Raw genomic sequence first — 141,968 nt, forward strand, 5'->3', positions numbered from 1 at the left:
AATTTTTAAACATGAATATTCCAAAGGGTTAAGTTTAGGCTTAGGGTTAGGATTTGGATTAGGGGATAATTGGAATATTAAAATGAGAATAATTTGAGTATTTAACAGGGAATTTAATTTTTAAACTGAATATTCCAAAGGATCAGGGTTCAGTTTAGGCTTAGGAGATAATTGTAATTTTAAAATGAGAATGATTTGAATATTTAACAGGGAATTTAATTTTCAATGCAAATATTCCATAGGTTTAGGATTAGGGTCAGGTTTAGGGTCATTGTCATATCAGGGTAAGGTTAGGGGATAATTGTAATATTGAAATGGGAATAATTTGAATATTTAAATTTGAATTTGGGTTACGATAAGGATTAGGGTTAGGGTTAGGTCATGGTCATATTTAGGGTTAGGATTAGGGATGGGTTTAGGGTGAGGTCTATGGTCAGTGAATATTTGGCATATTGGAATGAGAATTATTTGAATATTTAACTGGGAATCTAATTTTTGTGAGTGATTATTACAAAGGCTGAGGATTAGTTTTAGGGTTAAGTTTAGGGTGAGGTTTAGTGTTACAATCAATGAAAATCTGGAACATTAAAATGACAATTATTTGCGTATTTAACTGGAAATTTAATTTTTAAATGAGACTATTCCATTTATTTATTCCATTTACTATTTTGGTTTGGGTGAAGGTCATTGTCAGTGTCAGGGTTAGGGTTTGGGGATAATTGTAATATTAAAATAGGAATAATTTGAATATTTAAATTCTAGCTTGGGTTTGGGTAAGGATTAGGGTTAGAGTTAGGCTCAGGCATAGGGTTAGAGTTTGGATCGTGTCAGAGAATATTTAAAATAATAAAATGAGAATTATTTGAATATTTAACAGGGAATTAAATTTTTAAATGTGAACATTTCAAAGGGTTTTGCCTAGTGGGTAACTGGAATTTTAAAATGAGGATAATTTGAATATAGAAATGTTAGGGTTAGGATTAGGGTCAGGTTTTGGTTTTGGGTATAATTGTAATATTAAAATAGGAATCATTTGAATATTTAAATTCAAATTTGGGTTTGAGTAAGGATTAGGGATTGTGGTAGGTTTAGGCTTAGGTTTAATGTTTGGGTTAGCGTCAGTGAATATTTGAAATGATTAAATGAGAATTATTTGAATATTTAACAGGGAATTTAATTTTTAAATGTGAATATTTCAATGGGTTTGGCCTAGGGGATAATTGGAATTTTTAAATGAGAATAATTTGAATATATAAATGTTAGGGTTAGGGTTAGGGTTGGAGTTTGGGTTTGGGTTTGGGTCATCATCAGTGTCAGGGTTAGGGGTTAAGTGTAATATTAAAATAGGAATCATTTGAATATTTAAATTCTAATTTGGTTTTGGGTTAGGGTTAGGGTCGGAGTTAGGCTTACACTTAGGGTTAGTGTTTGGGTTAGGGTTAGCATCAGTGAATATTTGAAATTTTAAAATTGGAATTATTTGAATATTTAACAGGGAATTTAATCTTTAAATGTGAACATTTCAAAGGGGTTTTGCTAGTGGATAACTGCAATTTCAAAATGCGAATAATTTGAATATTTAACAGGGAATTTAATCTTTAAATGTGAATATTTCGAAGGGTTTGTGCTAGGTGATAACTGGAATTTTAAAATGAGAATAATTTGAGTATATAAATGTTAGGCTTAGGGTTAGGGTCGGGTTTTGGGTTTGGGTTTGGGTTTGAGTCATCATCAGTGACAGGGTTAGGGGATAAGTGTAATATTAAAATAGGAATAATTTGAATATTTAAATTCTAATTTGGTTTTGGGTAAGGATTAGGGCTAGTGGTAGGTTTGTGCTTAGGTCTAATGTTTGGGTTCGTGTCAGTGAATATTTGAAATAACTAAATGAGAATTATTTTAATATTAAATTGGGAATTTAATTTTTAATTGCAAGTGTTTCAAAGAGTTTGTTCTAGGGGATAATTGGAATTTTAAAATGAGAATAATTTGAATAGACACCAGAAAATTTAATTTTTACACGCAAATATTCCCCAGGTCTATTTCAAGCCCTCACGGGTCGGATTCCCAGACCATTCCCGCCCGATCCTGGCCTGAAGAACGGGAAGAGATTCCCGGGAATTTTCAGGGGCGCGGATCCCAGGAGCTGCTTCTCCTCGGCGTCGAAGAACTGGAGCAGGCGCCGCTCCTGGTCCAGCAGCACCCCGAGCACGCGGCAGCGCCCGGAATCCCGCTCCAGCCTCCCGCCCCGCAGCCGGAATTCCCCCCGGGAACACCCCAGGGCTGGCGCCGCTTCCTCGGCGACAGAGGAGAAGGGATCATCCCGCTGGGAACTGGGGATGGGATCCGGGATGGCGTCTGGGATGGAACTGGGGATGGGATCTGGGATGGGATACGGGATGGGATCCCGCTGGGAACTGGGGATGGGATCCGGGATGGGATCCAGGACGGGATCCGGGACGGGGTCTGGGATGGAACTTGGGATGGAACTTGGGATGGGATCCTTCAGGGAACTGGGGATGGGATCCGGGATGGGATCCAGGTTGGGATCTGGAACGAGGTCTGGGATGGAATGGGATGACTTGGGATGGGATCCTTTGGGACTGGGATCCGGGATGGGATCCAGGTTGGGATCTGGAACGAGGTCTGGGATGGAATTGGGGATGGGATTTGGGATGGGATTTGGGATGGGATCCCTCAGGGAATCGGGGATGGGATTTGGGATGGGATTTGGGATGGGATCCCTCAGGGAATCGGGGATGGGATCCGGGATGGAATTTGGGATGGGATCCTGAATGGAATCTTGCAGGGAATCTGAGATGGGATCCGGGATGGGATCCAGGATGGGATCTAGGATGGGATCCAGGATGGAATTCGAGATGGAATTTGGGATGGAATTCGGGATGGGATCTGGGATGGGATCCCGCAGGGAACTGGGGACGGGATCTGGGATGGAATTCGGGATGGAATTTGGGATGGAATTTGGGATGGGATCCGGGATAGGAACCCGCAGGGAATTCAGGATGGTATCTGGGATGGAATTTGGGGTGGAATTCTGCAGGGGATCCTGCAGAGAATCCGGGATGGGATCCCGAAGGGAATCTCGCAGGGAATCATCCCGCAGGGAATCATCCCGCAGGGAATCCAGGGTGGAATCTGGGATGGGATCCTGCAGGGGATGCTGCAGGGAATCCGGGAAGGAATCCTGGATGAAATCCCTCAGGGAATCCCGCAGGGAATCCCGCACCTCCTCCCGGAGCACGCCCAGCTCCCAGTCACTGCCGCCTCCCAGCTCCACTTCCCAGTAGTGCTTCCCGTGCGAAAATCCCTCCCGAGCCACGGCCAGGGCCCCGGGGCGGGGCCGCGATCCGGGATCGGGGCCGAGGGTTTGGGATCCAGGATGGGGGCCGAGGATTTGGGATCCAGGATGGGGGCCGAGGATTTGGGATCCGGGATCGGGGCCGAGGATTTGGGATCCAGGATCAGACCGAGATTGATCCGGGGCGAGATTTGGGACAGGATCGAGGATTGGGATCCGGGACGGGGCCGAGGATTTGGGATCCAGGATCAGGACCGAGGATTTGGGATCCGGGATCGGGGCCGAGGATCCAGGATGGGCCCCGGATCAGCAGGGCCGGGTGGGTGCAGCGCTCGTCCAGTGTCAGCGAGACTGGGGGATAGCAGGGGAAGCGTTTGATAGCGTTTGATAGCGTTTGATAGGGTTTGATAGGGTTTGATAGGGTTTGATAGTGTTTGATGGGGTTTGATAGTGTTTGATGGGGTTTGATAGCATTTGATAAGGTTTGATAGGGTTTGATAGCGTTTGATAAGGTTTGATAGGATTTTGATAGCATTTGGTAGGGTTTGATAGGGTTTGATAGGATTTGATATTGTGTGATAGCGTTTGATAGGGTTTGAGGAGGGTTTGATAGCGAATGATAGGGTTTGATAGCGTTTGATGGGGTTCGATAGCATTTGATAAGGTTTGATAAGGTTTGATAGCATTTGATAAGGTTTGATAAGGTTTGATAGCGTTTGATAGGGTTTGATCGGGGTTTGTTAGTGTTTGATAGGGTTTGATAGGGTTTGATAGGGTTTGATAGCATTTGATGGGGTTTGATCGGGGTTTGATAGAGTTTGATAGGGTTTGATAGGATTTGATATTGTGTGATAGCGTTTGATAGGGTTTGATAGGGGTTTGATAGGGTTTGATAGAGTTGGATAGCGTTTGATAGCGTTTGATAGCATTTGATAGAGTTTGATAATTCGTGATAGTGTTTGATAGGGTTTGATAGCATGGGATTGTGTTTGATAGTGTGTGATAGGGTTTGATAGCATTTGATAGGCTTTGATAGCGTTTGATTGGGTTTTAATAGAGTTTGATAAGGTTTGATAGCGTTTGATAGGTTTAATACAGTTTGATAGTTCGTGATAGCATTTGATAGGGTTTGATGGCATTTGATAGCGTTTGATGGCATTTGATATCGTGGGCTATTGTGGGATATAGTTTGATATCATTTTATAGTGTTTGATACCACATGATATTGCTTATATAGTTTGATATCGTGCGATATCATTTGATATTTTGTGATGTTGTTTGATATTGTTTGGGAGGGGAAGGGAAAGGGAAAAAGGGGAAAGGGGAAAAGAGGAAAGGGAAATGGAAATGGGAAAAGGAAATGGGAAAGGGAAATGAGAAAAGGAAAAAGAAAACGGGAAGGGAAAAAGGGGAAAAGGAAAAGGAAAATGAAAAAATGAGATGGGAAAAAGGAAGGGGAAGGGGAAGAGGATGATGACGAGGAAGAGGAAGAAGAGGAAGAGGAAGAGAAAGGGGAAGGAGAAGGAGAACAGGAAGAGGATGAGGAAGAGAAATGGGAACAGGAAGAAAAAGAGGAAGAGGAGGAAGAGGAACAGGAAGAGGAAGAGGAGAAGGAAGAGAAATGGGAAAAGGAAGAGGAAGAGGAAGAGGTGGAGGAGGAGGAGGAGGAGGAGGAGGAAGAGGAAGAGGAAGAGGAAGAGGTGGAGGAGGAGGAAGAGGAAGAGAAATGGGAAAAGGAAGCAGAAGAAGAAGAGGAAGAGGAGGAGGAAGAAGAGGAAGAGGAAGAGGAATGGGAAGAGGAAGAGGAAGAGTTCAGGCCGGACTCACCCGCGTGGCTCTGAGCCCGTCGGAAATCTGTGGGAAAGCAGCAGCGCTAATTACCGGTAATTGTCACCAATTAACGGTGATTAACGCTCACTCACGGCAGCTCATTTGCATAACGCCAGGGGGCGGGAAGCACTCACCGAGCTGGGCCTGGATCGGCTCTGGAACGAGAAACCCCGGGAGAGGTCAGGGGTGGGGACACCTGAGTGACACCTGTGTGACACCTGTCATCTGTATGTGACACCTGAGTGACACCTGAGTGACAGCTGGGACACCTGAGTGACACCTGTGTCACCTGTCACCCGTATGTGACACCTGAGTGACACCTGAGTGACAGCTGGGACACCTGAGTGACAGCTGTGTGACACCTGAGTGACACCTGTGTGACACCTGTGTGACACCTGAGTCACCTGTGTGACACCTGTGTGACACCTGAGTGACAGCTGGGACACCTGAGTGACACCTGTGTCACCTGTCACCTGTGTGTGACACCTGAGTGACACCTGTGTCACCTGTGTGACACCTGAGTGACAGCTGGGACACCTGAGTGACACCTGTGTGACACCTGAGTGACACCTGTGTGACACCTGTGTGTGACACCTGTCACCTGTGTGTGACACCTGAGTGACACCTGAGTGACACCTGTCACCTGTGTGTGACACCTGAGTGACACCTGTGTCACCTGAGTGACACCTGAGTGACAGCTGGGACACCTGAGTGACACCTGTGTGACACCTGAGTGACACCTGTGTCACCTGTGTGTGACACCTGAGTGACACCTGAGTCACCTGTGTGACACCTGAGTGACAGCTGTGTCACACCTGTGTGTGACACCTGGATGGACACCTGGTGACACCTGAGTGACACCTGTGTGACACCTGTGTCACCTGTGTGTGACACCTGAGTGACACCTGAGTGACACCTGTCACCTGTGTGTGACACCTGAGTGACACCTGTGTCACCTGAGTGACACCTGAGTGACAGCTGGGACACCTGAGTGACACCTGTGTGACACCTGAGTGACACCTGTGTCACCTGTGTGTGACACCTGAGTGACACCTGAGTCACCTGTGTGACACCTGAGTGACAGCTGTGTCACACCTGTGTGAATGAGTACAGACACTGAGTGACACCTGAGTGACACCTGTCACCCGTATGTGACACCTGAGTGACACCTGTGTCACCTGAGTGACACCTGAGTGACAGATGTGTCACACCTGTGTGTGACATCTGTGTCACCTGTCACCTGTGTGTGACACCTGGACAGGTGTGGGACACCTGTGTCACCTGGGACACTTGTGTCACCTGTCACCTGTCTGACACCTGAGTGACAGCTGTGTCACACCTGTGTGTGACATCTGTGTCACCTGTCACCTGTGTGTGACACCTGGACAGGTGTGGGACACCTGTGTCACCTGGGACACTTGTGTCACCTGTCACCTGTCTGACACCTGAGTGACACCTGGGACCCCTGGGAGACACCTGAGTGACACCTGAGTGACACCTGTCACCTGTGTCACCTGAATGACATGTCTGTGACACCTGGAAAGGTGTGTGACACCTGTGTCACCTGGGACACCTGTGAGACACCTGTGTGTGACACCTGAGTGACAGCTGGGACACCTGAGTGACACCTGTGTGACACCTGTGTCACCTGTCACCTGTGTGTGACACCTGAGTGACAGCTGGGACACCTGTGTGTGACACCTGTGTGACACCTGAGTGACACCTGTGTGACACCTGAGTGACATCATTAATCAATCATTAATTAGTCCCTGTCTAATCAATCATTAATTACACTCTGTCTAATCAATCATTAATTACTCAATGCCTAATCAATCATTAATTACACTCTGTCTAATGAAGCGTTAATTAGACAATGCCTTATTAATCATTGCTGAGTCCCTGGCTAATCAATCATTAATTAGTTAATGCCTAATCAATCATTAATTACACTCTGTCTAATCAATCATTAATTACACTCTGTCTAATCAATCATTAATTAGTTTCTGTCTAATCAGTAATTTATTAGTCCCTGTCTAATCAATCATTAATTAGTCCCTGTCTAATCAATCATTAATTAGTCAATGCCTAATCAATCATTAATTAGAACCTCACCCAGTCTCGTCTCCATCTCCAGTTTCTCTGCAGGGGTAGAAAAGGAAATTGGGGAATTCTGGGACATTGATTAATTAATTTATTAATTATTATAAATTAATAATTGTTAATATATAAGACACAGTTATTAATTTGTTAGAAAATGAAATTCTTATTAGAAATTAATAATTAATAATGACTATTCTTAAAAATGAATGATCTATTAGAAAAATATTATTAAAAATAAACTATTTAATAAATTCTAATCATTACTTTAAAAATTTATTGTTAGAAATGAATAATCATTAATGAATACTTCATTATATTTTCAATTTATAATTAGAAAATTAGTTTTATTAGAAATAAATAATTATTAATGAATATTGTATCGTTATTATTAATTATTAGAAATTTAATTTTTATTAGAAGTCAGAAATTATTAAGGAATATTTAATTATTAATAGTTTATTATTAGACAATTGATTTATTAAAAATTAACAATTCGTAATGAATATTTTATTATTAATAATATATTAGTTGAAAATTAAGATAATTGTTGTAAATAAATAATTGTTAATGAATATTTTATTATTGTAAATTTATCAAGAGATATATAAATTAATTATTCATAATTTGGTTTTCAAAAATTAAATTAATTATTAGATATTAAAATAATTTATTATGATTTTAAAATTAATTAATTAATTAATAATTCAGGCTTCAAACTAATTTTAAATTAATTACTAATTTCCCTTTTTTTGGTGTCCTTTTCCCAGAATAATCCCCGATTTCGGCCTCCGAGAATTAATTAATTAATGGATTAATTAATTAATTAAGCACGGAATTAATTAATTACGGAATTAATTAGCAGAAATCTCAATTCCCAGAATCGCAGCCTTGGGATTTTTACCCCTCTGGAGTTTCGCCGTCACCTCCTCTGAAAAACGGAAACATGCAAATTATTAATTGGAAAGTAATCATTAATTAATGCTGGATAAATAATTAATGCTTGCTGCTATAAAGAAACATTAAATTAGTTATTATTATTATTATTATTATTATTATTATTATTATTATTATTATTATTATTATTATCATCATCATCATCATCATCATCATCATCATCATCATCATTATTGTCATCATCATTATCATTATTGTCATATTAATTATTATTTTATTCTTTAATTTAAAATTGATTCTAATAATTTTTCTACACTTACTCTTATTGTTATTAATTAATACATTATTATTAATTATTACATTCTATTTCTCATACAATTATTTAATTATTATTAGTACACGATTAATAATTAACAGTTATATACAATATATTCAATAATTATGTATTTATTAATCATCATTATAATATCATGACTTCACGATATAATTATAACTATAATTAACATAATAATTAATCTAAGAATATTATTAATAATAAGTAAAATAATTATTAATTGGAATGAGGCTAATAAAGTATTCGAGTCCAATAATTAGTGTCCCTGTTAATTAGTCTATGTAAAACAAATAATTAATTAGTCAATTTCTAATCAATAATTACTCTATTTAATCTATAATTGATCTATGCCTAATTAATAAATAATTAGTCTATGTCTAATCAGTAATAAATTTAATCATGTCTAATTGATAATTAATTAATCTGTCTAATAAGTAATTATTTCGATAATTAATTTGTCTAATAAATCATTAATCTATACTTAATAATTACTTAATTAGAAGCTAATATATCATTTATTACAGGCTAATAACAAATTAATTCAATGCTAATAAATTATTAATTAGCGGCTAATCGCTAATTAAATGCTAATAGTTAATTAATTAGCGGCAATTAATTAATGAGCGCAGCTCTTACCCAGCTCCATCCTGAGCTCCTCGGTCTCTGCGGGGATTTGGGGATTTAGGAGCGGGAATTCCGGGAATTTGGGGAATTTCGGGATTTAGGAGCAGGAATTTTGGGGGAATTTTGGGAATTTTTGGGATTTAGGAACGGAAATTCCGGGAATTTGGGGAATTTAAGGATTTAGGAGTGGGGATTTGGGGGATTTTGGGATTTAGGAACGGAAATTCTGGAATTTTGAGGATTTAGGAGTGGGAATTTAGGGGGAATTTGGGGATTTAGGGACGTGAATTTCCGGGAATTTGGGATTTAGGGACAGGATTTGGGGGGATTGGGGAAATTTGGGGATTTAGGGACTGAAATTCCAGAATTTTGGGGGATTTAGGAACAGAAATTCCGGGAATTTGAGGAATTTGGGATTTAGGAGCGGGGATTTGGGGGAATTTGGGGAATTTTTGGGGATTTAGGAACGGAAATTCTGGAATTTTGAGGATTTAGGAGCGGGAATTTAGGGGGATTTTGGGGATTTAGGGACGTGAATTTCCGGGAATTACGGGAATTCCGGGAATTTGGGATTTAGGGACAGGATTTTAGCGGATTGGGGAAATTTGGGGATTTAGGGACTGAAATTCCAGAATTTTGGGGGATTTAGGGACGAGAATTTTGGGAATGTGGGATTTAGGGATGGAAAGTCAGAGAAATTTCTAGGATTTAGGAACGGGGATTTCGGGAATTCCGGGTGGATTTGGGGATTTAGGCGCAGGAATTTGGGGAAATTTTGGGATTTAAGGGCAGAAATTCCAGGAAGGTTTTGGGAATTTGGGGATTTAGGGACGAGAATTTCTGTGAATTTCAGGGATTTAGGGACAGAAATTCCAGCGAATTTTGGGGATTTAGGGTCAGGAATTCTGTGAACTTTTTTAATTTGGGGATTTAGGGCCGGGATTTTTTGGGAATTCTGGGGATTTGGGGATTTAGAGATGAGAATTCCCAGGAATTTTGAGAAATTTGGGATTTCAGGAATTCCAGATTTTTTGGGATTTAGGGACAGAAATTCTGGAAATTCTGGGAGGATTTGGGGATTTAGGGACGGGAATTCTGGGAATTTTTGGGATTTAGGGATGGGAATTCCGGGAATTTGGAGAAATTCGGGATTTCAGGGATTCTGGGATGGAAATTCACAGGAATTTTTGGGATTTAGCATCGGGAATTTTGGGAATTTCTGAGAATTTTTTGGAATTTTTGGGGATTTAGGGTCAGAAATCCTGAGAAATTGGGGATTTAGGGATGGGAATTTTGGGGAAATTTTGGGAAATTTTGGGAAATTTTGGGAAATTTTGGGGAATTTTGGGAATTCTGGGAACTGCAGGGCTGAGCTCACCCTCGCTGATTTCCTGCTGGGATTTCCCTGGAAACGGGAGAGGAAATGGAATTTGAAATTGAATTTTTATTTATTCATTCTTTAATTTTTGAAATTTTATTTTATTTCATTTCATTTCTTTTTGTTTCATTTCTTTTTTTAAATTTTCATTTATGTTCGTTTCATACTTTTTTATTTTGTTACATTTCATTTAATTACATTTCATATTTCGTTCTTTTTTATTAATTTAATTTAATTGAATTTATTTCAATCCACATAATTTACTTTATTTAATGTCATTTAATTTCATTTAATCTCATCAAGTTTGCTTCATTTAATTTTCTATTTTATTTCATTTCATTTCATTTTATACAGTAATTTTTGCTTTCTTTTTAAATAAAATAAAATTAACATTAAAATTACTTAAAATTAAAATTCAGCTTAATTAAAAGAATGGAAAATTTAATTTAAAATAATGGAACATTAATAAACAATTAATAAATTAACTAGTTAATGCACTCACGCTCCTGAGCCCGAATCCGGCGGTCTCCTGGGGAACAGGTAATTAAGAGGTAATTAAAGGCAAATTAATGGGTAGATAATGGGAAATTAATGGATAATTAATGGGAATTAAATTATACATCATGGATAATTAATTGGTAAATGTTGGGTAATTAATGGGAAATTAATGGGTAATAAATAGCGACATTATGGGTGATGAATGGATAATTAATTATGGGCAAATAATTGGTAGTTAATTGCTTATTAATGGGCAATTATTTGGTAATAATTGAATCAATTATGAGTGATTAATTGGTAATTAATGTGTTAATAATGGGTCATTAATGGGTACATAATGAGTAAATAATGGTTAAGTTACAGATGATTCCTGGGTAATTAATGGGCAATTAATGGGTACTGAATGGTTAATGAATGGGAAATTAATGTCTAATAAATCGGTAGTTAATGGGTTCAGAATGGGTAATTAGTTGGTAATTAGTGGGTATTTACCCGGTAAATGAATGGATAATTAATGGCTAATCAATGGGTAGTTAATGATTAATAATTGTGTTATTAATGGGCGATTAGTGGTTAATTAACGGGTAATGAATTGTTAATTAATTTTTAACTGTAATGAAATAAAGGGAGTAAAAAGGAAAAAGGGGAATGGGGAAGAAAACAAGAAAAATGGAAAAATTGAAGGGGAAAAGGAGGAAAAATGGGAAAAATTGAAAAATGAGGAAAAGGGGAAAAACGGGGGAAATGGGAGAAAGAAAAAGAGGGGAAAGGGGAAGAAAAGGGGAAATAAAAGAAAAATAAAAAGGAGGAAAAAGGAGAGGAAAAAAGGGAAATAAAAGAGGAATAGACAGGGGGGCAAAGGAAGAAAAAGGAAATAAAAAGGGGGGAAAGGGAAGAAAATGGGGGAAAAAGAGGAAAAAAAGGAAATAAAAAGGAAATAAAAAGGGGGGAACCGAGGGAAAAGGGAGGGGGAAAAGTGGAAGAGAAAGAGGGAAAAAGGGAAATTAAAGGGAAATTAAAAGGAGGGAAAGGGGGGAAAGGGAAATAAAAAGGGGGGAAGGGGGGGAAAACAGAAATAAAAGGGAAGAAAAAAGGGAAAAAGGGAAAAAGAAAGGGGGGAAGGGAAGAAAAATGTAAATAAGAAGGGAAAAAGGAGGGGGAAGGGAAATAAAAAGGTAGAAAAAGGGAAATAAAATGGGAAGAAAAAGAGGGAAAATAGAAAAAAGGGAAATAAAAAGGGGAAAAGCATAAAAATGGAGATTAAAGGGGAAATAAAAAGGGGAAATTTTTGATTTTTTTGGGGAATTTTGCCGCTCACGGCGCAGGCGGAAGGCGGCGGCCAGCACCAGGCACAGCGCGAGGATGAGGAGCAGGACGAAGGCCGGGAGCCACGGCGATGGAGAGGGGAAGAAAACGTCTGGAAAGGAACCCAGGAATTGCAGGAAAAATGGGAATTGTGGAGGGAAATTCTTTAAAAAATGGAATTACGGCAAAAAAAAGGGAATTCTGTAAAAAATGGGAATTATGGCCAAAAAATTGGGAATTCTGTAAAAAAAACAGGAATTCCATCAGAAAATGGGAATTATGGCCAAAAAATTGGGAATTCCAGAAAAAAATTGTAATTATGGCAAAAAACACCCCAGGAATTCTGTGAAAAATGGGAATTATGGCTAAAAAATGAGAATTCGTAAAAAAACCAAAAATTCCATCAGAAAATGAGAATTATGGCCAAAAAAAGGGAATTCCAGAAAAAATTGTAATTATGGCAAAAAAACCACCTAGGAATTCTGTAAAAAAATGGGAGTTATGGCTAAAAAATGAGAATTCTGTAAAAAAACGGGAATTCCATCAGAAAATGAGAATTATGGCCAAAAACAGGGAATTCCATAAGAAATTGTAATTATGGCAAAAAACCTCAGGAATTCTTTAAAAAAAATGGGAATTATGGCCAAAACCCCAAGAATTCCATCAGAAAATGGGAGTTATGGTAAAAAAACCCCAGGAATTATGGCCAAAAATGGGAATTATGGCAAAAACCCCACTGGAATTCCATAAAAATGGGAATTCTGTCAAAAAAAGGGAATTCTGTCAAAAAATGGGAATTCTGTAAAAAAATGGGAATTATGGCAAAAAAACCACGGGAATTCCATAAAAATGGGAATTATGGCCAAAAAATGGGAATTCTGTTAAAAATGTGAATTCCATTAAGAAATTGGAATTATGGCAAAAAATGGGAATTATGGCAAAAAACCCAAGGAATTCCATTAAAATGGGAATTATGGCAAAAATACCATAGGAATTCTGTAAAAAAATGGGAGTTATGGCCAAAAACCCCAAGGAATTCCATTAAAAAATGGGAATTCCGCTAAAAAAAATTAGAACTTCATCAGAAAATTCCACGGAGAAATCGGAATTTTGTCAAGAAATTGGAATTTCGTCAAAAACCAGGAATTCTGTCCCAAACTGGGAGTTCTGTATCCCTAAATTCTGAATTCCTCCAGCCCCAAACTGGGAATTCCGTCCCCGAACTGGGAATTCCATTTCCAAACTGGAGATTCCCCCACTTTGCATCCCAAACTGGGAATTTCCCGTTCCCAAACTGGGAATTCCATCCCAAAATGGGAATTATGTCCCAAACTGGGTATTTCTCCATTTTCTATCCCAAACCTTTCCGAACCCCCAGAAAACCCCAGAAAATCCCCAAAACCCCCAGAAAATCCCAGAAAACCTCAGAAAACCCAAGAAAGCCCCAGAAAAGCTCGGAAAAACCTGGAAAATCCCAGAAAAGTCGGAAAACCCCAGAAACCTCTGGAAAACCCCAGAAAACCCTGGAAAACCCCAGAAAACGCCAGAAAACCTCAGAAAAATCTCAGAAAACCCTGGAAAACCCAGAAAATTTTAAAACACCCCATGGAAAATCCCGGGAAACCCAAGAAAACCCCAGAAAACTCCAGAAAATGCTGGAAAAACGCTGGACAACGCTGGGAAACCCAAAAAAACCTCCCAGAAAATCCCAGAAAACCCCAGAAAATCCCACCAAAAAACCCGAAAGCTCTCAGAAAAAAAAAAAAAAAAAAAACCGAAAACAGAAAACCCCAGAAAATCCCAGAAAACACCGGAAAAACGCTGGATAACGCTGGGAAACCCAAAAACCCCTCCAGAAAATCCCAGAAAACCCCAGAAAATCCCACCAAAAAACCCGAAAGCCCTCAAAAAATTACAAAAAAACCAAAAAACCAGAAAACCCCAGAAAACGCCGGAAGAACACTGGATAACGCTGGGAAACCCTCCCCCCCAAAAAACCCCAGAAAACCGAGCCAGAAAACCGTGGAAAAAATCCCCAACACCCCGAACCCCGCAGGATTTTCCCATTCGGTGCAGAATTCCCGATGTTCCGGCCCCTCACCGGCGATGACCACGGCGGACTCGGCGGCCGAACCCGGGCCCAGGGCGCGGCAAACGGCACCGGCGTTACCGGAGCCCGGCCGGAGCAGCAGCGAGATCCCGGAATTCCCACCGGGATCCCCGGAATTCCCACCGGGGTTCCCACCGGGGTTCCCACCGGGATTCCCACCGGGGTTCCCGGGGTTCCCGGCGTTCCCGAGCAGCCGCAGCTCGGGCGGGGGCGGCCCCGCGAGGCAGCGCAGGCGGATCCCGCCCGGCTCCGGCCCCTCCAGCACCAGCAGCGGCTCCCGGAGCTTCCCTGCGGAGAGAGGAGCGAAAATCCCGGAGGGGAGAGGTGGGCACGAGGGGGTTGGGGTCAATAATCCCCGATTGATTGGGATCAATAATCCTGAATTCATTGGGATCAATAATCCTGAATGGATTGGGATCAATAATCCCTGATTGATTGGGATCAATAATCCTGTATAGATTGGGATCAATAATCCTGCATTGATTGGGGTCAATAATCTCCGATTGATTGGGATCAATAATCCTGAATTGATTGGGATCAATAATCCTGAATTCATTGGGATCAATAATCCTGCATTGATTGGGATCAATATCCTGGGACTGATTTGGGTCAATACTCCTGAGATTGATTTGGATCAATATTCTCAAATTCATTGGGATCAATAATCCTGAATGGATTGGGATCAATAGCCTGGGACTGATTTGGGTCAATATTCCTGAATTGATTTGGATCAATAATCTCCGATTGATTGGGATCAATAATGCCAGATTGATTGGGGTCAATAATCCCAAATTGATTGCGGTCAGCATCTTGGGATTGATTTGGATCAATAATCCCTGTTTGATTGGGGTCAATATTCTGAATTTATTGGGGTCAATAATTCCTGATTGATTCGGGTCAATAATCTCTGATTGATTCGGGGTCAACATTCCTGAATTGATTGGGATCAATAATCCCTGATTGATTGGAGTCAATAATTCAGAATTGATTTGGATCAATAATCATGGATTGATTGGGGTCAATAATTCAGAATTGATTTGGACCAATAATCCCAGATTGATTAGGATCAATAATCATGGATTGATTGGGATCAATAATCCCTGACTGATTGCAGTCTATATTCCCCAATTGGTTTTGGTCAATAATCCCCAATTGATTTGGATCAATAATCCCCAATTGATTCGGATCAGTATCCTGGAGTTGATTGGGATCAATATTCCCAAATTGTTTGGGATCACTATTCTCACATTCATTGGGATCAATAATCCTGAATTGATTGGGGTCAATATTCCCTGATTGAGTGGGATCAATATTCCGGAATTGGTCAGGCTCAATATTCCCCAGTTGATTTGGATCAATAATCCTGAATTGATTGGTATCAATATTCCCAAATTGTTTGGGATCATTATTCCCCGATTGATTGGGTTCAATAATCCTGTATAGATTTGGGTCAATGATCTCTGATTGATTGTGATCAATAATCCTGAATGGATTGGGATCGATAATCCTGAATTCATTGGGGTCAATAATCCCAGATTGATTGATTTGGGTCAATATTCCCCAATTGATTTGGGTCAATAATCCCTGATTGATTGGGATCAATATCCTGAGATTGATTTGGATCAATAATCCTGGGGTTGATTGGGGTCAATAACGCTGGAATTTATCGGGATCGGTAACCTGGGATTCTTTGGGATCAATATTCCCAAATTGATTGGGATCAATAGCCCGGGATTGTTTGGGATCAATATTCCCGAATTTTTGGAGTTTCCCATTCCTGGGGGATTTTGGGGTTTCCCGTTCCTGGAATTTTGGGGGTTTCCCGTTCCCAGGATTTTTGGGGTTCCCGGAGTTTTTGGGGTTTCCCATTCCCGGGGTTTTTGGGGGTTTCCCATCCCCGGGGTTTTTGGGGTTTCCCATTCCCGGGGTTTTTGGGGTTTCCCGGTCCTGGAATTTCTGGGGTTTCCAATTCCCGGGATTTTTGGGGTTTCCCATTCCCGGGGTTTTTGGGGTTTCCCATTCCCGGGGTTTCTGGGGTTTCCCATTCCCGGGGTTTTTGGGGGTTTCTCATTCCCAGGGTTTTTGGGGTTCCCTTTCCCATTCCGGGGTTTTGGGGTTTCCCATTCCCGGGGTTTTTGGGGGTTTCTCATTCCCGGGTTTTGGGGTTCCCGGGGTTTTTGGGGTTTCCCGTTCCTGGAATTCAGGATCCCCATTCCCGGGGGAATTTGGATCCCCAAGTTCCCAATCCCCGATCCCACAAACTCACCTATTATGGGATGGAGCACGGAGAGCACCAGGAGCAGCAGCGGGGTCGGGACTCCTGATCCCATTCCTGATCCCATTCCTGGTCTGGTCCTGATCCCGTTCCTGATCCTGATCCTGATCCCAATCCTGATCCTGATCCTATTCCTGATCCTGATCCCAATCCTGGTCTGGTCCTGATCCCGTTCCTAATCCTGATCCCGATCCCAATCCTGATCCTGATCCTATTCCTGATCCTGTTCCTGATCCTGATCCCGTTCCTGATCCTGATCCTATTCCTGGTCCTGATCCTATTCCTGATCCCGATCCCAATCCTAATTCTGATCCTAATCCTATTCCCAATCCAAATCCTGGTCCTGATCCTATTCCTGATCTCAATCCCAATCCCAATCCCAATCCCAATTTTATTCCCCGATCCCAATCCCAATCTAATCTCTGATCCCAATCCTAATCCTGATCCTGATGCTGATCTTGATCCTAATCCTGATGCTGATCCAATCCCAATCCCGATCCCGATCCCAATCCCAATCCCGATCCCAATCCCGATCCTGATCCTGATCCTGATCCAATCCTAATCCCGATCCCGATCCCGATCCTGTTCCTGCAGGGAAGGAGAAATTCCAGGCTCAGGGTCTGGGATTGGGGTTGGGGAAAGCGGGAATGGGGTGGGGGAGGGAAAAGGAAAAAAAGGGGAAATAAAGGGAAAAAGGGAAAAGGGAAAGGGGAAAAGGAAATGTTCCCAAAAATCCACCTGGATCTATGGAAATGATCCCAAGAATCCACTGGGATCCCAAAAATCCTTTGGGATCCAGGGAAATAGTCCCCAAAATCCACCAGGATCCCGAAAATCCACTGGGATCTGGGAAATATTCCTAAAAATCCACTGGGATCCCAGAAATCCACCGGGATCAGGAAAAACTTTCCCCAAAATCCACCAGAATCCACAGAAATATTCCCAAAAAACGCTCCCAAAAATCCTCCAGGATTCACGGAAATGTTCCCAAAAATTCACCGGGATTTGGGGAAATATTAAAAAAAAATCCTCCAGGATCCACTGAAAATCTCCCCAAAATCCACCGGGATTTAGGGGAAGTTTCCCAAAATTTCACCTGAATCCCAAAAATCCCCCGTTATCCCAAAACCCCCTCTGGGCTCCGGGGAAATATTCCCAGAAATTCCCCCAGGATCCCAGAAATCCCCCGGGATCCATGAAAATATTCCCAAAAACCCAGCAGGATCAGGAAAAAAAAAACATTCCCCAGAATCCTCCGTGATCCCAAAAAAACCCACCAGGATCCAAGGAAATAGTCCCAAAAATTCATTGGGATTGAGGGGAATACTCCCAAAAAATCCTTTGGGATCCAGGGAAATATTCCCCCAAATCCACCAGAATCAAGGGAAATAGTCCCAAAAATCCACCAGGATTGAGGGAAATGATCCCCAAAATTCCACCGGGATTTAGGGAAATGATCCCAAAATTCCCCCGGGATCCCAAACCCGCCGGGCTCCGGGGAACATTCCCGAATCCCCCCGGATCCCGGCCCCACCTGCGGCCGCTGCCGCCGGAGCCGCTCCCGGAACTTCGGCCCCGGAACTGCCGCGGATCCAAAGGGCAGCGGGACCGGGAGGCACCGGCATTCCTGGGGCCTGTGGGGTTTGTGGGGTTTGGGGGATTGTATGGGGTTTGTGGGGTTTAGGGGGTTTAGGGATTGGGATTGATGGGGTTTGTGGGGATTGGTGGGGGTTTAGGGGTTTAGGGTTTAGGGATTGGGATTGATGGGGTTTGTGGGGGTTTAGGGGGTTTGGGGATTTGGGGGTTTTGGGATTGATGGGGCTTGTGGGTTTTTAGGGATTTGGGGTTTGATGGGGTTTGTGGGTTGTGGGGGTTTGGGGGATTGGGATTGATGGGGTTTGTGGGGTTTGTGGGGTTTAGGAGGTTTAGGGGATTGGGATTGATGGGGTTTGTGGGGATTTGGGATTGATGGGGTTTGTGGGGTTTAGGGGGTTTAGGGGATTGGGATTGATGGGGTTTGTGGGGTTTGTGGGGTTTAGGGGATTTGGGGTTTATGGGATTGATGGGGCTTGTGGGGTTTAGGGGGTTTAGGGGATTGGGATTGATGGGGTTTGTGGGGTTTGTGGGGATTTGGGATTGATGGGGTTTGTGGGGTTTAGGGGATTTAGGGGATTGGGATTGATGGGGTTTGTGGGGTTTGTGGGGATTTGGGGGATTGGGATTGATGGGGTTTGTGGAGTTTGTGGGGTTTATGGGGTTGAGGATTTGGGATTTGGGGAATGGGGATTGGGGATTTAGGATTGGGGATTTGGGAAATGGGGATTAGGGGAGTTGGGGATTTGGGAGATTGGGGATTTGGGAGATTGGGGGATTTGGGATTGGGAGGATTTAGGATTTGGGGATTTGGGATTAGGGGATTGGGGGATTTGGGATTGGGATTGATGGGGTTTATGGGGTTTATGGGATTTGGGGTTTATGGGTTTGAGGATCGGGGATTTGGGGATTTGGGGATTTGATGAGATTGGGGTTTATGGGATTGGGGGTTTGAGATTGATGGGATTTGGGATTGATGGGATTGGGGATTTGGGATTTGGGATTTATGGGATTGGGGATTTGGGGATTTGGGATTTGGGATTTATGGGATTGGGGATTTGGGGATTTGATGGTTTGGGGATTGATGGGATTGGGGATTTGGGATTTGGGATTGGGGATTTGGGGGAGTGGGGATTTGAGATTTGGGATTTGGAATTGGGGATTTGAGATTGATGGGATTTGGGATTGATGGGATTCATGGGAATGGGGGTTAATTGGTTTGGGATTAATGGGAGTGGGGATTTGGGGATTTGGGATTGGGGATAGGGGATTTGGGGGATTGGAGATTTGGGGATTCGGGACTGGGGATTTGAGATTAATGGGATTTGAGATTTATGAGATTGATGGGAATGGGGTTGGGATTGATGGGATTGGGGATTTGGAGATTTGGGATTGATGGGATTGGGGATTAATGGGATTGCGGATTTGGGGATTAATGAGATTGGGATTTATGGGATTTGGGATTGGGGATTTGGGATTTGGGGGAGTGGGGATTTGGGGATTTGGAGATTTGGGATCGATGGGATTGGGGATTTGGGGATTTGATGGTTTGGGAATTGATGGGATTGGGGATTAATGGGATTGTGGATTTGGGGATTTGGGATTGGGGATTTGGGATTTGGGGGAGTGGGGATTTGGGGATTTGGGATTGGGGATTTGGGATTTGGGGGAGTGGGGATTTGGGGATTTGGGATTTGAGATTGATGGGATTTGGGATTTATGGCCCTGATGGGAATGGGGGTTAATGGGTTAGGGATTAATGGGATTGCGGATTTGGGGATTTGGGGATTTGGGATTGATGGGATTGGGGATTTGGGGATTTGATGGTTTGGGGATTGATGGGATTGGGGATTAATGGGATTGGGGATTTGGGATTTGGGATTGATGGGACTGGGGGTTTATGGGATTGGAGATTTGGGGATTTGGGATTGGGGATCGATGGGATTGGGGATTAATGGGATTGGGGATTTGGGATTGGAGATTTGGGGATTTGGGATTGGGGATTGATGGGACTGGGGGTTTATGGGGTTGGGATTGATGGGATTGGGGATTTGGGGGATTGGAGATTTATGGGATTGGGATCGGGTCATTTGGGAATTGAGGATTGATGGGATTGATGGGCTGGGGATTTGGGAGATTTATGGGATTGGGGATTTAGGGATTTTGGTGGGATTAGGGATTTGGGCATTGGGGGATTTGGGATTTGGGGATTTGGAGATTTTTTGGGGATTTGGGGATTTATGGGAATGGGGATTTGAGATTGAGGGGATTGGGGATTTACGAGATTGGAATTGATGGGATTGGGGGTTTATGGGATTTGGGGTTTGGGATTGGGGATTTGGGGATTTATGGGATTGGGGATTTTGGTGGATTTGCCTTAAAAACCCTCCAGGATTGGGAAAAGACGAGTCCAGAATTTTTTTTCCAAGGAATTTTCTGGGGTTTTGTGGGAATTCACCCTACGGAATTCAGGGATGAGAAAAAGTGGGAATGAGGGGATTTTGATGTTGGTTCAGCGGGAAAATTTTGGGATTTTGAGCCTCCTGATCCTTAAAAATTCCCTTAAAATTATCTTTAAATTCCTTTCATTTTCCCTTTAAATTCTTTAAAAGTCCCTTTTAAATTATTTTAAAATTCCTTTAAAATTACTTTAGAGTTAATTTTAAAATCCCTTTTAAAATCCTTTAAAATTCCTTTTAAAATCCCCTTTAAATTCCTTTAAAATTCCATTTAAATTCCTTTTTAAATCCTTTAAAAATCCTTTAAAAGTTCCCTTTAAATTCCTTTAAAAAATCTCTTTAAATTCCTTAAAAATTCCTTTCAATTCCAGATCCCCAATCCCACGGGGATCCCAAATCCAACAGGAATTCCACATTTTCCACCTTTTCCCATCATTTTCCACGATTTCTGGCATTTTCCACCTTTCCCCTCCCTTTTCCCAACTTTTTTCCTCTTTTTCCCATTTTCCCCCAATTTCTCCATTTTTCCCATTTTTTCTCCATTTTCCCTGATTTTCCCCATTTTCCCCCCAATTCCCCCTTTTCTTTCCCATTTTTCCCAATTTCCCCCCATTTCTCCTGTTTTTTCAATTTTTCCCTGATTTCCCTCTGATTTTCCCATTTTTCTCATTTTCCCCATTCATTGCCGTTTTTCCCCAATTTTCCCACTTTCCCCAATTTTCCCAATTTCCCCCAATTTCCTAATTTTTCCTCCCATTTTCCCACCCTTCTCCCATTTATCCAATTTTCCGTCCAATTTCCCCATTTTCCAAAAAAATTGGAATTTTCCCCATTTTCCCCCCAATTTTCCCACCCCTCAGACCCAAACAGGTAAAAAAAAAAAAAAGAGGAAAAAAAAGAGACAAAAATCCAAAATCTGGGAATTTTATTGAATTCGGGATCTCCAGGTGAGCCCAGGTCAGCTCAGGGAACCTCAGGTGAGCTCACGTGAGCCCAGGTGAGCTCAAGTACCCCCAGGTAGCCCCAGGTGAGCTCAGGTGAGCTCAGATGAGGCCAGGTGAGCACAGGTGTGCCCCAGGTGTGCCCAGGTGTGCCCAGGTGAGCTCAGGTGAGCCCACGGATCCCCAGGTGAGCGCAGGTAACCTCAAGTGAGCTCAGATGAGCTCAGGTGAGCCCAGGTGAGCACAGGTGAGCCCAGGTGTGCACAGGTGAGCCCAGGTGTGCACAGGTGAGCCCAAGTGAGCCCAGGTGAGCTCAGGTGAGCTCAGGTAACCCCAGGTGAGCCCAGGTGTGCACAGGTGAGCACAGGTGAGCCCAGGTGAGCTCAGGTAACCCCAGGTGAGCCCAGGTGTGCACAGGTGAGCACAGGTGAGCACAGGTGAGCACAGGTGAGCACGGGCAACTCCAGGTGTGGCTCCCTGCCCATCCCAGGTGTGTTCATCACCTGCCCAGGTATCTCTACCCCATCTCCAGGTGTTTCCATCTCACTCCAGGTGTTCCCAGCCCATCTCCAAATGTTCCCCTCACCTGTCCAGGTGTCCCTGTCCCACATCCAGGTGTTCCCCTCACCTGTCCAGATGTTCTCCTCACCTGTCCAGGTGTTTGCCTCACCTGTTCAGGTGTCCCTATCCCATGTCCAGGTGTTTCTCTCACCTGTCCAGGTGTCCCCACCTCACTACTGGGGGACCTGGATTCACCTTCAGGGCTCACCTGGCCACTCCCCCACTCACCTGCAGAGCTCACCTGGCTGCTCCGACTCGCAGAGCTCACCTGTCCCCCCTCACCTGCAGAGCTCACCTGGCCACTCCCACCATCAGAGCTCACCTGGCCACTCCCACCTGCAGAGCTCACCTGGCCACTCCCTGCCTCACCTGTTGGGCTCACCTGGCCACTCCCACCTGTTGGGCTCACCTGGCTGCTCCCACTTGCAGAACTCACCTGGCTGCTCCCACCTGTTGGGCTCACCTGTCCTCCCCTCACCTGCAGAGCTCACCTGGCTGCTCCCACCTGCAGAGCTCACCTGTCCTCCCTCACCTGTTGGGCTCACCTGTCCACTCTCACCTGCAGAGCTCACCTGTCCCTCCTCACCTGCAGAGCTCACCTGGCTGCTCCCACCTGTTGGGCTCACCTGTCCCTCCTCACCTGCAGAGCTCACGTGGCCACTCCCTGCCTCACCTGCAGAGCTCACCTGTCCCCCCTGCCGCAGCCAGGCCCCGCCCAGGTACCTGAGCACCTCCCCAGGTGGGCTCCTCCTCTGAGGCTGGGGGTGGAGCAGCCCCCGCAGCATCTCCAGCCCCGCCCCCCCCAGGCCCCGCCAGGTGCGCGGCGGCCCCGGCCCCGCCCCCGCCCCACCTGCGCAGGTGCGGCCGCGCCAGGCGCGGAAGCGGCGGAAGGCGGGGTCGGAGCGCGCAGGTGAGGCCCAGGGGAAGGCGCCGGTGAGCAGCGCGAACAGCAGCACCCCCAGCGCCCAGGTGTCCACGGCGGGCTCCAGGTGAGGCTCACCTGGGCGCAGGTGGGGCCGCGGGAGGAGCTCGGGGGCGGCGTAGGGGGCGTGGCCGGGGGCGGGGCGCGCCTGCGCGCCCTGCACGCGCGTCAGGCCGAAGTCGCCGAGCTTGACCAGGTGACACTCGGGGTCAAAGGCCAGCACGTTGTCCAGCTTCAGGTCGGCGTGGACCAGGGCGTGGCCGTGCAGGTAGCACAGCGCCGAGCACACCTGGGCGGCGCAGCGCTTCACCTGCGGCTCCGGGAGACCCACCTGGGGACGGGAGAGACACGCCTGAGGACAGGTAACACACCTGCGGTCACACCTGGGGACAGGTAACACACCTGGGGTCACACCTGGGGACAGGTAACACAGCTGGGGACACCTGGGGACACCTGGGGACAGGTAACACACCTGCGGTCACACCTGGGGACACCTGCGGACAGGTAACACAGCTGAGGACACCTGGGGACAGGTAACACAGCTGGGGACACCTGGGGACACCTGAGGACAGGTAACACAGATGGGGTCACACCTGGGGACACCTGCAAACAGGTAACACGGCTGGGGTCACACCTGGGGACAGGTAACACACCTGCAGTCACACCTGGGGACAGGTAACATGGCTGGGGTCACCTGGGGGCACAGCTGAGGACAGGTAACACAGATGGGGTCACCTGGGGACACCTGGGGACAGGTAACACAGCTGGGGTCACACCTGAGGGCACAGCTGGGGACAGGTAACACAGATGGGGTCACACCTGGGGACACCTGTGAGGGGCAGCGCTTCACCTGCAGCTCCTGGAGGCCCACCTGGGGACAGGTAAGGTAGATGGGGTCACGCAGGTAACGCACCTGGGGTCACCTGGGGAAGGGGGACACACCTGGGACACACCTGGGGACAGGTAAGACACCTGGGGTCACACCTGGGGAGGGGGGACACAGTTGAGGTCACACTTGGCATCACCTGGGGACAGGTAACAGAGCTGGGGTCATACGTGGGGACATTCCTGGGGATGGAGGACACAGCTGAGGACAGGTAACACACCTGAGGATGGGGGACACACCTGGGGCACACCTGGGGCACACCTATGGGGTCACTCAGTGTCACATGGGGACAGGAACACACCTGGGGACACCTGGGGACACTCAGCTCTGCCACCCAGCCAGTGCTGTGCCACCTGAGAGGTCACCTGAGCACACCTGTCCTCCCACCCAGGTGCAAAACTGTCCCCTCTTCCCACTCACCTGTCCCTCACCTGTCCCACCTGTCCCTCACCTGTCCCTCACCTGTCCCTCACCTGTATCTCACCTGTGACTCACCTGTGACTCACCTGTCACTCACCTGTCACTCACCTGTCACTCACCTGTCCCTCACCTGTCCCACCTGTCTCACCTGTCCCTCACCTGTCTCACCTGTGACTCACCCCAGGTGTGAGCAGCCCGCACAGGTCCCCCGCAGGTGCGAGCTCCTGGGCGAAGCCGAACTCCGTGGGGGTCTCGAAGGCGAGCGGCAGCACCTGGACGCAGGTGAGCGCCCCCCGCAGGCACAGGTGAGTGCAGAACTCCCGCAGGAAGCGGCACCGGGGCGTGCGCGCCTTGGAGAGCAGCTTCAGCGCCACCTGCGCACCTGCACAGGTAACAGCACACCTGGGTGAGGGACAGGTAACACACCTGGGACAGTAACACACCTGGGTGAGGGACAGGTAACACACCTGCACACCTGGGACAGGTAACACACCTGGGACAGTAACACACCTGGGACAGTAACACACCCGGGACAGTAACACACCTGCACACCTGGGACAGTAACACACCTGGGACAGGTAACACACCTGCACACCTGGGACAGTAACACACCTGGGACAGGGACAGGGAACACACCTGGGACAGGTAACACACCTGGGACAGGTAACGCGGCTGAGACAGGGACAGACACACCTGGGACAGGGACAGGGAACACACCTGGGACAGGTAACGCGGCTGAGACACACAGGTAATGGCACAGCTGGGTCCGGTAACACAACTGCACAGGAAAGGGCGCACCTGGGTCAGGGACAGGTAACACACCTGGGACAGTAACACACCTGGGTGAGGGACAGGTAACACACCTGCACACCTGGGACAGGTAACACACCTGGGACAGGTAACACGGCTGAGACAGGGACAGACACACCTGGGACAGGGAACACACCTGGGACAGTAACACACCTGCACAAGTAATGGCACACCTGGGTCGGGTAACACACCTGGGACAGGTAACACAGCTGAGACAGGGACAGACACACCTGGGACAGGGACAGGGAACACACCTGGGGCAGGTAACACACCTGGGGACAGGGCTAGGTAACACACCTGGGGACAGGGACAGGTAACACACCTGGGTCAGGGACAGAAACACCTGGGTCAGGGACAGGTAACACACCTGGGGACAGGGACAGGTAACACACCTGGGGACAGGGACAGAAACACCTGGGACAGGTAAAGCACATGGGACAGAGACAGACACACCTGGGCACACCCAGGGGACAATTACCCAGGTGATCCCCAGGAGTGGCCAGGAGGTGCCCCCAGGTGTACCCCAGGTGTGCCCAGCTGTCCCCAGGTACCCCCAGGTGTGCCCAGGTGTGTGGCCAGGTGTGCCCAGGTGTATCCCCAGTTGTGCCCAGGTGTATCCCTAGGTGTGCCCCCAGCTGTCCCCAGGTGCCCCCAGCTGTCCCCAGGTGTGCCCAGGTGTATCCCCAGGTGTGCCCACCTGTCCCCAGGTGTGCCCAGGTGTATCCCCAGGTGTGCCCACCTGTCCCCAGGTGTGCCCAGGTGCGCTCACCTCCGTGCCGGGGCCGTGCCAGCAGCACCCGCCCGTAGGAGCCGCTGCCCAGTTCTCCCAGTACGGACCAGTCCCGCTCCAGCACCCGCCGGGGCAGCGCCCGGTCAGCGCGGGCCATCAGCGCCTGCCGGACCAGTACAGACCAGTATGGACCAGTATGGACCAGTATGGACCGGTATGGACCAGTATGGACCAGTATGGACTGGTATGGGCCAGTATGGACCGGTATGGACCAGTATAAACGAGTACGGACCAGTATGGACCAGTATGGACCAGTATAAACCAGTATGGACCGGTATGGACCGGTATGGACCACTATGGACTGGTATGGGCCAATATGGACCAGTATGGACCGGTATGGACCAGTACAGACCAGTATGGACCAGTATAAACCAGTATGGACCGGTATGGACCGGTATGGACCGGTATGGACCACTATGGACTGGTATGGGCCAATATGGACCAGTATGGACCGGTATGGACCAGTACAGACCAGTATGGACCGGTATGGACCGGTATGGACCAGTACGGACCAGTATGGACCAGTACGGACCAGTATAAACCAGTATGGACCGGTATGGACCGGTATGGACCAGTATGGACCAGTACGGACCAGTATGGACCAGTATGGACCAGTATGGACCAGTATAAACCAGTATAAACCAGTATGGACCGGTATGGACCAGTATGGACCAGTATGGACCGGTATGGACCAGTACAGACCAGTATAAACCAGTACAGACCAGTATAAACCAGTATGGACCGGTATGGGCCAGTATGGACCAGTATGGACCAGTATAACCACTATAACCAGTATGGACTGGTATAAACCAGTACGGACCAGTATAATCAGTACAGACCAGTACAAACCAGTACAGACCAGTACAGACCAGTACAAACCAGTACAGACCAGTACAGACCTGCAGGAGCCGCTCCTGAGCCTGAGCCACCGACTCCTCATCATCATCATCGTCACCTTCATCATCAGCGGCCTCCACGGGGATATCCATGATCTGCCGTCAGTAGGAACCAGTAGGAACCAGTATGAACCAGTATGAACCAGTACGAACCAGTAGGAACCAGTATGAACCAGTATGAACCAGTACAGACCTGCAGGGGGCGCTCCTGAGCCTGCTCATCGTCATCATCATCGTCACCTTCATCATCAGCAGCCTCAGAGGGGGCATCCACGGCCTGCAGACCAGTATGAACCAGTATAAACCAGTATGAACCAGTACAGACCAGTATAACCAGTACAGACCAGTACAGACCTGCAGGAGGTGCTCCTGAGCCTGCTCATTGTCATCATCGTCACCTTCATCCGAGGGGGCACCCACGGCCTGCAGACCAGTATGAACCAGTATGAACCAGTACAGACCAGTACAGAGCAGTACAGACCAGTATAAACCAGTACAAACCAGTACAGACCAGTACAGACCTGCAGGGGGCGCTCCCGAGCCTGCTCATCGTCATCATCGTCACCTTCATCCGAGGGGGCGTCCATGGCCTGAACCAGTATGAACCAGTATGAACCAGTATGAACCAGTATGAACCAGTATAACCAGTACAAACCAGCGTAACCCAGTGTAACCCAGTGTAAACCAGTATGGACCAGTACAAACCAGAATAACCAGTATAACCCAGTATGAACCAGTCTAGCCAGTATGATCCAGCATGGACCAGTACGGACCAATATAACCCAGTACAAACCAGTACAGACCAGTACAGACCAGTATAACCAGTATGGACCAGTATAACCCAGTACTAACCAGTATAACCCAGTACAACCCAGTACAAACCAGTATAACAAAACCAGTCTAACCAGTATAACCTAGTATAACCAGTACAAACCAGTATAACCAGTACAAACCAGTACAAACCAGTACAAACCAGTATAACCCAGTATAACCAGTACAAACCAGTATAACCAGTACAAACCAGTACAAACCAGTACAAACCAGTATAACCCAGTATAACCAGTACAAACCAGTACAAACCAGTACAACCATTCCAGCCCCCGTTCCCCTCCCCCCCCTCCCCTCCCCCACACCACCTGTTCCCCTCCCCCCTCAGGGCCACCTGTCCGAGTGCCACCGGGGTCACCAATGGCACCAATGCCCCCCGTGCCACCGGCGACACCTGTTCCCGCGCGCCCAGGTGGCCTCGAGTGTCCCCGAGTGTCACCGAGGGTCCCCAGCTGTCCCCAAAGGTGCCCCAGGGTCCCCCAGCTGTCCCCAAGTGTCCCCAGGGTGGCCCAGCTGTCCCCGGGGTCCCCCAGCTGTCCCCAAGGGTGGCCCGGGGGTGTCCCCGTGCTGTCCCCAAGGGTCCCCCCACTGTCCCTAAGTGTGGCCCAGCTGTCCCCGGGGTCCCTCCGCTGTCCCCAGGGTGTCCCCAATGTCCCCCCGTTGTCCCCAAGGGTCCCCCGGCTGTGCCCAGTGTGGCCCGGATGGCCCCGAGTGTCCCCAAGTGTCGCCCAGGGTGGCCCAGCTGTCCCCAGGGTGCCACAGGTGTCACCAGGGTGTCACCAGGGGTCCCCCCATTGTCCCTAAGGGTGGCCCAGCTGTCCCCAAAGGTGCCCCAGGGTCCCCCAGCTGTCCCCAAGGGGGGTGCAGATGGCCCCGAGTGTCCCCAAGTGTCACCGAGGGTCCCCAGCTGTCCCCAGGGGTGTCCCCAGGGTCCCCCCCCCATCCCCAGGGTGCCCCGGGGGGTCCCCCAGCTGTCCCCAAGGGGGGCACAGGTGTCCCCAGGGTCCCCCAAGTGTCCCCAGGGTGTCCCAGCTGTCCCCAGGGTGTCACCAGGGTCCCCCAGCTGTCCCCAAGAGGCCCCAGGGGTGGCCCAGGTGTCCCCAAGGGGGGCCCAGATGGCCCCGAGTGTCCCCAGGGTGGCTCAGCTGTCCCCAGAGTCCCCCAGCTGTCCCCAGGGGTCCCTCACCTGTCCTCAGGGTCCCCCAGCTGTCCCCAGGGTGTCCCCAAAGGTGCCCCAGGGGTCCCCCAGCTGTCCCCAAGGGTGGCCTGGGGGGGTCCCGCCGTCCCCAAGGGGGGCGCAGATGGCCCCGAGTGTCCCCAAGTGTCCCCAGGGTGGCCCAGCTGTCCCCAAGGGTGGCCCGGGGTGTCCCACTCCCGTCCCCGGGGTGTCGCAGCTGTCCCCAAGGGTCCCCATGGGTGGCCCAGCTGTCCCCAGTGGTGGCCCGGGGGGTGTCCCCCCTGTCCCCGAGGGTTCCCCAGCTGTCCCCAGGGTCCCCCAGCTGTCCCCGGGGTGCCGCAGGTGCCCCACCTGTGTCCGGGCGCTGTGGCTGCCCCCAGGTGTCCCCGCTGTCCCCTGTGCCGTGTCCCCCCCGGTGGCCCCGCGGTTGTGACTCAGAGTTTCCCGTGCCCGCGGTGCCACCGCCCCGCCGGGATTGTCACCTGCGCCGCGACAGCGCGGGGACAGCGCGGGGACAGAGCGGGGGGACAGAGCGGGGACAGCGAGAGACAGGGGGGACACGGGGGACAGAGCGGGGACAGAGCGGGGGGACAGCGCGGGGACAGAGCGGGGACAGAGCGGGGACAGCGCGGGGACAGAGCGGGGGGACAGCGAGAGACAGGGGGGACACGGGGGGGACAGGGGGAGGACAGCGCGGGGACGGGGGGTGGTGACAGAGCAGGGACAGTTCGGGGACGGGGGGGGACAGAGCGGGGACAAGGGGGGACAGAGGGGGGGACATGGGGGGGACAAGAAGGTGACAGAGGGCACGGGGGGGGAGGGGGAGGGCAGGGGGACAGGAGGGGACAGAGGGACAAGGGGGATGGGACAGCCCAGGGGGTGACAGGGAGAAGGGGACAGGGGGGGACGCGGGGAAACAGGACAGAGGGACGGGGGAAAAGCAGGGGACAGAGGGGACACGGAGGGGACATGGAGGGGACATGGAGGGGACATGGAGGGGACAGGGGGACAGGGGGAGGGCAGGGAGACAAGGGGACACAAAGGGACAAGACAGGGATAGGGGACAAGGGGGGACTGGGAGGGCACTGGGATATACTGGGATATACTGGGATATACTGGGATATACTGGGAGGGACGGGGACAGTGAACCTGGGGTGCATGGAGCAGTACTGGGCCATACTGGGGCATACTGAGTGATACTGGGGTCATACTGGGATGGACTGGGCCATACTGGGATCAAACTGGGCCATACTGGTGTCCCAGACCCTGCGCCAAGGACTGGGACCATCCCAGTCCCTCCCAGTTTGTCCCAGTTCGTCCCAGTTCCCCCCGCTGTCCCTCCCGCCCCTCCCCCCCGCACCTGTCGCTGTCTCTGCCCTTCCCCGGTAATTAATCCCTGCCCTAATTAACCCCTGCGGCTCATTAATCATTCCCGCTCATTAATCCTGCCCTAATTAACCCCTGCGGCTCATTAATCATTCCCGGTAATTAATCCCTGCCCTAATTAACCCCTGCGGCTCATTAATCATTCCCGGTAATTAATCCCTGCCCTAATTAACCCCTGCGGCTCATTAATCATTCCCGCTCATTAATCATCCCACTCATCAATCATCCCGCTCATTAATCATTCCGGTAATTAATCATTCCCCGGTAATTAATCATTCCCCGTAATTAATCACACCCGGTAATTAATAATTCATCCCAGTCCATCCCAGTTCCCCCCGCACCTGCCGGGGCCTAGCCGCGCCTCATTAACAGCGCCCGCTAATTAACGCCTGCCGCTAATTAACCCCTGCCCTGCCGTCACGGACCATCCCCCCTAATTAACCATTCCCTAGCAATTAATCATTCATCTCGGTAATTAATCATTCCCTGGCAATTAAGCACTCCTTGATAATTAATAATTCCCTGGTAATTAATCATTCCTCCCCGTAATTAATCATCCCGGTAATTATTCATTCCCGGTAATTAAATATGCCCGATAATTAATCAATCCCCCCCGGGTAATTAATCATTCCTCGGTAATTAATCATTCCTCCCGGTAATTAATCACTCCCGGTAATTAATCACTCCCAGTAATCAATCCCCGGTAATTAATCATTCCTCCCGGTAATTAATCACTCCCGGTAATCAATCCAGGGTAATTAATCATCCCTGCCGCTCATTAATCACCCGCTGTAATCAATGCCGGTCATTAATCACCGCTAATTAGCACAAGCACAGGTGGCCGGGGGGGGAGGGGCGGCCTCGAATTCCTCCCGGGTCAGAGCGGGGAACGAACGGAGCGCCCAGTACGGACCAGTATAAACCAGTACGGACCGGTACGGACCAGTATGGACCGGTATGGACCGGTACGGACCAATATAAACCGGTATGGACCGGTATGGACCGGTACGGACCAGTATGGACCGGTATGGACCGGTACGGAGCAGTACAGACCAGTGTGGACCGGTATGGACCAGTATAAACCAGTATGGACCAGTATGGACCAGTATGGACCAGTACAGAGCAGTACAGACCAGTGTGGACCGGTATGGACCAGTATAAACCGGTATGGACCAGTACGGACCAGTATGGACCAGTATGGAGCAGTACAGACCAGTATGGACCAATATGGACCAGTATGGACCAGTTTGGACCAGTACACACCAGTATGCACCAATATAGATCAGTATGGACCAGTATGTCCCAGTACAGACCAGTACGGACCAGTTTAAAACAGTATGGGCCAGTATAAACCAGTACAGAACAGTTTAAACCAGTACGGACCAGTTTAAACCAGTACAGACCAGTATGTCCCAGTACAGACCAGTACGGACCAGAACAAACCAGTATAAACCAGTAGGGACCAGTACAGACCAGTTCAGTGCTCCCAGTCCCTCCCAGTCCCTCCCAATTTATCCCAGTTTGTCCCAGTCCATCCCAGTCCCTCCCAGTTTGTCCCAGTCCATCCCAGTCCCTCCCAGTCCATCCCAGTCCCTCCCAGTTTATCCCAGTTTATCCCAGTTCCCCCCAGTCCCTCCCAGTTTGTCCCAGTCCATCCCAATCCATCCCACTCCCTCCCAGTCTCTCCCAGTCTCTCCCAGTTTGTCCCAGTCCCTCCCAGTTCCCCCCAGTCCCTCCCAGTCCATCCCAGTCCCTCCCAGTTTGTCCCAGTTTATCCCAGTCCATCCCAGTCCATCCCAGTTGCCCCGGCCCTGCCCGGGTGGGGGAGGGGCGCTGGCGCGGGGCCCGGTGGGGGAGGGGCAGGGCCAGGGACAGGTGCGGGGGGAACGGAAAAACCGGGGGAGGGGAACTGGGGGGGACTGGGAGGGACTGGGAGGAACTGGGGGGGACTGGGAGGGACTGGGGGATACTGGGCCAGACTGGGAGTCACTGGGGCCATACTGGGAATCACTGGGGCTATACTGGGATGGACTGGGCCAGACTGGGAGGGACTGGGCCGTACTGGGATGGACTGGGGCCATACTGGGATGGACTGGGCCATACTGGGAGGCACTGGGCCATACTGGGAGGCACTGAGCCATACTGGGAGGCACTGAGCCATACTGGGATGGACTGGGGCCAGACTGGGATGGACTGGGCCATACTGGGATGGTCTGGGCCATACTGGAATGGACTGGGGCCATACTGGGATGGACTGGGCCATACTGGGAGGCACTGAGCCATACTGGGATGGACTGGGGCCGTACTGGGATGGACTGGGCCATACTGGGATGGTCTGGGCCATACTGGAATGGACTGGGCCATACTGGGAATCACTGGAGCCGTACTGGGATGGACTGGGGCTGTACTGGGAGTCACTGGGCCATACTGGGAATCACTGGGGCTATACTGGGATGGACTGGGCCATGCTGGGAATCACTGGGCCATACTGGGATGGACTGGGCCATACTGGGATGTACTGGGGCCATACTGGGAGGCACTGGGGCCAGACTGGGATGGACTGGGCCGTACTGGGATGGACTGGGGCCATGCTGGGAATCACTGGGGCCGTACTGGGATGGACTGGGGCCATACTGGGATGGACTGGGGCCGTACTGGGAGTCACCGGGCCATACTGGGAATCACTGGGGCTGTACTGGGATGGACTGGGGCCGTACTGGGATGGACTGGGGCCGTACTGGGATGGACTGGGCCATACTGGTCCACACTGGTCCATACTGGGAGATGAAACTGCCCAGCCCCCACTCCCTGTTACCCCCCTTTGCCCCGCCCCTCTATTGCCCCTCCCATTTTTTGCCTCTTGGCCCCGCCCCCTCCTCTTGGTCCCACCCCATCCTGCCCCTGGCCCCGCCCCCTTCCTTTGCCCCTCCCACCCATTGGTCATGGCCCCGCCCCTCCCGGAAGCACAAACCGCACTGGGGGGGGGGGAGGGGCGCCTTTATTGACACGGGGGCGGGGACGCGGGAACGGCCTCACCTGGGCAGGGGAGCTCAGGTACCCCCAGGTACCCCCTGGCACCCCTCAGGTACCCCCCGGCACTCCCCTCACCTGCGGGCACAGGTGTGCACGGGGTGGGGCACGGGGTTCCCCAGGCCAGGAGCACCCAGGGGGCTCCAGGTGGGTACTGGGCACCTCCAAGGTGTGTCTAGGTGGGCACTGATGTGTCCAGGTGGGCACTGGGCACCTCTGACATGTCCAGGTGGACACTGATGTGTCCAGGTGAGCACTGGGCATCTCCAAGGTGTCTCCAGGTGGGCGCTGGGCACCTCCAAGGTGTGTCCAGGTGGTCAGAGAGAACCTCCAAGGTGTGTCCAGGTGAGCGCTGGGCACCTGCGTGCTCTCCAGGTGAGCACCGGGCGCCTCTGACACGCCCAGGTGGGCACTGGGCACCTCCAAGGTGTGTCCAGGTGGGCATCGGACATGTCCATGGTCTCCAGGTGAGCGCTGAGCACCTGCGTGCTCTCCAGGTGGGAACTGGGTGCCTCTGATATGTCCAGGTGGACATTGGGCACCTCCAGGTGGGCACTGGGCAGCTCCAAGGTCTCCAGGTGGACATCGGTCACCTCCTAGGGGGGTTCCAGGTGCACCTCACAGGGCTCCAGGTGGGCACCGGGCACCTCCAGGTGGACACTGGTCATTGCCAAGGTGTCCAGGTGGGCACCGGACACCTCCTCAGTGGTCTCCAGGTGGACACTGGGCACTTCCAGGTGGACATTGGGCACTTCCTCCGTGGTCTCCAGGTGGACATCGGTCACCTCCGTGGGTTCCAGGTGGACATCGGTCACCTCTGAGCTCTCCAGGTGGACACTGGGCAGTTCTGAGCTCTCCAGGTGGACATCGGTCACCTCCGTGGGTTCCAGGTGGACACTGGTCACCTCTGAGCTCTCCAGGTGGACACTGCTCACCTCTGATGTGTCCAGGTGGACATCGGTCACCTCAGTGGGTTCCAGGTGGACATTGGTCACCTCTGAGCTCTCCAGGTGGACACTGGGCAGTTCTGAGCTCTCCAGGTGGACATCGGTCACCTCAGTGGGTTCCAGGTGGACACTGGTCACCTCTGAGCTCTCCAGGTGGGCACTGTGCACCTCCTCCACGGTCTCCAGGTGGACACTGGTCACCTCTGAAGTCTCCAGGTGGACACTGGGCAGTTCTGAGGTCTCCAGGTGGACACCGGGCACCTCTGACACGTCCAGGTGGACATCGGTCACCTCTGTGGTGTCCAGGTGAGCACTGGGCAGCTCTGAGGTGTCCAAGTGGACACCGGGCACCTCTGACACGTCCAGGTGGGCACCAGGTACCTCCTCCATTGTCTCCAGGTGGACACCGGGCAGTTCTGAACTGTCCAGGTGGACACTGGGCAGCTCGGTGCCCTGGAGCTGGACATTGGTGACCTCAGGTGGTGCTGGCAACACCTGGAGCTGCACACCTGTGCCACCTGCGGGTGGTGGCAACACCTGGAGCTGAACACCTGTGCCACCTGCGGGTGGTGGCAACACCTGGAGCTGAACGTTGGCGACACCTGAGGTCAGCGGCAGGGCTTGGAGCTGGACGTTGGTCACCTCACCTGCCTGGAGCTGCACACCTGTGCCACCTGGGCTTGGTGGCAACACCTGGAGCTGCACACCTGTGACCTGAGGTGGTGGTGGTGGCAACACCTGGAGCTGGACGTTGGTCACCTCACCTGCCTGGAGCTGCACACCTGTGCCACCTGGGCTTGGTGGCAACACCTGGAGCTGGACATTGGTCACTTCACCTGTGCACAGCTGGACGCTGGTGACCTCAGGTGGTGCAGGCAGCACCTGGAGCTGCACACCTGTGCCACCTGAAGGTGGTGGTGGCAACACCTGGAGTTGGACGTTGGTGACCTCACCTGCCTGGAGCTGGACGCTGGTGACTTCTGAGGGCACTGGCAGCACCCGGAGCTGCAGCCCTGTCACACCTGTGAAACCTGTGAGAGCTGCCACACCTACACCTGTCACACCTGCACCTGTCACACCTGTCACACCTGTCACACCTACACCCGTCACACCTACACCTGTCACACCTGTCACACCTGCACTTGTCACACCTACACCTGTCACACCTGCCACACCTACACCTGTCACACCTGCCACACCTGCACTTGTCACACCTACAGCTGTCACACCTGTCACGCCTGTCACACCTGCACCTGTCACACCTGCACTTGTCACACCTGTCACACCTGCCACACCTGCACCTGTCACACCTGCACTTGTCACACCTACATCTCTCACACCTGTCACACCTGCCACACCCATCACACCTGTCACCTCCCCACCCTGAACCTGGACATTGGTGACTTCTGGGGCCACCGGCAGCACCTGGAGCTGGACACCTGCCACACCTGTGACCCCTGTGACACCTGCCACACCTGTGACTCCTGGGACCCCTACACCTGTCACACCTGCCACACCTACACCTGCCACACCTGTAAGCCCTGTGACACCTGTGACCCCTGTCACACCTGGGACCCCTGTGACACCAACACCTGTCATACCTGTCACACCTGCACTTGTCACACCTGCCACCCCTGTCACACCTGTGAGACCTGTCACCCCTGTCACACCTGTCACACCCGCCACCCCTGTCACACCTACACCTGTCACCCCCGCTGCCGCCCCCTCCCTCCCCGCCCCAGGTAGGAGCAGGACGCTCTGCCAGGTGCGCTGCCCCCTGCCCACCTGCGCCAGGTGCGGCCGGGCGTGGCCGGGCGTGGCCGCCACCAGCAGCACCTTATGGGGGGAGGCGCCGCCGGGGGCGGGCAGCACCAGGTAAGCGCCAGCGGGCACAGGTGCGGCACCGCCAGGTGCGGCAGCGCCGCGGGGCGCTGGGCGGGGCCGTGCGTGCGCAGGTGCCGCTGCAGGTAGGCGGCCATGACGAAGGCCTTGGGACAGGTGGGGCAGCGGAAGGGCCGCGCCGCCGAGTGAGTGCGCCGGTGCAGGTGCAGGTTGGACGAGTGCGTGAAGCTCTTCCCGCAGGTGCCGCAGGTGTACGGCCGCTCCCCCGTGTGCACCCGCAGGTGCTGCCGCAGGTTGGTGGCCTGGGCGAAGCCCTTGCCGCAGGTGTCGCAGGTGTGCGGGCGCTCACCTGTGTGCGTGTGGCGGTGGCGCCGCAGGCTGGAGGAGTTCTTGAAGGCCTTGGGGCAGGTGGGGCAGCGGTAGGGCCGCTCACCTGAGTGCTGCCGCAGGTGGTACTGGTAGTGTGACGCCCACTTGAAGGTGAGGCCGCACTGGGCGCACCTGAAGGCGCGCAGCCCCGTGTGCACGCGCAGGTGAGTCTGCAGCAGCGAGGAGCGCTTGAAGCTCTTGCCGCAGGTGGCGCAGGTGTAGGGGCGCTCACCTGTGTGGTCGCGCAGGTGGTAGCGCAGCCCCGAGGAGCCCTTGAAGGCCTTGCCGCACTCGCCGCACCTGTACGGCCGCTCGGGCGGGGCCGGCGCCTCGGCCTCACCTGGCACGGGCGGGGCACTGGGCCGCTCGTGGCCGGGCAGGTGTCGCGCCAGCCCCGAGCTGTTCTTGAAGCTCTTGCCGCAGGTGAGGCAGCGGTGAGGCGGGGCCGGGGCGTGGCCGGCGTGGCTGTCACCTCCTGCTCTGCACAGGTGAGCCCCAGCGGCCTCCAGAGGGGCTCAGGTGAGGCGGCGCCAGGCGGGCGGGGCCCTGCAGGTGCCGCTGCGGGCAGGTGGGCGAGGCCAAGGGCGTGGCGCAGGTGGGGCACTGCGGGGCGGGGCCGTGCGTGCGCCGGTGCAGGTGCAGGTTGGACGAGTGCGTGAAGCTCTTCCCGCAGGTGCCGCAGGTGTATGGCCGCTCCCCCGTGTGCACCCGCAGGTGCTGCCGCAGGTTGGTGGCCTGGGCGAAGCCCTTGCCGCAGGTGTCGCAGGTGTGCGGGCGCTCACCTGTGTGCGTGTGGCGGTGGCGCCGCAGGCTGGAGGAGTTCTTGAAGGCCTTGGGGCAGGTGGGGCAGCGGTAGGGCCGCTCACCTGAGTGCTGCCGCAGGTGGTACTGGTAGTGCGACGCCCACTTGAAGGTGAGGCCGCACTGGGCGCACCTGAAGGCGCGCAGCCCCGTGTGCACGCGCAGGTGAGTCTGCAGCAGCGAGGAGCGCTTGAAGCTCTTGCCGCAGGTGGCGCAGGTGTAGGGGCGCTCACCTGTGTGGCCCCGCAGGTGGTAGAGGAGGGCAGAGGAGCCCTTGAAGGCCTTGGGGCACTCGGGGCACTTGTAGGGGCGCTCACCTGTGTGGCTGCGCAGGTGATGCGCCAGGCGCGAGGACCAGCGGAAGGATTTGCCGCACTCCCGGCAGGTGAAGGGGTGCTCGGGGGCACCTGCGGGGGGCGCCGCGCCCGCCATGGCCGCACCTGGGGGGGACACGGCCGCAGGTGAGAGCCCTGACCTGGGACATATGAGAGCACAGAGCTGACACAGGTGAGAGCACAAACCTGGGACAGGTGAGAGCCCAAACCTGGAACAGGTGAGAGCCCAGAGCTGATACAGGTAAGAGCCCAAACCTGGAACAGGTGAGAGCACAGAGCTGGGACAGGTGAGAGCACAAACCTGGGACAGGTGAGAGCCCTGACCTAGGACAGGTGAGAGCTCTGACGTGGGACAGGCGAGAGCCCAGATCTGAGACAGGTAAGAGCTCAGACCTGACACAGGTGAGAGCCTGCACCTGACACAGGTGAGAGCACAGACCTGACACAAGGACAGGCGAAAGCCTGTACCTGACACAGGTGAGAGGCTAAACTTGACACAGGTGAGAACGCAGAGGTGATACAGGGACAGGTGAGAGCACAGACCTGAGACAGGTTAAAGCCTGCACTTGACACAGGTGAGAGGCTAAACCTGACACAGGTGAGAACACAGACCTGGGACACGTGAGAGCACAGACCTGACACAGCTGAAAGCCCAAACCTGAGACAGGTGAGAGCTCAGACATGAAACAGGTGAGAGTCCGGATAAGAAACACAGGTGAGATAAGGATAAGGAACAGGTGAGACCCCAAAACATGGGGACAGGTGAGAGCCCAATCCCAGCACAGGTGGGCAGGTGAGACCCCTGCCCCATCCCAGGTGTGCAGGTAAGACCCTAAAGCCGATGTGGAGGGCGTGGCCAAATGGGGGGCGTGGCCAGATCGCACTAGGCCCCGCCCCTTTCTACAGGCCCTGCCCCACCCCTCACCGCCCTCAGGCCCCGCCCCTTTTCCCTCAGCCCTTGCAGGCCCCGCCTCCTCCAGGCCCGCCCCGCGCAGGCGCCGCCGCCACGGCCCCGCCGCTTCCTCCTCCTCCTGGCCCGCTCCCCGCTCACCTGCGGGGCTCGCGGGGGCTCCGCCGGGGCCGGAGCCGGGCCAGGACCGGGTTAGAACCGGGTTCGAACCGGGGCCGGCGCTGCCGCCGCCGCCGCGCAACACCCGGCCCGCGCCGCCTCACGAGGCCACGCCCCCTCCGCCTCACGAGGCCACGCCCCCTCCGCCTTCCCGCCTTCGCCGCCGCCAATCAGGACGCGTCTCATTGGGCCAGGCCGCGCCCTCCCTTCCCCCCGGAAACGCGCGCGGTGCACGCTGGGTAATGTAGTTCCCAGCCCGAGCCGGGTCTAGCGGCTCGTACTGGTTTTTACTGGTATATACTGGTCTGTACTGGTTTTTATTCGTTTATACTGGTGTATACCGGTCTGTGCTCGTCTGTACTGGGTTGTACTGGTCTGTACTGGATTGTACTGGGTTGTACTCGTCTGTACTGGTTTTTACTGGTATATACTGGTCTGTACTGGTTTGTACTGCGTTGTACTGGTCTGTACTGGTTTGTATTAGTTTATACTGGTCTGTACTGGTTTGTACTGGGTTGTAGTGGTTTGTACTGGTCTGTACTGGGTTGTACTGGTCTGTACTGGTCTATACTGGCCCATATGGGTTTATACTGGTCCATACTGGTTTGTACCGGTTATACTGGTTTGTACTGGTTATACTGGTTTCTACTGTTGTGTACTGATCCATACTGGTTTATACTGGCTATCCTGGTCTGTACTGGTTTTTACTGGTCCATACTGGTCCGTATTCGTTTATACTGGTCCGTACTGGTTTATACTGGGTTTTACTGGGTTTTATTGAGGTTTTACTGTCACATCACTGACGTCACAGCGCAGGGTGTGACATCACAGCGCAGGGTGTGACATCACAGTGGTGGGTGTGACGTCACGGTGCTGTGTGTGACGTCACGGTGCTGTGTGTGACGTCACGGCGCGGAAGGCTCTGGGTGATGTCACAGGGGTCACTGACCCCCGGCTGGGGTTGGGTGGGACAGAGGGGACAGCCGGGGGTCACGGGGTCACACAGGGGGTCATGGCCGGGGTCACCTGTACGGTGGGGACAACCTGGAGAGACACAGGGTGACACTGGGGTCACCAGGGGTCAGCAGGGGTCACCACGGTCGCCATGGCTCAGGGGTCACCAGGGGTCACCAGGGGTCACCACGGTCACCATGGATCAATCTGGAGAAACACAGACTGGCGCCAGTCACCTGGGGTCACCAGGGGTCACCAGGGGTCACCTGGGGTCACCTGGGGTCACCACAGGTCACCATGGGTCAGCATGGAGAGACACAGAGTGACACCGGGGTCACCACTGGTCAACGTGGGTCACCATGGGTGGACATGGATCAAAATGGGCCTAGAGGAGACAACGTGGAGCATGAGGAGTCAACGTGGATCACCTGGATCAACAGGAGTCAACATGGGTCACCATGGATGGAGATGGATCAAAGCGGGCCAGGAGGAGTCAACGTGGGTCACCATGGATGGACATGGACCATCATGGGCCAGGAGGAGTCAACATGGACCATGAGGAGTCAATGTGGGTCACCATGGATGGACATGGACCATCATGGGCCAGGAGGAGCCAACATGGATGGAGATGGACCATGAGGAGTCAACGTGGGTCAGCGTGGATCAGCAAGGGTCAATGAGTCACCATGGGTCACCATGGATGGACATGGACCATCATGGGCCAGGAGGAGTCACCGTGGGTCACCATGGATGGACAGGGGTCAATGACCAACGTGGGTCACCCTGGATGGACAGGGGTCAATAACCAACGTGGGTCACCATGGATGGACAGGGGTCAATGAGCCAACGTGGGTCACCATGGATGGACACGGATCAAGATGGACCATGAGGAGCCAACATGGGCCAACATGGATGGGGATGGACCATGACGAGTCAGCATGGGTTACCATGGATGGACATGGACTATCATGGGCCAAGAGGAGTCAACGTGGACCATGAGGAGTCAATGTGGGTCACCATGGATGGACGTGGACCAAGATGGGCCAAGAGGAGCCAACATGGATGGAGATGGACCATGAGGAGTCAGCGTGGGTCAGTGTGGATCAGCAAGGGTCAATGAGTCACCGTGGGTCACCATGGATGGACACGGATCATCACAGGCCAAGAGGAGCCAATGCGGGTCAGTATGGATCAAGATGGACCAAGAGGAGCCAACGTGGGTCACCATGCATGGACAGGAGTCCACAGGAGTCACCGTGGGTCACCATGGATGGACACGGACCATCATGGGCCAAGACGAGTCAGCGGGGGTCCACATGGACCAACAGGAGTCTACAAGAGCCAACGTGGGTCTCCATGGATGGAGATGGGCCAAGATGGACCAAGAGGAGTCACCGTGGGTCAGCATGGATGGAGATGGGCCAAGAGAAGTCAATGTGGGTCTCCATGGATGGAGATGGGCCAAGAGAAGTCAATGTGGGTCTCCATGGATGGAGATGGATCAAGACGGACCAAGAGGAGTCACCGTGGGTCAGCATGGATGGAGATGGGCCAAGAGGAGTCAGTGTGGGTCACCATGGATGGACGTGGATCAAAATGGGCCAAGAGGACACAATGCAGGTTAACAGGGATGGAGATGGATCAACGTGGACCAAGAGGAGTCACCGTGGGTCACCATGGATCGACAGGAGTCCACAGGGGTCACCGTGGGTCACCATGGAGGGAAATGGATGGACATGGACCAAGAGCAGTCAATATGGGCCAACGTGGATGGACCCAGACCATCATGGACCAGGAGGAGTCACCGTGGGTCACCGTGGATCAACAGGAGTCAGGAGGAATCGATGTCGGTCACCATGGATGGACATGGATCAAAATAGGCCAAGAAGAGCCAACGTGGATCAGCTGGATGGACCCAGAGCATCATGGGCCAGGAGGGGTCACCGTGGGTCACCATGGATGGACATGGATGGACATGGGCCAGGAGGGGTCACCGTGGATGGACAGGGACCACCCTGGGCCCCCTGGGAGGGTGTGCAGGGGCTCCAGCTCCGTGGGGGTACCTGTGGGGTCTGTGGGGACTTTGGGGACACTGGGGACATTGAGGTCCCTTTGGTGACATTGGGGACATTGGGGTCCTTTTGGGGACATTGGGGGGGTCCCTGTGGGGACACTGCAGACATTGAGGTCCCTTTGGGAACATTGAGAACCTTGGGGTCCCCATGGGAATCCCTTTGGGGACATTGGGGACATTGGGGTCCCTTTGGAGACAATGGGGTCCCACTGGGGACATTGGGGTCCCTTTGGGGGCCCTTTGGGGACATTGGAGACACTGGGGTCCCACTGGGGACATTGGGGTCCCTTTGGGGGCCCTTTGGGGACATTGGAGACACTGGGGTCCCACTGGGGACATTGGGGTCCCTTTGGGGGCCCTTTGGGGATATTGGGGACACTGGGGTCCCACTGGGGACATTGAGGTCCCTTTGGGGGCCCTTTGGCGACGCTGGGGACATTGGGGTCCCCCTGTGGCTCCATCCGGCCCTGCAGCACCCCCGCTCCGCCAGGGGGCGCCCCCGCCGCTCTCCCGTCTCTATGGCAGGCAGGGCCGCGCTGGGCTCCTCTCTATGATCCACTTCCGGTCCGCACCGGCGGAAGTGACGTCAGAGAGCGGCGGCGGCGGGAGCCGGAGCGAGGTGTGGGGGAGGGGCCGGGGGGGTTGGGGTGGGGGAGGGGCAGGGTCGGGCCGGGAGGTCCCGAGGGGTCCCGGGGGGAGGGGCGGGAACGGCCTCGGGCGGTTCCGGCAGCGGGGACAGCGCGGGGACATCCCGCTGTCCCTCGGGGTGACGTCATCGGCGCGCCGTGACGTCACACGGGCTGTTCCCGGTCCCCGGTGACGTCACCAGCTCCGTGTCTCTGTCCCCAGGTCCCGCCAGCCTCGCCGCTGTCCCCATTGGTGTCCCCGTGTGTGTCCCCAGCACCGCCAGCCCGGTGACCCCGTGTCCCTGCTGTCCCCTCTGTCCCCTCTGTCCCCGTGTCCCCTCTGTCCCCGTGTCCCTGCTGTCCCTGCTGTCCCCTCTGTCCCCTCTGTCCCCTCTGTCCCCGTGTCCCCTCTGTCCCCTCTGTCCCCTCTGTCCCCTCTGTCCCCGTGTCCCCTCTGTCCCCGTGTCCCTGCTGTCCCTCTGTCCCCTCTGTCCCTGCTGTCCCCACCATCTCGGGGGCTCTTGCCGTGTCCCAGCTGTCGCTGCCATCTCTGTGTCCCCGTGTCCCCTCTGCCCCCACCGTCCCCGTGTCCCCCGTGTCCCTCTGTCCCCTTTAACCCCACCCCCCAGTGTCCCAGTGTCCCCTCTGTCCCAGTGTCCCCCCAGTGTCCCCAGTGTCCCCTCTATCCCTGGTGTCCCCAGTGTCCCAGTGTCTCTGTGTCCCCTCTCTCCCCTGTGTCCCCTGTCTCCTCTGTGTCCCCTCTATCCCAGTGTCCCCCCAGTGTCCCCGTGTCCCCCCCGTGTCCCCACCATTCCCTCTATGCCCTCCATCCCAGTGTCCCCAGTGTCCCTCTATCCCTGTGTCCCCTCAAGTCCCCCGTGCCCCCTCTCTGTCCCCCTGTCCCAGCGTCCCCTCTGACTCCAGTGTCCCCCTGTGTCTCTAGTGTCACCTCTGTCCCGAGTCCCCAGTTAGCCAGTGTCCCCAGAGTCCCCTCTATCCCTGTGTCCCCCATTGTCACCCCCTGTCCCCCATTGTCCCGCTGTCCCCCATTGTCCCCCATTGTCCCGCTGTCCCCCATTGTCCCCCATTGTCCCCCATTGTCCCCCATTGTCCCCCATTGTCCCACTGTGTCCCCCAGTTCCCCCATTGTCCCCCTGTCCCCCATTGTCCCCCATTGTCCCCCATTGTCCCGCTGTCCCCCCCGTGCCCCTGTCCCCGTTTCAGCCATGCCGGACACCGTGCACTACATCCACCTGCACAACTTCAGCCGCCGCTGCTGCGGGCGCCAACGGGCAGCGCGCGCGGCCGCTTCTGCGACGTGACGGTTCGGCGCCAAGGCGCTTCGCTGGCGCCCACCGCTGCGCGTTGGCCGCCGCAGCCCCTTCTTCCACGACAAGCTCAGCCTGGGCCACTCGGCCATCGAGGTGCCGCCCGTGGGGCTAGCTACCCTACCCTCCCCCCCCACACCGCCCAAACCGCCACGCAAAAACAACCCGCGGCCCCCCCCCCCCCCCCCCCCCCACACCCACCCCCCCACCAAACCAACACCCCCACAAACACCCCCCACCCCAAAAAACCAAAACCCACACAAAAACAAAACAAAGCCAAACGCCACCCACACCACAGAGGGAGGGGGGGGGGGCCCCCCCCCCCCCCGCCCCCCCCCCCCCCCCCCCCCCCCCCCCCCAACACACCACAACAAGCGGGCACACCGGGGCCCCCCAACCCCAAAACACCACAACCCTCAGGTGAGAAGCCCCACCAGTGCTCCATCTGCTGCCGCTCCTTCTCTCTCTGGGACTACCTGCTGAAGCACATGGTGACGCACACGGGCGTGCGCGCCTTCCAGTGCGCCGTGTGCTGCAAGCGCTTCACGCAGAAGAGCTCGCTGAACGTGCACATGCGCACGCACCGCCCCGAGCGCTTCCAGTGCCGCCTCTGCCACCGGGGCTTCTCGCACCGCACCCTGCTGGAGAGACACGCCGCCACCGCGCACCAAGGGACAGCGACGGGGACAGCACCGGGGACAGCAGGGACACCGCTGGGACTGCCACCGGGGCTGCCACTGGGGACAGCAGGGACACCGCTGGGACTGCCACCGGGGCCACCTTTGGGAACAGCAGGGACAGCAGGGCCGCTGGGATTGCCACCAGGGCCACCACCATCTGGGACACCACTAGGAATGTCACCAGGACCACCACCCGGGCTGCCACCAGGGCCATCACCTGGGCTGCCACCAGGGCCATCGCCTGGGCTGCCACCGGGGCCACCATCAGGACTACAACCAGGGCCACAACCGGGGCCACCACCCGGACTACCACTCAGGCCGCCACCGGGGCCACCATCAGGACTACCAGCAGGACCACCACTAGAACTGCCACCAGGGCCACTGTCTGGGCTGGCGCTGGGGCCACCACTGCCGGCAATGCCACTGCCACTGCCACCAGGGCCACCATCTGGGCTGCCACCAGGGCCATCACTGGGAATGCCACTAGGACTACCATCGGGGCAACCATCTGGGCCCCCACATTGGGGCCACCAGCAGGACCATCACCTGGGCTACCAGCAGGGCCACCACCTGGGCTACCACTGGGACCACCGCCAGGGCCATCACCAGGACCACCACTGGGACTGCCACCGGGACTGCCACCAGGGCCACCAGCAGGACCATCACCTAGGCTGCCACAGGGGCCACCATCAAGACTATAACCAGGGCCACCAGTAGGACTGCCACCACGGCTACCATTGGGAACGTCACCAGGGCCACCATCAGGGCCACCATCAGAACCATCACTGGAGCCTGGACTGGGCACGTGGCAGGACGTGGCAGGTGCTGGCCCCGCTCACACGGCCTGAGGAGGGGTCCCAGCCCCTTGCAGGGCCATCAGGGTGGGCCTGGGGACTCCTCGGAGGAGCAGCAGGGGTGAAGGATGGAGGAGGTGGGTGAGGGGATCTCCATGGGGTTCTGGAGGGTGTGGGGACGTTCATGGTGACAGGAGAAGGGGACGGGGATGTGGGGGACGCCCAGGGGTCCAGGCAGGACCGGGATCAGGGACAGATCCTGCCATGAGCAGGGACAGATCCATGAGCAGGGACAGATCCTGACCTGATGGGATACCCAGAATGTTCTGGAACTGAGCTGGGCACGGGGATATGACAGATGGAGCAGGAGTGGCCATGGAGATGCTTCAGAGCTGGACAATGAGGGTGATGACCTGATGGGATCCCCAGAATGTTCTGGAACTGAGCTGGGCACAGGGATTGGATGGATGGACCACACTGTGATTGGCCATGGAATTGGTCAGAGGGGTGGACATTGAGGGTGATGATGTCATTGAGCTGGTGGGACCCCTGGAATGTTCTGGCACTCTGCTGGGCACAGGGATTGGATGGATGGACCATGAGTGGCCTTGGAGATGCTCGGAGGGCTGGACAGAGTTGAGGTGTCGCACCTGGAGAAGGATCCAGGGACACCTGAGAGTGACCCAGGAGCTGGGCATGGACTCGGGACTGGCTTCCCTCCTGTCCCCCCGATGGTGACAATGACCCTGGGGGGTTTGGGGACACTTTTGGTGCTGTTTTTGCCATTTTTTACATTAAAAGCGATGTCACCTGTGGTGTCACCTGTGCTGTGTCCCCTGCTCAGCTCTGTCCCAGTATCTCCCAGTGATTCCAGTAACCCCCAGTAACTCTCAGTATTCCCAGTAACTTCCAGTGATCCCCCATGATCCCCTTAATCCCCAGTAACCCCCAGTAACTCCCAGTAACCCAGTAACCCCCAGTAATCCCCCAATAACTCCAGTAACTCCCAGTGATTGCAGTAACTCCCAGTAATTCCCTGTAATCCCCAGTGCTCCCAGTATCTCCCAGTGCTCCCAGTAACTCCCAGTAAGCTCCAGTGATCCCAGTAACCCCCAGTGTTCCCAGTAACCCCCAGTAATTCCCACTGATCCCCAGTGCTCCCAGTAATTCCCAGTGATCCCAGTAACCCCCAGTAATCCCCAGTGATCCCATTAATCCCCAGTAACTCCCAGTGATCCCAGTAACTCCCAGTAATCCCCATTAATCCCCAGTAACTCCCAATGATCCCAGTAATTCCCAGTGCTTCCCCAGTAATTCCCAGTGCTCCCAGTAACCCCAGTGCTCCCAGTAATTCCCCATAATCCCCAGTAATTCCCAGTGCTCCCAGTAACTCCCAGTGATCCCAGTAACTCCCAGTAATCCCCATTAATCCCCAGTAACTCCCAATGATCCCAGTAATTCCCAGTGCTTCCCCAGTAATTCCCAGTGCTCCCAGTAACCCCAGTGCTCCCAGTAATTCCCCATAATCCCCAGTAATTCCCAGTGCTCCCAGTAACTCCCAGTGATCCCAGGAATTCCCAGTAACCCCCACTGATCCCAGTGACCCCCAGTGCCTCCCAGTATCTCCCAGTGCTCCCAGTAATCCCCTATGATCCCAGTAACCACCAGTAACCCCAGTAACCCCCGGGAACCCCCAGTACCTCCCAGTATTCCCAGTCCCTCCCCAGTTCTGCTCCCCATTGGCTTTTCCAGCCGTCAATCACAGCCTCGGCCTCGCCTGCCCGCTGCTTGCCGACGCCGATTGGCCGCTCCGTCCAAGAAGTCCCCGCCTTCCCCAGGGTTCTCCGGCCGCTGATTGGCTCACCTCCGACTGCTCTGCGCGCTGATTGGCCTGTTTGCGTTCGCGTGCCGGCGGCCCCTTCCCGCCCATTCCTTCCTGCCTTCTCTTCTCTCATTGCTTCCGCGCACTGTCAATCTCTGCTAATCCCCGTCCTTCTACCCTTCCATTGGTTTTCTTAATGTCAGTCAGCCAGCGCGGGCAGTGATTGGCCGCGGGGCCTCTCGGGGGCGGGAGCAGCAGGCCGTGCCCATCGTGAGGGGTACGCGGCCGCCATGGCGGCGCCTCAGGCGGCGGCTCAGGCGGCGGCAGCGTTCGGGAGCGGCCCCGGGGCCGCGGGAGCGAAGCTGCCCGAGCCGCTGGGGCTGCTGGAGCTCTGCGGGGCCTGCAGACAACGCCTGAGCCCGCAGCGGGAACCGAGACTGCTGCCCTGCCTGCACTCCATGTGCCGGGGCTGCATCGGGAACGGGCATGGAGAGCGGAACGGTGAGGGGATGCTGGGGGTTAATGGGGATACTGGGGGGTACTGGGGTTACAGGGAGCACTGGGAGCCGCGGCTGCTGCCCTGCCTGCACTCCGTGTGCCGGGGCTGCGTCGGGAATGGGCATGGAGACCGGAAAGGTGAGGGGATGCTGGGAGCACTGGAGGTTACTGGGACGTACTGGAAGAGCTGGGAGTACTGGGATCACTAGGAGATACTGGGGGTTATTGGGAGCACTGGGAGATAGTGGGAACATTGAGGCATACTGGGAGTACTGGGAGATACTGGGAGCACTGAGAGCCCTGGGGGTTATTGAGATCAGTGGGGGTTATTGGGAGATGCTGGGAGTTACAGGGAGTTACTGTGAGCACTGGGGATTACTGGGAACACTGGGAGAGACTGGGGTTTACTGGGAGCACTGGGGATTACTGGAAGATACTGGGAACACTGGGGGATACTGGGAGATACTGAGGGTTACTGGGAACACTTGGGGTTACTGAGAGCATTGGGAGCTACTGGGAGCCACTGGGAGGTACAGGGGGTTACTGGGAACACTGGGGGATAGTGGTGATTACTGGGGAGGTATTGGGGATTAGTGGGAGCACTGGGAGATGCAGGGAGCACTGGAGTTACTGGCAGCACTGGGAGGCACTGGGAGCGCTGGGGGTTACTGGAAGATACTGGGAGCACTGGTGGTTACTGGGAGCACTGGGAGATGCTGGGAGTTATTGGGATCACTGGAGTTTACTGGAGATTAGTAGGAGGTGCTGGGGTTTACTGGGAGTACTGGGGGTTACTGGGAGAACACTGGGAGTTAGTGGGAGTTAATGGGGATACTGGGAGCACTGGGAGCCGCGGCTGCTGCCCCACCTGCACTGCGTGTGCCAGGGCTGCATCAGGAACAGGCACGGGAATGGTGAGGGGAAATGGGGGGACTGGGGATACTGGGAGCACTGGGAGATACTGGGGAATAGTGGGGGTTACTGAGAGCACTGGGAGATACTGGTCCCATTCCCCATTTCCATGTTTCCATTCCAATTCCCATTTTCCCAATCCAGTTTCCCCATTTCAATGTTCCCATTCCCAATCCCCCATTCCCATGTTCCCATTTTCCTTTTCCCATGCTCCAATTCCCAATCCCTTGTTCCCATGTTTCCATTTTCCCATATTCCCGCTCCCCCATTCCCCATTCCCATTTCCTCATTCCCATTCTCTCATTGCCATGTTCCCAATTTTCCCCATTACCCTGTTCCCGTTCCCTGTTTCCCCCATTCCAAATTTCCCCCGTTCCTGTTCCCATTCCCATTCATGTTCCCATTCCAATTTCCCCCATTCCCCTTCCCTCATTGCCATCTTCCCATTCCGATTCCCACCTGATTCCCATTTTCCCATTCCCCCATTCCCATTTTCCCAATCCCATTGCCCCGTTCCCATGTTGTCATTCCCATTCCCATTCTTCCATTTTCCCATTGCCATTCCCATTATCATTCCCATTCCCGGTTTCCTCCATTCCCATTCCCATTCCCCCATTCCCATTCCCCTTACCCCATTCCCATTCCTATTCCCATTTGTGTTCCCATTCCAATTTTCCCATTCCCCTATTCCCATGTTCCGTTTCCGGTTTCCCCATTTCCCCATTCCAAATTTTCCCCATTCCTGTTCCCATTCCCATCCATTTGTGTTCCCATTCCCCCATTTCCATTCCCATTCCCCCATTTCCATGTTTCCATTCCAATTCCCATTTTCCCAATCCAGTTTCCCCATTTCAGTGTTCCCATTCCCAATCCCCCATTCCCATGTTCCCATTTTCCTTTTCCCATGCTCCAATTCCCAATCCCTTGTTCCCATGTTTCCATTTTCCCATATTCCCGTTCCCCCATTCCCCCATTCCCATTCCCATTTTCTCATTCCCATTCCCTCATTGCCATGTTCCCAATTTTCCCCATTACCCTGTTCCCGTTCCCCGTTTCCCCCATTCCAAATTTCCCCCGTTCCTGTTCCCATTCCATTCCATTTCCCCCATTCCCAATTTCCCCCATTCCCCTTCCCTCATTGCCATCTTCCCATTCTGATTCCCACCTGATTCCCATTTTCCCATTCCCCCATTCCCATTTTCCCAATCCCATTGCCCCGTTCCCATGTTGTCATTCCCATTCCCATTCCTCCATTTTCCCATTCCCATTCCACCATTCCCATTCCCAGTTTCCTCCATTCCCATTCCCCCATTCCCCCATTCCCATTCCCCCATTCGTGTTCCCATTCCCATTCATGTTCCCATTCCCCATCTCCCCATTACCATATTCCCATTTCCCTATTCCCCATTTCCCCATTGCCATGTTCCCATTCCCAGTTTCCCCCATTTCCAATTTCCCGCATCCCCATTCCCCATTCCCCATTTCCATTCCATGTTCCCAGTTTCCCCCATTCCCACTCCCATTCCTCCATTCCCATTCTCATTCCTATTTTCCCCCATTCCCATTCCTTTAATTCCCCATTCCCATGTTCCCATTCCCATTCCTCTGTTTTCCCATTCCCATTTCCATTCCATTCCATGTTCTCATTCCCCCATTTCCAATTTCTCAGTTTTCCCCATTCCCAATGGGAATGGGGAATGGGGAATGGGAATGGGGAATGGGGGAATGGGGGAATGGGAATTGGGAATATGGGAATGGGGAATGGGGAATGGGGAATGGGAATGGGGGAATGGGAATGGGGGGAATGGGGGAATGGGGGAATGGGGGAATGGGGAAGGGGAATGGGGGAATGGGAATGGGGGGAATGGGAGTGGGAATGGGGGAATGGGGAATGGGAATGGGAATTCCCTTGGTCCTTTTCCCGGTTTTCCCCATTCCCCATTCCAGTTTCTGTTGCCATTTTTGTTTTCCATTCCAATTTTCCCATTCCCATTCCCAGTTTTCCCTATTCTAATTCTCCCGTTCCCTCTCCCCAGGCTCTCCGTCCGTTCCCGATCCCGAAGATCCCACTGATCCCATAGATCCCACTGATCCCATAGATCCCACTGATCCCATAGATCCCGTTACCGATCCCATAGATCCCAGGCTGCTGTCGCGTTCTAGATCCCGCTGCGCTGGATACCGCCGCCCGAGCACCCGTAGTGTTAATTATTGCTAATTCATTAATTACTGCTAATTCTGCTGTACATACCGGGGAGTGCCGCCGGCCGTCCGCAGCACCCGTGGAGTGCACTGCTAATTCATTAATTACTGCTGATGCACTGTATGTGCTGTTACCGGGCAGCACCGCAGCACCCGTGAGTGGCGTTAATTACTGAAATTATGCTAATCATTATTACTGTATGTACTGTAACCGGGGTGCCACCGGGCCGAGCACCGGCAGCACCCGTGAGTGACGTTAATTACTGCTAATTCATTAATTACTGCTGATTCATTAATTGCTAATTCATTAATTACTGTACGTACTGTAACCGGGAGTGCCACCGGGCCGAGCACCGGCAGCACCCGTGAGTGACGTTAATTACTGCTAATTCATTAACTACTGCTAATTCATTAATTACTGTATTTACTGTAAGGATTAATTAGCTTATTAGTGGGTAATCAGCTAATAAATTTAATTTTTCTTTTCTCTCCCCCTTTTCTCCCGCTTTTTCCTCCCTTTTTCTGCCCCCTTTTCCCCATTTTTCATTTTCCCCTTTTTCCTTTTCCCATTTTTCCTTTTCCCCTTTTTCCTTTCCGCACCTTTTCTCCCTTTTTATTTTTCCTATTTTTCCTTTCCCTCTTTCCCCCCTTTTTCCTTTCCCCCTTTTTCCCATTTTTCCTTTTCCCCTTTTTCGTTTTCTCTTTTTCATTTCCCCTCTTTATTCTTTTCCTCATTTTTCCTTTTCCCTTCTTTTCCCTTTTTTATTTCCTTCCCTTTTTCTCCTCCTTTTCTGTCTCTTTCCCCTTTTTCCTCCCTCTTTTCCTGCTCTTTTCCCACCTCTTTCCCCTCTCCCCCTTTTTTCCTTTTCCCTTCCCTTTTTCCTCATTTTCTCCTCCATGTCCTCCTTGTTTTCCCCCATTCCTCCCAATTTCTCCTCATTTTCCCCATTTCTCCCTGTGTTTCTCCCCGTTTTTCTCAATTTTCTCCCATTTTCCCCCATTTCTCCCCATTTCCCCCCATGTTTTTCCCTATTTCCCGCATTTCCTCCCGTTTCCCCCTTTATTCCCCATTTTCCCCCATTTTCCACATTTTACCCCCTTTCCCCCTTTTCTCCCCATTCCCCCATTTTCCCCATTTCCCTATTTCCCCCCCATTTCCCCATTTCCCCCATTTCCCCATTTCCCCATTTTCCCCATTCCCCATGTTTTTCCCCATTTTTCCCCATTCCCCCCCATTTCCCCATTTCCCCCCATTTTCCCCCCATTTCCCCCATTCCCCATTTCCCCATTTCCCATTTCCCCATTCCCCATTTCCCCATTTTCCCCCATTTCCCCATTCCCCATTTCCCCTTTCCCCATTTCCCCATTTCCCATTCCCCCATTTTCCCCCATTTCTCCATTTCCCCATTCCCCATTTCCCCCCATTTCCCCATTTCCCCATTCCCCAGTTTTCCCCCCCATTTTCCCCATTTCCCCCATTTCCCCATTTCCCATTTCCCCATTTTTCCCCATTTGCTCCCCCCATTTCCCCCATTTCCATTTCATATTTTCCCCATTTTTCCCCCATTTCCCCCATTTCCCCATTTCCCCAGTTTTCCCCATTCCCCCATTTCCCCATTTCCCCATTTCCCCATTTCCCCATTTTCCCCATTTCCCCATTTCCCCATTTTCCCCATTTTCCCCATTTCCCCATTCCCCCATGTTTTCCCCATTTCCCCATTTCCCCATTTCCCCATTTCCCCATTTCCCCCATTTTCCCATTTCCCCCATTTCCCCATGTTTTCCCCATTTCCCCATTGTTTCCCCATTTCCCATTCCCCATTTTTCCCCATTTCCCCATTTTTCCCCATTTTCCCCATTTCCCATTCCCCCATTTTCCCCCATTTTCCCCATTTTCCCCATTCCCCATTCCCCATTTCCCCATTTCCCCATTTCCCCATTTCCCCATGTTTTCCCCCCATTTCCCCATTTCCCATTTCCCCATTCCCCATGTTTTCCCCATTTGCCCCATTTCCCCATTTTTCCCCATTTCCCATTTCCCCATTTCCCCATGTTTTCCCATTTCCCCATTTCCCCATGTTTTCCCCATTCCCCCCCATTTCCCCATTCCCCATGTTTTCCCCATTCCCCATGTTTTCCCCCCATTTCCCCATTCCCCATGTTTTCCCCATTTCCCCATTTCCCCCCCATTTCCCCATTCCCCATGTTTTCCCCATTTCCCCATTCCCCCATGTTTTCCCCATTTCCCCATTCCCCCATGTTTCCCCATTCCCCATGTTTTCCCCATTTCCCCATTCCCCATGTTTCCCCATGTTTCCCCCCATTTCCCCATTTCCCCATTTCCCCATGTTTCCCCATTTCCCCATTCCCCATGTTTTCCCCATTCCCCATGTTTCCCCATTTCCCCATTCCCCATGTTTTCCCCATTCCCCATGTTTCCCCATTTCCCCATTCCCCATGTTTTCCCCATTTCCCCATTTCCCCATTCCCCCATGTTTCCCCCATTTCCCCCATTCCCCCATGTTTTCCCCATTCCCCCATGTTTTCCCCATTTCCCCATTTCCCCATTCCCCCATGTTTTCCCCATTTCCCCATTTCCCCATTTCCCCATTCCCCATTCCCCATTTCCCCATTCCCCATGTTTTCCCCATTTCCCCATTCCCCATGTTTTCCCCAGATTCCCCCATTTCCCCATTCCCCATGTTTTCCCCATTTCCCCATTTCCCCATGCCCCATGCTGCCCCATTGCCGCATCCCCATTCCCCATGTTCCCATTCCCCATTTGTCCCCAGTTCCCAGTGGCTCCCTGAATGTCCCTTGTGCTGTCTGAGTGTCACTGAGAGCAGCTGTCCCTCCCTGTCCCCTGTGTGTCCCTGGGTGTCCCTATGTGCCCCTGAGTGTCACTGAGTGTCCCCAAGTGTCCCCTGAGCGTCCCTGAGTGTCCCCTGAGTGCCCACAAGTGTTCCCTCCGTGTCCCCTGAGTGTCCACTCCATGTCCCCTGCCTTTCCCTGAGTGTCCCTGAGTGTCCCCTCAGTGTCCCTGAGTGTCACTGAGTGTCCCCTCCCTGTCACCCTGTCCCCCTGTCCCTTCTGTGTCTCCTACCTGTCCCCTCCATGTCCCTGAGTGTCTCCTTGATGTCCCCAAGTGTCCCCAGTGTCCTTGAGTGTCCCCTGAGTGTGACAAGTGTTCCCTCCATGTCCCCTGTGTGTCCCCTCCATGTCCCCTCCCTATCCCCTGAGTGTCCCTGAGTGTCCCTGAGTGTCCCCACTGTCCCTTCCATGTCCCCTGAGTGTCTCCAGCGTCCCCTGTGTGTCCCCCGCGTGTCCCCTCCATGTCCCCGTGTGTCCCCAGCTCTCGGCGCGTGTCGGACGCGCAGCAGCGGCTGCAGGTGGAGGTCAAGCTGGCCGTCCTGCAGGCCATGAGGGAGCTCAACAAACGCGCCAAGGCCCTGATGGGGGACATCCAGGTGAGGCTGTCCCCACCCCTGAGTGTCCCTGAGTGTCCCCTGAGTGTCCCTGAGTGTCACGGTGTCACGGTTTGAGGCTGGGGCAATGCCAGTGCCCCCATGAGAACACCTTCTCCTGGTGTCTGCTGTGAGATGTGCCCAGGGATAAGCAAAGCAGGCTCCTACTTAGAAATAAACAAAAAAGTTTATTAAGTAACCTACAAGTAAAAAGACTCACACACACACGCAGGGAAAATGAAAACTTTACAAAAACATTTCCTCCTCCCCCCACCAAGTTTCCAATACGTCCATCTCCCAAATCACCGACTCTCGGTCCATCAGGCCCCTGTAGATAATCAATTCTCAACTCGTTAAGAGGACAGGAGTCCTTCTCGTGCCATGGTGACCTCTTCCTTTCACGGCCAGTGCTCTCAGCACTGAACACGCACCGGAGCTGCCTCCAGGGTGGTGTGTTAAGGCTGCTTTGTCCCGTTCCAAAAAGAGCACAGTCTCACCTTTGGGACACCTGTCCCCCCAGATTTCACCCCCTGGGGCCGAGGGGCACCAACACGGAACCCTCTTGGTTCTGAGGCACTGCCCCCCTGGATGCAGTCTCTGTGTCACAAGGAGCGTGGTTCTGTCCGTGGCTGTGCAGAAAGAGTCCAGCAAAAAGCTACTTCATTTTCTCTTTCTCCTTAAGGTTTTTCTCGATTTTTCTAGCGTCTCTCTCACTTGCCTAAATCTTCATCACTCGCTTATTTCTTCGCATCTGTCTTCTCATTCAACTCCAGGAGCATCGGCATGTGTAAGGTTTCCATCATCCGAGGAAAGGGTTAAAAGCTCAGGCTCTGTCCAGAACTCCCACGGCTGCCCTGCTGTGCTGGTTTAGGGCAAATTTGGTAGGAAATTTCCAAAGGGGGCCCATCCAGAAAGCAAACCCCCACGGTCCCTCCCTCCAGCTGCTTCGGGAAGGATTCCTCGGAGAGAAGTGGAAAGAACCCGTTTGTTTAACAGGCGCAGCACCCCCAGCACGCAGAATGAGCAGTACAGGGTGACACCACTCTGAAAAATGACAAATTCACAAAGTCTCCCTGGGGGTGGCCGCTCTGTTCTCAGTCCCACAGCGCTGGGGCAGCTGCTGCAGCCACACGCTGCAAACTCTCGGTGTTCCCAGGTCCCAGTCCGGAGCAGGTTCGAGATGGGCGAAAAAAGGAGAGGAGAAACAGTCCAGGAAGAAATCTGGACTGTTTAGCTAAACTAGCTAATGAGCAGGAGCAAGAGCAAGCAGGAGAGAGGGAGAGCAAAGCAAAAAGCAAAAAAGTGAAAGCAAAAAAGGAAAAGCAAAAAAGCAAAAGCAAAAAAGCGAATGCAGCCCTGTACTGCCCCTCTCTGTGTCCCTGATAAGAAAACCCCAAACAAAACTTTGGCTTTTCAAAGCCAGTCTAAAAGGCACAGAACGTTTTATCCTGCAGAACCAGAACCCATGAATGGGGATAACGTCACCCTAGGACACCTGCCGGCGCCTCGCCGTACCCCCCTTCTGCTTCTGGGCCGGCCGACACACGTCCTGAAATTATTAACAAAATTTCATGGAGTACACTTCTACAAACAATGAACCCTCTATCCCTAGGTTCCACTTTCCATCTGCCTTAACTCAGTACGTGCTTTGTTCTTGCTCATTTTTGATCCCATCTCACGGCTTTAGCTTCTCACTCTATTGCAATTCGATTTCCCGGTCAGGGAACCAAAAATGTCACGGTTTGACACGGTCAGTGGCAGTGCCTCAGTGACACTGCTGGTGTGAAAACTCAGACAGAAATGCAAATTAATAAATGGGAAAGATTTTATTTTTGTGACCAAAATCCTCCCCTGAGTGTCCCCTGAGTGTCAGTGCCATGGGGACACTGCTGGTATAAAAAACTCAACCAGAAATCCAAATTAATACATGGGAAAGATTTTATTTTTGTGACCAAAATCCTCCCCTGAGTGTCCCTGAGTGTCAGTGCCATGGTGACACTGCTGGTATTAAAAAATCAGCCAGAAATCCAAATTAATAATGCCAAAGGTTTATTTTTTATTTTTTATAACCTAAAACCACGTTTACCACACTACTTAAGAGAATGAACAGTCTGGAACTCTTTGTCTCTCTTGTCTCATATTGTCCTAATTCAAATTGTCCAAATTATTATTACTCCAGTAATAATAATATTTAGACTAAAATAATTATTATTAAAATAATTATAAAAAATTGGACTAAATAAATATATATAGAAATAATAATTATAAACAAATAATAATTATGTATAAATAATAACTATATTTATATATATAAATAATAATTATAAAAATTCTAACAACTAAGAAAAATTTGGACTGGATAATTAGATATAAATAATAATTATGAATAACATAATAATTATTATATATAAATAATAATTCTATTATATTTTTATAGGTATAAATAATAATTATAAAAATTCTAACTAAAATAATAATAAAAATTTGGACTAATCCAAATTGTCCAAATTATTATTACTCAAATTTTATTAGTATTTTTATAACTATTTTTTTACTATTATACTTCTGAAATTTTAAAAAGAAGTGATTGGTGTTTTCCACAACCTAAAACTCAAGAGAATGAACGCAGTCTGTAGCTCTTTGTCTCTCTTGTCTCATATTGTCCCAATTCAAATTGTCCAAATTATTGTCACTGAAATAAGAATAATTATTTGGACTACAAGAATTATTATTGAAATAATTATGAAAATTTGGACTAAATAATTGTATGTATAATTGGTAATTATAAATAAATATTAATAAATAAATACTATATTATTCATATTTATAATATATTATAATATTTAATAATATATATTGTATATTATATAATATTTATATATAAAAATAGTTTTAAATAAATCATAATTATATATATATATATATATATATATATGAAAAAAATATAAAAAGTATATAAATATAAATAATTGCAAAAATTTTAACTTATTTTGCCCGGAAAAAGGTACCTGGAAGTCTGTAACTCTTTATTGTCTCATATTGTCCAGATAAGTATTACTCAAATAATAATAATAATTTGGACTAAAATAATTATTATTAAAATAACTATAAAAATTTGGTGTAAATAATTATATATTTAAATAATAATTACAAATAAATTATAATAAATAGACAATATGTATTATTTATATTTATAATATGTTATATATAATATATATAATATAATATAATGTAATATAATATAATATAATATAATATAATTCAAATTACATTATTTTATATATAATATAAATAAATAATGAGAAATAAGTAATAATGAGAAATAAATACTGATGAGAAATAAGTGCTATTATATTTATATATAAATAAATAACGATTATAAGAATTTTAAATAAAATAACAAAAATTTGGACTCAATTTTATATTTAAACAATAATTACAAAGAAATTATAGTAAATAAATTATATGTATTATTTGTATTTATAATGTATAGAATAGAATCGAATATATATTGTATTGCATTATTTTATACATAATATAAATAAATAACTAATGAGAAATAAGTATAATGAGAAATAAATAATAATGAGAAATAAATTCTATTACATTTATGTATAAATAACGATTTTAAAAATTTTAACTAAAATAATCATAAAAAATTGGACTAAATAATTATATATATAAATAATAATTATAAACAAATTATAATTAATAAATAATATGTATTATTTGTGTTTATAATATAATATATAGAATAGAATTGAATATATATCGTATTGCATTATTTTATATATAATATAAATGAAAAATGAGAAATAAGTAATAATGAGGAGTAAATAATGATGAGAAATAAGTAATAATGAGAAATAAATAATGATGAGAAATAAATTCTATTGCATTTAAATATAAATAAATAATGATTATAAAAATTCTAAAATAATCATAACAGTTTGCACTAATCCAAATGGATGCTGCTCAGATTGCGTTGGTATTTTTATAACGCTGCTCAAGAGAATTGACGCAGCGTCGCTTTCCGCCGCGCGCACGTGACGTTCCGTGTGAGGTTTGCCAGAAGCCAATGCTGAAGCGCTCATTTGTCCCCCCCTGTCCCCGCTGTGTCCGTGTGTCCCCCCGCGTGTGTCCGTGTGTCCCCATGTGTGTGTCCGTGTGTCCCCCGCTGTCCCCGCTGTGTCCGTGTGTCCCCATGTGTGTGTCCGTGTGTCCCCGTGTGTGTCCGTGTGTCCCCGTGTGTGTCCATGTGTCCCCCTGCTGTCCCTGCTGTGTGTCCGTGTGTCCCCCCGCGTGTGTCCGTGTGTCCCTGTGTCCGTGTGTCCCCCCGCGTGTGTCCGTGTGCCCCCCTGCGTGCGTCCCCCTGCTGTCCCCGGTGTGTCCGTGTGTGTCCGTGTGTTCCGTGTGTCCGTGTGTCCGTGTGTCCGTGTGTCCCCGTGTGTCCGTGTGTCCGTGTGTCCGTGTGTCCCTGTGTGTCCGTGTGTCCCGTGTGTCCGTGTGTCCGTGTGTGTCCGTGTGTCCCCCCGCGTGTGTCCGTGTGTCCGCAGCGCGTGGCGGGAAGCGGCAGCGCCTGGGCGCGGGTCGCCGCAGAGCGGCGCGTGGCGGCTGCAGGAGGCGCGCGCTGCGCGCTCGCGCCACGCCACGGCGCCGCCCTGCTGCTCTCCAGGAGGCTGGTGAGACCCCAGACGGCCCCGGGAACCCCGCCCGGGACCCCCGAGGGAGGGGGTGCCACTGGGGGACAGCTGGGGGGGACGCTTGTGGCCTTTGCGGTTGGCCTGTTTCCCCCATTTCTCCCCAGTCCTTCCCATTTCCCCATTTTTTCCCACTTTTCCCCATTTCTCCCCATTTCTTCCAATTTTCCAGTTTTCCCCCTTTTCCCCCATTTTTTCCCATTTCTCCCCAGTCCTTCCCATTTCTCCCCTTTTCCCCCATTTCTCCTCCATTTTTCCCCAGATTTTCCCCATTTTCTCCGTTTTTCCTCATTTTTCTGCATTTTCCACCATTTTCCCTCCATTTTTCCCCAAATTTCCCCATTTCTCCCCATTTCCCATTTTCCCATGTTTTTCCCCCTTTTCTCCCTGTTTTTCCCCCTTTTCCCCAATTCTTCCCCGTTTTCCCCTATTTCTCCTCCATTTTTACCCATTTTCCCCCATTTCTTCTCCATTTCTCCCCATTCCTCCCCCATTTCCCCCATTTTTTCCCAATTTTCCCCATTTCTCCCCATTTCTTCCAATTTTCCAATTTTTCCCCCTTTTCCCCCATTTCCCCCCATTTTTCTCCTTTTCCCTCCCATTTTCCCCATTTCTGCTCCATTTTTCCCCAAATTTTCCCCATTTTCTCCGTTTTTCCTCATTTTTCTGCATTTTCCACCATTTTCCCTCCATTTTTCCCCAAATTTCCCCATTTCTCCCCATTTCTCCCCATTTCCCGTTTTCCCATGTTTTTCCCCCTTTTCTCCCTGTTTTCCCCCTTTTCCCCCATTTCCCCCCATTTCTCCCCATTTTCCCAATTTCTCCCCTTTTCCCCCATTTTTCCCTGTTTTTCCCCATTTCTCCCCATTCCTTCCCATTTCCCCCATTTCCCCCCATTTCTCCTCCATTTCTCCCCATTCCTCCCCATTTCCCCCATTTTTTCCCAATTTTCCCCATTTCTCCCCATTTCTTCCAATTTTCCAATTTTTTCCCATTTTCCCCCATTTCTCCCCATTCCTCCCCATTTTCCCAATTTCTCCCCATTTTCCCCATTTTTCCCTGTTTTGCCTCATTTCTCCCCTTTTCCCCCATTTTTCCCTGTCTTTCCCCATTTTTCCCCATTTTCCCCATTTCTCCCCATTCCTTCCCATTTTTCCCCATTTTCCCCCATTTCTTCTCAATTTCTCCCCATTCCTCCCCCCCATTTCCCCCATTTTTTCCCAGTTTTCCCCATTTCTCCCCATTTCTTCCAATTTTCCATTTTTTCCCCATTTTCCCCCATTTCTCCCCATTCCTCCCCATTTTCCCCATTTTTCCCTGTTTTGCCTCATTACCCCCTTTTTCCCCATTTTTTCCCATTTCTCCCCATTCCTTCCCATTTCTCCCCATTCCTTCCCATTTCTCCCCTTTTCCCCCATTCCTCCCCTTTTCCCCCATTTCTCCTCCATTTTTCCCCAAATTTTCCCCATTTTCTCCGTTTTTCCTCATTTTTCTGCATTTTCCACCATTTTCCCTCCATTTTTCCCCAAATTTCCCCATTTCTCCCCATTTCCAGTTTTCCCACGTTTTTCCCCATTTTCTCCCTGGTTTTCCCCATTTCTCCTCCAATTTTCCCATTTTCTCCCTGTTTTTCCCCATTTCCCCCCATTCCTCCCCATTTTTCCCCCCATTTGTCCCCATTGTTCCCCCAATTTCTCCCCATTCCCCCCCCCCACTTTTCCCCATTTTCTCCCTGGTTTTCCCCATTTCTCTCAATTTTCCCAATTTTCCCCAATTTCTCCCCATTCCCCCTCCATTTTCCCAATTTTCTCCCTGTTTTTCTTCATTTTTCTGCATTTCCACCATTTCCCCCATTTTCCCCCATTTTCCCCCAAATTTCCCCATTTCTCCCCATTTTCCAATTTTCCCATGTTTTTCCCCATTTTCTCCCTGGTTTTCCCCATTTTCCCCCCCCCCCACTTTTCCCCATTTTCTCCCTGTTTTCCCCATTTCTCTCAATTTTCCCATTTCCCCCCATTTTCTCCCCATTTCCCCCCATGGCCCTGCCCTGCTGCAGCCCCAAAGGAACCCCCGAGGGTGGAGGTGGCACTTGGGGACATTTGTGGCCTCTGTGGTTGGGACTCTGCCCTCAGAGTGAACCCAGCCCCACTTTCTCCTCTGTGATGTCCCCTGGTGTCCCCAATGTCCCCTGGTGTCCCTACAATGTCCCCAATGTCCCCGATGTGTCCCCAGGTGCAGGCACAGCTGCTGGGGGCCCTGGGGGTGTCAGTGTCCCCCCAATGTCCCCAATGTCCCCAATGTCCCCAGGTGCAGGCGCAGCTGCTGGGGGCCCTGGGGGTGCCCCTGGAGCCCCCCGAGCCTCAGGGGGAGCTGCGGTTCCAGTGGGACCTGCAGGGATGGACCCGCAGCGCCCAGAGCTCCGGTGAGGGGACACTGGGGACAATGGGGACAGTGAGGGGACAGTGGGGACAGTGAGGGGACAGTGAGGACACTGAGGGGACAGTGGAGACAGTGAGGACACTGAGGGGACAATGGGGACACTGCGGTTCCAGTGGGACCTGCAGGGATGGACCCGCAGCACCCAGAGCTTCGGTGAGGGGACACTGGGGACAATGGGGACACTGAGGGGACAGTGGGGACACTGAGGGGACACTGGGGACACTGAGGGGACAATGGGGACAGGAGGGGACAGTGGGGACACTGAGGGGACAATGGGGACACTGGGGACAGGAGGGGACAGTGGGGACACTGAGGGGACACTGGGGACAATGGGGACACTGAGGGGACACCTGGAATAGCCAGAGGGCACTGGGGGACACCTGGGACACTGGGGGACACCAGGGGGACACCGGGGGATGAGGACACAAGGGCATGGGGTGACAAAGGACGGGAGGGCTGAGGCAGTGACAGGGGGACCCAGGGAGGGGGGTGACTGACAAGGCAGGTCAGGGAGGGGGTGACAATGACACTGGGGGTGACAATGACACGGTGGGTAAGGGGACGGGGTGACAGGGCGGGGGTGACAGTGACACCGGGGGTGACAGTGACACGGGGGGGATCAGGTGACCTCGGTGTCCCCTGACCCCTCCCCTCCTCCAGGTGCCATCATCTCGGAGCCGCCCCCCCCCTCGCGGAGCCCCCCCCGCGGCCCCTCCCCCACCAAGCAGGTACGTGGGGGGACATTGGGGAGTGCCACCCCCCCCGTGATGTCCCCAACCCCCTGTGATGTCCCCAACCCCTTGTCATTGTCCCCACCCTCCCTGATGTCCTCACAGGTACCTGGGGGACATTCTGGGGGTGCCATCCCCCCCCCATGATGTCCCCACCCCCTGTGATGTCCCCACCCCCTGTGATGTCCTCACAGGTACCCTGGTGACATTCTGGGGGTGCCACCCCCCCGTGATGTCCCCAATGTCCCCACCCCTCCCCGATGTCCTCACAGGTACCCTGGTGACATTGTGGGGGTGCCACCCCCCTGATGTCCCCTCCCTGTCGTGTCCTGTCCTGCAGGGCCACCCCCAGGTTGTCACCGGGGGCCAGGTGACACCGGAGCTGCTCCTGCAGGGCCCCCCCCGGCTGTCACCTCCCCCCCAGGTGTCACCTCCCCCCCGGATGTCACCTCCCCCCCTGGAGCCAGCGGCCACCCCCAGCCCCCAGCTGGGTGAGGGGACAGGGACGGGGACAGGGATGGGGACATGGGGACAGGGGAGGGACATGGGAGGGGACAGGGGAGGGGGACACAGGGACATGGGAGGGGACATGAGGAGGGAGATGGGGACATGGGAGGGGACATGGGACACAAGGAGGGGACAGGGGAGAGGGACAGGGACGGGGGAGGGGACAGGGTTGGGGACACAGGGACAGGGGAAGGGACATGGGAGGGGACACGGGACAGGGAAGGGGGACATGGGATGGGGACATGGGGACAGGGGAGGGGACATGGGATGGGGACATGGGGACAGGGGAGGGGGACACGGGGATGGTGACAGGGAGAGGACATGGGAGAGGGGATGGGACATGGGACGGGGAGGGGACATGGGGAGGGGGACATGGGGACAGGGGGGACATGGGGACACGGGAGGGGACATGGGAGGGCAGACACATGATGGGGGACATGGGGATGCGGACAGGGACAGGGGAGGTGACATGGGGACACAGGCTGGGGACAGGGGAAGGGACCCTGACCCGGGCAGTCCCTGATGTGGCATTTGTCCCCAGCCACCAGCCCTGAGAATGGCGTCACTGCTGGGAGGACGTGAGTGGGGACAGGGGGGTCCCTGTCCCTTGTCACCCCCTGGGACCCCCTGTGCCTTGTCACCCTTGTGCTGCCCCCTGTCCCAGGGGTGACACTCTCCCCTTTCCCTGTCCCCTGTCCCAGGGGTGACACTGCCCCCTGTCCCTGTCCCCTGGTGCCATTTGTCCCCTCTCCCCTGTCCCTGTCCCCTGGTGCCATTTGTCCCTGTCCCCTGTCTCTGCAGGAGGATCCCCAGCCGTTCCCCCCGTGAGGAGAAGCTCGTTAAGAAGCTGCTCATTAAACGGTAACGAGGGTGGGGGAGGGGACCCTGCCACCCCCTGTGTCCCCTGTCACCCCTGTGTCACCTGTCCCCTGTCACCCCTGTGTCCCTGTGTCGTGGTTTGAGGCTGGCGCAATGCCAGTGCCCCATGAGAACACCTTCTCCTGGTGTCTGCTGTGAGATGTGCCCAGGGATAAGCAAAGCAGGCTCCTACTTAGAAATAAAGAAAACAAAGCTTTATTAACTACTCTACAACTATATATAAAAAGGAACACTCACAGGGAAAATGAAAACCTTACAGAAACATTTCCTCCTCCCCCACCAGATTTCCAATACGTCCATCTCCCAAATCATCGCCACCCTGTAGATAATCAATTCTCAACTCGTTAAGAGGACAGGAGTCCTTCTCGTGCCATGGTGACCTCTTCCTTTCATGGCCAGTGCTCTCAGCACTGAACACGCACCGGAGCTGCCTCCAGGGTGGTGTGTTAAGGCTGCTTTGTCCTGTTCCAAAAAGAGCACAGTCTCACCTTTGGGACACCTGTCCCCCCAGATTTCACCCCCTGGGGCCGAGGGGCACCAACACGGAACCCTCTTGGTTCTGAGGCACTGCCCCCCTGGATGCAGTCTCTGTGTCACAAGGAGCGTGGTTCTGTCCGTGGCTGTGCAGAAAGAGTCCAGCACAAGCCACTCCATCATCTCTTCCCACTAAGATTCTTCTCCATTCTTCCAACATCTCTCTCACTTGCCTGGACCTTCATCACTTGCCCATTTCCTTCTTCACCCTCCAGTCCATCTCCCCTCCAGGAAAGGTCAATGCTCTGCAAGGTTTTTGTTGTCCAAAAAGGGGTTAAAAGGCCGGGGGACAGACTCGAACTCTTCCCGCAGGAAACCCAACAGACAGGTTCTCCTGTGAGAGCTCTGCGTTTAACTCCTGTGCTCTCAGAGGCGTATCCAATGCCCCAGTGGCCACGCCAGGTGCCAATGTTCAAATCTGAACCCCACTGGTGTGACCACAGCATATCCTAGAAAACCTAATTCCTGTCAAACCACGACAGCCTGTCACCCCTCTGTCCCTTGTCCCCTGGTACCGGGGTTCCCCTGTGCCAGGACCCCCTGTCACTGTCCCCAACACCCCCCACCCTTGTCACTGTCACTTGTCCCCCTGAGCCTTGTCGCTGTCCCTTGTCCCCTTGTCCCCCTGAGCCTTGTCACTGTCCCTTGTCCCCTTGTCCCCCACCCTTGTCACTGTGCCTTGTCCCCAACACCCTGAGCCTTGTCATTGTCTGTCTTGGTTTGGGAAGACAGGAGTCTGCTAAGGAAGGCAGGAGCCTCCCCTGAAATGGAGAATGTAAACCCTCCCCACCCCTCCAAATTGCTGTAAATTTTAAATTAAGGGGCTCTCGGGCAAAAATACGGGAGCAGGAAATAGCAGTTCTTTAATAGGGAAAGGAAAAAAAATTAAAAGATAAAATAAACAATGTAGTACACTAGAACAGCACTGACAGAGTCATAACACAACCTGACACCCTGTGGGTCCGGGTGTTGGTGGCAGTCCAGTTGGAAATGTGGCTGCAGTCCTCCTGAAGTGTCAGGTGTGGTTCTGTTGGAGCAAGGGGAATCTGTAGAGAAGGATGTATTCTTCCTCTGAAGTTCCAGTGGAAGAAGAAGATAGCTGCTGTTCCTCTGGGGAATCCTGTGGAGAAAGCCAGTGCTGGTGTCTCAAAACCTCTGGATTATATCTGGGTAGCAATGCTTGGCTCCTCCCTCTGGGCGGAGCATCTCACAATGGGATGTTGCTTACAATAGTTCAATAGTCTGCTATCAGCAATGTCCCCTCCCGAGGGAGGTGTGAATGTGGTCCCTCAGAGAGAGAGATAAGGCAAACTGCCCACTTGAGAAAGGTAATCTGCCATACAGATGGTAATGGAAAACATCTTGCATTGCAGTCTGGAACATTATCCACCCCTTTTTCTATTTCCATCTGCATCACAAAGAAACCTTACACACAGTCCTCACTTAAGACTAGGTTTCCCTTTGGTACACAACGGCTTTCTCCATCTTTCTGCATTACCCACTAGGTCCTTGAGCAAAAACAATTCCACGGATGGGTCTGTCTTTGCCTGAGGTGGGAGTAATCCAAACAGTCTTTCCTAAACTACCTTTCATGTGTACAACAGGGACTTTATCTCCATCCACTGTGTGCAGGGGTTCAGACTGGGCAGGACCAGCTCGATTTATGGACCCTCTGGTGTTGACCATCCAGGTGGCTTTTGCTAGGTTCATTTTCCAATTTCTAAAAGTCCCCCCCGAGTGCGTTCAGGGTTGTTTTAAGTATTCCATTGCACCGTTCAACTTTCCTGGCAGCTGGTGCATGATAGGGGATATGATATATCCATTCAATGCCATGTTCCCTGGCCCAGGTGTTGATAAGGCCATTCTTAAAATGGGTCCCATTATCTGACTCAATTCTCTCAGGGGTGCCATGTCTCTACAGGATTTGCTTTTCCAGGCCCAGGATGGTGATCCTGGCAATGGCGTGAGGCACAGGGTAGGTCTCCAACCATCCAGTGGTGGCTTCCACCATGGTCAGCACGTAGCGCTTGCCCTGGCGTGTCTGGGGCAGTGTGATGGAGTCAATCTGCCAGGCCTCCCCATACTTGTACTTGGACCACCGCCCGCCATACCATAGGGGCTTCACTCGCTTGGCCTGCTTGATGGCAGCACACGTCTCACAGTCATGGATAACCTGAGAAATACTGTCCATGGTTAGATCCACCCCTCGGTCTCTTGCCCACTTATAGGTGGCATCTCTGCCCTGATGGCCTGAGGCATCATGGGCCCATCGAGCTAGGAATAACTCTCCCTTGTGTTCCCAATCTAGGTCTATCTTTGTCACGTCTATCTTTGCAGCCTGGTCTACCTGCTCATTGTTTTGGTGCTCCTCATTGGCTCTGCTCTTGGGGACATGGGCATCTACATGGCGGACCTTCACAGGTAGCCTCCCTACCCTGGTAGCAATGTCTTTCCACTCATCAGCAGCCCAAATTGCTTTTCCTCTATGCTGCCAGTTGGCCTCTGTCCACCTCTCCAGCCATCCCCACAGAGCGTTGGCTCCCATCCATGAATCAGTGTAGAGATAGAGCTTTGGCCACTTCTCTCTTTCTGCAATGTCCAGGGCCAGTTGAACAGCTTTGAGTTCTGCAAATTGTCTTGATCCACCTTCTCATTCAGTAGCCTCTGCGTCCTGTTGTTTGGGGCTCCATAGTGCTTTCCGCTTCTGGTTCATCCCTATGATGTGACAGAAACCGTCAGTGAAAAGAGCGTAGCGCGTTTCCTCTGGTGGCAGTTGGTTATAGGGAGGAGCTTCTTCAGCATGTGTCACTGGTTCTTGTTCTTCATCTGTGACACCAGCATTTCCACCTTCGGGCCAATTTGTAATTACCTCCAAAATCCCAGGGCGATTCGGTTTACCTATACGGGTGTGCCGTGTGATGAGAGCAATCCACTTGCTCCATGTAGCACTGGTGGCATGGTGAGTGGAAGGAACCTTGCCTTTGAGCATCCACCCCAGCACCGGTAGTCAGGGTGCCAGGAGGAGTTGTGCTTCTGTACCAATCACCTCTGAGGCAGCCTGGACTCCTTCATAGGCAGCCAAGATTTCCTTCTCTGTTGGGGTGCAGTTGGCTTCTCACCCTGTGTAGCTTCGATTCCAGAATCCCAGTGGTCGACCCTGAGTCTCCCCAGGCGCCTTCTGCCAAAGGCTCCAGGACAAGCCATGGTTCCCAGCTGCAGAGTAGAGCATGTTCTTCACCTCTGGTCCTGTCCTGACTGGGCCAAGGGCAACCGCATGAGCGATTTCCTGCTTGATCTGGGCAAAGGCTTGTTGCTGCTCTGGGCCCCAGTTGAAATCGTTCTTCTTGTGGGTGACCAGGTAGAGAAGGCTCAGGATCTGACTGTCCTCAGGAATGTGCATCCTCCAAAAGCCTATGGCACCTAGGAAAGCTTGTGTCTCCTTCTTGCTGGTCGGTGGAGACATCGCTGTGATCTTGTTGATGACCTCAGTGGGAATCTGATGCCCTCCCTCTTGCCACTTCACTCCCAGAAACTGGATCTCTTCGGGCAGGTCCCTTTACTTTGCTCTTCTTGATGGAGAAGCCGGCTTTTAGCAGAATCCTGATGATTTTCTCTCCTTTCTCAAACATTTCTGCTGCTGTCTTTCCCCACACAATGATGTCATCGATATACTGCAGGTGTTCTGGAGCCTCACCCTTTTCCAGTGGAGTTTGGATCAGTCCATGGCAGATGGTGGGGCTGTGCTTCCACCCCTGGGGCAGTCGGTTCCAGGTGTACTGCACGCCCCTCCAGGTGAAAGCAAACTGAGGCCTGCATTCTGCTGCCAGAGGAATGGAAAAAATACATTGGCAATGTCAATAGTGGCATACCACTTTGCTGCCTTGGACTCCAGCTCGTACTGGAGTTCCAGCATGTCCGGCACAGCAGCGCTCAGCGGTGGAGTCACTTCATTCAAGCCACGATAGTCCACAGTCAATCTCCATTCTCTGTCAGACTTGCGCACAGGCCAGATGGGACTGTTGAAGGGTGAGTGGGTCTTGCTGACCACCCCTTTGCTCTCCAGCTCGCAGATCATTTTGTGGATGGGGATCACGGCATCCCAATTCATCCAATACTGCCAGAGGTGCACTGTCGAGGTGGCAATTGGTATCTGTTGCTGTTCTACCCTCAGGAGTCCTACTGCAGATGGGCTTTCTGATAGTCCAGGCAAGGTGTTCAACTGCTTAATGTTCTCTGCCTCTACAGCAGCTATGCCAAAAGCCCATCTGAGTCCCTCTGGGTCTTTGTAAAGCCGTTCCGGAGGAAATCTATGCCCAGAATACACGGGGCCTCTGGGCCAGTCACAATAGGATGTTTTTTCCACTCTTTCCCAGTCAGGCTCACCTCGGCTTCTAACAGGGTCAATTGCTGTGATCCCCCCGTCACCCCGGCAATGGAAATGGGTTCTGCCCCACATGTCCCGATGGTATCAGGGTACACTGCGCACCAGTATCAACTAAGGCATTGTACTTTCGTGGTTCTGATGTGCCAGGCCATCGGATCCACACCGTGCAGAAAATCCGGTTTTCCCGTACCTCTCCCTGGCTAGAGGCAGGGCCCCTCTAACCCTGGCTATACATGGTAGAGGTGCCTTCCAGGGGATCTGACAGATCATACTCAGCAGCTCGGCCATGGGAGGTTGAGGCTACCCTCACTTTACTGGAGTTCCCTCCATTAGTGTTTCCCTCCTTGAGCTGACGCACCTGTGCTGCCAGGACAGAAGTGGGTTTTCCATCCCACCTTCCCATATCTTCCCAATGGTCACGCAGGAAAAACCACAGGTCAGCTTGAAATAAACAGGGCAGGAGACTTTTCTCCTTTTAATGCCTGTATTAAAAGTGATCAGCTCAAGATTAGGAAGGTGAACGGGTCTGCAGTCTCCATCTTCCTTCCCAGCGTGGCTCAGAGGAGGGGGATATGCGCAGCTGTGCCCACTGGGGGCAGAGCTGGGGGGTCCGGTCCTCATGGGAGCATCCGGGCAGGGACCCCGGTGTTTCTGACTTTGCACTGCTTCTCGGCCCCGGGTCACTGCTCCAGTGGCCCAGCAAGGGGCACCAAGGTCTCCCAACATCTCTGCAGGTCCAGCACTCAGTTCCTCACGTCCAGGGATCACTCTAATTTCTTAATTTTACAATTGGCTCGTTGTTTTTGGGGTTTTTATAAGTTTAACACTTCCCAGAGTACGCTGGGTCTGAAATCTACATATTGTAATGCTCCCCCCCCATGTTTCATCTTCTTCTCTGCTCCTCCGCAGAGAAGGGCCATTAACTTGCCCTGGCTAGGGTCGTTAGTGATACAAAAAGAACCATTAGCTCTTAACTACTTGTAATTAACATAACAAACAGGGTGGCAGCACCTCAGCAGCCACCCTGGTCTGTCTGGTTCTGCAACTTCTCTCTACAAAGAAATATTGGCAGAATTCTGTTCATGACAACCCCGTGGGGTGTACCCTCTCTCTGTAGCCGGGGAACGCTGGGCTCTGACTCTGGGGCCTGTGACTCACACTGGTGCAGTGTGGGAGCTGTTCCTCCTCATCATCTCCCTCATCTCCTCTCTGAGTTCTTGGACCACGGCAGACATGAGCCTGCATCGGGCCATTGATCACACTCTCATAATTCCTAAGCTTGTTGGCCACAGAGCCCGCTGTCTCTCGGTTGGTGTCAGCATTAATTGTTGCAATAAAGGTGGTGTATTGGGATGGCCCCAGATTTGCCAGGCTCCACAACATTTGCCCTGTGCACCTGACTTTGTCGGGGTCATTGTCATGCTGTCCATCCCTCCCAATGAGTACCTCCAACACTGCCACTTCTCTCAGCTGTTGGATCCCCTCCTCAAGAGTCTTCCAGCGCATTCTATGGTGGTGCTCCTGCATTCTCTCCCTGTGAACAAACCTCTCTCTGACACTCACTAAAAGCCGCTCCCAGAGGGAAAGGGACCCTGGCTCCCTTACAAAAATCTGATTGATACCTGAGTCCTGGGTCAAGGGTCCCAAATTCCTTGCCTCACCACCATCCAGCTGGACGCCTGTACCCATCAGATCCCAGACCCGAAGTAGCCAGGTTGTAGAAGCCTCACGTCCCCGTCGTGCAATGTCTTTGTGCAGATTACAGAGACTTTTGTACGTCAGGGACTCGGTGATGATCGCAACCTCTGGTTCCCCTGTGGCTTGTGAGGGCCCTCCCCTATCTGGGTGCTCTGCTTTCGTCTTAGATCTCCTTGTTTCTACAGGGGCAGCTGCTGCTGGCTGTGATTGCCTTTGCAATTCAGCTGGAGCCTGGACAGTTGTAACATCTGTGGGTTCCGCTGCTGCACTGTTAGACTCTGCCCCTTCATGGTGGGGGGAAGGCTTCTCACCAGCTGGGGAAGTGTATTCCTTCAGCATCTGGCCTATCTCATGCATCTCCTTCACCAAACCCCCACCCAATCTGGGTAGTTCACATCTGGGGTGGGCTGTGGGGCAGGGTCAGGCTCTGGGGCAGCAGCATCCCTAGCTGGGGTGGGCTGTGGGGCAGGGTCAGGCTGGGACAGACGGGTGGGCTGTGGGGAGGGGGGCAGCAGCATCCCTAGCGGGGTGGGCTGTGGGGCAGGGTCAGGCTCTGGGGCAGCAGCATCCCTAGACTCTGGTGGCGTGTCAGGTTCTGGGGTAGGTGTCATGGTAGTTATCCAGGTTAGTCTCCCCTTCTCTCTAAATGCTAAATAGAGCAGGCCTATCAGCAACACCAGCCACTGTATGATATCATTAATATTTAGAGTGGATCTGAACTCTCCAAAAACTGCTGGGGCAGACCCAAAGAAATGGCTAAAGGGTTGGGAGAAGATTTCGCCTGGGGTCATTTCCTTACAGCAGGTGCCATTATTAAAGTAACCCCAAAAACACACACTTAATGTGTGATAGCTGCGAATCCATGTGCCTGCTTTCCAGAGGAAGTTAAAAATCCATGAATTCCTCACCTTAAAACAAACCGGATAGCAGACACGGTAGCCTTGGTTATAGGATATGTTTAGATAAGGGCCTATAAATGGGAGAAATACAGCCACGATCACGTGCCACCCAAACCAGGGCAAGCTGGACCGCGTGGTCTCGCTTAATGAGGTTTCTGTAGCCACACACAAAAATCAGATTACTCAAGAACTGTTATTCCCTTTTTGTTTCTGTGCCCTCGAGCCGCACGTTGGGCGCCAAAATCTGTCTGGGTTTGGAAAGACAGGAGTCTGCTAAGGAAGGCAGGAGCCTCCCCTGAAATGGAGAATGTAAACCCTCCCCACCCCTCCGAATTGCTATAAATTTTAAATTAAGGGGCTCTCAGGCAAAAATATGGGAGCAGGAAATAGCAGTTCTTTCATAGGGAAAAGAAAAATAAAAAAGGATAAAATCAACAATGCAGTACACTAGAGCAGCACTGACAGAGTCAGAACACAACCTGACATCCTGTGGGGTGTTGGTAGCAATCCAATTGGAAATGTGGCTGCAGTCCTCCTGGAGTGTCAGGTGTGGTTCTGTTGGAGCAAGGGGGATCTGTAGAGAAGGATGTATTCTTCCTCTGAAGATCCAGAGGAAGAAGAGGCAGCTGCTGTTCCTCTGGGGAATCCCGTGGAGAAAGCCGTGCTGGTGTCTCAAAAACCTCTGGATTATATCTGGGTAGCAATGCTTGGCTCCTCCCCCTGGGCGGGGCATCTCCCAATGGGATGCTGTAGTTCTTATCAGTCATGCAGTGACATTCCATAGTCTGTTATCAGCAGATGTCCCCTCCCCAGGAAGGTGTGATTGTGGTCACTCAGAGAGAGAGATAAGGCAAACTGCCCACTTGACAAAGGTAATCTGCCATACAGATGGTGATGGAAAACATCTTGCATTGCAATCTTCAACGCTGTCCCTGTCCCCCAGCCTTGTCCCTGTCCCCCTGTCCCAGAGCTCCCAGGACCCCCAGCCCCCTGATCCCCCATGATCCCCCCCAGAGGTTCGGGACCCCCAGGTGACCCCGTTCTCCCCCAGGAGGGGCTCCCAGGGGTTTTGGGGTCCCCAGATGACCCAGGGCACCCCCAGGAGCGGTCCCTGGAGCTTTGGGGTGCCCGTGTGACCCCGCTGTCCCCAGGAGGGGCCCCCCTGAGGCCCAGGGCACCCCAGGGGTTTTGGGGCCCCCAGGTGACCCCGTTCTCTCCCAGGAAGGGTCCCCCTGATCTCTTGGGATCCCTGGGTGACCTCAGGTCAGCCCCCGGGGTTTTGGGGTCCCCAGGGGTTTTGGGGTCCCTGTGTCACCCCATTTTCCCCCAGGAGGGGCCCCCCTGAGTCCCAGGGCACCCCCAGGGGTTTTGGGGCTCCCAGGGGTTTTGGGGTGCCCTGGTGACCCCGTTGTCCCCCAGGAGGGGCCCCCCCTCGGGCCAGGGCAGCCCCCCCAGGCTCCCCAAGCAGCCTCGGGTGAGCCTGGAGCGCCTGGAGCTGGACCTGGAGCTGGACCCGGCGCAGCCGCCCGTGTTCCGCATCTTCCCGGGGCCTTCGGCGCAGGAGTTCAGCCTCATCGTCATCGAGCAGGGCGCGCAGGGGACACCGGGGACACCGGGGACAGCCGGCACCGAGGGGACAGCGGGGACACAAGGGACAGATGGGACAGAAGGGACGGAAGGGACAGTGCAGCCACACGGAGCCCTCCTGGTCAAGGTGAGTGACCCCAGTGTCCCCACCCAGGGGGGTGACCCCAGTGTCCCCTCCCCAGTGCACACTGTCCCCTCCCCACCCAGGTGAGTGACCCCAGTGTCCCCTCCCCAGTGCACACTGTCCCCTCCCCACCCAGGGGTGACCCCAGTCTCTGTCCCCATCCCAGTGTGTGTCCCCATTGTCCCCTCCTCACCCAGGTGACTGTCCCCTGTGTCCCCTCCCCAGTGCACACTGTCCCCTTCCCACCCAGGGGAGTGTCCCCTGTGTCCCCTCCCCACCCAGGGGGGTGTCCCCAGTGTCTGTCCCCATCCCTTGTGTCCCCATCCCAATGTGTGTCCCCTGTCCCTGTCCCCTCTCCCTCTCCCCTGTCCCCATCCCCTGTCCCTGTCCCTGTCCCCTCTCCCTCTGACCCCTGTCCCTGTCCCTGTCCCTGTCCCCTCTCCCTCTCCCCTGTCCCTGTCCCTGTCCCTGTGACGGTGTCCCTGTCCCTGTCCCTGTCCCTGTCCCCTCTCCCCTGTCCCTGTCCCTGTCCCTGCTGTGACCGTGTCCCTGTCCCTGTCCCTCTCCCTGTCCCTGTCCCTGTCCCTGTCCCTGTCCCCTCTCCCCTGTCCCTGTCCCCTGTCCCTGCTGTGACCGTGTCCCCCCCCAACCGCAGGAGGAGCAGCAGGAGTCGCCCATCGGTGACACCGGTGACATTGGGGACACCAAACCCGTGGGGCTGCTGCCCCCTCCCCCGGGGGATCCGGGCCCTGCCCCGGGGGTCCTGGGGGTCCCCGTGGGGGTCCCGGGGGTCCTGGGCTCCCCGTGGGGGTCCCGGGGGTCCTGGGGCTCCCCGTGGGGGTCCCGGGGGTCTCGTGCTGCCGCGTGTGCGGCCAGGCCGGGGCCGTGGTGATGTGTGACCGCTGCCAGCGCTGCTTCCACCTGCACTGCCACCTGCCCGCCCTGCACGACGTGCCCAGGTACGGCATCCAGCGGGATCCACTGGGATCCACTGGGATCCACTGGGATCTGCTCCCCCCAGTGCCTCCCTGGGCCTGTGTCACCCCCCCTATGTCCCTGGGATCCACTGCCCCGTGTCACCCCCAGTGTCCCTGGGATCCACTGCCTGTGTCACCCCCAGTGTCCCTGGGATCCACTGCCCCGTGTCACCCCCAGTGTCCCTGGGATCCACTGCCTGTGTCACCTCCCCGGGATCCACTGCCCCGTGTCACCCCCAGTGTCCCTGGACCATGCCCCGTGTCACCTCCCGAATCATGGTGCCCCGGATCCACTGCCCTCTGTCACCCCCCTGGGATCCACTGCCCTGTGTCACCTCCCTGGGATCCACTGCCCCGTGTCACCCCCAGTGTCCCTGGGATCCACTGCCCCGTGTCACCTCCCCGAGATCCACTGCCCTGTGTCACCCCCTGGGATCCACTGCCCTGTGTCACCTCACAATGTCCCTGGGATCCACTGCCCTGTGTCACCTCCTGGGATCCACTGCCCTTTGTCACCTCCCTGGGATCCATTGCTCTGTGTCACCCCCTGGGATCCACTGCCCTGACCCCCCATTCCCAATCCCAGCCCCATGGGGATCCCAGCCCTGTTCCCGATCCCCCGTGACCCCATTCCCGATCCCGCCGCCCCGAGTGGATGTGTTTGCTGTGCCAGGAGCTGCCCCCATGACCCCGTTCCCGATCCCCCATTCCTAATCAATCCCCCATTCCTGATCCCCTATTCCTAATCAATCTCCCATTCCTGATCCCCATTCCCGATCCCCCATTCCTAATCAATCCCCCATTCCCGATCCCCCATTCCCAATCCCCCATTCCCGATCCCCCATTCCCGATCCCCCATTCCTAATCCATCCCCCATTCCTAATCAATCCCCCATTCCCAATCCCCCATTCCCGATCCCCCATTCCCAATCCCCCATCCCCGATCCCCCATTCCTGATCCCCCATTCCCGCTCCCGCAGCCCCGAGTGGACGTGTTTGCTGTGCCAGGAGCTGCCCCCTCCCCTCCCGCAGCCGGAGCCGGATCCGGAGCAGGGCCCCCCAGTGAAACTGAGCCCCCAGGACCAGCAGGTGAGGCTGGGCTGATCCTGCTGGGCTGATCCCGCTGGGCTGATCCCGCTGGGCTGATCCTGCTGGGCTGATCCCTCTGGGCTGATCCTGCTGGGCTGATCCCGCTGGGCTGATCCTGGGTGATCCTGCTGGGCTGGTCCTGCTGGGCTGATCCCGGGGCATCCCTCTGGGCTGATCCCTCTGGGCTGATCCCTCTGGGCTGATCCCATTGTGCTGAACTGATCCTGCTGAGCTGATCCCTCTGGGCTGGTCCCGGGGGATCCCACTGGGCTGATCCTGGGCTGATCCCGCTGGGCTGATCCCTCTGGGCTGATCCCCCTGGGCTGATCCTGGGTGATCCTGCTGGGCTGGTCCTGCTGGGCTGATCCCGGGGCATCCCTCTGGGCTGATCCCTCTGGGCTGATCCCTCTGGGCTGATCCTGGGTGATCCCCTGGGATCGCCCCCCTCGGGACCCCGGCCCTGACCCCGATGCCGACCCTGCAGCGCTGCGAGTTCGTGCTGCTGGAGCTGCTGTGCCACGAGCCCTGCCGGCCCCTGCAGCGCCTCTGCAGCACCCCGGTGAGCACGGGGGGCATCGGGAGGGGATCTGGGGAGCGGTATGGGGTGGGATCTGGGGTGGGATCTGGGAAGCGGTATGGGGTGGGATCTGGGGTGGGATCTGGGGTGGGATCGCTCCTCGGTGAGCAGGTGGGAGATGGGTGGATAAGGGATGGGATCTGGGGAGATCAGGGGTGGGATCGGCTCCCTGGTGAGCCCAGGAGCAGCCTGGTGGGAAGATGGGGGGATTGGGGGTGGGATCTGGAGGGGATCGGGGGGATCAGGGGGGGATCAGCTCCCTGGTGAGCCCAGGAGCAGCCTGGTGGGAAGATGGGGGGATTGGGGGGTGGGATCTGGAGGGATCAGGGGGGATCAGCTCCCCTGGCGAGCAGGGGGAGCCTGGCGGGGAGCTGGGGGGATCAGGGGGGATTGGGGGGGATCTGGGGGAACAGGGATCTGGGGTGGGATCAGCTCCCCTGTGAGTGGGGGGCGGGGCGGGGAGATGGGGGGATCTGGGGTGGGACTGGGAGGGATCTGGGGGGATTCAGGGATGGGATCTGGGATGGGATCTGGGATCTGGGGGGATCTGGGGTGGGATCAGCTCCCCTGTGAGCAGGGGAGCCTGGTGGGGAGATGAGGGGATCTGGGGTGGGACTGGGAGGGATCTGTGGGGCATCAGCTCCCTGGTGACCAGGGGGAGCTGGGGGGATCTGGGGTGGGATCAGCTCCTCAGTGAGAGGGGGTGGGGCAGGAGCGGGGGATTGGGGGGGAATCTGGGGTGGGATCTGGGGTGAGATGAGCTCCCCGGTGAGTGGGAGGGGAGATGGGGGGATCAGGGGTGGGATCTGGGGGGGATCGGGGGGGGGATCAGCTCCCTGGTGAGCAGGGGGAGCAGGATCTGGGGGCTGGGGTGAGCGGGGGGGCAAAGCTCGGGTTTGGGGGGATCTGGGGGGATCTGGGGTGGGATCTGGGAGGGCCGGGGGAGCGGGGATAGCCCCGGGGAGATGGAGGGATCTGGAATCTGGGAGGGGATCGGGGGGGATTGGGGGTGGGATCAACTGCCCGGTGAGCGGGGGGAGCAGAGCAGGGGATCTGGGGGGATCAGGGGTGGGATCAGGGGCAGGATCTGCCCCGTTTGGGATCAGGGCTGGGATCAGGGGCGGGATCTGCCCCGTTTGGGATCAGGGCTGGGATCAGGGGCGGGATCTGCCCCGTTTGGGATCATGGGTGGGATCTGCCCCGTTAGGGATCATGGGTGGGATCAGGGCTGGGATCATGGGTGGGATCTGCCCCGTTTGGGATCAGGGGCAGGATCTGCCCCGTTTGGGATCAGGGGCGGATCTGCCCCGTTTGGGATCAGGGCTGGGATCATGGGCAGGATCTGCCCCATTTGGGATCAGGGCTGGGATCATGGGCAGGATCTGCCCCATTTGGGATCAGGGCTAGGATCAGGGGCGGGATCTGCCCCACCTGGTGCCGCTGACCCCCTGCCCGGCCCAGGAGGGCGGGGACGCCATGGACCTGACGCTGATGCGGGCGCGGCTGCAGGAGAAGCTGAGCCCCCACTACCGCAGCCCCGAGGAGTTTGCCCGCGACGGCTGGCGCCTGCTGCGCCAGTTCCACCGCCTCACCGAGGTCTGCCCGCCCCGGGGGCCCTCCTGGGGCTCTTTGTGGGGTTTCTGGGGGGCTCCAGCCCCTCTGGAACTCCCGTTTTCCCCAGGACAAGGCGGACGTCCAGTCCATCCTGGAGCTGCAGCGTTTCCTCGAGAGCCGCCTCAGCGCCGCCTTCGGCGACCAGAAATTCTCCAGGCTCCTGCTGGATCCCGAGGAAACCCTGGAGGTGTCTCCAGGCTCCTGAGAGCTCCTCCTGGGGGGTGAAAACCCTCCCAGAACCCCGATTTCCCCTCCCAGCACCCCAATATCCCCTCTCAGCACCCCAATTTCCCCTCTCAGCACCTCAATTCCTTCTTTTAGGACCCAGATTTCCCCTCCCAGCACCGAAATGCCTTCTTTTATGACCCCAATTTCCCCTACTAGGACCCCAATTTCCCCTTTCAAGAGCCCAATTTCCCCTTTCAAGACCCCAATTTCCCCTCCCAGGACCCCAAATTTCCCCTCCCAGGACCCCAATTTACCTTCCCAGGACTCAGATTTTCTCTCTCAGCACCCCAATTCTCCTTTCCAGCACCCAAGTTCCCCTCCCAGGACCCCAATTCCTTCTTTTAGGACCCCAATTCCCCCTTCCAGGACCCCAAATTTCCCCTCCCAGGACCCCAATTTCCCCTTTCAGGACCCACATTTCCCCTCCCAGCACCCCAATTTCCCCTCCCAGCACCCCAATTTCTGTGGCAGTGCTCACAGGGGTTCTTGGTTGAGGGAAGAGATGAGTGCGCTGCCTCCACCTTCAGAAGGTTTGATTTATTATTTTATGATATCTTACATCTCAACCGTACTGCAGAGGAACAGCAGGAAAGGTTTCCTCAGAGGGCCGAGCCACGAATGGAAAAGGAAAGAACGAAAACCAAAAGCAGCTGGCTCGGACTCGGTCTGAGACAGCCGGGCCCTGGATTGGCCGTTCACGATAAACATCCACGACTGCCAGTCGCAGATGGACCCGCTGCATTGCACAGCAGCAGATAATTGTTGTTCACGTCTCGCTGCTGAAGCTGCTCAGCCTCAGCAGGAAAAGTCCCGAGAAAGGATTTTTGCAGAAGAAATGTCTGCGACACAATTTCCCCTTCCAGGACCCCAAATTTCCCTTCCAGAACCCCAAATTTCCCCTCCCAGGACCCAATTTTCCCTTCCAGAACCCCAATTTCCCCTCTTAGGACCCAATTTCCCTTCCCAGAACCCCAATTTCTCCTCCTAGGACTCAGATTTTCTCAATTTCCCCTTTCAGGACCCCAATTTCCCCTTCCAGAACCCCAATTTCCCCTTTCAGGACCCAAATTACACCTCCCAGGATCCCAATTCCCTCTTTTAGGACCCCAATTTCCTCTCTCAGGACCCAAATTTCCCCTCCTAGGACCCCAATTTCCCCTCACAGGACTCAGATTTTCTCTCTCAGGACCCCAATTCCCCTTCCCAGCACCAAAGTTCCCCTCTCAGGACCCCAATTTCCTCTCCCAGCACCCCAATTCCCCTCTCAGAACCCAAATTTCCCCTCCCAGCACCCCAATTCCCCTCTTAGGACCCCAATTTCCTCTTTTAGAACCCAAATTTCCCCTCCCAGCGCCCCAATTCCCCTCTTAGGACCCCAATTTCCCCTCCTAGGACCCCAATTTCTCCCAGAACCCCAATTTCCCCTTCCAGAACCCCAATTCCCCTCCCAGCACCCCGATTTTCCCCCATGGGTTTGGGTTCCCCCCAGGCCCCCCGGGATGTGGGGGTGTCCCTGTCCCCCCCTCAGCCTGGGGTCACGAGGGAAAATAAAGCCCTGGCCTGGTCTCCTGGCTTCTGCTCATCTCTGCGCGGGTTGGGCCTGGATTTCCTGGATTCTGCCCCATTTCTGTGCCTGGATTTCCTGGGTTCTGCCCCATTTCTGGGCCTGGCTTTCCTGGGTTTTCCCTCATTTCTGGGCTTGGATTTCCTGGGTTCTGCCCCATTTCTGGGCCTGGATTTCCTGGGTTCTGCCCCATTTCTGTGCCTGGATTTCCTGGGTTCTCCTCCATTTCTGTGCCTGGATTTCCTGAATTCTGCCCCATTTCTGTGCCTGGATTTCCTGGATTCTGCCCAATTTTGGGGCTTGGATTTCCTGGATTCTGCCTCATTTCTGTGCCTGGATTTCCTGGAATTTCCCTCATTTCTGTGCATGGATTTAATGGATTCTGCCCAATTTCTGTGCTTGGGTTTCCTGGTTTCCCCCCCAATTTCAGGGCTTGAATTTCCTGTGTTCTCCCCCATTTTAGTGTTTGGCTTTCCTGTGTTCTCCCTCATTCCAGGGCTTGAATTTCCTGGATTCTCCCCAATTTCTGTGCCTGGATCTCCTGAGTTCTCCCCCATTTCTGTGCCTGGATTTCCTGCAATTTCCTTCATTTCTGTGTTTGGATTTCCTGAATTCTCCATTTCTGTGCTTGGGTTTCCTGAATTCTCCCCCAATTTCTGGGCTTGGATTTCCTGGAATCTCCCCAATTTCAGGGCTTGATTTGACCTGGATTTCCTGAATTCTCCCCCATATCTGTACTTGGATTTCCTGGAATTGCCCTCATTTCTGTGCGTGGATTTCATGGATTCTCCCCCATTTCAGGGCTGGAATTTCCTGTGTTCTCCCTCATTTTAGTGTTTGGATTTCCTGTGTTCTCCCCCATTTGTGGGCTTGGGTTTACTGGAATTTCCCTCGTTTCAGGGCTTAGGTTTCCTAGAATTCCCCCCATTTCCGTGCTTGGATTTCCTGGATTCTCAGCCCATATCTATGCTTGGATTTCCTGGAATTTCCCCCAGTTTCAGGGCTTGGATTTCCTGGAATCTCCCCAATTTCAGTGCTTTGATTTCCTGAATTCTCCCCCATATCTGTGCTTGGATTTCCTGAATTCTCCCCAATTTCAGGGCTTGATTTGACCTGGATTTCCTGGATTCCTCCCCATATCTGTACTTGGATTTCCTGGAATCTCCCTCATTTCTGTGCGTGGATTTCCTGGAATCTCCCCCATTTCAGGGCTTGGATTCTGGAATCTCCCCATTTGTGGGCTTGGATTTCCTGGAATTTCCCTCGTTTTAGGGCCTAGATTTCCTAGAATTCCCCCCATTTCTGTCCTTGGATTTCCTGAATTCTCCTCAACTTTTGTGCTTCGATTTCCTGAATTCTCCCCCATTTCTGTGCCTGGATTTCCTGGAATCTCCCCCAATTTCAGGGCTTGATTTGACCTGGATTTCCTGGATTCCTCCCCATATTTGGCTTGGATTTCCTGGAATTTCCCTCATTTCTGTGCGTGGATTTCATGGATTCTCCCCCATTTCAGGGCTGGAATTACCTGGAATCTCCCTCATTTCTGTGCCTGGATTTCCTGGAATCTCCCCATTTCTGTGCTTGGATTTCCTGGAATTTCCCTCGTTTTAGGGCTTAGGTTTCCTAGAATTCCCCCCATTTCTATGCTTGGATTTCCTGGATTCTCCTCAACTTTTGTGCTTCGGTTTCCTGGGTTCTCCCCAATTTCTGGGCTTGCATTTCCTGGATTCTCAGCCCATTTCTGTGTTTGGATTTCCTGCAATTTCCTTCATTTCTGTGTTTGGATTTCCTGAATTCTCCATTTCTGTGCTTGGGTTTCCTGAGTTCTCCCCAATTTCTGTGCTTGGATTGGATTTCCTGGAATCTCCCCCATTTCAGTGCTTGGATTTCCTGAGTTCTGCCCCATTTCTGTGCTTAGATTTCCTCAGTTTCTGTGCTTGGGCTTCCTGGAATTTCCCTCATTTTTGTGCCTGGATTTCCTGGAATTTCCCTCATTTCTGTGCCTGGATTTCCAGGATTCTCCCCAATTTCCGGGCTCCCCATTGTCCCTCCTGCTGCCCTCCCCAAGCTGAACTGGGAGGGGAAACTGGTCCCAGTTCACCCCCGGGCCAGCAAAGATGGCGGCGCCCATGAGCAACATGGCGGCGCCCACTGGGAGAAAGGGCCTCAAGCCCCGCCCCCGGCGCAGGATTGGCTGGTGGGAGCCGGGAAGAGCCGAAGTGCTCCGGAAAGAGCCGAGTGTGAGGCGAGGGAGAGAGAAACGCGATCGGCGCTTTTCGGAGCGCCTCGCCCCGCCCCCTTTTCCGGAAGAACCCGAAGTGTTCCGGAAAGAGCCGAGCGTGGAGCGCGGGAAACAGAAACGAAGCGGCTGCCGGAAAGAGCCGAGGGGCGGCGATCGGCGTTTTTCGGAGCGCCTCGCCCCGCCCCCTTTTCCGGAAGAACCCGAAGTATTCCGGAACGACCCGAAGCGGGGTCGAAGCGCCGGAACGAGTCGATCTCCTTCCGGAAGAAGCCGAAGCGCCCTCGGGCCCGCCGGAGTCTTTCCACAAAGTGCTGAGGGGTCCCTCCCTCTCTTCCGGAGACCCCCGAGCCCCTCCCCCTTCCTGAAGACCCCCGAGCCCCTCCCCTCCCCCCCCGTTTTCCGGAGATCCCCGAAGCGGTTCCGGAGTTCCCTGAAGCGGCTCCCGAGCGGCGCCGGCGGAGCCCGAGGCCGTTCCGCCGCCCCCCGAAACGGTTCCGAAGTGGGTCCGGAAAGTCCGAGGCGACTCCGGAGTTTGCCGAGAGATTCCGAAGCCCTGCGGAGGTTCTCGAAGCGATTCCAGAGACCCGCGAAGCGGCCCCGGAGATCGCCCAGAGGTTCCGAAGCGGTTCCGGAGAGTCCCGAACCTCCTCCCCCGTTCCGGAAGGTTCCGAGCGGCTCCGGACATCGCTGAGACCGTTCCGCAAAGCCCCGAAACGGTTCCGAAGCGGTTCCGGAAGTCGCCAAGCACCTCCGGAGCTTCCCGAAGCGCTTCCGGAAACTCCCGAAGTCGTACCGAAGCAATTCCGGAGCTTCACGAAGAGATCCCGGAAGTTGGCGAAGCGGTTCCGGAGAGTCCCGAGCGGCTGCGGAAGTTGCCGAGCGGCTCCGGAAGTTGCCGAGCCGGCCGGCCCTCAGCGCTCGCCCCCGGCCCCCGGAGCCCCCGTCGCCTCCGGAGCCCCCGAACCGGAGCCGCCCCCGGCCCGGCCCCTCTCCCTCGGCCCCGGGGGGGGCCCGGACCCGCCCCGGCCCCGCCGCCCCGTCCCGGCAGGATGATCAAGCTGTTCTCGCTGAAGCAGCAGAAGAAGGAGGAGGAATCGGCGGGCGGCACCAAGAGCTCCAGCAAAAAGGCCTCGGCCGCGCAGCTCCGCATCCAGAAAGGTCTGGGGGGAGGCGGCGGGCACCGACTGGGCCAGTGAGGGTCCCGAACTGGGGCCAGTGAGGCTTCCGAACTGGGGCCAGTGAGGCTCCCAAACTGGGGCCAGTGAGGGTCCCAAACTGGGGCCGCTAAGGGCCTCGAACTGGGGCCGGTAACGGTCACACAGAATGGGCCCAGCGGGGCCTCAGACTGGGCGCAGTAGGGGCCTCAAACTGGGGCCAGGAAGGGTCCGATACTGGGGTCAGTAAGGGCCGCAAATTTGGGCCAGTAATGGCCTCATACTGGGGCCAGGAAGGGTCCCAAACTGGGGCCAGGAAGGGCAGCACATTGGGCCCCGGAAGGGTCGGAAACTGGGCCCAGGAAGGGCCTCGAACTGGGGCCAGTAACAGCTGCAAACTGAGCCCAGTAACAGCTGCAAACTGGTCCCAGTAATGGCCACAAACTGGGCTCAGTAATGGCCACAAACTGGGCTCAGTAATGGCCGCAAACTGGGCCCAGTAATGGCCACAAACTGGGGCCAGTAAGGGCCTCGAACTAGAACCAGTCAGGGCCACACACTGGGGCCAGTCACGGTCACAGACTGGGCTCAGCAGGGCCTCAGACTGGACCCTCCAATGGCTGTAAACTGGGGCCACTGAGGGCCCCAAACTGGGGCCAGTGAGGGTCCCAAACTGGGGCCAGTGAGGGTCCCAAACTGGGGCCAGTGAGGGCCCCAAACTGGGGCCAGTGAGGGCAGCACGCTGGGGCCGATAAGAGCCTCAAACTGGGGCCAGTAAGGGCTGCAAACTGGTCCCAGTAAGGGCTGGAAACAGGGGCCAGTAAGGGCCTCAAAAAGGGGCCAGTAATGGTCACAGAGTGGGCCCAGTCAGGGCCTCAGACTGGGCCCAGTCAGGGCCTCCAACTGGGCCCAGCAGAGCCTCAGACTGGGCCCAGTAAGGGCCTCATACTGGGGCCAGGAAGGGCTGCACACGGGGCCCAGGAAGCGCTGGAAACTGGGGCCAGCAACGGCCCCAAAGTGGTCCCAGTAAGGGTCCCAAACTGGGGCTAATAAGGGCCGCACACTGGGCCCAGCAGGGCCTCAAACTGGGGCCAGTCAGAGCCTCAAACTGGTCCCAGTCAGGGCCTCAAACTGGGGCCAGAAAGAGTCTTGGAAGTAGGACCAGTAACAGCCACAGACTGGTCCCAGTAAGGGCTCCAAACTGGGCCCAGCAGGGCCTCATACTGGGACCAGTAAAGGGCACATACTGGGGCCAGCGAGGGGCACATACTGGGATCAGTAAGGGGCACATACTGGTCCCAGTAAAGGGCACATACTGGGACCAGTAAAGGGCACATACTGGGGCCAGCGAGGGGCACATACTGGGGCCAGTAAAGGGCGCATACTGGGGCCAGTAAAGGGCGCATACTGGGACCAGTAAAGGGCGCATACTGGGATCAGTAAGGGGCACATACTGGGACCAGTAAAGGGGTCATACTGGGACCAGTAAAGGGCACATACTGGGACCAGTAAGGGGCACATACTGGGACCAGTAAAGGGGTCATACTGGGACCAGTAAAGGGCACATACTGGGACCAGTAAGGGGCCGGTACCAGTTCCAGCATCAACGCACTGTGGGCTGGTACTGGTTCCAGTTGGGGTCACATACTGGTGCCAGTATGGGGTCACATACTGGTCCCAGTAAGGGGCAGGTACTGGTTCCAATAATGGTCACATACTGGTCCCAGTAAGGGCCCCAAACTGGTTCCAGCAGGGCCTCCATGGAGGCCAGTACTGGGACCAGTGAGGGGCACATATTGGTCCCAGTAGGGGTCAGTTACTGGTCCCAGTTAGGCCCCAGTGGGCCCCAGTAAGGGTCACATACTGGGACCAGTAAGGGCAGGTACTGGTTCCAGTGAGTGTCACGTACTGGTCCCAGTAAGGGTCACATATTGGTCCCAGTAGGGCCTCAGTGGGGGTCACATACTGGTCCCAGTAGGGGTCACAGACTGGTCCCAGTAAGGGACAGGTACTGGTTCCAGCAGGGCCTCCATGGGGGCCGGTACTGGGACCAGTGAGGGGCACATACTGGTCCCAGTAGGGGTCAGGTACTGGTCCCAGTAGGGGTCAGGTACTGGTCCCAGTAGGGGTTGGATACTGGTCCCAGTAAGGCTTTGGTGAGCGTCCCAGTATGGCCCAGTATGGCCCCAGTGATTCCCAGTTTGGTCCCTGTATAGCTCCAGTATAGCCCAGTTTGGTCCCAGTTGTGCCGGGGATGGGCCAGGCAGGGGTTGCGCTCATGGGGTGTCATGGCTGTGTCACCTCTGTGTCACCTGTGTCACTCTGTGTCACCTCTGTGTCACCTGTGTGTCACCTCTGTGTCACCTCTGTCTCACCTGTGTCACCTCTGTGTCACCCGTGTGTCACCTCTGTGTCACCTGTGTGTCACCTGTGTGTCACCTCTGTGTCACCTGTGTGTCACATGTGTGTCGCCTGTGTCACCTGTGTCACCTCTGTGTCACCTGTGTGTCACCTCTGTGTCACCTCTGTGTCACCTCTGTGTCACCTGTGTGTCACCTGTGTGTCACATGTGTGTCGCCTGTGTCACCTGTGTCACCTCTGTGTCACCTGTGTGTCACCTCTGTGTCACCCGTGTGTCACCTGTGTGTCACCTCTGTGTCACCTGTGTGTCACCTCTGTGTCACCTCTGTCTCACCTGTGTCACCTCTGTGTCACCCGTGTGTCACCTGTGTGTCACCTCTGTGTCACATGTGTGTCGCCTGTGTCACCTGTGTGTCACCTGTGTGTCACCTGTGTGTCACCTGTGTGTCACATGTGTGTCGCCTGTGTCACCTGTGTCACCTCACTGTGTCACCTGTGTCACCTCCATGTCACTGCTGTCACACCCACGTCCCTGTGTGTCCCTGTTTGTCCCCATGTGTCCCCAATGTCCCCTCAGTGTCCCCAAGGCCCCCAGTGTCCCCAGTGTCCCCAATGTCCCCGTTTGTCCCCAGACATGAACGAGCTGAACCTGCCCAAGACGTGTGAGATCCATGTCCTGTCACTGTCCCCTCACTGTCCCCAATGTCCCTAATGTCTCTGTGTCCCCTCCCTGTGTCAGTGTCCCCAGTGTCCCCTCAGTGTCCCCAGTGCCCCCAATGTCCCCGTTTGTCCCCAGACATCAACGAGCTGAACCTGCCCAAGACGTGTGAGATCGATTTCTCGGACCAGGACGATCTGCTGCACTTCCGCCTGCTCATCTGCCCCGACGAGGTGGGGGTGGCACCTGGGGGCACCCGTGTGGCACCTGTGTGTGTCACCTGGGTCACCCGTGTGGCACGTGTGTGTCACCTGGGTCACCTCTGTGGCACCTGTGTGTCACCTGTGTGTCACCTGGGGAACCTGGGGAACCTTCCTGGGGCAGCTGGGGCACATGGGGAACCAGGCACCGGGGTCATTTGTGTCACCTCTGTGTCACCTGGGGGGCACCTGGGGCACCTGTGTCATCTGGGGGGCACCGGGGGAACCGGGGAGGCACCTGGGGGGGGCATCTGGGGGCACCTGGGCCATCTGTGTCACCTGGGGCACCTGGAGGGCACCTGGGTTGCCTGTGTCACCTCTGTGTCACCTGGGTCGTCTGTGTCACCTGGGGACACCTTCCTGTGTCACCTGGGTAACGTGGGGCACCTGTGTCACCTCCCTGTCCCCTCTGTCCCTCTGTCCCCCCCGGTGACGTTTCTGTGTCCCCAGGGTTTCTACAAGGGCGGCAAATTCGTCTTCAGCTTCAAGGTCAGTGCTGGTGGCCCCTGGGGGGGTTGGTGGCCACTGGGGGGGTTGGTGGCCACTGGGGGGTTGGTGGCCCCTGGAGGGGTTGGTGGCCCCTGGAGGGGTTGGTGGCCACCAGGGGTGACTCGGTGGCCCCTGGGGGTTGGTGGCCCCTGGGGGTTGGTGGCCACTGGGGAGGTTGGTGGCCACCAGGGATGACTCGGTGGCCACCAGGGGCCTCCTGAGGACTGGGAGGGGTTGGTGGCCACTGGGGGTGACTTGGTGGCCACCAGGGGTGACTCGGTGCTCCCTGTGCCAGCTGAGGACTCTGGGGGGGTTGGTGGCCACCAGGGGTGACTCGGTGGCCACTGGGGGGGTTGGTAGCCCCTGGGGGGTTGGTGGCCACCAGGGGTGACTCGGTGGCCACTGGGAGCCTCCTGAGGGCTGGGAAGGGTTGGTGACCATCGGGGTCGCTCAGTGGCCGTTGGGGGTCACTCGGTGGCCATCAGGAGGGGTTGGTGGCCCCCCGGTGACCTGGGGTGTCCCCCCAGGTGGGGCAGGGCTAGGAGGGGGGTTTGGTGGCCATCGGGGTCACTCAGTGGCCGTTGGGGGTCACTTGGTGGCCGTCAGGAGGGGTTGGTGGCTCCCAGGTGACCTGGGGTGTCCCCCCAGGTGGGGCAGGGGTACCCTCACGACCCGCCCAAGGTGAAGTGTGAGACGATGGTGTACCACCCCAACATCGACCTGGAGGGCAACGTCTGCCTCAACATCCTCAGGTGAGCCGCAAAATACACCTGGGGGACACCTGGGGGACACCTGGGGGACATAGGGACACACCTGGGACACACCTGGGGGACACCTGGGGGGGCTGTGACACACCTGGGGGACATAGTGACACACGTGGGACACACCTGGGACACGCCCGGGGGACACTGACACACCTGGGACACACCTGGGGGGTAAAAAACACACCTGGGGGGCAACATCTGCCTCAACATCCCCAGGTGAGCCACAAAATACACCTGGGGGACACCTGGGGGACACCTGGGCACACCTGGGGGACACCTGGGGGTAGTGACACACCTGGGACACACCTGGGGGGGCTGGGGTCACCTGCTGGTGGCTGTGGTGGCCCCACTGACCATTGCTGGCTGTGGCTGTGGTGGCCGCACTGACCGCTGACCACTGACCACTGACCACACTGCCCACTGACCACACTGACCATGAGTGCTAACCACTGACCACTGACCACACTGACCATTGACCGTGACTGCTAACCACTGACCACTGACCACTGACCACACGGACCACTGACCACTGACCGCACTCACCACTGACCACACGGACCCCTGACCACTGACCACTGACCACTGACCACACGGACCACTGACCACGGACCACACTGCCCACTGTCCATGACTGCTAACCACTGACCAACCACACTGCCCACTGACCACACTGACCACACTGCCCACTGACCCCACTGACTGCACTGACCACTGACTGCACTGCCCACTGACCACACTGACTGCTGACCATTGACCATTGACCACACTGACCACTGCCCACACTGACCACTGACAACAAAGACCCCACTGACCACACTGCCCACACTGACCACTGCCCACACTGACCACACTGAGCCCGCTGACCACTGACCACACTGACCACTGACCACTGGCCATGGCTGTGGTGGTTGTGGCCACAGTGGCCGCACTGCCCACTGACTGCACTGTCCACTGGCTGTGGCCGCAGTGACCGCTGACCACTGGGAGTGGTCAGGGCCCGCTGGCTGGGACTGTGGCCGCAGTGGCCACAGTGACCGCTGGCCGTGGCTGTGGCCACAATGGCTGCACTGGCTGTGGTCACAGTGACCGCTGGCCGTGGCTGTGGCCACAGTGACTGCAGTGACCATAGATGTGGCTGCAGTGGCCGCAGTGCCCACTGCCCGCTGGCCATAGCAGTGACCAGTGGCCGCAGTGCCCAGTGGCCGCAGTGCCCAGTGGACGCAGTGCCCGCTGACCGCTGGCCGCTGTCCCCGCAGGGAGGACTGGAAGCCGGTGCTGACCATCAACTCCATCATCTACGGCCTGCAGTACCTGTTCCTGGTGAGGGACACCTGGGGGGACATGGGGGGGACACACCTGGGGGTTGGGGACACAGCTGGGGACATGGGGACACACCTGGGGACACAGCTGGGGGTTGGGGACACAGCTGGGGACATGGGGACACACCTGGGGACACAGCTGGGGGACATGGGGACACACCTGGGGACACAGCTGGGGGTTGGGGACACAGCTGGGGGGACACCTGGGCACACCTGGGGATGTGGGGACACCAGGAGGGCTTGGGGACACACTGGGAGGGACATGGAGGGACACACCTGGGGACACCTGGGGGGTCGGGACATCGGGGGGGCACCTGGGGGGCATTTGGGGACTCCTTGGGGGGCACCTGGTGGCCTTGGGGACACACCTGGGACATGGGGGGTGTTGGGGACACCTGGCAGGGCTCTGCGGGGTCCTGGGGAGGGTTCTGGGGTCCTGGGGGGGTTTTAGGGGTTTTGGGATCCCCCGACCCCAAATGTTTGTTCCCCAGGAGGACCCAAACCCCAAACAAGGGATGGTGGGATTTGGGGGGTTTTAGGGGAATTCTGGGATTTGGGTCACATGAAGGGATTTGGGGGTTTTCGGGGTCTCTCTCCCCATAGTTTGGGATTCCCCTGACCCCAAACTTTATCCCCAAAGGAGCTGAACCCCAACCAATGACTGATGGGATTTGGGGGGGGTTTAGGGGAATTCTGAGGGGTTTTAGGGGATTTTGTGGGGTTTTAGGGGAATTTTAGGGGAATTTTGGGATCCCCCTGAGCCCGAATTTCCCCCAAAGGAGCCGAACCCCGAGGACCCCCTGAACAAAGGGAACCCCAAAATGGGACCCAAACCCCAAACCAGGGCTGCTGTGAAGGGATTTTGGGGGATTTTAATGGGGTTTTAGGGGAATTTTGGGATTTGGGTTGTGTAAAGGGATTTTGTGGGGTTTTAATGGGGTTTTAGGAGGTTTTGGGTTTTCCCCCCATATTTTGGGATCTCTCAAACCCCAAATTTTATCCCCAAAAGGAGCTGAACCCCAACCAATGACTGATGGGATTTGGGGCCTGTGAAGGGATTTTGGGAGTTTTAATGGAGTTTTAGGGGAATTTTGGGATCGGGGTGCTTTAAGGGATTTTGTGGGGTTTTAGGGGGGAATTGTGGGATCCCCCTGACCCCAAATTTCCCCTAAAAGGAGCCAAACCCCAAACAATGACTGATGGGATTTGGGGGGTTTTAGGGAATTCTGTGATTTTGTGGGGTTTTAGGGGAATTTTAGGGGAATTTTGGGATCCCCCTGAGCCTGAATTTCCCCCAAAGGAGCCGAACCCCGAGGACCCCCTGAACAAAGGGAACCCCAAAATGGGACCCAAACCCCAAACCAGGGCTGCTGTGAAGGGATTTTGGGGGATTTTAGTGGGGTTTTAGGGGAATTTTGGGATTTGGGTTGTGTAAAGGGATTTTGTGGGGTTTTAATGGGGTTTTAGGAGGTTTTGGGTTTTCCCCCCATATTTTGGGATCTCTCAAACCCCAAATTTTATCCCCCAAAGGAGCTGAACCCTGAACAATGACTGATGGGATTTGGGGGTGTGAAAGGGATTTTGGGAGTTTTAATGGAGTTTTAGGGGAATTTTGGGATCGGGGTGCTCTAAGGGATTTTGTGGGGTTTTAGGGGGGAATTGTGGGATTCCCCTGACCCCAATGTTTCCCTAAAAGGAGCCAAACCCCAAACAATGACTGATGGGATTTGGGGGGGTTTTAGGGGAATTCTGGGATTTGGGTCACATGAAGGGATTTGGGGGTTTTTGGGGTGTCTCCCCCCATATTTTGGGATCCCCCAGACCCCAAACTTTCCCCCAAAAGGAGCTGAACCCCAACCAATGACGGATGGGATTTGGGGATGTGAAAGGGTTTTGTGGGGTTTTAGGGGAATTTTGGGATTTGGGGGTGTGAAAGGGATTCTGGGGGGGCGTTTTAGGGGAATTTTAGGGGAATTGTGGGATCCCCCTGCCCCCAGTCTTTCCCCCAAAAGGAGCCGAATCCCGTTATGGGATTTGGGGGGTTTTAGGGGATTCTGGGGCGTTTTAGGGGAATTCTGAGATTTGGGTTGCATGAAGGGATTTTAGGGGCATTTTAGGGTCTCTGCCCCCATATTTTGGGATCCCCCTGACCCCAAATCCCCCCCAAAGGAGCCGAACCCCGAGGACCCCCTGAACAAGGAGGCGGCCGAGGTGCTGCAGAGCAACCGGCGCCTGTTTGAGCAGAACGTGCAGCGCTCGCTGCGCGGCGGCTACGTGGGCGCCACCTACTTCGAGCGCTGCCTCAAGTGAGCCGCGCGCCCCGAGGAGACAGAGAGAGAGAGAGCCGGCCCCGAGAAACCCGAAAAATCCTGCAGAGAAACCCCCAAACCACCTGGAAAAATCCCCCCAAAATCCCCATGGAGAACCCAATAAAAGCTGGAAAAAATACTCCAAAAAATCGCACTGTGAACCCAATAAAACCTGGAAAATATCCCCGAAAATTCCCCATGGAGAACCCAATAAAACCTGGAAAAAATACCCCAATAAAACCTGCAAAAATCCCCAGGAAAAAATACCCAATAAAACCTGCAAAAATCCCCATGGAGAACCCAATAAAACCTGCAAAATATCCCCGAAAATTCCCCATGGAGAACCCAATAAAACCTGAAAAAAATACCCCAATAAAAGGTGCAAAAACTCCCCAGAAAAAATCCCACAGAGAACCCAATAAAACCTGCAGAGAAATCCCCAAGAAAACCTGCAAAAAATACCCCAAAAATACCCAATAAAACCTGCAAAAATCCCCACAAAAACCCTGCAAAAATCCCCCAAAAAATCCCAACAGAGAACCCAATAAAACCTGAAAAAAATACTTCAAAAAATCTGCAAAAATCCCCATGGAGAACTCAATAAAACCTGAAAAAAATAGCCCAAAAAACCTGCAAAAATCCCCGAAAAATCCCCATGGAGACCCCAATAAAACCTGGAAAATATCCCCGAAAATTCCCCACGGAGAACCCAATAAAACCTGGAAAAAATACTTCAAAAAATCTGCAAAAATCCCCACGGAGAACCCAATAAAACCTGCAGAGAAATCCCCAATAAAACCTGCAGAAAATACCTCACAAAAACCTGCAAAATATCCCCGAAAAATCCCCATGGAGAACCAAATAAAATCTGAAAAAATCCCCCAATAAAACCTGCAAAAATCCCCCAAAAAATCCCCATGGAGACCCCAATAAAAGCTGCCGAAAATACCCCAAAAATCCCCAACAAAACCTGCAAAAAAATCCCCATGGAGAACCCAATAAAACCTGAAAAAATACCCCAAAAAATCCCAATAAAACCTGGGGAAATCCCCAGGAAAAAAAATCCCACAGAACCCAAGAAAACCTGCAAAAAATACCCCAAAAATCCCAATAAACCTGCAAAAAATCCCATAAAAATAACCCTGAGAAACCCCACAAAAACCCTAATAAAACCTGCAGGAAAAATACCCTAAAAAAAAACCCAAACGTGGGAAACCCCACAGAAAAACCCCCAAAAAACCCTGTAAAAAATCCCATTAAAAATCCCCAAAAAACCTGTAAAAAAAATCCCATTAAAAATTTTCAATAAAATCTACAAGAAAAAAAAATCCCAATAAAAATCCCAAAAAAACCCCAAACAATAAAACCTGTACAAAAAAACCCCAAAAAAACCAACCCTGAAAAAAACCCCATAAACCCCCCTAAGAAACCCCAATAAAAACCTGCAAAAAAAACCCCATAAAAATCTGCAAAAAAAGCAACTAAAAATTAAAAAAAAATATAAAAACCCCAGAGAAAACCCCATAAAATCTGCAAAAAAACCCCAAAAAAGCCCCAAAAAACCAACATTGGAAAAAACCCTAAAAAACACCAAAAAACTGGGAAAAAAGAAACCCCAAAAAAATCAACCCCCCAAGAAAAACCTCCTAAAAAACCCTAAAAAATCCTTAAAAAATCCTAAAAAATCCCCCAAAAGCCACCAAAAAAAGGCCCCAAAACCCCCAAGAAAGCCCTAAATAAGCCCTAAAAAACCGAAAAAAACTCCTAAAAAACCCTAAAAGAAAACCCTAAAAAAAGCCCCCAAAACCCCCAAAAAGTCCCAAAAAAACCCACCAAAAAATTCCTAAAAACCCCCAAAAAATCCCTAAAAAAATAAAAAATAAATCCCAAAAAATTCCCCCCAAAAGTCCCAAAAAGGCCAAAAAAAATCCCAAGAAAATCCCCCCAAAAATCAAAAATAAATCCCAAAAAATCCAAAAAAATCCCCCAAAAAACCCCAAAATATCAAAAATAAATCCTAAAAAAGTGCCAAGAAAATCCTCCCAAAAATAAAAAAAAAATCCCAAAAATCCTGAAAAATACCCAGAAAATTCCCAAAAATTCCCAAAAAACCCCCAAAAAATCCCCCAAAAATCCCAAAATATCCAAAATAAATCCCCAAAAATCCCAAAAAATCTTTTCAAAAGCCCCAAAAAATAATTTAAAAAATCCCCAAAAAATCCCCAAAAAACCCAAATTCCCCAAAAAAAAATAAAACAAAAATCTTTAAGCCCCAAAAATCCAAAATAAATCCGAAAAAATCCCAATAAAATCCCCTGCAAAAATAAAAATATACCAGGAAAAAAATCCTGAAAAATGCCCAGAAAATCCCCAAAAATCTCAAAATAAATCCCCCAAAAATCCCCAAAAAAATCTGCCCCAAAAAAGAAAAAAATCCCAGAAAAAAAACCCAAAAAAAATCTCAAAAAAATCCCCAAAAATTCCCAAAATATCCAAAATAAATCCCCCCAAAAAATCCCAAAAAATCTTTTTTAAAGCCCCAAAAAATCCAAAATAAATCCCAAAAAATCCCAATAAAATCTCCCCCAAAAATAAAAAAATCCCAGAAAAAATCCCCAAAAAATCCTCAGAAAAATCTCAAAATAAATCCCCAAAAATCCCAAAAATCTTTCAAAAAGCCCCAAAAAATAATAAAAAAAATCCCCAAATAGCCACAAAAATTCCCCCCCAAAATCCAAAATAAATCCCAAAAAATCTCAGTAAAATCCCCCCAAAAATAAAAATAAATCCCAAAAAATCCCAATAAAATCCCCCCCAAAAATAAAAAAATCCCAGAAAAAATCCCAAAAAAATCCCAAAAAATCCCAAATAAATCCCAAAAATCCCCAAACCCTCCCCCGGTCCCGCCCCTCCACCCCCAGCGCTGCTCGGGCCGGATTAAAGAGCCACGGGACCGGTCTGGACTGGTTTATACTGGTTTATACTGGTTTATACTGGTCTGGACTGGTTTGGACTGGGAGGGGGAGGGGCTGTTACTGGTTAAACTGGGATGGGCCCAGTCCCGGTCCCAGCGCTCCCAGTATGGCCCAGTACATCCCAGTAACCCCAGTATCCCCTCCCAGTACATCCCAGTACATCCCAGTATGGCCCAGTATGGTCCCAGTATATCCCAGTATATCACCAGTATGTCCCAGTATATCCCAGTATATCACCAGTATATCCCAGTTCCCATTCCCAGTATATCCCAGTATCCCCATTTTCCCCTCCCAGTACAAACCAGTATCCTCAGTATCTCCTCCCAGTACATCCCAGTATATCCCAGTATCCCCAATTCCATTCCCAGTCCATCCCAGTTCCCATTCCCAGTCCATCCCAGTCCCTCCCAGTCCCTCCCAGTCCATCCCAGTCCATCCCAGTCCCTCCCAGTCCATCCCAGTCCCTCCCAGTATCCCCGGTTCCCCCACTCTCCCCGCCCCCCCCCCGCCGCCAGGGGTCGCTCTCCCGGAAGTGGCCGCTCCTGCCGCTCCTCTCGCTGCTCCCCTACCGGAAGTGGCCGCTCCGGCCGCTCCTCTCGCTGCTCCCCCACCGGAAGTGGCCGCTCCGGCCGCTCCTCTCGCTGCTCCCCCACCGGAAGTGGCCGTTCCGGCCGCTCCATCCTCTCCTCTATGGTTCGCCCCTCCCCTGGCGGAGGCGCCGTCGCGTGACCGGAAGCGCGGTGACGTCATTGTTTGCGGAAGTGCCGGTGCGGAGCCGGGTGAGGGCCGGGGGGGTTTGGGGACATTTGGGGACATTTGGGGACATTCGGGGACATTCGGGGGCACCTGGGGGCGTCTGGGGACCCTTCTGGGGGCTCGGGCCGCCGGAGGGGCGCGGGGGCCGCTCTGAGGAGATCGGGGCGGGCTCGGGACGCCGGGAGCGGCTCCGGGAGGGCCCCGAGGGGCGGGAGCGGCCCGGTCACCGCGTGTCACCTCCGTGTCCCCTCCCTGTCCCTGTGTGTCACCCCCTGTCCCTGTGTGTCACTCCCTGTCCCCTCCCTGTCCCTGTGTGTCACGCCCTGTCCCCTCCCGGGCGGTGTCACCTCCCCCTGTCCCGGTGTCCCCCCCGCTGTCCCCTGTCCCCATCTCCAGGTGCCACCACACCCCGGTGTCCCCCCATGGCCGTGTCCCCAACGTCCCACAGGTGTCACATGGGTGTCCCCAGCATGCCATGGCTGTCCCCAGTGTCCCATTGATGTCCTCGATGTGCCACAGGTGTCCCATCAGTGTCCCCAGGTGTCCCCAGGTGTCCCTGCTGTGGCACAACCAGCACGGCCTGGGCCATGTCCCCCGGCTGTCCCCAGTGTCCCCAGTGTCCCCAATCCCCAGTTTCCCCAGTGTCCCCAATTTCCCCAGTGTCCCACGTGTCCCCAGTGTCCCCAGTGTCCCCAATGTCCCGTGGCTGTCCCCAGTGTCCCCATTGGTGTCCCCAGAGGAGCTGCTCCGGCAGAACCAGCGCGCTCTGTCCTGTGTGTCCCTGTCCCTGTGTGTCCCTGTGTGTCCCTGTGTGTCACTGATGTCACTGATGTCACTGTGTGTCACTGTGTGTCACTGTGTGTCCCTGTGTGTCACTGTCACTGATGTCACTGATGTCACTGTGTGTCACTGTGTGTCACTGTGTGTCACTGTCCCTGTGTGTCACTGTCACTGTGTGTCACTGATGTCACTGTCACTGTGTGTCACTGTGTGTCCCTGTGTGTCACTGATGCAGGTGTAGTGTGTGTCCTGTGTGTCACTACATGATTACTGATTCATGTGTTAGTGTGTCACTGTGTGTCCCTGTGTGTCACTGATGTCACTGTGTGTCACTGTGTGTCCCTGTGTGTCCCTGTGTGTCACTGTGTGTCACTGTCACTGTGTGTCACTGTCACTGTGTGTCCCTGTGTGTCACTGATGTCACTGTGTGTCACTGTGTGTCACTGATGTCACTGTGTGTCACTGATGTCACTGTGTGTCACTGATGTCACTGATGTCCCCGATGTCCCCGCTGTCCCCAGGTGTCCATGGAGCTGCTGTTCGGGCGCCGGCGCTCCCCGGAGGAGCTGCTCCGGCAGAACCAGCGCGCTCTCTCCAGGGCCGTGCGGGAGCTGGAGCGCGAGCGGCAGAAGCTCGAGGCGCAGGAGAAGAAAATCATCGTGGACATCAAGAAAATGGCCAAGCAGGGCCAGATGGTCAGAGGGGACACCTGGGGACACCTGGGGACACTGGGGGGACATTGGGGATTTAGGGACATTGGGGACAGATGGTCAGAGGGGACACCTGGGGACACCTGGGGGCACTGGGGACAGATGGTCAGAGGGGACACTTGGGGACAGTGAGGACACTGGGGGGACATTGGGGACATTGGGGACATTGGGGACAGATGGTCAGTGAGGACACTGGGGGCACATGGCAGGGACAGATGGTCACAGAGAACATTGGGGACATCAGGGGACATTGGGGACATGGCAGGGCCAGATGTTCAGACGGGACATTGGGGACGTTGGGGACACTGAGGGGGCACGGCAGGAACAGATGGTGAGAGGGGACATGGGGACAGTGGGGACATGAGGACAGTGGGGACAAGGGGGACAGAGGGGACTGATGGTCAGTGGGGACAAAGGGGACACAGAGGGGACATTTGGGGACAGAGAGGGCACGGTGGGTGGGAGAGGAGGGAGGGGATCGGGGACAAGGGACACAGAGGGGACAAGGGGATGTCCCTTTGATGTCCCCGTGATGTCCCCTCACTGTCCCTACACATCCCTGGCGATGTCCCCACTGTCCCTGACGCTGTCCTTGTCCCTGTGTCCCCTGTGTCCCCAGGACGCTGTCCCCATGTCCCTGTCCCTAACCCTGATGCCTGTCCCCTGCTCTCCCCCTGTCCCTGTGTCCCTGTCCCTAGCGCTGTCCCTGCTGTCCCCTGTGTCCCCAGGACGCTGTCCCCATGCCCCTAACCCTGTCCCTGCTGTCCCCAGGGTGCCATCCCTGTCCCTGCTGTCCCCCTGGTGTCCCCATGTGTCCCCAGGATGCGGTGTGGGTGCTGGCCAAGGCCCTGGTGCTCACGCGGCACTACGACCGCGAGTTCATCGCTGTGTCCCTGTCCCCTGTGTCCCTGTGTCCCTGACGGTGTCCCCTGTGTCCCTGTGTTCCTAGCAGTGTCCCTAACGGTGTCCCTGTGTCCCTGTGTTCCTAGCAGTGTCCCTAACGGTGTCCCCATGTCCCCAGGACACCGTGTGGGTGCTGGCCAAGGCCCTGGTGCGCACGCGGCGCTATGAGCACAAGTTCATCGCCATGGCACTGTCCCTGTGTCCCTGTGTCCCTAACCCTGCTGTCCCCAGGACCCTGTCCCCATGTTCCTGACCCTATCCCTGCTGTCCCCTGTGTCCCCTGTGTCCCTGTCCCTAACCCTGTCCCCCATGTCCCCAGGACGCGGTGCGGGTGCTGGCCAAGGACCTGGTGCTCACTTGGTGCTACGAGCGCAAGTTCATCGCTGTGTCCCTGTGTCCCTAACCCTGCTGTCCCCTGTGTCCCTAGCAGTGTCCCCTGTGTCCCTGTCCCTGTGTTCCCTGTGTCCCTGTCCCTAACAGTGTCCCTAACGGTGTCCCTGTGTCCCTAACAGTGTCCCCTGTGTCCCTAACCCTGCTGTCCCCAGGACCCTGTCCCCATGTTCCTGCTGTCCCCTGTGTCCCTAACAGTGTTCCCTGTGTCCCTAACCCTGTCCTCATGTCCCCAGGACGCAGTGCAGGTGCTGGCCAAGGCCCTGGTGCCGAGTGCAAGTTCATTGCTGTGTCCCTGTCCCTGTCTCCCTGACAGTGTCCCCTGTGTCCCAGCAGTGTCCCTGTCCCTGTCCCTAACCCTGTCCCCTATGTCCCCAGGACGCGGTGCGGGTGCTGGCCAAGGCCCTGGAGCACACGCCGCGCGCGTATGCATCGCTGTATTCGCTGTGTCCCTGTCCCTGCTGTCCCTGTGTCCCATGTCCCTGTCCCTGTCCCTGCGGTGTCCCCTGGTGTCCCCCCATGTCCCCTGTGTCCCCAGGACGCGCGGGTGCTGGCCAAGGCCCTGGCACACAGTGCTGCCATGGCCCGTTCCTGCCCTAACTCCTGGTTCCCCATGTCCCAGGACGCTGTGCTGGTGCTGGCCGTAAGTTCATTGCTGTGTCCCTGTGTCCCTGTGTCCCTAGCAGTGTCCCCTGTGTCCCTGTGTCCCTAACCCTGTCCCCATGTCCCCAGGACGCGGTGCGGGTGCTGGCCAAGGACCTGGAGCACACGCAGTGCTACGAGCGCAAGTTCATCACTGTGTCCCTGTCCCTGTGTCCCTGTCCCTGTGTCCCTGTGTCCCTAACCCTGCTGTCCCCTGTGTCCCTAACGGTGTCCCCAGGACGCTGTGCAGGTGCTGGCCAAGGCCCTGGTGCGCACGCGGCGCTATGAGCACGAGTTCATCGCCATGGCCCTGTCCCTGTGTCCCTGTGTCCCTGTCCCTAACAGTGTCCCTAACGGTGTCCCTGTGTCCCCTGTGTCCCCAGGACGCGGTGCGGGTGCTGGCCAAGGACCTGGTGCGCACGCGGCGCTACGAGCGCAAGTTCATCGCCATGAGGGCCAACGTGCAGGGGGTGGCACTGCGGGTGCAGACGCTGCGGTCACACAGCGCCATGGCCACCGCCATGAGGGGGGTGACACGGGCCATGGCCACCATGAACCGACAGGTCGGTGTCACCGTGTGTCACCTGTGTCACTGTCACACCCCTGTGTCACTGTGTGTCACCTGTGTCACTGTGTGTGTCACTGTGTGTGTCACCTGTGTCACTGTGTGTCACTGTGTGTGTGTCACTGTGTGTGTCACTGTGTGTGTCACTGTGTGTCACCCGGGGTGGCACTCTGTGTCACCCGTGTCACCTGTGTGTCACTGGGGTGGCACTTTGTCACCTGTGTCACCTGTATCACCTGTGGTCACCTGGGTCACGGTGACAGCCCTGTCACAGATGGTGGCACCGGGGTCACCTGGCTGTCCCCACTGCCACGCTGCTGTCCCTGCGGTCACCCTGATGTCCCCTGCGTGTCCTCTCCCTATCTCCATTGTCGCCATTGTTGTCCCTGTGTGTCCCCAATGTCCCCAATGTCCTCAATGTCCCCAATGTCCCCAGAGTCCCTGGTGTCCCCAGTGTCCCCAATGTCCCCACTGTCCCCCCAGCTGAAGCTGCCCCAGATCCAGCGCATCCTGCAGGAGTTCCAGAAGCAATCGGAGCTCATGGACATGAAGGAGGAGCTGATGAACGACGCCATCGACGACGCCCTCGGGGACGAGGACGACGAGGACGAGAGGTGGGGACACCCGGGGGGACACCTGGGGGGACACGGGGACACACCTGGGGGGACACGGGGACACACCTGGGGACACACCTGGGGACACGGGCTGTGGGGACAGGGAGGGGTCCCAGGGTTGGAGCGGCTCCCAGTGTGTCCCAGTGTCCCCTCCCAGTCCATCCCAGTTGTCCCAATGTCCCCTGTCTCCTCCCAGTGTCCCCCAGTCTATCCCAGTATATCCCAGTCCATCCCAGTACATCCCAGTCCATCCCAGTCCATCCCAGTCCATCCCAGTTTACCCCATTCTCTCCCCAGGGACGCTGTGGTGTCCCAGTGTTCCCTCCCAGTCCATCCCAGTCCATCCCAGTCCATCCCAGTTTATCCCAGTTTATCCCATTCTCCCTGGCGGTGGCACTGTGGTGTCCCAGGTCCCAGTCTGTCCCAGTTTCCCATCCCAGTCCATCCCAGTTTATCCCAGTCCATCCCAGTTTATCCCAATTTCTTCTCTCCCCAGTGGTGCTATAGTGTCCCAGTCCCTCCCAGTCCCTCCCAGTCCATCCCAGTATACCCCAGTATATCCCAGTTCCATCCCAGTCCATCCCAGTTTATCCCAGTTTCTCTCCCCAGTGATGCCGTGGTGTCCCAGTTTCCCATCCCAGTATATCCCAGTATATCCCAGTCTGTCCCAGTCCTATCCCAGTCCCTCCCAGTCCCTCCCAGTCCATCCCAGTCCATCCCAGTTTATCCCAATTTCCTCTCTCCCCAGTGACGCTATGGTGTCCCAGTCCACCCCAGTCTGTCCCAGTATATCCCAGTATACCCCAGTATATCCCAGTCCATCCCAGTCCCTCCCAGTCCATCCCAGTCTATCCCAGCATATCCCAGTCTCTCCCAAGCAGTGACACTGTGGTGTCCCAGGTCCCAGTCTGTCCCAGTATATCCCAGTCCCATCCCAGTTTGTCCCATTCTCCCCAGTGATGCCGTGGTGTCCCAGTTTGCAGTCCCATCCCAGTGTCCCAGTCCCTCCCAGTCCATCCCAGTCCATCCCAGTTTATCCCAGTATATCCCAGTTTCTCTCTCCAGTGATGCTGTGGTGTCCCAGTCCTCCCAGTCCATCCCAGTCCATCCCAGTCCCTCCCAGTTCCACCCAGTCCCCCACCATCCAGTCCACCCTCCCCATCCAGACCCCATATACAGTATACCCCTATATCCTCCTCCCAGTCCATCCCAGTTTATCCCAGTTTCTCCCCAGACTGTGGCCAGTCCCACCCAGTATACCCAGCATCCACCCCCCCCCCACCACCATCTCCCACCCTCACCCTATATTACCACCTCCCTTATATCCATCCCATTTACATTCCCATATCCCACCTTATCCCAGTCTCCCATCATCCCATCCCCACCCTCCACCCTCCCATCCACCCATCTCACCATCCCAGTCCATCCCAGTTTATCCCAGTCCATCCCAGTCCATCCCAGTCCATCCCAGTTTATCCCACCTCTCTCCCAGTGACGCCGTGGTGTCCCAGGTCCTGGACGAGCTGGGGCTGAACCTGACCGAGGAGCTGGCCAGTGAGTCTGGGGGTTTGGGGGGAATTTGGGGAGAATTTGGGGGATTTTGGGGTTTTCAGGAGATTTTGGGGGATTCTGGGGATTCTGGGGGGATTTGGGGGGAGTCTGGGAGGGGTTTGGGGGATTTTGGGAGGATTTGGGGATATTTGGGGAATTTTGGGGGATTTGGGGGAGTCTGGGAGGGGTTTGGGGAGGGGGGATTTGGGGGATTTTGGGGGATTTTGGGGCAAATCTGTGGGGATTTTGGGGGATTTGAGGGGAATTCTGGGGGGGATTTCTGGATTTTGGAGGGATTTGGGAGGATTTCAGGAGATTTTGGGGGATTTGGGGCAAAATCTGGGGGATTTGGGGGGAGGTTGGGGAATTTTGAGAAATTTGGGGGCTTTGAGGGGATTTGGGGGGTTTTGGGGGAATTTCAGGGGATTTTGGGGGAAATCTGGGGGAATTTCAGGGGATTTTTGGGGACTTTGGGGCATTTGAAGAAAATCTGGGGGGATTTGGTCGGGGTTGGGGAGAATTTTTGGGAGGATTTTGGGGGATTTGGGGAATTTTTTGGGGATATTTGGGGATTTGGGGGAAAATCTGGGGGGGGTTGGGGGAATTTTGGGGGGACTTTTGTGAGGATTTGGGGGGGAATTTTGGGGTTAATGGGATTTGGGTTAATTGGATGGGATTTGGGATGATCAGGAGAGAATTTGGGGAAATCTGGGCGAGATATTTGGGATTTTGGGATCATCTGGGTGGGATTTTTTGGGATTTGGGTTAATCTCAGTGAGATTTTTGGGATTTTGGGACAATCTGGTTTGGATATTTTTGGGGATAACCTGGGTGGGATTTGGGTTGATTTTGTTGAGATTTGGGTGAATTTTGTTGGGATTTGGGATAACCTGAGTGGGATTTGGGTTGATTTTGTTGGGATTTGGGATAATGGGATTTGGGATAACCTGGGTGGGATTTGGGTTGATTTTTTTGGGATTTGGGCGAATTTTCTTGGGATTTGGGTTGATTTTGTTGCAATTTGGGTGATTTGGTGGATTTGGGATTTGGGATAACCTGGGTGGGATTTGAGTGAATTTTGTTGGGATTTTGTTGGGATTTGGATGAATTTTGTTGGGATTTGGTGGATTTTGTTGGGATTTGGGATAATTTTGGTGGGATTTGGGATAACAGGTTTTGGGATAACTGGGTGGGATTTGGGTGAATTTTGGGGGGATTTGGGGTTAATGGGATTTGGGTTAATTGGGTGGGATTTGGGATGATCAGGAGAGAATTTGGGGAAATCTGGGCGAGATTTTTGGGATTTTGGGATCATCTGGGTGGGATTTTTTGGGGGATAACCTGGGTGGGATTTGAGTGAATTTTGTTGGGATTTTGTTGGGATTTGGTGAATTTTGTTGGGATTTGGGTTACTTTTGGTGGGATTTGGGATAACGGGTTTTGGGATAACCCGGGTGGGATTTGGGTTGATTTTGTTGAGATTTGAGTGAATTTTCTTGGAATTTGGGTGAATTTTGTTGGAATTTTGTTGGGATTTGGGTGATTTTTTTTGGGATTTGGGTGATTTTGGTGGGATTTGGGGATAATGGGATTTGGGATAACCTGGGTGGGATTTGGGTGAATTTTGTTGGGATTTGGGTGGATTTTGCTGGGGCTCTCTGGGCTCCGTGCCGTGCCCTGACTGTCCGTCTGTCCGTCTGTCCGTCCGTCCGTCCGCAGCCCTGCCCGCCGGGGGTCGCTGGCAGCGGGGAGGGGCGCTGGGGCGCCGAGGCGGCCGCGGCCGCTTTGGCCGACGCCGACGCCGACCTGGAGGAGCGGCTGAAGAACCTGAGGAGGGACTGAGCCCCGGGGAGCTGAGCTCGGCACTTGGGGACTTCGGGGACTTCTGGGACTTTCTGGGAATTTTTGGGATTTTTTTGGGATTTTTCCTGATTTTTTTCCGATTTTTTTCCAATTTTTTTCCGATTTTTGAGCAATTTTCGGCCATCCCAGAGGGGGAATTTTTCCCCATTATTCTGATTTTTTTGGGGGAAATTTTCTGCTCCCTGCCCCACTCCTGGGAACCCCCAAAGTCTCACCCTCTTTATTTGGGATTTTTTAGGATTTTCCCAATTTTTTCCAATTTTTTAAAATTTTTTCTGAATTTCAGCCATCCCAGAGGGAGGATTTTACCCCTTTATTCTGATTTTTGGGGGAGTTTTCTGGTTTCTGACCCAATCCAGCACTCATGGGACTGACCCCCTTTATTTAGGATTTTTCCGGATTTTTTTCCAATTTTTTTCTGATTTTTTTCCGATTTTTTTCTGATTTTTTGGGCAATTTTTGGCCATCCCAGAAGGGGGATTTTTCCCCTTTATTCTCATTTTTGGGGAGGATTTTTCAGTCTCCAGCACCCCCGGGAGCCCCCAAAGTCTGACCCCTTTATTTGGGATTTTTGGGGATTTTTCCCAATTTTGGGGATTTTTTTGGGGATTTTTTTTGGGATTTTTTGGGGGGATTTTTTCTGATTTTCGGCCATCCCAAAGGGGGAATTTTTCCCCTTTATTCTGATTTTTGGGGGAATTTTCTGGTCCCTGCCCCACTCCTGGGAACCCCCAAATTCTGATCCCCTTTATTTGGGATTTCCCCCAATTTTCGGATTTTTTGGGGATTTTTTGGGATTTTTTCAGATTTTTTTGGGATTTTTGGCCATCCCAGAGTGGGAATTTTCCCCTTTATTCTGATTTTTGGGTGATTTTTGACTGGTTTTGGGATTCTGACCACACCCCAATGGGATTTCCCCTTTTTATTTGGGATTTCCTCCTTTTATTTAATATTTCCCCCCTTTATTTAGGATTTTCCCTCTTTATTTAGGATTTTTTGGGGATTTTTGGCCACCCTGGGCAGGATTTCCCTCCTTTATTTGGGATTTTCCCATTTTTAGGGGGATTTTTCTCCTTTTTTGGGGATTTCCCCCTTTATTTGGGATTTCCCCCTTTATTTGGGTTTTTTTCTCATTTTTTGGTGATTTCCCCCTTTCTTTTAGGGATTTTCACTCTTTATTTAGGATTTTCCCCTTTTTTTGGGATTTCCCCCTTTATTTGGGATTTTTTCTCATTTTTTGGGATTTCCCCCTTTCTTCTGGGATTTCCTCCTCTTTTTAGGGGTTTCCCCCCTTTTTTTGGGGGGATTTTCACTCTTTATTTAGGATTTTCCCCTTTTTGGGGGATTTCCCCTTTTTTGGGGATTTTCCCCTCTTCCTTTTGGCATTTCCCCCTTTTATTTGGGATTTCCCCCTTTTATTTGGGATTTTTTCTCATTTTTTGGGGATTTCCCCGTTTCTTTTGGGATTTCCCCCTTTCATTTGGGATTTTTCTCCCTTTTCTACGATTTCCCCCTTTTATTTAATATCCCCCCTTTCATTTCGGATTTCCCCCTTTTTTGGGATTTCCCATTTTTAGGATTTTCCCTTTTCAGGAGCTTTTGGACTCTCTGGGATCTTTTCCCCCTTTTTGGGATCGTTCCCCCCTGTTTGGGACACTGGCACTACTTTGGGGTCAATCCCCCCATTTTTGGGGTTTTCTCCCCTTTTTTGGGGTCAATTCCCCTTTTTTTGGGGTCTTTTCCCCCCTTTTGGGGTTTTCCCCCTTTTCTGGGACTCTGGCACTACTTTGGGGTCAATCCCCCAATTTTTGGGGTAAATCTCCCAATTTTTGGGGTAAATCCCCCAATTTTGGGGTCTTTCCCCCCCTTTTGGGTCTCTCTCCCATTTTTGGGGTCTCTCTGCCATTTTTGGGGTTTTTGCCCCACTTTGGGGTCCCCTCCCCCAATAAAGCTTTGGGCACCTGAGGCGGCTCCGGCTCCGTCCCAGTTCGGCACTGGGAGCACTGGGAGGGTTTGGGATTTGGGGGATTTGGGGGGATTTTGGGGATTTTTGGGGTCAATTTGGGGTCTTTGGGATGGGGGGGACGACAAACCCCAAAATCGTATTTTTTGGGTGGGAAAACCCCAAATGTTTGGGGTCTCTGGGGCCAATTTGGGTTCGTTTTGTGGGGTTTGGGGTCATTTCGTGGGTTTTGGGGTCTTTTGGGGTTTGGGTTCATTTTAAAGGGTTTGGGTTCATTTTTGAGGTTTTGGGTTCATTTCTTTGGGTTTTGGGTTCATTTCTTTGGCTTTTGGTGTCATTTTGAAGGGTTTTGGTTCCTTTTGTGGGGTTTTGGTTCCTTTTGTGGGGTTTTGGGTCATTTTTGGGGGTTTTGGGTTTATTTTATGGGGTTTGGGTTCATTTTGTGGGTTTGGGTTCATTTTGAAGGATTTTGGTTCATTTTTGAGATTTTGGTTCATTTTTGAGATTTTGGTTCATTTTGTGGGACTTGGTTTCATTTTATGGGGCTTGGGTTCAGTTTTTGGGGTTTTGGGTTTTTTTGTGGGGTTTTGGGGTTTTTGGGGAGTTGGGTTAATTTTCAAGGGTTTTGGGTTCATTTTGAAGGATTTTGGGTTCATTTTATGGGGTTTGGGTTCATTTTGTGGGGTTTTAGTTTCATTTTTTGGGGGTTTTGGCCTCAGTTGTGGGGTTTGGGTTCATTTTAAAGGATTCTGGGTAATTTTTGTAGGTTTTGGTTCATTTTGGGGGCACAAACCCCAAAATTTGACTTTTTCAGTGGGGAAACCCCAAAATTTGGGATTTTCCAAATCTCCTGGACTGAATTTTGGGGTCTCTGGGGCGATTTTGGGTTCAGTTTGTGGGGTTTGGGTTCATTTTTTGGGGTTTTGAGTCCTTTTGGGGGTTTTGGGTTCATTTTTAGGATTTGGGTTCATTTTGAGGGGGGAAACCCCAAAATTTGACTTTTTGAGTGAGAAAACCCCAAAATTGGCAATTTTTGCTTCATTTTGTGGGGTTTGGGTTCATTCTGTGGAGTTTTTTGGGGTTGGGTTCATTTTCTGGGGTTTGGGGTTCGATTTGAAGGGGTTTGGGTCATTTTTGGAGTTTGGGTTCATTTTATGGGGTTTTGGATGAATTTTGTGGGGTTTGGTTCATTTTTTGTGGATTTTGGGGCTTTTTAGGGGGTTGGGTTCATGTTGTGGGGTTTGGGTTCATTTTTTGGGGTTTTGGGTCATTTTGAAGGATTTTCAGTTCATTTTTTGGGGTTTGGGTTTAATTGTGGGGTTTTGATTCCTTTTGTGGGGTTTTGGCTTCATTTTTGGGATTTGGGTTCATTTTGGGGGCACAAACCCCAAAATTTGACTTTTTGGGTGCAAAACCCCAAAATTTGGGGTTTTCTGAATCTCCTGGGCTGAATTTTGGGGTCTCTGGGGCGATTTGGGGTTCATTTTATGGGGTTTGGGTTCAGTTGTGGGGTTTTGATTCATCTTGAAGGTTTTGCGTTCATTTTGTAGGGTCTGCGTTCACTTTTTGGGATTTTGGGAAATTTTGAAGGATTTTGGTTCATTTTGTGGGGTTTGGGTTCATTGTTGGGGATTTTGGTTTCATTTTTGGGGATTTTCGTTCCTTTTGTGGGGTTTGGGTTCAATTTATGGGGTTTTGGTTTCATTTTTTGGGGTTTGGGTTCAGTTTGTGGGGTTTGGGTTCATTTTTTGGGATTTTGGTTCATTTGGGGGGGGACAAACCCCAAAATTCGACTTATTGAGTGAGAAAACCCCCAAATTGGCAATTTTAGGTTCATTTTGTGGGGTTTGGGTTCATTTTGAAGGATTTTGGTTCATTTTGTGGGGTTTGGGTTCATTTTTTTGGGTTTTTGGGATATTTTAGGGTCTCTCATTGATTTTTGGGATCTTTTGCTCATTGTTGGCCATTCCTTAATAAAATAAAAAATATTTTCTCAACCTCACCCTGGGAAAAGCAGAAATTCCTCAATTTCCCCCCAGAATCGCTGATTTCTGGCAGCATTTGGGTTTTTTTCAGTTTCAAATTTAAAAAAAACAACCCTGAAAAGCGAAGTGAAAAATCCCCAAAAAGCGGAAAAATCCTCCCCCCAAAAAATCTCACTTCCCTTTTTTGGGGCTTTTTTGGGTTTTGGGATTTTTTTTTGGTTTTTTTTTGCATTTTTGACGTTTTTCCTGGGAGGTTTTTGGGGCTGAAATCACAGAAAAAGCTCCAAAATCGGCTGAAAACCCAAAAAATAAAAGAGATTTTCTTGGGACGGGAGCACAGGTGAGGGGGGACCCCAAAATTCGGGGTTTGGGGACCCAAAATGGGAATTTGGGGAGGAAAACCCCAAAATGTGGAGCTGGGAATGCCCCAAAATTCAGATTTTTGGGGTAAAAAATCCCGAAATTGGAGCTGGGAATTGGGGGAGCCCCAAAATTCGGAATTTTGGGTTTTGGGGAACCTCGAAATTTGGAGCCAGGGAGCCCCAAAAATGGGAATTTGGGAGGGGAAACCCCAAAATTTGAAGGGAGGGAAGAAAAAAAAATGGGGATTTTGGGCAAAAGGGACCCCAAATGTGGATTTTGGGGAGGAAAACCCCAAAAATTGAAGGGGGGACCCAAAAATGGGAATTTAGGGAGGGGAGACCCCGAAATTGGAGCTGGGGAATCCCAAAATTGGGAATTTAGGGAGGGGGAAACCCCAAAATTTGGAGCTGGGAACGCCCCAAAGATTCAGATTTTTGGGTGGGAACCCCGAAATTGGAGCTGGGAATTGGGGGAGCCCCAAAATTCGGGGTTTTGGGTTTGGGGAACCCCAAGATTTGGGGGTTTGGAGGGGGAAATCCCCAAATCGGGATCCAGGGAGCCCCAGGAATGGGAATTTGGCTTCGGGGGATTTCTGAGGAAAGTTCCGGATTTTTCCGCAGCCCCGTAGCGATGGCGCCGCCCCAGGTACGGCCGGGGGGGATTCGGGCACTGGGGGCAAGAAAAGGGAATTTGGGTTTTTCTTTGTGCCCAGAAATCCCAATTTTTAAATTTTTTAATTTTTAAAAATTTTTAAAATTTTAATTTTGTTAAAATTTCGAACATCTTAATTTTTTCATTTGTAATTGTAAATGTTTAAATTAATTAATTTTTAAAACGAATTGTTTCATTTTTTGTTTCTTATTTTTATTTTGAAGTAATTGAATGTTGAATTTTTAAATTTGAATTTAATTTCAATTTTTAATTTTTCCGGATTTTTAATTTTTAATTTTTTAAGTTTGGACTTTTCTGATTTTTTCTTTAATTTTTAGGTTTTAAATTTTTAATGCTTTGATTTTAAATTTTTAAAAATTTTCGAATAATGTTTAATTTTACATTTTTTACTTTTTAAATTTTCTATATTTAATTTTTAGTTTTTCATTCTTTAATTTTTAACTTTGTAATTTTAAAAATATTTTTAATTTTTAACTTTTAATTTTTTAATATTTTAGTTTTTAATATTTCTATTTTCTATTAATTTTAAGCTTTATTAATTTAAATTTTCTATATTTCAGTTTTTAAATTCTAATTATTAATTCCCTAATTTTTGATTTTAATTTTAATTTTTAATTTTAATTTTTAGTCAATATTTTTTTAGATTTTTATTTTAAATGCTGAATTTAAAATTAATTTATAAATTTAAAATTCATTTTAACTTTAATTTATAAATTCTTAATTTTAATTTTAAAATTGTTTTTATTTTGATTTTTAATTTTTAACATTTCCTAAGATTTTGAATATATTCATTTTTAACTTTAAATTTTTTAAAATTTTAATCGAATTTTTTTATTTTAAATTTTTTATTGTGTAATTTTGAATTTTTAATTAGAATTTTAATTTTTTTTTTTTTTTTAACTAAGGGGAGGAACGGGATGAAAATCCCAAATCCGGACCTGGGGGGGCTTTGGGCAGATTTGGGTTTCAGCCCCAAAAGGAGAATTTGGGGTCAATTTTGGGTCAGTTGGGGTTTTCGGCCCCAAAAGTGAATTCGGGGTCGGGTTTGGGGTGGGGGCAGTGACGGCCCCGGGTCCCCCCCCAGCTCCCGGCGCTGCTGCTGCTGCTGCTCGGCGCGGGAATTCCGGGAATTCCGGCAAATTTGGGAATTCCGGGAGTTTCGGGAACTTCGGGGATTTCGGGGATTTTGGGGATTCCGGCGGCGCCGGCCCCGGGAAGGAACCGCGGGGAACTCCCAGGTGAGTGCTGGGCTGGAGCCCGGACCAGTACGGACCAGTATGGCCCAGTACGGACCAGTATGGCCCAGTCCATCCCAGTATGGCCCAGTATGGACCAGTATGGCCCAGTATGGACCAGTATGGACCAGTATGGACCAGTATGGACCAGTATGGACCAGTATGGACCAGTATGGCCCAGTATGGCCCAGTATGGACAAGTATGCCAGTATGGCCCAGTATGGCCCAGTATGGACCAGTATGGCCCAGTATGGACCAGTATGGACCAGTATGGCCCAGTACGGACCAGTATGGCCCAGTCCATCCCAGTATGGCCCAGTCCATCCCAGTATGGCCCAGTATGGACCAGTATGGCCCAGTAGGGACCAGTATGGACCAGTATGGACCAGTATGGACCAGTATGGCCCAGTACGGACCAGTATGGACCAGTATGGCCCAGTATGGCCCAGTCCATCCCAGTATGGCCCAGTATGGACCAGTATGGCCCAGTATGGCCCAGTCCATCCCAGTATGGCCCCAGTCCATCTCAGAATATCCCCGTTCATCCCAGTCCCTCCCAGTCCATCCCAGTCCCATCGCTGCCCTCGCTCCGTGGCCGCCTCCCCGTGGCTCGGGTCCAGCCAGAACCGTTCCCAGTCCCTCCCAGTCCATCCCAGTCCATCCCACTCCATCCCAGTCCATCCCATCCATCTCAATCCCCTGCCACTCCCTCCCACTCCCTCCCAGTCCCTTCCAGTTCCTTTCAATCCCCTTCCAGTCCATCCCAGTCTGTCCCAGTCCATCTCATTCCATCCCAATCCCCTCCCACTCCATCCCAGTCCATCCCAATCCCCCCCAGTCCATCCCAGTCCATCCCAGTCCCTCCCGCTCCATCCCACTCCATCCCAGTCCCTCCCAGTCCCTCCCGCTCCATCCCAGTCCATCCCAGTCCCCCCCAGTCCATCCCAGTCTGTCCCAGTCCATCATTCCATCTCAATCCCCTCCCGCTCCATCCCAGTCCCTCCCAGTCCATCCCAGTCCATCCCAGTCCCTCCCACTCCATCCCAGTCCATCCCAGTCCCGCTCCCTTCCAGCTCCCTCCCATCGCCGCCCTCGCTCCGTGGCCGCCTCCCCGTGGCTCCGCTGGGTCCCGTTCCGCGGCTCCGTCCCTCCCGACGCCGTTTCCAGCCTCAACCTCCGCTCGGGCCGCCCCGAGTTCGTGTGTTCCACGCGGGCCCGCGGCTGCAACCTCGGCTCCTTCGACCCCGCCCGCGGCCCCTTCTGCTCCTACCCCTGGCACGAGCGGGAGCTGCGCAGCTCCGACTTCCAGCTGCTCCTAAATCCCGGCGGCTTCGAGGCGCTGGACTGGGCGGCCGCGTCCTTCGGCGGGACGCCGCCGGGAGCCGTCGAGGGCTGTCCGCTGATCGACCTGTTCGTGGGCCGCAGCCCCGAGGGGCTGGGCAAGGTCTCCAAGGAGCAGCAGGCGCTGTTCGTGGCCGCGGAGGGCGAGGAGCTTTGGTACAAGTGGTACCAAGTGCTCGTGGTGCGCCAAGACCCCGTCGATGTCTCCATCGCCGACGTTTCCTACAACGGCACCGCGGCGCTGGAGAGCTCCGAGGATGAGGAGCTGGCCGAGGCGCCGGCCAGGAACGAAGGCTGCGAGGCGGCCTCCAGCTGGGTCACCTTGCAGGAGGCCACCGAGGCGGAGCAGGGCTGGAGCGCCGAGCTGCCGGCGCTGGCGGCCGTTCGCGGCGTTCTCCGCGCATCCCCGCTGCTGCTGGCCGAGCCGCACGGGTGGGCTTTGGGCAACGCCACCACCGTGCCGTGGGTCGGCGGCGCCACCGTCACCGAGTTCGTGTCGCGGGCTCACCGCGTCCGGCAGGAGATCCCGGCGCGCTCCGAGTGCTCCGTGGTTCTCCGCGGGCTCCGGCGCCGCCTCCGGGTCCCGTTCGAGGCGCGGCTGACGCGGGAGTTCCGCTCGGGCCGCCCGCACCGCGTGCGCATCGCGGGCACGGCCTGGAGCGAAGGGGTCACCGGGGTCCGCGCCGGGCTCGGGACGTGCCGCCGCATCGCCGAGCTGCCGCCCTGCCCCGGCTGGGGCTGAACCCCTGCAATCCTGCTTTGCACCCCAAAAAAACCCCCACATCCGTGGGATTGCTCGGCTTCAGCGCGGGGATTTCGGGTTTTGCGGTATAAAGGTGACCCCAAAATGCAAGAAATGGATTTTCTGGTGAAGTTTCATTTTTTCTCCCCAAAAATCCAACAACAGCAGCAGGAAATTGGGGTGAATCCCTGGAATTCTGGTTTGCACCCCAAAAAACCCCAAATCCATGGGAACGCTCAGCTTCGATGTGGGGTTTTGGGGTTTTGGGGTTTTGTGGTATAAAGGTGACCCCAAAATGCAGCAAATGGGGGTTCTGGTGAAGTTTCATTTTTTCACCCCAAAAATCCAACAAGAAACCGGGGGTGAACCCCTGGAATTCTGATTTTATCCCAAAAAACCCCAAATCCATGGGATTGCTCAGCTTCAGCGCGGGGTTTTCGGGTTTTGCGGTATAAAGGTGACCCCAAAATGCAAGAAATGGATTTTCTGGTGAAGTTTCCTTTTTTCTCCCCAAAAATCCAACAGCAACAGCAGGAAAGCCAGGAAACCCTCAGGGTTTTGGGGTTTTTACTGAAATCCAGGGAAACCTTTGGGATTTGGGGGTTTTATTTTCTGAAACCCAGGAAATCCCTCAGGTTTTGGGGATGAAACCCAGGAAAATCCTCGAGACTTGAGGAATTATTTTATCCTGGAACCCAAGGAAAACCTTGGGATTTGGGTTTTTTTTCCTGAAACCCAGGAAAATCTTTTTGAGTTTTGGGGATTTTTTTCCGAAAACCAAGGAAATCCCTCAGGTTTTGGGGATATTTTAATCTGAAATCCAGAAAAACCTGTGGGATTTGGGGATTTTATTTTCTGAAACCCAAGAAAACTCTCAGGTTTTGGGGATTTTTTCCCTGAAACCCAGAAAAAACTTTGAGTTTTGGGGATATTTTATTCTGAAATTCAGAAAAACCCTCGGGTTTTGGGGATTTTTTTTTTAACTCAGGAAACCCCATGGGATTTGAGGATTTTTTATTCTGAAACCCAGAAGAACCTTTGGGTTTTGGGGATTTTTTTATTCTGAAATTTAGGAAAATCCTTGAATTTTGGGGATTTTTTGTTTTAACCCAGGAAAACCCTTCAGATTTGAGGGATTTTTTTTCCCTGAAACCCAAGGAAAACCTTTGAGTTTTGGGGATTTTTTTTTTCTGAAACTCATGAAAACCCTCAGGTTTTGAGGATTTTTACTGAAATCTTGGAAAACCCTGGGGATTTGGGAGTTTTGATTGAAACCCAGGAAAACCCTTGGGATTTGTGGCGTTTTATTTTCTGAAACCCAAGAAAACCTTCAAGTTTTAGGGATTTTTTTTTTTCCCTGAAACCCACAAAAACCTGTGGGATTTGAGGATTTTTTTATTTTGAAACCCAGGAAAATCTTTGGGATTAGTGTTTGTTTTTTTTTTTTCCAGAAACCCAAGAAAACATTTGAGTTTTGGGGATTTTTCTCCTGAAACCCAGAAAAATCTTTGGGTGTCAGGAATTGTTTTTATAACCCAAGAAAGCCTTTGGGATTTTTTGGGAATTTTTTTCTGAAACCCAGGAAAACCTTTGAGTTTTGAGGATATTTTTTTTCTGAAAACGAGGAAATCCCTCAGGTTTTGGGGATTTTCTCCTGAAACCCAGAAAAAAACCTGGGATTTGGGGATTTTTTTTATTCTGAAACCCAGAAAAACCGTTGAGTTTTTGGGGATTTTTAATTCTGAAACCCAGGAAAACCCTTGGATTTTGGGATTTTTTTCCTGCTATTTTTCAGTTTTCTGCAGATCCTCCACCCCTGTCTGGAACAAGGCTGGGAATTGTGGTGGAATTTCTGCTTTTCTCCCCAAAAACCCCTTGAGCACCACCTCGAAATCCAAGAAAATTGCTGAATTTTTGGGCTTTTTTTCCCAGTTTTTCTTATTTTCACAGCAGAACCTCCACCCCTGTCTGAAACCTCAAAATAAATGAGGCCTTTCCCAGATAAATTTCCCGTTTTCTCCCCAAAACCAGCTCCAGGAACAATGTGGAATCCAGGAAAATCGCCGGGTTTGGGTTTTCTCCTGTATTTTTAGTTTTCCTCTCATATTTTTGCTTTTTCTCCCTTATTTTTGGATTTTCTCACATATTTTTGGTTTTTCTTCCATATTTTTTGTTTTCTCCCATATTTTTGGTTTTTCTCCCATATTTTTGGATTTTCTCCTCTATTTTTGTTTTCCTCCCATATTTTTGGGTTTTCTCATGTATTTTGGGTTTTCTTCTTGTATTTTTGGATTTTCTCCCATATTTATTGTTTTCCTCCTGTATTTTTGGTTTACTTCCTGTATTTTTGGGTTTTCTCCCATATTATTGGTTTTCTTCCTTTATTTTTGGTTTTCCTCCCATATTTTGTTTTCCTCCTGTATTTTTGGGGTTTTTTTTCCTCCCATATTTTTGGTTCTTCTCCTGTATTTTTAGTTTTTCTTCCATTATTTTGTTTTTTCTCCCATATTTTTTGGTTCTCCTCCCGTATTTTTGGTTTTCCTCCCATATTTTTGGTTCTCCTCCCATATTTTTGGGTTTCCTCCTGTATTTTTGGGTTTCCTCCTGTATTTTTGGTTTTCCTCCTGTATTTTTGGTTTTCCTGGCAGAACCTTCATCCCTGTCCGGATGCAGGAAAAGGCGGCGTTTTCCATCTGAATTTCCCATTTTCTGCCAAAAAAGGGATTTTTGGAAGCGAAGGAAAAATGGGGAAAAATCCCCAGAAAGGGATGCAAAGGGGTCTTGGGGTGGGACTGACTCTGGGAGGGGAAAAATCCCCAAATTCAAGGAAAAACCCCAATTCCAAGGCCAGGGGGGTGACAACAGTCATGGTCCCACCACCCATGTGGGATCTTCTGGAGCAGGGAATGGGATCATGGAGCCACCAGGTTATGGGGGACATCAAACACCAGCCCACGTCCATCCTCATCCATGTTTGACCAACACTCCTGGGGCCACCACACCGCTCCCACCTCCAGCACCAGGGAGCCAAGATCTGGAGCCACCAGGCTCACGGGGCCCATCAGTCATGGTCCCACCACCCCGGTGGGATCTCGGGAAATGGAACAGGATCATGGAGCCACCAGGTCATGGTTGTGTCAATGGTCACGGTCCCACAACCCATCCTGGATCACCAGGAGCAGGGAACGGCATCATGGAGCCACCAGGTCATGGGGGACATCCCACCACCCATGTGGGATATCTGTGAGCAGGGAACGGCATCGTGGAGCCACCAGGTCATGGAGGTGGGAACAGTCATGGTTCCACCATCCCTGCTGGACCTCTGGGAGCACAGAACAGGATCAGGGAGCCACCAGGTCATGGGAGACATCAAACACCAGCTCACGTCCATCCTCATCCATGTTTGAGCTACCTCAGGGCAGTCCTGGGGCCACTGGCTACTGGGGGACATCAATCCCACCCATGGTGGACCTCTGGGAGCTGGGGTGGACTCATGGAGCCACCAGGGCATGGGGGTGTCAATGGCCATGGTCCCACCACCCATGCTGGATCTCAGGGAGCAGAGAATGGGATCATAGAACCACCAGGTCATGGGGGATGTCCCAAGACCCATGCTGGATCACCAGGAGCAGAGAACGATCTAATGGAGCCACCAGGTCATGGGGGACATCTCACCACCCATGGTGGACCTCTGGGAGCTGGGGTGGGATCATGGAGCCACCAGGTCATGGGGGACATCCCACCACTGGTGTTGGACCTCTGAATGGAATCATGGAGCCATCAGGTCATGGGGGTGTCAATGGCCATGGTCCCACCATGCCTGTTGGATCTTGGGGAGCAGCGGATGGGATCATGGAGCCACCAGGTCATGGGGGATGTCCTGGCACCACTTCTAGACCTCTGGGAGCACAGAACAGGATCATGGAGCCACCAGGTGATGGTAGACATCAAACACCAACTCACGTCCATCCTCATCCATGTTTGACCAACACTCTGGGGCCACCACACCGCTCCCATGTCCACCACCACCCTGAACCCCCAAACCCCCCCCCCACCACCCCCACCTCCCTCACTTGTCCCTGGCGGCCGCCCGGGCGTGGATCCGCGCGTGCCGGGCCAGCGAGGACTTGTTGCTGAAGCTCTTGCCGCAGGCGCCGCAGGGGAAGGGCCTCTCGCCCGTGTGCGAGCGCTCGTGCACCGTCAGGTCCGCCAGGTACTTGAAGCTCTTGCCGCACTGGGGGCAGGGGTAGGGCCTCTCCTGGGTGTGGCTGCGGCGGTGCATGCTCAGGTTGGACTGCTGGCTGAAGCTCTTGCCGCAGGTGGCGCAGGGGTACGGCCGCTCGCCGGTGTGCGAGCGCCGGTGCTTGCGCAGGTCCGAGGGGTTGGTGAAGGCCTTGCCGCAGTGGCCGCAGCCGTAGGGCCGCTCGCCCGTGTGCAGCCGCCGGTGCGTGGTCAGCGTGCTCAGGTGGCCGAAGCGCTTGCCGCAGTGGCCGCAGCCGTACGGCTTCGCCCCGTGTGCGTCCGCTCGTGGCTCCGCAGGTGCGTCAGGCGCGCGAAGCTCTTCCCGCACTGAGCGCAGGGGTACGGCCGCGCTGGCGGGGCACTCACGGCGGGTCTGGGGGAGCCTCCATGGGGTTGGTGTCTCTGCGGGTTCTGGGCGTGGGGAACGGGCAGCTCCGGGGTCGTGGTGGGATCTGCAAGGGGAGGAGAACATCCGTGGTGGTTCCTGATGGGGAATGTCCAGCTCTGGCCACTGTGTGTGGGTGGGGAGACTCCAGATCCCACCCTGAGCCCCCAGATCCACCCATGGGGTCATCGGAACTGCAATCAGGGCGGGTTGGACCCAAAGAGATGGTTTGGAGCCCCTGGAGATGGTTTGGAGCTCATGGAGATGGTTTGGAGCCCAAGGAGATGGTTTGGAGACCACTGAGATGGTTTGGAGCCCATTGAGATGGTTTGGAGCCCACTGAGATGGTTTGGAGCCCATTGAGATGGTTTGGAGCCCACGGAGATGGTTTGGAGCCCAAGGACATGGTTCTGGAGGCCAAGGAGATGGTTTGGAGCACATGGAGATGGTTTGGAATTCAAAGTGGTTTTTGACTCAAGAATGGTTTGGAGCCAGAGTGTTTGGACCCATCTGGGTGGTTTGAATCCAAAGTGGTTTTTGACTCAAATACCATGATTACCCATCTAGGTTTTTGGAGCCCAATGACATGGTTTGGAGCCCAAGGAGATGGTTTGGAGCACATGGAGATGGTTTGGAGCTCATGGAGATGGTTTGGAGCCCAAGGACATGGTTTTGGAGGCCAAGGAGATGGTTTGGAGCCCAAAATGGTTTTTGACTCAAAGGAGTTGACCCCTTGAGCTGACCCATCTTGGTTTTTGACCCAAGATGGTTTTGACCTAAGGAGAAGGTTTGGAGCCCATGGAGATGGTTTGGAGCTCATGGAGATGGTTTGGAGCCCAAGGAGATGGTTTTGGAGGCCAAGGAGATGGTTTGGAGCACGTTGAGATGGTTGAAGGCCAAGGAGATGGGTTTTTGACCAAGGGATTTTGGGGTATGACCCAGAATTTGGCTTTTTGGTCCATTGAGATGGATTTTGACCCCAAGATTTGGATTTTGACTCCAGGATTTGGGGTTTTGTTCCACTGAGGTTATTTTTGACCCCAGGATTTGGGATTTGGGTTTCTGGTCCATTGAGATGATTTTTGACCCCAGGATTTGGGGTTTTGACCCAGAATTCGGAATTTGGCTTTTTGGTCTATTGAGATGGCTTTTGATGCCAGATTTTGGGGTTTTAACCCCACGATTTGGCTTTTTGCTCCATTGAGGTGGTTTTTGACTCCAGGATTTGGGATTTGGGGTTTTGGTCCACTGAGGTTGTTCTTCACCCCAGGATTTTGGTTTTTGACCTCAAGATTTGGGTTTTTAACCCCAGGATTTGGGTTTTGGCTCCATTGAGATGGTTTTTGACCCCAGGATTTGGGATTTGGGTTTTTTGGTCCACTGAGATGGTTTTTGACCACAGGATTTGGGTTTTTCACCCCGGGATTTGGGTTTTTGGTCTACTGAAGTGGTTTTTGACCCAGGATTTGGGTTTTTCACCCCAGGATTTGAGATTTGGGCTCCAGGATTTGGGATTTGGGTTTCTGGTCCACTGAGATGGTTTTTGATCCCAGGATTTGGGGTTTTGACCCAAGGATTTGGGTTTGGGCTCCACTGGGGTTGTTTTTCACCCTGGGATTTGGGGTTTTTCACCCCAGGATTTGGGGTTTTGGGCTCCACTGAGATAATTCTACTCCCCAGGAGATGATTTTTGGGTCTGCTGAGATAATTTCTGGGGTCCCACCACCCCTCAGCTCCACCCCCACCCCGTTTTTGGGGTGTTTGGGGTTCTCCTGCCCCCACCCCGGTACCTCCATCCCGCGGCTCCTCCTCCTCCTCCTTGGGGGGCTCCGATGGGGGGCTCGGGGGGACCCCCAGAGCTCCGGGGTCCTCCCCGTCCCCGGGGTCCTCCAGCTTCACCCGCACGGTCACCTGGGGGACACGGAGCTGCCGAGGGGATCTGGGCACCCCAAAAGCCCTAAAAGGGTTATGGGCACCCCCAAAAGCTCCGAAAGGGTTTTGGGTGCTGGGGATCCCCAATTTGGGCACCCCAAAAGCTCTAAAAGGGTTTTGGGTGCCCCCAAAAGCTCTGAAAGGGTTTTGGGTGCTGGGGATCCCCAGAGGGGATTTGGGCACCCAGAACCCCAAACAGGAGATTTTGGGGCCTGGGAACCCTAAAAAGCTGCCGAGGGGTTTTGGGTGCCCCCAAAAGCTGTAAAAGGGTTTTGGTTCCTGGGGATCCCCAATTTGGGCACCCCAAAAGCTCTAAAGGGGTTTTGGGTGCTGGGGATCCCCAGAGGGGATTTGGGCACCCAGAACCCCAAAAAGGAGATTTTGGGAACCTGGGAACCCTAAAAAGCTGCCGAGGGGATTTTGGTGCTGGGGATCCCCAAAAGCTCTGAAAGGGTTTTGGGTGCTGGGGACCCCCGAGGGGATTTGGGCACCCCGAAAGGAGATTATGGGGCCTGAAAACCCTAAAAAGCTGCCGAGGGGATTTGTGTGCTGGGGACCCCCTAAAGATGCTGAGGGGTTTGTGGTTCCCGGGACCCCCAGAGGGGATTTTGGGGCTGAGGACCCCCAAAAGCTCCCGAGGGAATTTGGGTGCTGGAGATCCCCAAAAGGGTTTTGGGTGCCCCAAAAAGCTGCCAAGGGGATTTAGGCACCCGTGACCCCCTTTCCAGGCTCAATTTTGGGTTTTTTCCTTGGGAATGAGCTCAGAATCCCATAGCAGGGATGGGATGGAGTGTGAGGAACACAGGGGAGGACAAATAATTCCCAATTTTCGGGGCCAGAACCCCAAAATCCACAACCTCTCCCACCTGCTGTCCTGGTACCCAGGACCCCAAAAATCTTCCAAGAGGATTTAGGCACTCTCGACCCCCTTTCCAGTCTGAATTTTGGGGATTTTTCTTGGGAATGAGCAGGGACAGGACAGAGTGGGAGGAACATAAGGGGGTGACCAATTATTCCCAACTGGGAGAATTTCCCCAAATTCCCCCTTGGAGCCCCATATCCAGACCTGCTCCCACCTGCTCTCCTGGTGCCCCGAACCCCAAAAAGCTGCTAAGGGGATTTAGGCACCCACAATGCCCTTTCCAGCCTCAATTTTGGGGGTTTTCCTTGGGAATTCACTCAGATTCCCACAGGAGGGATGGGAGAGATGGGGAAGAAAACAAGGAGGGAAGGAAAAATAATTCCCAATTTGGGGCCCAGCACCCCAAACCCCGGCCCCTCTCCCACCTGCTGTCCTGCTGCCCAGGACCCTAAACATTTTCCAAGAGGATTTAGGCACCCGTGACCCCCTTTCCAGTGTCAGTTTAGTTTTTTCCCTTGGGAATGAGCAGGGAGTGGGAGGAACATAAGGGGGGGAAGGATCAATAATTCCCAATTTTCGGGGCCCAGCACCCCAAACCCCCCATCCCCTCTCCCACCTGCTGCTCCCAAATCCCGTCGGGCTCCTCCCGGGCCAGCTGGAAGCTCTCGGCCAGCGCCACGGCCTGGGCGCAGGACTCGGGGTGCCGCACCCACACCCAGCTCTGGATGTCCTCGGGCAGGATGCTGAGGAACTGCTCGAGCACCAGCAGCTCCATGATCTGCTCCTTGCTGCGCTCCTCGGGCCGCAGCCAGCGCCGCGACAGCTCCCGCAGCCGCCGCCACACGTCCCGCGGCCCCGCCGCCTCCTGGTAGCGGAACTGCCGGAACCGGAGCCGCCGCTGCTCGGTGCCGGTACCGCCCGGACCGCCCGGAGCCGCCGCGGCTCCCTCTGCGGGTCGGCAGAGCGGGAGGGGAAGGGGCGGCTCCATCCTGCGCTGGGGAGCGATGGAGGGAAGGGGGGACACAGAGCGGGGGTGAAGGGAAGGGCAGGACCCCCCCTCAATTCCCAGCCTGGATTTGGAAGGCACTCTGGTATTGCGGACCCCTCCCCAGATTAACCCCCCCCCACCCCCGGCCGCAACTCCCCCCAAAATCCCGGGAGCTTTGTAATGCGCCCCCCGCGCCCCACCCTGCTACTGGGGACCCCCCCCAAATCAATCAACCGCCCCGGCTGGACCTCGCCCCAAAAGCACCGGGCTTTGTAATGCGAGCCCCCACCCCGAAACTGGGGTCCCGACCGCGTGGAACCAAAACCCCCCCAGACCGGGGTCCTGAGCCCCCAACCCTGGGGGTCTCCAACCCCCTCCCCACCCTGAAGCCCCCCCTTGAATCCTGGGGGTCTCACAGCCCCCCCAGCCCTGAATCCCCCTCCCCAACCCTGGGGGTCCCCAAACCCTTCACCACCCTGAAGCCCCCCCCAACTCAGGGGGTCCCCCAGCCCCTCCCATTCCCCTCAGCCCCCCCAGACTTGGGGTGCTGCCCCCCACCCCCAAACCCTGAGGTCCCACACCCCCCCGAACCGGGGGTCCTGCCCCGCCCCCCAATTTCCACCCCCGGCCCCTCCCATTCCCCTCAGCACCCCCAGACTTGGGGTGCCGCCCTCCCACCCTGGGGGTCCCCCATCATCCCCCCCATATCCAAACCTGGGGGTCCCTCCCGAGGCCCCCGAGCCGGGCCCGGCCCCGCGGCCGCCGCTCGCCGACACAAAGGGCGGGAGCGGCCGGGCCCGGCCCCGCCCCCGAGGGCTCCGGGGGGTCCCGGGGGGTCCCGGGAGGTCCTGGGGCCCCCAAATTTCTCCCCCCTCCCCAAATTTCGCCCCCCCCCGGCCCCGCCGTACGTGAGGGAGGCGGCGAGGCTCCGCCCCTCATTGGGCGAGCGCGCTGTCAATCTACAGGGAGGCCACGCCCACACGGCGGGTTGAGGCGGGCATCTGAGGGTCAGATTGACAGCGTGGGCAGCCAATGGAAGAGGGAGATACGCAAAGAGGCGGGACAAGGCGGGAGGGCACGCCCCTACATGGGCCGGCGGTGGGGAATGATTGACAGCACCTAGAGCCAATGGGAGCGCGAGACGCGTGAGGAGGCGGGGCCTGAGGGAGAGGCTCAAAAATTGGGTTTTTTTCGGGAAAATCGCTGAAAATTGGGATTTTATCCAGAAAAATCAGTGAAAACTGTGTTCTTTCCAGGGAAATTTGGTGAAAATTGGTGGCTTTTTCAGGCAAATCAGTGAAAATTGTTTTTTTTTCTTCCTAGGAAAATTGGTAAAAATTGGGTTTTTTCCAAGAGAATTGGTGAAAATTCTTTTTTTTTTAGGAAAATCAGTGAAAGTTGGGGGTTTTATCCTGGAAAATCTGGTTGAAATTGTTTTGGTTTTTTTTCAGGCGAATCAGTGAAAATTTGGTTCAATCTGGAAAATCTGGTGAAAATTGGGTTTTTTTTCAGGAAAATCAGTAAAAAATTGGGTTTTATCCAGGGGAATTGGCGAAAATTGGGTTTTTTCAGGCAAATCAGCGAATTTTTTTTTTTTTTTTTAATGCAGGAACATTGCTGAAAATTACGACGTTTTTCCAGAAAATTTGGTTATTTTTTTTCCAGGAAAATTGGTGAAAATTGACTTTTATGCAGGAAAATCAATGAAAATTGTTTTTTTTTTCCAGATAAATTGGTGATAGTTGGGGTTTGTTTCAGGAAAACTGGTGAAAATTGAGTTTTGTGCAGTCAAATCAGTGAAAATTTGGGTTTTTTTCCCAGGAAAATCAGTGAAAATTGATGGTTTTTTTCCAGGAAAATTGGTGAAAACTGGGAATTTTTTCCAGAAAAATCAGTGGAATTTGGTTTTTTTTAGGAAAATCAGTGAAATTTGGTTTTTTTTCAGGAAGATCAGTGAGAAGTTGGTTTTCATGCAGGAAAATTCAGTCCCGATGGATTTGAAGAAACAAAAAATTCTGCAGAGCAGGAAAAAAAAGCCAAATAAATTCAAATTTTGGGCAAAATTTCCTCTTTAACTCCTTTCTCTGCCACAAATTCTGTGACCCGAAATTTAAAGGAAAAGGTCTCAAAAACTGCAAATGGATTTTTTCCTGTAAAGCAAATTTAATTCATTTCTTCGTAAAAAAACCAAAACACCCAAACCCCCCAAAAACACTATCCAGGAGAAACTGACCTCTTTTCTTTTCTTTTCTTTTCTTTTCTTTTCTTTTCTTTTCTTTTCTTTTCTTTTCTTTTCTTTTCTTTTCTTTTCTTTTCTTTTCTTTTCTTTTCTTTTCTTTTCTTTTCTTTTCTTTTCTTTTCTTTTCTTTTCTTTTCTTTTCTTTTCTTTTTTTTTTTTTTTTTTCTTTTCTTTTCTTTTCTTTTCTTTTCTTTTCTTTTCTTTTCTTTTCTTTTCTTTTCTTTTCTTTTCTTTTCTTTTTTTTTTTTCTTTTCTTTTCTTTTCTTTTTCTTTTCTTTTCTTTTCTTTTCTTTTCTTTTCTTTTCTTTTCTTTTCTTTTCTTTTCTTTTCTTTTTCTTTTCTTTTCTTTTCTTTTCTTTTCTTTTCTTTTCTTTTCTTTTCTTTTCTTTTCCTTTTTTGTTTTCTCTTCTCTTCTCTTCTCTTCTCTTCTCTTCTCTTCTCTTCTCTTCTCTTCTCTTCTCTTCTCTTCTCTTCTCTTCTCTTCTCTTCTCTTCTCTTCTCTTCTCTTCTCTTCTCTTCTCTTCTCTTCTCTTCTCTTCTCTTCTCTTCTCTCTTCTTTTTTCTTTTTTTCCTTTCCTTCCCCCCTTTTTCTCTCCTTTTTCCTTTCCCCTTTTTCACCTTTTCCATTTCCCCTTCTTCTTCCCCATCTCCTTTTCCATTTTCATTTTACATTTTCCAATTCTCCCACTTTTTCCCCATGTAGCCCCTCTTTTTTTTAACGTGTTGTTGTTTTTTTCTTCTTTTTTCCTTTTTTCCTTTTCCTCCCTTTCCCCTTAATTTTTTCATCTCCATTATTAATATATTTTATTTTATTTTATTTTATTTTATTTTATTTTATTTTATTTTATTTTATTTTATTTTATTTTAAAATGTAATTGAATTACTTTATTTTATATTTTTATTCCATTTTATTTGACTGTATATTATTATTTTATTTTATTTTGTAATTTTATTTTTGATTTATTTTATTTTATTTTAAATTTTTATTTCATTTTATATTGTTATTTTATTTTTTTATTTTATAATATTATTTTATTTTATTTCTTAAAATTTACTTTAATTTTCTTTTAATATTTTAAATTTAATTTAATTTAATTTAATTTAATTTCGTTTCATTTCGTTTCATTTTATATTATTATTTTGTTTTATTTTTAAAATTTATTTTATTTTTTTATTTTATAATTTTTTTTTTTTTTTATTTTATTTTATATTTTTTAAAATTTTATTTTTAAAAATTTATTTCAATTTTCTTTTAATATTTTTATTCCATTTTATTTTATTTTATTTTATTTTATTTATTTTAATTAAATTTTCTTTTAACATTTTAAATTTTATTTTAAAATTGTATGATACGATACCATATTTAAAAAAAAAAGATTTAATTTTAATTTTAATTTTATATTTATTTTCCTTATTCCCACTTTTATTTTAAACTCCCACACCAACAACTCCACCGACATTTCAGTTTTTATTCCTGATTTATTTAACTCCCTTCCCACGGCGCCTTTCCCGGTCCCGGGGGTTCAGAGCGGCCCCGGCCCCGGGAGCGGCTCCGGGAGCGGCACCGGGCGGATCCGGAGCGCCTCCTCCTCCCCTCGGGACACGAACGGGAAAAACCTTCCCGGGGCATCCCGCAGGGAAATCCCGGCCAGCGGATCCCGGTGCCCCGCGGGATCCCGCAGGGAAATCCCGGCCAGCGGATCCCGGTGCCCCGCAGGAATCCCTGCAGGGAGATCCCGCAGGGAAATCCCGGCCAGCGGGTCCCGGTGCCCCGGGAGATCCCGCAGGGAAATCCCGGCCAGCGGATCCCGGTGCCCCGGGAGATCCCGCAGGGAAATCCCGGCCAGCGGGTCCCGGTGCCCCGGGAGATCCCGCAGGGAAATCCCGGCCAGCGGATCCCGGTGCTCCGGGAGATCCCGCAGGGAAATCCCGGCCAGCGGGTCCCGGTGCCCCGGGAGATCCCGCAGGGAAATCCCGGCCAGCGGATCCCGGTGCCCCGGGAGATCCCGCAGGGAAATCCCGGCCAGCGGATCCCGGTGCCCCGGGAGATCCCGCAGGGAAATCCCGGCCAGCGGGTCCCGGTGCCCCGGGAGATCCCGCAGGGAAATCCCGGCCAGCGGGTCCCGGTGCCCCGGGGGATCCCGCAGGGAAATCCCGGCCGGCGGATCCCGGTGCTCCGGGAGATCCCGCAGGGAGATCCCGGCCAGGAGACGCCTCCGCTCCGCGTCGTAGAATTCCAACAGCGCCTTCTCCCGGTCCAGGAGCACCCCGAGCACCGAGAGATCCCGGGGATGCTCCCCGACCACCGAGAGATCCCCGGGATGATTGGGGAGCACCGAGAGATCCCGGGGATGATTCCCGAGCACCGAGAGATCCCGGGGATGCTCCCCGAGCACCGAGAGATCCCGGGGGTGATTCCCGAGCACCGAGAGATCCCGGGGATGCTCCCCGAGCACCGAGAGATCCCGGGGGTGATTCCCGAGCACCGAGAGATCCCGGGGATGCTCCCCGAGCACCGAGAGATCCCGGGGGTGATTCCCGAGAGCGCGGCTGGTGGAGAAGAGGCGGCCCTGGGATGCGCAGAGAGCCCAGAGCCACGGGGGATCGCGGGAATTGCGGGGATCCCGGGAATTGCGGGGATCCCGGGGGTCCGGGGGGTCCCGGAGCACGCCCAGGGCCCAGCTCCGGGCCCGGCCCAGCTCCACCTCCCAGTATCCCTTCCCGGCTCCTCCCAGCGCGTCCCGCGCCACCTGCGCCGCCAGCGGGAGCGGATCCCGCGCGTCCCCGAGATGCAGGAGCCGCGCCTCGGGATCCAGCAACACCGGAGCTGCGGGGACATTCCCGGGAGACGGGATTCCAGAATCCCTGAGTCCCAGAACCCCCAAAATCCCAAAAATCCAGAATCCCCAAAATCACAGAAACCCCGAATCCTGGAATCCCAGAACCCCCAAAATCCCAGAAATCCAGAATACCCAAAATCACAGAAACCCCGAATCCTGGTATCCCAGAATCCCCAAAATCACAGAAACCCAGAATACCCAAATTCCAGAATCCCTGAATCCCCAAATCCTGTAATCCCAGAATCCCAAAATCTCCAAATCACAGAAACCCTGAATCCTGGAATCCCAGAATCCCTGAACTCCCAAATTCTGGAATCTCCAAATCATGTAATCCCAGTATTCCAAAATCTCCAAATCACAGAAACCCGGAATCCTGGAGTCCCAGAATCCCTGAATCCCTGAATCCCCAAATCCTCATATCACAGAAACATTGAATCCTGGATCCCCAAATTCTGGAATCCCAGAATCCCTGAATCCCCAAATCCTCACATCACAGAAACCCTGAATCCCGTAATCCCAGAATCCCTAAATCCCCAAACCCCGTAACCCCAAAATCCCAAAATACACAAATGCTGTAATCCCTGAATCCTCAAATCCCCAAATCCCAGAAACTCCAGAATCCCCAAAATCCCCAAATCCCAGAAACCCCAGAATCCCCAAATCCTGGAATCCCCAAATCCCAGAGTGGGCGAGCTCCTGGGGTGGTTCAACAAGGAATTCAAACATTCCAGGGAATGTGGGATGTGGCCACCGGGGAACTGAGGGGCCACTGAATCCCCAAATCCCTGGATCCCTGAATTCCTGAACTCCCAAATTCCTGGACCCTCGAATTCCCCAAATCCCCAAATCCCTAGATCCCCGTATCCCCAAATCCCTGAATCCCTGAATCCCTGAATTCCTGAACTCCCAAATTCCTGGATCCCCGAATCCCCAAATCTCTGAGCTCCCAAATCCCCAAATCCCCAAATCCCTGAACCCCCGAATCCCTGAATTCCTGAACCCCCAAATCCCTGAATTCCTGAACCCCCAAATCCCTGAATTCCTGAGCCCCCGAATCCCTGAATCCCCAAACCCCTGAACCCCAAATTCCTGAACCCACGAATCCCTGAATTCCCGAATTCCCATATTCCTGAATCCCTGAATCCCCAAGTCCCCGAAATTTCCCAATCCCTGAATCTCTGAACCCCCAAATCCCCAAATTCCTGAACCCCCAAATTCCCCCAAATCCCTGAACCCCGGAATCCCCAAATTCCTGAATCCCTGAATTCCCAGATCCCTGAATCCCCAATTTTCCTAATCCCCGAATCCCCAATTCCCCAAATGCCTGAACTCCCAAATCCCTGAATCCCCAAATTTCTGAATTCCCAAATCCCCAAATCCCTGAATCTCCAAATCCCCGAATTCCCGAACCCCCAAATCCCTGAGTACCCAAATCCCCAAATTCCTGAACCCCCAAATCTCCAAATCCCCAAATTCCTGAATCCCTGAATCCCCAAATTCCCGGATTTCCCAATCCTGGAATCTCCGAGCTCTCTCCACTCACCCGCGTGGCTCCGCGCTTCCCAGAAATCTGCGAGGAGAAGAAAAAATTGGGAATTGTGATTTTTATGTAGGAATTCCGATTTTCATGTAGGAATTCCGATTTTCATGGAGGAATTCCATCCTTCCCCCAGAATTCCCATTTAATTCCCCCCAAATCCTGGGAATTTGGGTGTTCCCACAGTTTTCTTGGGAATTTGAGCATTCCCAAGGTTTTCCCAGGAATAATTTGGGCGTTCCCAAGATTTTCCTGGGAATTTCAACATTTCCGAGGTTTTCTTGGGAATTTGAGCATTCCCAAGGTTTTCCAGGGAATTTGGGCATTCCCGAGGCTTTCCCGGGAATTTGGACATTTCCAAGGTTTTCTTGGGAATTTGGGCGTTCCTGAAGTTTTCCCAGGAATTTGGGCGCTCCCAGGGTTTCCGGGGAATTTGGATATTCCCGAGGTTTTCCCAGGAATAATTGGGGTATTCCCGAGCTTTTCCCAGGGGATTTGGGTATTCCAGGGAATTTGAGCATTCCCAAGGTTTTTCCAGGAATTTGGGTTTTCTTGAGAATTTGGGCATTCGCAAGGTTTTCCTGGGAATTTTGGCATTTCCGAGGTTTTCTTGAAAATTTGGGCATTCCCGAGGTTTTCCCGGGAATAATTTGGGTATTCCCGAGGTTTTCCCAGGAATTTGGGGCATTCCCGGGAATTTGAAAGTTCCTGAGGTTTTCCTGGGAATTTGGGCATTCCAGGGAATTTGGGATTCGGGGATTCAGGAATTTGGGGGTTTGAGGATATGGGGATTCGGGGGTTCAGGAATTCAGGGATTTGGAGATTTGGGTGTTCCCGAGGTTTTCCCAGGAATAATTTGGGTGTTACCAAGATTTTCCTGGGAATTTGGGTGCTCCCGAGTTTTTCCCGGGAATTTGGGCATTCCTGAGGTTTTCCCAGGAATTTGGGTATTCCTGGGAATTTGGGTTTTCCTGGGAATTTGGGTATTCCAGGGAATTTGAGCATTCCCAAGGTTTTCCCAGGAATTTGGGTATTTCTGGGAATTTGGCCATTCCCGAGTTTTCCACACTTACCGAGCTCGGCTTTCAGCTGACCTGAAAGGAAAAGTTTTTCCCGTCACTTTTGTGGGATTTTCCCTTTTCCCCCCGCTATTTTCCCATCAGAACAACCCCCGAGTGTGGAATTTCCCCTCCCTGGATGGATTAGCCCCAAATTCCAGGGAAAATGTGGAAAATCAGCAGAATTCCAGGGCTGTTTCTAACCAGCTTCGGGGGAAATGTGGATTTATGGAATTTGAGGTTTCTTACCCAAGCGTTGCTTGAATTGGAGTTTTGCTGGAAAGGAAAAAAGGGGAATGAGTGATGGGAAAATTCCGTGGAAAAATGGAAATATCAGCGGGAAAAGCACTGGGAAAAAAAAAAGGGAAAAAAAGGGAGAAAAAAGGGGGAAAAAGGAAAGAAATGGGATTTAAAATGGGATTTACCTTCTCGTTTCTTGGCTTTTTCTCCATCTGGGAATTCCGGATGTGAAATCAAAGGAATAACAGGGAGAAATATTAATTTAATAATGTTTAATAATATTTAATAATATTAGGTTTGTTAGTATTTGTTATCGATGGTGTTTGTAGGTTTCTGTCCAGAGGGAAGGGGAAAAGGGAAAAAGGGGTAGGAAAGGGGGAAAAGAGAAAAAGGAAATAAAGGGAAAAAAGTGGGAAAAGGGGGAAGAAAGGGGGAAAAGGGAAAAAATGGGGGGAAAAGGGGAAAAAGGGAAAAGGGAGAAAAGGAGAAAAAACACGAATAAAGGAAAAGGGGAAAATAGGAGGAAAAAGGGAAATGGGAAAAAGGGGACAAAATGAAAATGAGGAAAAGGGGGAAAAGGGAAAAAAGGAGAAAAAAAATGAAAAAAGGAAAAGGGGAAGAAAGAGATAAAAGAGGGAAAAGCGGAAAAAGGGGAAAAGGGGAAGAAAGGGGAAAAATGGAAAACGAGAAAAAAGGAATGAAAGGGAGAAAAGGGGAAGAAAGGGGAAAAAGGGGAAAAATGGGAAAGAAGGGGAAGAAAGGGGGAAATGGGGAAAAGTGAGAAAAAAAAAGGAAGAAAGGGGAAGGGAAAGAAAGGGAAAAAAGGGGAAAACGGAAAATAGGAAGAAGGGGGAAACCAGAAAAATGGAAAAAAGGGGGAAACAACAAGGGGGTAAAATGGAAAAAAGTGAAAAAGAGGAAAAGGGGAAGAGAAGGGAAAAGGGGGAAAGGGCAAAATGAGAAAAAGGGGGAAGGGGAAGAGAGGGGGAAAAGGGAAAAAATGGGAGAAAGGGGGGAAAAGGGCAAAAGGGGAAGAAAGGGAGGAAAGGGGGGAAAAGGGAAAAAAGGGAAAAAGGGGAAAGGGGAAAAATAGGAAAAAAAGGGGGGAAAAGGAAAAAAGTGGAGAAAGGGAGACAAAAGGGGGAAAAAAGGAGAAAAGGGGAAGGAAGGGGAGGAAATGAGAAAAAGGGTGGGGGAAACAGGGGGTAAAACTGGGGGGGGGAAATATGGGAAAAAATGAGAAAAAAGAGGAAAAAAAGAGAAAAAAGAGGAAAAAGTCCCCAAAAGGGCGGCACTCACCCAGCAGCGCCTTCACTTTCTTCTTCTCTGGAAGAGAAGCAGCAGAAATTGGGCCCCAAAAGCGCCAGGGAGGAGCCTCGAGCGCAGCGAAAGCGAAATTTGGGGTTTTGGGGATCGATTATTTAACCCACAGAATCTTCAAAATTCATTTTCATTAATGGGCTCGGTTAAATCAAAATAAATTAATAATAATTTAATAATTAGTATATTAAAGTATTGAATAATTAATATATTTGACAATTACTTTAATAACTAAATTATTGTAATGACTTAATAATTAACATATTTAATAATATATAGATTAAATATTTAATAATTAATATATTATATAATTAATGTATTTAATAATGCGTATATTAAATAATGAATGTATTTAATAATAATAATGAAAAATATATTTAATATTTTAATTTTTTTCATTTTAACTTGAGCCAAAACTCATTTTCAAAAAGAAACCGAACCCAGATTTGATCCATTTCAAATGGGAAGAAAACAGAAAGTAGAGCAAAATCATAATTATGAAACATTTAATTTTATTTAATTTAATTAACACTAACATTTAATTTAATTAACATTTAATTTAATTAACACTAAAATTTAGTAATTATTTTAAATTTTAAAATTGTTTCAATTCTAAATTTTTTCAATTTGGACATTTTTTAGTGGTAAGTGTTCAATTGATTAAAAATTAAAAAAAATAAATTAAATCAAGTTAAAGAAATTAGCAACTTGATCAAGAATATAAATGTAAGAAAAATGAGGAAATTTCAGAGCTTTTGAATTGTGATTTTTTAAATTGTAAAAAAGTTGTAACTACTAATTTAATTTAATTGAATTTAATTTAATTTCAAACACAGAAGACTTTTACCTTCTTCCATTTCCAGCTTTGCCTTTCCTGGAAAATCGAGAAAAAATTTCAATCAGATGATTGAGGACAATCTTGAACATATTTATATGTAATATTTCATATGTAATATTTAATAAGTAATATTTAATATTAATGCATTTACTTATGTATTCAATCTACGCCTAATTAACTATTAATATTATAATATTTAATGTCTTCAATTAATTATCTTTAATTTGAATTAATTTGGAAGTAATATATCGAATATTTTAAAGATTTTGTTGTCTTTATATCTCTATATATTTATATTTCAGTAATATTTAATAAAACCTGGTATTTGCTAATTTATATGGAATATTTTCAAGATTTTATCTGCTTTTCTATTTCTAGATCTATTTTAGCAATATTCAATAAAATCCTGTATTTTTAATTTTCTAGTTCATATTTTCAATAATAAATGGCATATTTTATATTTAATGTTTCATCTCTTGAAATCCACTCATTCATAACTTGTATTTTACACTTTTATAATTTTATAAACAAATAAATAGCTATAACTAAAGAAAAAATACTAAGTAATAAATAATTAACTAAATGAAATTATTTATTTATTCAATTATTTTTTTACTTTCATTCTTCTTTAATGATTTGCTACTTTTATTTATTACAATTAAATGTTATTATAATATTTAATTGTCATAATTAAAAGTAATAAATAAGTAAAATTCTATGTAATATTATGTTATTAAATGCTATTTCAATATTTAATAAAATTTTGGTAAATATGTTATTAAATATTATTTTGATTATTTTATTTTGTTGTTATTAGTTCCTTTCATTTTAGTTTTATGAAATATTAACAAAATATTATTTTTATAGTAATTATTTTTAATAAATATTTTATAATATCTAATAATATTTATAATTATTAATTAAAATATTTTATTTAATAATATTTTATTGTAACAAATAAAAGTGAGAAATAATTGAAGTAAAAACTATTATTAAATTATGAAAATCCCTGGCAATAACACCATTAGGAATCATTAATTAGTGACATTATTACTATAATTAATAATTCCATTCTTAATTAATTACTAATTGATTCCTCACCTGCCTTCACAGTTCTCTTGTGGCTCCCTGGTGGAAAAAAAAAGAAAATAATTTTAAAACATTTTTTAAAAATCAATTTTTTCCATGTTTTTGACAGAAAACTTGGCTCCTTCTCCCAAACTTGGTCGTTAATGGGAACGAGATGGATTTCCCCAGATTCCAGCGGATTTGGGATTTTTCCTGGATTCTGTAGATTTGGGATTTTCCTCCGATTCCAGCGGGATTTGGGATTTTCCCCGGATTCTGGTGGATTGGGGATTTCCCCAGATTCTGGTGGGGTTTCATATTTTCCCCAAATTCCAGCGAGATTTGGGATTTCCCTGGATTCCAGTGGGATTTGGGATTTTCCCGGATTTTGGCAGATTTGGGATTTTCCCCATATTCCGGTAAAATTTGGGATTTTCACAGATCCTGGAGGATTCCAGCGGGGTTTGGGATTTTTCCCATATTCTGATGGGATTTGGGATTTCTGGGATTCCAGCAGGATTTTTGATATTCCCCAGGTTCTGGTGGATTTGGGATTTCCCTGAATTTTCGCAGGATTTGGGATTTCCCCAGATTCCAGCAGATTTGGGATTTCTCAGATTCCGGCGGGGTTTGGGATTTTTCCCCAGATTCCGGCAGATTTGGGATTTTTCCCCAGATTCTGGCAGGATTCGGGATTTCCCCAGATTCCTGCGGTATTTGAGATTTTCCCGATTCCAGTGGATTTTAGATTTCCCTGGATTCCAGCGGGATTTGGGATTTTCCTGGATCCTGGTGGATTTTGGATTTCCTCAGATTCCAGCAGGATTTTGGATTTTCTGGCATTCCAGCGGATTTGGAATATTTTTCACCGATTCTCTTGGATTTGGGATTTTCTGGGATTCCAGCGGGATTTGGGATTTTCCCAGTTCTGTCGGGATTTGGGATTTTCCCATATTCTGGTGGATTCGGGAGGTTTCCCCTGATTCCTGTGGGATTTGTGATTTCCCTCGATCCTGGCGGGATTTGGGATTTCCCCAATTCTGGCAAGATTTGGGATTTCCCTGGATTCCGGCGGATTTGGGGTTATCTGGGATTCTGGTGGGATTTGGGATTTTTCCCCTGATTCCTGTGGGATTTGGCATTTCCCAGGTCCTGGTGGATTTGAGACTCCCCAGGATCCTGGCGGAATTTGGGATTTTCCCCAAATTCCAGCCCAATTTGGGATTCTCCAGTTTCTGGCAGATTTGTGATTTTCCATGATTCCAGCAGGATTTGGGATTTGCCCGGATCCTGGCAGATTTGGGATTTTCCCTGGATTCCAGCAGATTTGGGATTTTTCCTGGATTCCAGCGGATTTGGGATTTGCCCGGATCCTGGCAGGATTTGGGATTTTCCCTGGATTCTGGCGGATTTGGGATTTTCCTGGATTCCAGTGGATTTGGGATTTGCCCGGATCCTGGCAGGATTTGGGATTTTCCCTGGATTCCGGCGGATTTGGGATTTGCCCAGATCCTGGCAGGATTTGGGATTTCCCTGGTTCTGGTGGGATTTGGGATTTCCCTGGATTCTGGCAGGATTTGGGATTTCCCGGATTCTGGTGGGATTTGGGATTTTTCCTGGTTCTGGTGGGATTTGGGATTTGCCCGGATCCTGTCAGGATTTGGGATTTTCCTGGATTCTGGAGGATTTGGGATTTTCCCTGGATTCCGGTGGATTTGGGATTTTTCTGGGATCCTGTCAGGATTTGGGATTTTCCCTGGATTCCGGCGGATTTGGGATTTTCCGGACTCACTCTGGAGCAGGCAGAAAATGACGGAAATCAGCGCCAGGTTCAGGAACAAAACCGCCAGGAAAATCTGCAGCCAGAGCGAGATGGAGGGCAGGAACGCCTCTGGGAAAACAAAATAAAATTAATTATTAATTTATTAATATTAATAAAATTAATTATATATCTCAGTATAGATTGAATATTATGTTAATTACTAAATACTCTATTAATTTAAGGCTTAAATTTAATTTAAAACTCTATAATTTAAGGCCTAAATATTTAAATAATTATTCATTATTTTAGTAATTATTTGTGGCTATTATTTGACCTTAATTATTATTTAGAAAGGAATGATTTAATTATAAAATACTCTATTAATTGCTAAATAGTGTATTAATTATTAGGCCTCAGTATTGAAATAAGTATTAATAAATTTATTAATTATTTAAGGCTATTATTTGCCATTAATTATACAATATACAACTAATTAATTATGAAATGCACTATTAATTATTAAACAGTCTATTAATTATTTAAGGCCTCAGTATTAAAATAAAAATTAAAAAATAAAAAATAATAAATAAAATTATTATTCCTTTAAAATCAACTATTTAAGGTTATCATTTGCCATTAATTTTTAATTGTACAATTAATGATTGAACTATAAAATACTCTATTAATTACTAAATAGTCTATTAATTATTCCAGGCCTATAATTTAAGACCTAAATATTCAAATAATTGGCCATTATTTTGTTAATTATTTATGGCTATTATTTCCCATTAATAATTAGAGATACAATTATTGATTTAATTATAAAACAGTCTATTAATTACTAAATAGTCTATTAATTATTCAAGGCCTACATATTAAAATAATTATTGAATATTTTACTAATTACTTAAGTCTTTAAGTTGCCATCAATTTTTTAAAATACAATTAATGATTTACGGATTAAGTATTCCATTAAGGATTCAATACTTTACTAATTATTTAAAGATTCAATTTTCCATTAGTTATTACATATTCTATTAATGATTTTTGCAATAAATATTCCATTAGGGGTTAAATTATACATACAAAAATTATTAAATATTTTCTTATTTAGAATTCGAAAATCCAATTGATTATTAAATATTCTAATAATGACTTATGATTAATTATTTGATTAAGACTGAAACATTCAATTAAGTATTAAATATTCCAATAAAGATTAAAGGATTGGATATTCCATTTCTGATATTTTATTAATGATTAAACATTCTATTAATGATGATTAATGATTAAGCATTCTATAAATGATTAAATAATGAAGGCAGTGGTAAATTAAGAAACAAAACACAGGTGGAGGAGCCAGGTGGGGAAGTTCTATTTTACTTCTAACTAAATCAATCAATAAATTCTGCTAATAAATAAAATTTTAAAATATGAACGTAGAAATAGATTTTAAAAAAGTGAAAACGAAAATATATCTAGAAAATAAAATGGAAATAGAGAAAATAAAATTCAATCAAATATACAAATCCAAGAAGAACTGCTCATCTGCAAAGATAAAATAGAATAAAATCAACCAATCAATAAATTATAATCAATGAAATTAAAGATTTCCAACTCTTTGCATCCAACTGGAGCGGGCAATGAGCAAAAATCGAATTCAATTAATCAATCAATCAATGATAATCAATAAAATTCAAGACTTTGACAAGAGTTGCTAAATAGCAAAAATCAAATTAGAGGAATCAACCAATCATTAAATGATAATAAATGAAAGACTTTCATTGGAGCTGCTAGCTAGAAAAACCAAAAGAATAGAATAAATTTCAAATTAAACTAAATTTAATTACATGAAAAAATCAATAAAAGAGTTCAACAAGAACTATTAATTTGCACACCAAAATAGAATAAATGAAAATAAATTTTAAATTAAATTAAATTAACTTTAAAAATCTATAAATGGCAATCAATAAAAGAACTTGGCAAGAGATGTTAATTAGCAAAAATTAAATGCAATAAAATAAAACTAAATCTAGTTTCATTACATTTAGCTTAATTAATAAATTTATTTGTTAAATAAAAAAAATTAATAAATTAGTTTTATTAGTAAATTTTGTTTATTAGACTTCAAGTTTTTTATTAAACCAAACTCAGTTTATTTTCAACGAAACTGAGTTCAGTTTAGTTTCATTTCAGTTTAGTTCAGTTAATTTAGAAATTGATTAATGATAATTAATAGAAGACCTTGGGCAGAGCTGCCAATTACCAAAACTAAAATAGAATAAAACAAATTTCAAATTAAATGAAATCCAATTAAATTAAATTCATTTTAAATGTCAATTTAATTTACATTAAAAAATCATTTTCAAAAACTAAATTAAATTAAAATTTAATTTTAAAAATTAATTTAAATTTTAATTTAAAAACTAAATTAAATTAAAATGAATTTTAAAAATTGAATTAAATTTAAGTTAAATTTTAAAATTAAATAAATTAAATAAATTAAATTTAAATCAATTTTAAAAATTAAATTGAAATAAAATATAAATTAATTTTAAAAATTAAATTAAAATAAAATATAAATGAATTTAAATTAAAAAATTAAACTTAAACTTAAAATTTTAATTTAATTTAAATTAATTTTTTAAAAAATGAAATTAAAATTTAATTTAAATTTAACTAAAATTAAAATTAAATTTAATTTTTAAATTGAATTACATTGAATTTAAATTTAATTTAAAAATTAAATTAAAATTAATTAAAATTAATTTTGAAAATGAAATTAAATTCAATTTAAATTAATTTTGAAAATGAAATTAAATTCAATTTAAATTAAATTAAATTTTAATTTTTTAAATGAAATTTTAAAACCAATAAACGGGAACCAATAAAATCAAAGACTTCCAACCCTTTGGACCCAACCAATCCATAAAAATTCAAGTCAAGCAGGAGAGGAATTCCCAGAATCCTTCCGCACCGTGGATGCGGATGCGCGAGGCGCGGGAGGCGTTGAGCCGGCGGTTGAGGACCTGGCAGGAGATCTCCAGGTCTGCGCCCGGCTGGATCCTCACAGAGCCCTCGACGCTGTAGAGCCCCCCGGGGGTCACGGTGGCCGCGGTGGCCGCGGGCTCCTGCCGGACGTGGCCGCGTCCGTCCAGCCAGAGCAGCTCCGGCCGCGGGAACCAGCCCGAGGCGCGGCAGGACAGGCGCAGGGCCCGCTGCTCGGGGCCCCGCAGGACCACGGATGGGGCTTCACCGACGGCTGCGGAGAAACAGAGGAATTTTCATTTCAATCCCGCTGAATTTGGGGGTTTGGGAGCCAAGGATTCCGTTCATTGAGGAGCTGCTGCAGCAGGATCATGGATGCAACCTCTGTGAAAAAAACCAGAGGGATTTCCCATTTTAACCCCATTAAATTTGGGGTTTTTGGGAGTCAAGGATTCGGTTCATGGAGGAGTTGTCACCACAGGATTATGGACGGAACTTCTCCGATGGCTGTGGAGAAATAGAGGAATTTTCATTTCAATATCATTAAATTTGGGTTTTCAGGAGTCAAGGATCCCATGCATCAAGGAGTTATCACCACAGGATCATGGTTGGAACCTCTGTGGAACAACAGAGGAATTTTCCATTTAAATCCCATTAAATTTGGGCATTTTGGGAATCAAGGATTCCATTCATTGAGGAGTTGTCACCACAGGATCACGGTTGGAACCTCTGTGGAACAACAGAGGAATTTTCCATTTCAATTGCATTAAATTTGGGGTTTTTGGGAATCATTGAGGAGTTGTCACCACAGGATCATGGATGGAACCTCTGTGGGGAAAAGAGAGAAATTTTCTGCTTCAATCCCATTAAATTTAGGCGTTTTGGGAGTCAAGGATTCCGTTCATCAAGGAGTTGTCACCACAAGATCATGGATGGAACCTCTGTGGAACCACAGAGGAATTTTCCATTTTATTCTCATTAAATTTGGAGTTTTTGGGAGTCAAGGATTCTGTTCATTGAGGAGGTGTCACCACAGGATCAAGGGTGGAGCTTCTCTGATGGCTGTGGAGAAACAAGAATTTTTATTTCATTCACGTTAAATTTGAGGGGTTTTGGGAGCCAAAGGTTCCATTCATTGAGGAGTTCTTGCTGCCACAAGATCATGGATGGAGACTGTCCAGTAGCTGTGGAACAACAAAGGAATTTTCCATTTTAATCCCATTAAATTTGTGTTTTGGGAGTCAAGGATTCCGTTCATCGAGGAGTTGTCACCATGGATGGAACCTCTGTGGAGAAACAGGAATTCCCATTTCAATCCCGTTAAATTTGCGGTTTTTGGGAGTCAAGGATTCCATTCACTGGGGAGTTGTCACCACAGGATCATGGATTGGAACGTCTGTGGAAAACCAGAGAAATTTTCCATTTAAATCCCATTAAATTTGGGGGTTTTGGGAATCAAGGATTCTGTTCATTGGGGAGTTGTCACCACAGGATCATGGATTGAACCTCTGTGGAAAAACAGGAATTTCCATTTCAATCCTGTTAAATTTGGGGCTTTGGGAGTCAAGGATTTTGTTCATCAAGGAGTTGTCGCCACAGCATCAGAGATGGAACCTTTGTGGGAAAACAGAGGAATTTTCCATTTTAATCCCATTAAATTTGGGTTATTTGGGAGTCAATGATCCTGTGCATTGAGGAGTTGCCATCCTGGGATCAAGGACGGAGATTCTCCAATGGCTGTGGAAAAATAGAAGAATTTTCCATTTCGATCCCATTAAATTTGGGGTTTTGGGAGCCAAAGATTCCATTCATTGAGGAGTTGGTGCCTCAGGATGATGGATGGAAACTCAGTGGAAAAACAGAGAAATTTTCCACTTTAATCCTGTTAAATTTGGGGGTTTTGGGAGTCAAAGATACCATGCATGGAGGAGTTCCCACTGTGGGATCAAGGATGGATCTTCGCCAATGACTGTGGAGAAATAGAGGAATTTTCATTTAAATCCCATTAAATTTGGGTTTTCAGGAGTCAAGGATCCCATGCATTAAGGAGTTGTCACCACCGGATCACGGATGGAACCTCTGTGGAACAACAGAGGAATTTTCCATTTCAATCCCATTAAATTTGGGTTTTTTGGGAATCAACAATTAAGTTCACTGAGGAGTTGTCACCACAGGAACATGGATGGAACATCTGTGGAACAACACAGAAATTTTCCATTTCAATCCCGTTAAATTTGGGGTTTTGGGAGTCACGGATTCTGTTCATCGAGGAGTTGCTGCCACAGGATCATGGTTGGAACCTCTGTGGATAAACAGAGGGATTTTCCATTTCAAACCCATTAAATTTGGGTTTCTGGGAGTCAAAGATTCTGTTCATCAAGGAGTTGTCACCACAGGATGATGGATGGAACCTCTGTGGATAAACAGGAATTCCCATTTCAATCCGATTAAATTTGGGGTTTTTTGGAAACCAACAATTCTGTTCATTGAGGAGGTGCTGCCACAGGATCACGGATGGAGCTTCTCCAGCAGCAGTGGAAAACCAGGGATTTTCCATTTCAATCCTGTTAAATTTGGTTTTTTTGGAACTCGTTTTTTTTTGCCCAGGAGTTGGAAAGTCTTGGAGGGCTTTCCAGGATTTGCTCCATGGGGTCTGGAGGTTCTCAGTGGTTGTTGGATCCGAGAATGTCCTCGGGAATGAGGGATTTAATGGAGAATCTGGAAAAGGATGGAGGGATGGGGGAGGTTCTGGGATGGATTTGGGAGTGGAATTTGCCAGGATTTTGTGGAATATATGAAATATACAAGTTGTAGAAACAAATACATAAAATATATATAATACAAAACTATAAAAGATAAAAGTATAAACTATATTATATAGAATTTTAAACCCAGATAAATACAAATATTAGTATAAATAGAAAAGAATGTACTATTTATATTTATTTTCCTATATATTATATATATTATAGTATATATTGTAATATACCTATAATTGTATTAATAATATGTTATAAAGACACATAATTAATATAATATAATATAATATAATATAATATAATATAATATAATATAATATAATATAATATAATATAATATAATATAATATAATATAATATAATATAATATAATATAATATAATATAATATAATATAATATAATATAACATATAATTAATATATGTAATATATTTAATATAAAAAGTAAATAATAATATCTAATTACATAGCTGCATAATATATTAAAAATTATTTTAATGAATTGAATACAATTTATATACTATAGTATTATACATAATGTAATATATATAATATATATAGATGATGGTGTATATGTATATATACATATATGTATTTATATGCTTATATAATGTCATATTTATATTATACAAACTAAGATGTTATACATGTGATATTTTACAACATATAAGAAGTCAAATATAAAAAATAAAACTATAAAAATATAAATTAAAGATACAAAAATATAAATTGTTAAATGTAAAAAAATAAACATGAATATGAAAAACATTGTTTTATTATTTAATAATTATAAAATGCAAAAAAATATTAAAATGTAAAATTAAATTTATTTTAATACCATTAAAAAGAGGGAACAGCACCAACCTGCCACTTCCAGCTCCACCAACACTTCCCAAGATTCATCCTGGAAGGAGACCTGGCAGCTGTAGGAGCCCTGGTCGGAGCTCCGGACGTCCCTCAGGAGCAGGGACGCGTTCCCAGCTCGGAATTCCCTGTGGAACAGTTCCGCCCGGCCCTGGTACCGCTCATCCGGCTCCTCCCTCCGGCCCTTCCCGCCGTAGCTGCCCACGGGGATCTGCTGGGACTGGCCAACGTGGAATGTCCAATGGATGGAGAAATCCTCGGGAATGGGCGCGGATCCCACCTGGCAGGGCAGGACCACCTTGTCCCCGATGATCCCGAGGACGGGAGTTTTGGGAGCACTGAGGAATCCGCCTGTTTTAGGGTAAAACGGGACAGTTCTGGTTTTCCGCACCGTGTTTCCCATGGATTTTCATCGGGATTGATTCCATCCTCAGCAGGAGAGGGATCCAGAGGAAAACCAAACAATGGGAATGTGGTGCTCATGGATTTATCCTTTGGCATTTTGAATAACAACTCAATTTCTTGGCTGTTAAAACATTGGGAAAGCCCGGAAAAAAGGATGGAAATGGCAAATTCTGTCCGAAATAGAAGTGTCAAAGCTGCATTTGACCTCCAGAATATTCCAGGTGGGAATCACCTGCCCCCACAGTGGTTCCCAAAGAAGGCTGGGAATGTCCCAGGGCCTGGAGTTCATCCCTATGGCACCGGGAGATGTGGGAGCACCCAGATGCCCAAGGATACCCGAGGTGTTCCTTGGATATCCCCATTCCCAGAGGTTCTCCCAGCGCGGGATTGGGATTTGGGTGATGAAATCATGGAATTCCCTGAGCTGGAAGAGGAACAGAGTCCAACCCCTGGCCCTGCACAGGGGAATCCTGACAGCCCTGACAATCCCGACAATCCCGTCAATCCCAACAATCTCAACAATCTCAACAATCCCGACAATCCCAACAATCTCAACAATCTCAACAATCCCGACAATCCCGACAACCCTGACAACCCTGACAATCCTGACAATCCCGACAATCTCAACAATCCCACAATACCAACAATCTCAACAATCCTGACAATCCTAACAACCCTGACAACCCTGACAACCCTGACAATCCCAACAGTCCCAACAATCCCAACAATCCAACACGACAATCCCGACAACCCGACAACCCAAATCCTGACAACCCTGACAACCCCTGACAATCCCAACAATACCAACAATCTCAACAATCCTGACAATCCCAACAATCCTGACAATCCTGACAACCCTAACAATCCCAACAGTCCCAACAATCCCAACAATCCAACACGACAGTCCCGACAATCCCAACAATCCTGACAATCCTGACAACCCTACCAATCCCAACAATCCCAACAATCCTGACAACCCTGGCAATCCTGACAATCCAAACAATCCAAACAATCCTGACAATCACGACAATCCCAACAATCCTGACAATCCTGACAATCCAAACAATCCAAACAACGCTGACAATCCCAACAATCCTGACAATCCCAACAATCCCAAACAACCCTGACAATCCCAACAATCCCGACAATCCAACCCGACAGTCCCGACAATCCCGACAATCCCAACAACCCCAACAATCCCTGGGAACGTTGTCCCAACGCTCCAGGAACTCCGGCATGTTCGGAGTCGCTGCGGAGCTGCTCCACCCTCTGCAGAAGGATCCATTCCCAAGTTAAATCCCGCGTGCTTGTTAGGCATTAATTAATGTTTCAGAGCCGGAATCGGCCGTTTCATGGGAATGGATCCCAAGTGGAATTGCCCTCACCTGCAGCCAGGACTGGGAGCAGCGCCAGCCGCCAGAGCCGGGGATCCATGGGGAATCCTGGCGCTGCTCCGGGACCCGCCGGATTCCCTCGGTCCCTTCCCAACGGGAAACGGCGACAGGAGAAAGAGAGGGAAAAACAGAAATATCTGTGAAGGATGATGCGTTTTCCCATGGGAAACAGGATTCCAGGAGTTTTCCTTCCTGGGGAGCCATGTGTGGTGCAAATCCATCTGTTAAATCCTCCTGGGATTCTTCATTTCTGTTTGTCTCCTTCCACTGTGGAATTCCATTCAACTGGATTTTGTTTTGATATCAGTTTTTAGTGGCGTTTTGATATTATTTGGGTAACGTATTTTAATATTGGATTTTGTGATTATATTTTAATACTAAATTTAACAGTGCATTGTGATAGTATTTTGAAATAATTTTTAATGCTATACATTATAAAAATTATTATTATTACAATCTTATTTTGATATTATATAATTTTATTTCGATATCATATCTAGATATTTTGATATGCATTTTGATATCATATTTATATCACACATTATATTCAATTATTAATAACATTAATTTAATATCATATTATAAAATTTGGATATTATATTTAAATAATGTATTTTGATTTTATAATTTATGTAATATATTTATATGCCATATTCTCATACAAATATTATAATATTAATTATTTCATTGTTAAATTTGGATATTATAATGTTATATTCGGATAATATAATATAATAGAATATAATATAATATAATATAATATAATATAATATAATATAATATAATATAATATAATATAATATAATATAATATAATATAATATATTATCTTAGAAGCCAAAATTATATTCAATTGTTATTTTATAATATTATTTTCATATTATTACATCTGGCTTTTATAGTCTAATGTGATATTTTGATATTACATTTTACAATTGTATTTTGATATAATAATTTATATTTTACATTATATTCTCTTAGTAATATTATAATCTTAATTTATTATTGTATTATTCTATTTGATATTATATTTGGATAATATATTATGATCCAATATTTTATAATATCTTAACATTCCATTCAAGTATTAATATTAAAATATTTATTTAATTTAATATTATATTTTGGTTATTAGATTTCAATATTAAATTTTTATTTTAGATTTTGAATATAATTTTTATATATTTTAATACTATCTTCGGTAATTAAGTTTTAATCTTACATTTTGCTATTATATTTTATATTAGCTTTTTATATTATTTTGGGATTTTTTTCTGATATTATTTTGATATTATACTTTAGTAATATATTTCAATACAATATTCTTATATATATATTTTAATACTCTATTTTTAACATTATATTTCAAGACTATATATTTTATATTATATTTTGTATTATATTCTGATATTGTATTTTGGGATTATAATTGATATTATATTTTAACACTTTATATTGATCTATTTTAGCATATTTGGAGATTATATTTTTATATTATACTTTAACATTATATTTTGTCATTGTATTTAAATATTTTAATACATTCCATTATGCAAAACAAATAATAAATAACAAATATATAATTAATAGAATTCTTATAGTCATTAAGTAAGAAAATAATATATTAATTTATTATTTTTATGATATAATATTTATTTATGTAATAAATAATATACACTATAATGGTAATAATTTAATAATGAATAATAATTGCAGTTTATAGTGTAATAATACATAACGTAATTATTATATTTATATATTTATCTATTCTATTCTATTCTATTCTATATATGTAATATATATTTATGTAATAGATAAAAATATAATATAATATAATATAATATAATATAATATAATATAATATAATATAATATAATATAATATAATATAATATAATATAATATAATATAATATAATATAATATAATATAATATAATATAATATAATATAATATAATATAATATAATATAATATAATATAATAATATACTATACATAATATATATATAATATATATTATATTTATTTAA

General features: G+C 50.6%; 6 protein-coding genes across 8 annotated transcripts; 4 read left to right on the forward strand and 2 right to left on the reverse strand.

The window, feature by feature from the left end:
• Positions 1-33,359: 33,359 nt before the first annotated feature.
• LOC115916516 (zinc finger protein 628-like) lies at positions 33,360-38,283 on the reverse strand. Its single transcript, XM_030970251.1, is given in 4 exon segments — positions 33,360-35,401; positions 35,624-36,256; positions 36,259-37,025; positions 37,027-38,283. Coding segments are annotated over 4 exon segments (3,570 nt in total). The 5' UTR covers positions 37,758-38,283; the 3' UTR covers positions 33,360-33,962.
• A 7,391-nt stretch (positions 38,284-45,674) lies between these two features.
• Positions 45,675-78,607, forward strand: TRIM28 (tripartite motif containing 28). The gene is made up of 17 exons (XM_030970256.1): positions 45,675-45,725; positions 47,211-47,643; positions 53,920-54,155; positions 58,640-58,765; positions 61,091-61,205; positions 61,883-61,950; positions 62,294-62,444; positions 63,002-63,038; positions 63,262-63,321; positions 72,274-72,568; positions 73,221-73,375; positions 73,420-73,524; positions 74,522-74,630; positions 75,115-75,189; positions 76,669-76,803; positions 76,889-77,008; positions 77,627-78,607. The coding sequence occupies exons 1-17, from the start codon at positions 45,675-45,677 to the stop codon at positions 77,717-77,719; spliced, it is 2,364 nt and encodes a 787-aa protein (XP_030826116.1). The 3' UTR covers positions 77,720-78,607.
• A 2,695-nt stretch (positions 78,608-81,302) lies between these two features.
• UBE2M (ubiquitin conjugating enzyme E2 M) lies at positions 81,303-90,308 on the forward strand. The gene is made up of 6 exons (XM_030970249.1): positions 81,303-82,013; positions 85,167-85,261; positions 85,739-85,777; positions 86,426-86,529; positions 87,798-87,861; positions 90,030-90,308. The coding sequence occupies exons 1-6, from the start codon at positions 81,905-81,907 to the stop codon at positions 90,168-90,170; spliced, it is 552 nt and encodes a 183-aa protein (XP_030826109.1). The 5' UTR covers positions 81,303-81,904; the 3' UTR covers positions 90,171-90,308.
• Positions 90,309-93,798: 3,490 nt separating this feature from the next.
• Positions 93,799-101,897, forward strand: CHMP2A (charged multivesicular body protein 2A). The gene is made up of 6 exons (XM_030970252.1): positions 93,799-93,923; positions 95,202-95,375; positions 97,709-97,888; positions 98,374-98,504; positions 99,997-100,073; positions 101,782-101,897. The coding sequence occupies exons 2-6, from the start codon at positions 95,208-95,210 to the stop codon at positions 101,895-101,897; spliced, it is 672 nt and encodes a 223-aa protein (XP_030826112.1). The 5' UTR covers positions 93,799-93,923; positions 95,202-95,207.
• Positions 101,898-106,852: 4,955 nt separating this feature from the next.
• Positions 106,853-110,325, forward strand: LOC115916511 (natterin-3-like). Its single transcript, XM_030970244.1, has 3 exons — positions 106,853-106,874; positions 107,986-108,139; positions 109,210-110,325. The coding sequence occupies exons 1-3, from the start codon at positions 106,860-106,862 to the stop codon at positions 110,217-110,219; spliced, it is 1,179 nt and encodes a 392-aa protein (XP_030826104.1). The 5' UTR covers positions 106,853-106,859; the 3' UTR covers positions 110,220-110,325.
• A 4,204-nt stretch (positions 110,326-114,529) lies between these two features.
• LOC115916514 (zinc finger protein 263-like) lies at positions 114,530-119,632 on the reverse strand. 3 transcript variants are annotated; one of them, XM_030970246.1, is made up of 4 exons: positions 119,537-119,632; positions 118,257-118,634; positions 116,637-116,757; positions 114,530-114,913 (listed from the first exon to the last, which is right to left on the reverse strand). In XM_030970246.1, exons 2-4 carry the CDS (start codon positions 118,626-118,628, stop codon positions 114,681-114,683), a joined length of 726 nt encoding a protein of 241 aa, XP_030826106.1. In that variant the 5' UTR covers positions 118,629-118,634; positions 119,537-119,632; the 3' UTR covers positions 114,530-114,680. The 3 variants fall into 3 exon arrangements, with proteins under 3 accessions (XP_030826106.1, XP_030826108.1, XP_030826107.1); XM_030970248.1 differs by having other exon boundaries at positions 118,257-118,629; positions 119,537-119,552; XM_030970247.1 differs by lacking the exon at positions 119,537-119,632 and adding an exon at positions 119,343-119,396.
• Positions 119,633-141,968: the final 22,336 nt, after the last annotated feature.

This window comes from Camarhynchus parvulus, unplaced genomic scaffold (genome assembly GCF_901933205.1).
Source record: "Camarhynchus parvulus unplaced genomic scaffold, STF_HiC, whole genome shotgun sequence".
In the NCBI taxonomy this organism is placed as follows: Eukaryota; Metazoa; Chordata; class Aves; order Passeriformes; family Thraupidae; genus Camarhynchus; species Camarhynchus parvulus.

Coding starts and splice junctions, on each gene's coding strand:
- TRIM28 (XM_030970256.1), top strand. CDS start 45,675: ATGGAATTGGTCAGAGGGGTGGACATTGAGGGTGATGATGTCATTGAG. Junction 45,726..47,210: donor GTGATGATGTCATTGAGCTG/GTGGGACCCCTG, acceptor TCTTAATGTCAG/TCAGCCAGCGCGGGCAGTGA. Junction 61,951..62,293: donor GCCCCTCCCCCACCAAGCAG/GTACGTGGGGGG, acceptor CCTGTCCTGCAG/GGCCACCCCCAGGTTGTCAC.
- LOC115916511 (XM_030970244.1), top strand. Junction 108,140..109,209: donor GAACCGCGGGGAACTCCCAG/GTGAGTGCTGGG, acceptor GCTCCCTTCCAG/CTCCCTCCCATCGCCGCCCT.
- UBE2M (XM_030970249.1), top strand. CDS start 81,905: ATGATCAAGCTGTTCTCGCTGAAGCAGCAGAAGAAGGAGGAGGAATCG. Junction 85,778..86,425: donor AATTCGTCTTCAGCTTCAAG/GTCAGTGCTGGT, acceptor GTGTCCCCCCAG/GTGGGGCAGGGGTACCCTCA. Junction 87,862..90,029: donor GCCTGCAGTACCTGTTCCTG/GTGAGGGACACC, acceptor TCCCCCCCAAAG/GAGCCGAACCCCGAGGACCC.
- LOC115916514 (XM_030970246.1), bottom strand. CDS start 118,628: ATGGAGCCGCCCCTTCCCCTCCCGCTCTGCCGACCCGCAGAGGGAGCC. Junction 116,758..118,256: donor ACGGGATTTGGGAGCAGCAG/GTGGGAGAGGGG, acceptor CGTGTCCCCCAG/GTGACCGTGCGGGTGAAGCT. Junction 114,914..116,636: donor GGAGGAGCCGCGGGATGGAG/GTACCGGGGTGG, acceptor CTCCCCTTGCAG/ATCCCACCACGACCCCGGAG.
- CHMP2A (XM_030970252.1), top strand. CDS start 95,208: ATGGAGCTGCTGTTCGGGCGCCGGCGCTCCCCGGAGGAGCTGCTCCGG. Junction 95,376..97,708: donor TGGCCAAGCAGGGCCAGATG/GTCAGAGGGGAC, acceptor CTGTGTCCCCAG/GACGCGGTGCGGGTGCTGGC. Junction 100,074..101,781: donor GGCCAGTGAGTCTGGGGGTT/TGGGGGGAATTT, acceptor CGCAGCCCTGCC/CGCCGGGGGTCGCTGGCAGC.